The 144,179-nt window shown below is 40.3% G+C and overlaps 3 protein-coding genes across 8 annotated transcripts; all 3 read right to left on the minus strand.

The window, feature by feature from the left end:
- Positions 1 to 3,982: 3,982 nt before the first annotated feature.
- Positions 3,983 to 7,038, minus strand: LOC128147066 (cytochrome P450 26A1). 2 transcript variants are annotated; one of them, XM_052799269.1, is made up of 7 exons: positions 6,835 to 7,038; positions 6,425 to 6,649; positions 6,024 to 6,275; positions 5,754 to 5,903; positions 5,291 to 5,425; positions 4,930 to 5,082; positions 3,983 to 4,738 (listed from the first exon to the last, which is right to left on the minus strand). In XM_052799269.1, exons 1-7 carry the CDS (start codon positions 7,021 to 7,023, stop codon positions 4,397 to 4,399), a joined length of 1,446 nt encoding a protein of 481 aa, XP_052655229.1. In that variant the 5' UTR covers positions 7,024 to 7,038; the 3' UTR covers positions 3,983 to 4,396. The 2 variants fall into 2 exon arrangements, with proteins under 2 accessions (XP_052655229.1, XP_052655228.1); XM_052799268.1 differs by having other exon boundaries at positions 6,024 to 6,311.
- Positions 7,039 to 10,694: 3,656 nt separating this feature from the next.
- On the minus strand, positions 10,695 to 18,319 carry LOC128147504 (cytochrome P450 26C1). 2 transcript variants are annotated; one of them, XM_052800134.1, is made up of 6 exons: positions 18,082 to 18,319; positions 17,781 to 18,005; positions 17,376 to 17,651; positions 15,569 to 15,724; positions 11,520 to 12,026; positions 10,695 to 11,244 (listed from the first exon to the last, which is right to left on the minus strand). In XM_052800134.1, exons 1-6 carry the CDS (start codon positions 18,271 to 18,273, stop codon positions 10,882 to 10,884), a joined length of 1,719 nt encoding a protein of 572 aa, XP_052656094.1. In that variant the 5' UTR covers positions 18,274 to 18,319; the 3' UTR covers positions 10,695 to 10,881. The 2 variants fall into 2 exon arrangements, with proteins under 2 accessions (XP_052656094.1, XP_052656095.1); XM_052800135.1 differs by lacking the exon at positions 17,376 to 17,651.
- An 851-nt stretch (positions 18,320 to 19,170) lies between these two features.
- Positions 19,171 to 118,864, minus strand: EXOC6 (exocyst complex component 6). Of its 4 annotated transcripts, none has more exons than XM_052798290.1 (24): positions 118,421 to 118,864; positions 97,375 to 97,546; positions 96,035 to 96,082; positions 95,813 to 95,903; positions 94,850 to 94,895; positions 86,567 to 86,771; positions 85,234 to 85,389; positions 84,497 to 84,565; positions 81,066 to 81,149; positions 80,930 to 80,976; positions 80,422 to 80,542; positions 78,383 to 78,454; positions 77,667 to 77,764; positions 76,429 to 76,534; positions 75,625 to 75,696; positions 72,770 to 72,879; positions 71,039 to 71,150; positions 69,271 to 69,405; positions 62,380 to 62,559; positions 53,248 to 53,389; positions 44,990 to 45,063; positions 21,249 to 21,361; positions 20,760 to 20,771; positions 19,171 to 20,292 (listed from the first exon to the last, which is right to left on the minus strand). In XM_052798290.1, exons 1-24 carry the CDS (start codon positions 118,540 to 118,542, stop codon positions 20,160 to 20,162), a joined length of 2,520 nt encoding a protein of 839 aa, XP_052654250.1. In that variant the 5' UTR covers positions 118,543 to 118,864; the 3' UTR covers positions 19,171 to 20,159. The 4 variants fall into 4 exon arrangements, with proteins under 4 accessions (XP_052654250.1, XP_052654251.1, XP_052654252.1 ...); XM_052798291.1 differs by lacking the exon at positions 75,625 to 75,696 and adding an exon at positions 59,253 to 59,282 and having other exon boundaries at positions 118,421 to 118,860; XM_052798292.1 differs by lacking the exon at positions 75,625 to 75,696 and having other exon boundaries at positions 118,421 to 118,858.
- Between the last annotated feature and the right edge of the window lie 25,315 nt (positions 118,865 to 144,179).

Here is a 144,179-nt window from a genome sequence, read left to right on the forward strand (position 1 = left end):
TGTCCCAAACACAAGATGTGTGACTGCCTTTTATAATTTCAAAAACATTGCCAAAAGTCAGTAGATTGAAGTTTGGTTTACGTCAATGTTCAGCAGAGTCACAGCCTTGCAGGCTGTTCTAGGAAAGATGGTATGCAATAATTTTAAGGTAAAGAAATTCTGCAATGGGTTGCTTGCACTTGGGCTACTTAATCTGTATTTGGGACTAAATCAAAAGTAGTTAGATTTTAAGGGAGCCTGAGCAGTGCAGGTCCCTTTGAGACAGATAGCAAATTTTGAGAATTTATAGCTCATAAAACCAAATTCTAATGCTTAAAAAAAAAAAGACAGACGGATCCAGGGGTCTAATTTTATGCACATCAGTTTTAAATGACTGGAGCATATTCTTTTATCAGCATCCACCCTGAACACCTCTGCCAATGTGTAGAATTAACAAAACACAGCAGTGTTCTGTTCTCAAACATGACTAGACCCAGATTTGTAAAAAAAGTTTTTAAAACTTCCTGTAGCACTTAGGACTACCACTTGAAAGTCAGAGATGGAGTATTTTACATATTATTAAGTATTTTTCTTGGTACCTTTCCAAAGGTTATTCTAAATCACTGACTGGAACAAAATAAGAAAACATACGATAGATTGAAATGGGGTAGAAAGGAGGACAACCTTTTTGTCAGCCTCTCATCTTGCAAGGTCCGAGAACAGACTCCTGTAGTAAAGGTAAAAAATAAAATAAGATGTCAGAAAAGTAATTGCAAAATCTTAAGCATACAAGGCTTCAAATTATACTGTCCCTTCAATATGTGCTTTTATGAACCAAAAGAAAGAAATCCTTTCCCAGCTTAACTGCTGGAAACAACATGAAAGTAACTAGGTTTCACTAGGACAAAATAAATAAATCTGATCAAATTATTTTTAATCAATCAATATTTTTTTCCCCAATAAGTCTTCAGCATTCATTTGCACATTTTTTTCTCACTCATATAACCATTACCAAAATTCACTATTACCTGTTCTGACCTCATTTGGAAATACTAATGCCTTTCAATCAGGAATTGATTTATCAAGTAGCATTCCTCAATGTCAATTTACACCAATGCCATTCTTTAATGTAATTTTTAGTCAAGAATGGATATAACTGTATGTGGTTAATAACCACACATTTAGTATCACAGAGATACTTCAGAAATTCTAAGCACCAAAGATGCTGCTGGCTGGCAGGAGCTATTATTCATGTGGGTTTAAGAGAAGCGTGGGTTCCAGTAACTCACCTTACCCTCAGAGAAGAACCAGCATGCTACATATAAATCATGGCTTTTTACTCCAGGACCAAAGCATAGCACCAACCAAATGGTGTGCTTTTTTTTTTGGGGGGGGGGGGGGGGGGGGAAGAGACCAAGTCAAAGATTTTTCTTTTAAATGGCAGGTTAACTAAGAGGAAGAATATGAAATACCCCAAAAAGGACCATTTACAAGAAGGGGGTGAGCACTCCTCACCACATCTGGCCCTTTAATGTGTTTCAGCTTGTGAGCCTTGGAGGACCAGTCACTTACAGTAACACATGGCAACACTTGCAAAAGGAAAGCCAGAGCCTGGCTCTAGGAACTACCTACCTGTTAGCAGAGGAGCAGGCTGAAGCAGCTGCTTCCTTTTCCTGCCCCCTCCATCTCCGCCGCAGCACCCCAGCACAAACAATGTTCACGCAGGGAGCTGCATCGAGGACCTGGTCTGCCCGAGAAACAATTAGGTTTTCTGTAGACAATTTTTCAGCAAGATCCTTTCCTAGATCCAACATACCAAGAGGGGTACAAGCTGGGGGTGTAGGAGCCGGTCAGCCCTTAAATAGCAGCCACAGTCTCAGCGTGTGCCCGCACTGGCCGCTGCTGAGCGTAATACATAATACACAGCAGAGCTCACCTGAAACTGGTCTGCAGCCAGCATCTAAGCTGTCAAGATACAGCTGCATAGAGGAGATTAGCAGGGGTTGTAAAACCTGCTCAAGAAGTTGGGCAAATATTTTAGCAATTAACCCATGCTGAGCTCCATATTACTGGAGCTACACCGCTACCATTTCTTGGGATAGCTTGTTTAAAGCTAGCTCCAAGATGCCTAAATTACACAGCAGTGACAGACCGTTTAACTACAGAGATAAATTATACAGGGGCAGTGCCTAACACAGGTTATGTTGTCGTGATTTACAACAGCTGAGGATGTGCCCCCAGATGTCCAGACAAAATCAAATTAAGTATATGATTTTTTTTCTCCAAACATAAAAGCCTTGGAAACTTGACTCAAAAATAAAAAAAGTAAACAGAGAAATGCATCTATGATCTCAGGCTTACACTGTGAAAGAGTGTTCATATTCTCCATATAGCATTTAGATTCCCATTCTTTATAAAAACAAAATATAAACTAAAATAATATGAAGACCATGCAAAAAGTTCCCACATATAAAAGGCTTCAATTAAAAATAAACAAAACATTTAAAGAATATCAGCATCTATTTGGATTTGCAGAATGTTGTAATGTTAAGGAAGAAAATGTTAACGAGGGATACCAAGACAAGAGTCTTGCTGTTCTCCAGACTTCATATCACCTCCAAATCAGGATCAGGGTTTGCAATTTTCCACCACTACATGGGTAATAAAGGGGTCTTAAAGGGGGATTATTCATCAAATCCCTGAAAAACAAAATGTTACAAGAGGTTTGCATAGTAAAAATTATTTAATATTTTAAACACTGCCAAGAAGACTCAGGCACAATCTAAAAAGAGTATCTTTTGTATTTTAAGACTACAAAAAATTGAATATGGAAAAGTCTTGATAGTTACGCTCATATGTAGGTTGTATGTAAGGTCTTACATTAGAAGCTTATGTATTTAAAATGCTAGCTGGAAACACATCAAATGTATTATAGAAACACTCCTTAAAAAAAAAAAAAAATCCAAACCCTAGATGCTATTAAACACCTGCAGTGATTTTGAGCAACTTAACTCCATCCTTAATTTTGACCTTGGGAGAACATAATGAAAAAGTGACTGTTTTCCAGAAGCAAACAAAAAATTAAAATTGGTCTATATGGTGCTATAAGTATTCGTGATGCTGAATTACATTGGTTTACTTTGTAGATGTTTATAGAGCCAGCCTATGTTGTTTGACTTTTGAGGGAAGACTAATAGGTGTAGTAATGGCAGGGAGGGGGGGAGCACAAAAACCCTTATGGTTAAGCCAAAACAGGGGTCATGCCTAGGGCATTTTATCTGCCCTGCTTACACACCCCCAGGGAATTGCATCTCAACAGTTGAGTCCCTGTTAATCAATTCACATTAGTGCCTGCCTTTTAGTTTTCACTTTGCTGAATTCCAGAAAAGAAGTTTGTAAACCAAATGCATGATCTTTCTCTGACCTAGTAAGAGCTGTTGCATTTCAAGAAGAAATCAGCAGATTTTCTAAGAGACACCTTCATAAGTAAAGATTCATAGCCAGCAGACTCAACACCGAACAAGATCCAGTGGTCTGTTTAAACAGGTCAGCAGTAATATGGGAGGACATTTATGGATTTTTTTTTTTCTCAACCTATTTTCTCCAGCTACAGAGAAAGACTCATGTTGCACATTATTCTTCTGCTTCCCTTTACTTTCTTATTTATATGGCTCAAGATTATGTGCTTGATAGGGAGAGCTGGAGCAGTTGCCATCACTCCATATTGTTTTCAGTGAGCATGCATGTTTTTGCACTGCTATTGCCACTTATAGGCTAAAATTTAAAACAATTTACTATTCACAAGTAAGAACCACATTGGGGGTGGGAGACAGGGGAGAGTTATGAGCATAGAAATAGCAAACAGCTCATTTACAAAAGCAGATCTGACTTTACAACCAAACCCTTTAGACCCACAGGTTAAGCTGCTCTCTAGCATACACGCAGATCTTCATACAGAGGATCATAAAAAATAAACTTTATTATCCAACTTAAAATTCACACATTAAACATAAGATCTAGACACAAATAATACTGAAAACATTATTAAACAATAACCATTTTCGGTAATTCGGACAAGTAGCTAGTTACCATTGTTTCAAATGCCTTTAAGAATATTTCTTAATATATAAACCATTGTGAAATGTCTTCAAATGCTTAGCTGGCCAGTTTTCAGTAAGATTTTTAAATAGGGGAAAACTTATTTCTATAGAAATAACATTATCTAATTATGAATCAGAGACCCATAATTGTAGTGCTTGGGGAAAAAATATCATAGCCTTTTGAAATATTTAGAAGACATAAATAACTATTGTAGATTTACAAGTTTAAATATTTAAAGGCCTTCATTACTATAAAAAGTTACTATGTACATATTAGATGCTATATAGAAATCCAGCTGGAGGTAAGCGTTGAGCTCTCAGATTTGGCCGCTGAAACCTATGAATTTGGTAGGCAGATTGTCCACAGGGTACACTATGGGGCCCGTTTTCATTGTAGGAGGTCCATTCAGCAGCTGCCAGTCACAGCTCCGAGCCAATTCCACTGTAAATATTTTTAGAAGGACTTTTGCAAACTCTTTGCCCACGCAGCTCCTCAAGCCCCCACCGAAAGGAATGAAACTGAACCTAGAGGAATCCTCTGGAGATGGAGACATGAAGCGATCCGGGTTAAATTCATCCTTGTTGGTGAAGAGATCTGCCACATCGTGGGTATCACAGATACTGTAAATAACATTCCAGCCTTTAGGGATCTGGTAACCCTATCAAAAGAAGAGAAAGGAGACATGAAGCGCCTTGCTGTCTTAAATAAGGTGAAGTGTCAGCGCAGGACACATGGGTGCACCCCACCTCCCCTCCTGGCTTCCTGCAGGTCACTCTAAGGCAGATGGGCTACATGAACACATTAGGGCTTTGCGGCTGCTCTGAGGAGTTGAGCCCAAGCCCCACTTACATTTAGCTCAAGGGTCTTGAGCGCAATTCGAAATCCTCCAGGAACAGGCGGGCTCAGCCTGAGGGTCTCTTTGATGACACAGCCCGTGTACTTCAGCTGCTCCAAGACCTCCATGTCCAGCTGCTTCTCTTGGTTGGGACTGCACAGTAACCCCTAGAAATGAATGCCATGACATTCATGGAGCCGGCAGCCAGGGCTCCTGGCACTGCAAAGCAGCCACCCCTCAGCGAGCGGTGTTTTCGTGCCACCCCCTAAAAGTAGGGCACCACCTGGGTCGAGGGGAGCCCTGTCTGGGACACCTCTCCTGGAGGTACCTTCCCAATGCCCCCTCCTGTGGAATGGCTCTGGGGAAGACACACACCTTCACCTGCAGCTCTTTCCTCACTTTCTGCAGGACGTCGTGGTGGAGCCCTAGGAAGGCGATCAGCGACGTGGCAGCACTAGCAGTGGTTTCATGGCCCCCAAACAGCAGCTCTGTGGCAGACTCCTTCAGCTCCTTACACAGAAGACAGAGGAGGGATAAAACAGGTCTTGAACATAGTATCTCTGCCAGGCCCACTCTACCACCACAATGCTGTGCATTGCTCCCAGACTGGGGCAGACACCCAGGGGCCAGGATGGGGGTGGTGCTTATGCTCCCTGCGGACACAGCTCCCCATCCGATGGCCTGGTTACAGCCTCTGCACCCCAGTGCACTACACAAGCTGGTTTATTTTGGGGGAGAGGGAGCACCTCCTGCTCTCTCCTTTTGGCCCCAAAAGATAAGTGTGCTGCTGACAGAGGGACTGGGGGAAAGAGATGGATCTGGCCCTGGGGAACCTCACCTGCATGTTGAGCTGCTCCCCGTTGCCCTGTGTGTGCTCCATCAGCAGCTGCAACGCATCCTTGTAGCCGCCCTCAGGCTCCTTGTGGGCCATCTTGGCACGGATGTTCTCCTCGATCTTGGCGTGGATGATGTTGCGCGCCCGCAAGCCCTGACCGAGCAGCGGGGAGAGCAACGTGGGACTTGGGCCGTACTGCCCTCCCTCCCCTCCGTTCCCTGCTGCCCTGGCTGCAGGGGCACCCCTCTGCTGCCTGCCTGCCGGGAGCCTTACCCGGTAGAGCCCGCTGAAGGGCACGTCGATGGGGAGGGAGAAGAGGTTGCGGATCATCTCCTCGAAAGCCTCCACCAGCTGCTGCTCGCCGTCGGGGCTGGCCTGGCGGGGCTGGAAGCCCAGCAGGATCCTCATGGCGATGCGGAACATGAGGCGCTTCACCTCGGGGTACACCAGCAAGCAGGGCCCAGCGGCCCCCAGCCACCGGGCCAGGCAGGCGCTCACCTCCTCCTGGATGACGGGCACGTAGTGCTGCAGGGCGTCCCGGGAGAAGGCCCGCATGATCACCTGCCCGGGGGGACGAGGGGGAGGAGGAGGAGGAGGAGGAGGATGGGGACACGGGCTCAGCCACCGCGCCCGGGGCGGCCGCACCCGCTCCCCGCCCGCCGCAGGGACCGTACCTTTTTGCGGTGCTTGTGCTGCCCGTTGTGGAGGTTGGAGAGGCAGCCCGAGCCCAGGATGGTGCGCACCGAGGCGGGCCACTGCACGGAGACGAGCCGGTGCTCGCCCAGCAGGATGTGCCGCACGTTCTCGGCGCCCATCACCCGCACCGTGGGCCGCCCGAAGAGGTGAGTCTTGTAGATGAAGCCGTATTTCCTGCGCTTCATTTGCAGGAATTTCCGCCTCTGGGCAGGGGAGGGGAGGAAACAATGAAATAAGTTTTGAAAAGGAGGAGAGGAAGGGGCAGCGAGAGCAGCTCTTTCCCACCTAGGCACGGTTGCCCGGCGAAGCTGCCGCTCGTCCCCCGCCCCTGCGGCCAGAGGAGGAGCCGGGGCGCTTCTCCGCTCCCCGCGGCATCGCCTCGCCTTACCTGCAGCACCATCTGCAGCGTCTCCCCGAAGAAGGGGAGCCCCATGGTGCCCGGGGGCAGCGGGAGCGGGCAGCTGGGGTCGCGGCCGCTCACGCAGTACAGGTCCCAGAGCTTGACAGCGGCCAGAAAGAGTAGCAGGGGCAGCAGGAAGGTGCACAGGGCGCTGGCGACCAGGGCGGAGAAGCCCATGGCTGGGGAGCGAGTCCAGTCCAGCCCGGCCCCCCGGGAGCTCCGAGTGCGCGGGCTGGGCTCGCCGCGGGCCGCCTTTTATAGCCTTCCCAGGTTGCTGCCCACCCTACCTTGGTCCGATAAATTAGTTCACCCAAAGTTCATCTTTAATTGCGGATTGCGGCCTGGCTCCTCCCCCCGAAATCTTTAACTATTTGCTTTGCGCGGCACATCCTGCCCGCCGCAGACAGCCGCCGGGGAAGGAAAGGTGCCACCGGGCGCGGCGGCAGCGGCTCCGGGCTCGCTCCCCGCTGCACCGCGCTCAGCCAGCGGGCCGTGGGACGCCGCCGACAGCTGACAGCCGGGGGCCGGCCGCCTCCTCGGATTTATCGCCGATGCTCGTTAGAGACCAGCCAGTTGCGCCGAGAAGCGTCCCGTTCCAGCACCCGGGGGCCCGGCTGCCCGGAGGCGCCCACCCCCGGGGCCGGTACCGGTTCCGGTGCGCTCTGCAAGCTGCCGAGCTCCTCCTCCCGCCCGCTGCCGTCGCCGGCCGGGAACGGCGAGCCAGCGGCCGGAGCCGGCAGAAGCCGGGCCGGTGCTGGGGGGTGGCCGGACGGGGCGGGCGCTCCCCCGTGCTGGGGGCAGCCCGGTGGCCCGCCGGGCAGAGCTGCAACTGGTGCCGCCGCATCGGCGGAGGAGCCTCCGCTGTCCTCTGGTTCACCTCGAAAGGCCGTGCTTGTATTTCTGCCGGCCGCGGAGGAAGGAGCCGCGGGCAGCAGTCCGTCTCAGCCTCCCGATGCAGGTTCAAGCGCGGGTCACCGAGGGAAAGGGAGGTGAGCGCGGAAAGGAAACACCAAACCCGCCGTGCCCGGTTCCCCTCCCCGGGATCCGCTGCCCGCCCTCGCCTGGGGCTCGCCGGCAGCCCGGGGCCGCCGCGGCCGGGCAGAGACGCTCGGCACCGGCCGGGCATCCCGCCGGCAGCCGTGGTTCGCGGAGGGGCTGCCTCCCGGAGTCGGCGGGCAGGCACCGGGGGTTGCTCGCCAGAAAGGAGCGGCGGGGCTGCGGGGAGGCTGCGCTCGCTGGGGCTGCCGCCGGGTCCCGGCGCAGGAGCCGCCGTCCGGGGGACGCGGCCGCTGGGGAAGGGGCGCCGGCGCGGACCGCGGCTGCGGGGCCGCGGAGGGAGGGACGGGATCGCGGAGCGCTCCGCCGGGCACGGCTGCTAACAATAAACTATCGTGCTCCGTTTTTTTCCCCCTTTTTCTTTCCGTTTTTTTCCTCTTCCCTCCCAGTTACTTTTGCTTTCTTGCTCCCGGACAAGCTCAATAAACGCTGGAAGTTGTGTGTGTGTTTGTGTAGGGGAGGGGGAGATGTCACTTTTAATTACTATTTTCCTGGCAATCAACGCATCACACGGGACTCTCCCTCCTCTTACGATGCCTCGCGGGAGCGGGGCTGCCCGCCTCCGCAGCCCCGTGCCCAAGAGGGACCCCCCGGGGGTGTGGGAGTACTTCCTCGCCCCCGGAGGCGCGCAGCCCCTCGGGGTACGGCGCGGCTCCCGGCGCGGCTCCGCGGGGCCCGGCCGGCGCTGGCCCAGAGCGGCGGCCGCGCCCTGACCCGGCGCTCTCCCCTTGCCGGGCGCTGACCTGCTTGTGACCTACAACACGGACCGTGACATCTGCGTGAACCCGGCCGGCAACCGCGCCAAGTTCACTGTCTATCAAAATAACGAGATACGGTGGCCTGAGCACCGATAATTGCCACAGGAAGGCTTTATTATCTCCCCAGCTGTGTATTCCCCAGCCATCGGCTCGAAAAGAATCAAATGGTAAAGAGTGAAAGGGATAATTAAAAACATCTTGGAAGGGGGTCAAGAAATTAACAGCCTAATATGAACAAACTTTGATTACAAGTAACAATTATTACACTTCATTTGTAAATGCTCGTGTTTATCTGCAAACAAAATCAGTTTCCAGTCTTTTTTTTTTTTTTTAACTAGATTCATGTTACATTTTTCAGCGGGTGGCTACAGGGCTCGTTAGCGCTCGGGGTAATTTTTATGCGGGCTGCTGGAGGAGCCCCGTCCCTCCCATACCCGGTGTTGGGCACTGCAGACCCAGCCCTGCCCACAGCCCTGCCCACGGTGGGAGCCTGCATCGCCCATGGGTCACAGCTACGCCAGCAGCTCTTGCTAATTAAAGTTAGTCATTGCCACTCTTGCAGCCACCGCCTACTGATTTCACCTCTGATAGCCAGAAAGATTCACCTTTCAGGACAAGGTCAGGAGGGGCAGAGGCTCTGGTTCACTACAGGGTCGGCCTGCCAACGGCACTTAGCCCAGCAGTTCAACCTCTTCCAGATTTGACCTGTTACATTTGGGAGCCACATTTCTGCCTCAGGTAGCATTGTCCTCGCTGCGCAGCCCTCTGACAGCTAACGGCAGCGCATGCCTGGCTGCAGTGCCCCAGCGTGGATGTGCAAGGGGGACTGGCCAGGGCGAGGTCATCTGTAACCTGGCATTGAAGCAGGATGATGACAGAGATTCAGGGGACAGGGGAGCTCCCCAGAGCCTTTCCAAAGGGACTCTGTCCTCATGCCACATATCTGGCCTCGCAGGTCAGGCTGCTGCTGGTTCTTCATACAGAGCACACCATGCCACCAGGCCCAGGATGCACTGGAAGGACAAGGCAGATGGTTTCCCCCACTGCTTCCATGCAGGACACCTGATGGTGGAGAGCAGAGGGGAAGCTGAAAGGAGTTTATAAACACATTGCAGTGGAGCAAGGACCTGGGCCCAGCTCTGTTCTCAGTGCACGAGCAACAGGACTCACTTCATTTTACATGGGAGAGAAATACCCCGTGTCTCAGTGAGGCTCAAAAGCCACCTAAAAAAAGGTGCCCTCAGCACCCAGGCTTAGTCCCAGGTACCACCCCCTAGATGGACCCACAGAGCTGCTGTCCTGGCATTTTCCCTGGCAGAGCTAGGCTGTGGAGGTGACATGGTCAGTCTGGCCAGCCAGCCACCACAGGGCCTGGGTCACCTTGCAAATGCTCCCTCTGCAATATGAACACCATCATCAGGAACACGGGACTTTCTACCACAAATCAGACATATTCAGGAATGTCTGTTTTGCAAATGTTTATTCCCCAAAGCCCCCTCACTCCAATCCCTCGGACAGGCTGTGGCTGGGGAGTGCATCCTGCAGAGACCCCAGAGGGGGGCTTCATGGCAGACCCCAAGCAGCAGCACGGTGCTCAGGCACAACATACACAGCTACTGCTACTGGGTGAATGAGACATGTCCTATTTGTGCCGGCTCTAATGGGAAGTGCAGGAATGAGATTAAATATTTACAATAAAAACCACTTTGCACCCTATTATTCTAGCTACAGCTGATGCCATGGCTTGGGCAGCCCTGGCCTGTGTTTTCCTGCAGAACCCCCCCATCTTCCCTCTTTTTACATCTAAAAAGCTACAGTGTGCAGGATGTCTGTCCTGCCTCTCCTGTAACACACCCACAGGAGGTAACCCTGGGACAGAAAAGCTCTGGGAGCCTTAGCTGTGGGGCTGGGAGTTTTGCTCCCCATCCCTGGTGGCTGGCGACCTGCGTGGGGCAGGGGCTGGCTAAGCCCCTGTGGGGGATGCTCTCTGTCAGCAGCTTCAGCAGGTTTTGCCCCCGGGGTGGGGCTGAGGCTCAGGAGCAGGACTCTGCAGGACCCTCCCTACTGGCTTGCAGGCCAGGAGGGGAAAAATAAGACGACCTTTGGGGTTTTGTTCTGCAGTGACCCAGTGCCATACCCAGCCTGGGGCAGCAGAAACCTGCCCCCGGCAGCCGTGGAGGGGCATCGACGCCAGGGCTGAGGGGGGCAGCGTACCCCTGGCTCAGGCTTCGCTGCCGTGGCCAGGCTGCAAGGGGTGGAAGTAGAGCTGCAGCCCGTCGTCGACAGGGTGCACGATGGGCACGGTCTGCATGGCAGGGTAGCCAGGGGTGGCCAGCTCCCAGCGGGCCGTGCTGACCAGCTCGATGGCCAGCAGCTTGAGGATGGCCTGTGCCAGCTCCTTGCCGATGCAGCTCCGTGCCCCACCGCCGAAGGGGATGTAGTGGAAGCGGCCTGCGGCCTCCATGCGGGCAGCACCAAAGCGGTCTGGGTCGAAGCCGCCGGGAGGGCTCTGGTAGACGGCGGCTGTCTCATGCGTGTCACGAATGCTGTACATGACGCTCCAGCCTTTGGGGATCTGGTAGCCCTGGGCAGGGGAGAGAAGAGGGGAGGAGAGGAGCATTACACACTTGTGCAGCTGGCTGTGCTAGTGGAGGGTGAGCAGAGAGTGCCTGGGGACAGCCCCACCACATCGCCACAGCTCCTTTTCTCCCCAGCCCAGCTGGGACCCACAGGGGTTGCTGGGTGCCACCTTCCCCTGAGCTACACTGCCAAGCACCACCACTGGGCCGGACACAGGGTGCTTGCAGACAGTGGCAGGCAGCAGCTCCCTAGCAGCCCGTCGGCGTGCAAGGCACTTACGTCCAGCTCAAAAGTCTGCAGTGCTGTCCTGTAGCCTCCGGAGACGGGCGGCAGCACCCGCAGCACCTCCTTAATCACACAGTCCAGGTAGCGCAGGCGGCTCAGCTTCTCCAGGCTGATGTCTGAGGGGCAGCGACAGCTCTGCCCTGACGGCGCCCGGAGCTGGGGGCCAGCGCAAGGACCGCTCTGGGGGAAGGTGGGCTCTGGCAGGGTGTGGGGCTGGGGGGAACCTTCCTCCGTTGGGCACAGAGGCTGGCTCTGGTCCTCGTGAGCATCTTTGGCCGTAGGGCGGAGAAGTGGCTTCTCACTGTCCCTGCTCTGGGCAGTCAGGGTGTCTGGGCAGGGTCCCACAGGGCAGCGCTCACACTGCTGGTACAGCTCGTGGGACATCAGCTCCTGCCTTATTTTTTCAATCACTGAGGGGTGCTTCAGTAGTAGGAGGATCAGAGAGGTGCTGGCACTAGCCGTGGTGAAAAAAGCAGCAAATATGAGCTCAATCGCTGACTCCTGAGAGAGGAAGGAAGGTGACAAGTTTGAATGCCATTTTAAACTGGTTGTGATTCAGACTGTTCTCACCTTTTGCAGGTTTTGTCTCTGTGCAGAGGGTCCTGCCCCCCCCCCCCTGCTCTCCACAAACCTGCACCTACGCTGGGTTGGCAGGGACCAAAACAAGACACCTTGTTCTTCCATTTCTGTACAATCTGGACATCCACTTGCCAACTAACTGATGCAGAAACACAACTGAGATGAGTACGCATCACCTCCAATCCAGCTCTTTTGAGCTTTCCTCCTCCAAATTACAAATTTTAAAGAAGCATTTTAACATGCATTTTAGCATACTGAGTGAAGTTCATTTCAAGCATTACGCTTTTTACCTTCATCTGCCAATTCCCCTTTGCGCCCAGCTTTTACCTTTTTGCCCAGCCAGTGGTTATGAGACTGTGTGTTTATGCATAAATCCTAGATGTGCTGGCAGCTAAAATGGGTTGCATTTGATCCATCTCCAGTTAAAATTGACCATTTGCTTGTCTGGGAGGGGACTCAAACCAACAGAGTTGAAAAGAGAAAGACATCCCTGCTATAGCAGGTCAGCCCAGGAGGTGCTGTAGCCGGCAGGGAGCTCTCCCGCAGGGATGCACACACCAGGCAACGGATTTGCTCGCTTTTCAAGCTTTACAGCCTGAAGCACAGCAGTGTTCCTGATAGCTCCGCAGCAGATGTGTCTAACAAGTTAGGAGGTTAACTAGCTCAGATGGACCACAGCACGGTCAAATCCGTAATATGTGCCTTGTCCCAGCTCACGGATCCCCATGCAGCCTCCCAGTCTTTCTGGCACTCTCTGCAGGGTCTATATGGCACAGCACATGTCAGGTTGCTGTGGGCTGTTTGCAGCACCCTGTGACCAGCTTTTGGCAATTGTTTTCCAAAAGTTAAGGGTTGCCCGGAGCTGGGTCATGGTATGTCACATCTCTAACAGCCAACATAATGCTCAAACTTACAGCACCACCTGAAGGTGCCAGCGGCTCACTGGGCTGGGAGCGCTGAGGCCAGACCCAAAAGCCATGGAAGAAGCCCAAGGGAGGAGCACAGGGACCTGCCACCCGGGGAGGCGCTGGGACCTGGCTGGCACTATCGAGCACTAATCGCTCCAGCGAAGGGGCAAAGTGGAGCAAAACCCCTAGGGAAACAGACCAGTTTCTTTTCACACAGCTATGTGTCTGGATTTAAAATTGTTCTGACACAACTGGTTTCTGGAGACGTGAAGCCAAAAACACAGGGAAGGACACCTGAAGCCGGAAGGTACCTGGAGCCAAGTCTGGTAAGGTCAAGGGTAATGTAACAAGGATTTCTCTTTGCTACCATCCCCAGCGCCATATATTGACTGGACTAGAGGCTTCTGCCAAAGTGCAGCTCTCAAGGGCATCTTTCAGATGAAATAAAACCTCTGAAATAACAGATCCCTGTCGACCCCTATCGTACCTCCTGCAGGCGTTAGCAGGAATTTTTACATTCACAAGATAGCAGGCCCAGATGAAAAGAAATCTCTCAGTTCCACCATTTGCAATTAAAACCCAAGACATTTCAATACAATGTGAGGAATTTAGGGCAGGCTCTGTGATTTGAAATAACAGCCTTCATGACTCCCTGCATCAACCTCTGACAGTGCTGCTGCATAAGTTGTGACACCGAGCTGCTGACTTTCCCTCCCTGCTTTTACAAGGCCAACATAACTGGTGACTGGGAGGCAGCATCTTCCCACAGCTTCACCAGTATTGTCCCTGTACTACAGCCTGACTCCCCACCCTGGGAGGCAGGACTGGTGGTGTTACAGTTCCACCTGTCCAGCCAGAGACGGCACTATTATATAGAATGTTTTTTTTTTTTTAAATCCTTCCAAGGATTTACTGTTTTAAAACAGTACTTTTGGCAAAGTCATATCTTTTTAACAACCTTTACACTTCAAGGATCCTGCTGAGTTCATGCCAGCAGTGCAAATCACAGTGTATTTAGGAAAATTTCTGCAAAAATGGTCCTTCAAAATTGTTTGAACAAAAAACAAATTAGTAACTAGTGTGTGCCAGTGTTTGGAGTGTCTCTCAAAGTCAGATATATCCACAACTCTGAGAGAGCTTTGGACTTTTTATGAGAGCTCTACTACTGTTTTATTAGAGTGGAGAATATTGGCATAATTGCAAGCATAGGCAGTTTGGTTTGCAAGTCATTTTGTTAAATACAGACAAGGTAGAAATTTTCTAACTGTAAAGGTACAGGACAGCATAGGAATATACTATCATTTGAATCAGCTAGCCTGAGGTCACTGCCACATCACTCCACGTTATGTTTAATATCCCCTTATTCCTACTGTTAGTGTCCATTTGTGGTCCGAGCCAGGGACACGATGAGAGATCATGTAATTGTTTGTGGGTAATATCCATGTGAATACTAACAGAGATTAATCAATCTTAATCAATCACATTTTGAATCTGGCAGTTATTTTTTAAAACATAATGATAATAAAAAACATCCTATTAGAATAAATAATAAATATTTAGAATAAAATTACTTTAAGAATATACGCTATTTCTAACTGTATCTAATAGTCGCTGTAAAGTCTTTCAAATATTTTAGACTTAGAGAGTACACTTTTACAAAATATTTATAAAACATTAGTCTTTACATAGTTTTCCTTACATACCTAAATAAACGGTAAAACTATGTATGTTCAATACTTTCAAACTATATTCAGCTGCTGAAGCCATGCAAAACTGCTTCAAAACTTGTTATAGAAATGCAGTGCCATCTGTCATCCACTGACACCAAGCGACCTGGAGCTACGAATGATGCAGTACCAATGACAATTTTTCCCCAAGATCTTTGGCAAAATACTCTTCACATTCAGTTGGTAGTTTTGGCTCGGTAAGGACTACTGGGTTCATCCCTAAGTCACAGTAATGCATCATGTTGCATCATAGCAATCCACAAGCAAGATGATCTAATTAATAATGAGGTGATAGGGAATGACCCGGAGTCCGTCATTCCATCCCTGGACCCATTTCGACATACTGCCTCAGAGACTTCTGGGCTCACAGCCCTGAGGACATGATCTACATGCTGTGCCATGCTAGATGCTGGAGGAGGTTTGAGGAACACACAACGAGCTCTAAATATTTCCAAGATCGTACCTTAGAGGTTACCGAGTGCACAGTGACGTACAAAGCCTTAGCAAAGCCACATAACCCTAACAGCACCCTAAGTCAGGCTGAAGCCCGGTGGCCATGAAGAGGAAAGGTAGAAGAGGCATTTATTCCCATTTTAAATACCAGCTCTCTTCTAATGCCAAGAGACACAATCCTACGAGAGCATATGAGCACGCTGAGTCCAAGCATTCTCGCTTGCGCTGAAGATAGTGACCTCAGAGTTGGTAAGGGGAGGGCAGGAGCCAGCGGCTGGTGATGTGTCCCCACACAACCCTCCTCCTGCCCCTCAACCCGGGTCTCTCAAACAGCCACCAGGTCAGAAGGTACACTGCAAGGGAGGGTTCGCCTTACCTTTAGCTCCTGCATGGTGAATTCTTTGCCATGCTCCTTGGCACTGTTTATTATGAAATCCAGAGCATCGCTGTGATCTTCGGGGTTGTTTCTCTGCAGTTTTTCCTGTATAGCCTTCTCCATAAACTCATGTAGCATGTCCCGTGCTTTGATTCCCTGCGGGAGGCAGACACAGTTCAGGAGAGCCTTAGGAACCGTCCCCCTCACCAGAGAGACCGGGGGACCCTAAGCGTGGCAATCCTTAATCCCAGGATCTGTAACAGCAAGAACTGTTTAATCTGTTGCCCAGCCCCAGAGCCTTGCAAGAGGCAGCAGTTTGGGGAGAACTGCTGCAAATTCAGTTGCCTTGCTGTTGTGAATCAAATACAAGTCCCAAGAAACACTCTGAGAGGAAAAGACAGCAGTAAACCCACGGTACCGAGTCCAGAGGCGTCTGCGCCGAACAAACCCACGGTCTTGTCAGGTCCAAAAGAAGCTTGTCCAAAGGGACAAGAAGGGGTAACTTAATAAAACTGAGTCCGAAGCAAGGAACATCTGAGACAGGAACAAATGAGTGGCTTTACCAGAGTATATTGGATAAAGGCACGTGAATCACACCAAGCTCATCTCCAGTTGTGTTGCACTCCTGTGCAGCAAAACGTTTAGGAAGATGTCAGTGAGTCAAGTGATCAGCAATTTCTTTGCAAAGTGGGGATGGATGGAGTCACAGAGTGTGTGGCTGTGTAGCAAGATGCCTCCTGCAAAAGTCAGAAGGACCAGAGATTTGGGATGAAAAATAGTCATGACCAGATGTTGGGAAGAAGATACAAAGGCTGGGAGTTGAGGTGGGAAGGACTGGACAAAGGAAACAAGACAGCGAGCAAGGGGAAGGACAAGGGGACCTAAATGCCAGTTGAAGAGGTTGGTTTTGGGCCAGACAGGCTGTGGCTGACCTGGGAGAAGGCAGGGAGGGATAGGATGGGGGGTGAAACCTCACACTGGTGACAACCTGCAACGGGGAACTGGACAAGGAAAACAAGAGCTTTGAACTGGTGGAGAAGAGCAGCAGGGAGCCTGGGGGAGAACTGGCACCAGATGGGTAAGGTGATCCGGTGGGGCAGAGCTCACAGGGGAACTAAGAGATTGGGCAAGCCCTGGCTAAAAGGGGCAGGAGACTTGAGCTGTGGTAAGGGTGGAGAACCCAAAGCCAGAAGAGGTAACACAGACTGAAATGGGAGGGGGAGGGGTGGGACACAGGATCGACACCTAGAGCCGGAGTGTGGGGAGGCAGGCAAAGAGGGTCAGGACAGCAGGGAAGAAACTGTGGGTTGAAAGAAGCTGTCTCTCTGCTGCTGAGGGACAAGGGACCAAAGACCGTAAGTGGGTCTCAAAGTCCTTGGCCTGCCCTGAGGTGCACAGGGAGTGCTGACCTGAGGCATGCTGTGCCCACCTGCCTTTGCGCTCATGCCCACGGACCCCTCTACCGTGGGCTGACATGAGTCCAGGCGGGATGAGATGGGACAGGACCAATGTGATGGACTAACCAGAGCCAACACAGGCAACATACGGGGTGAGGGAGGAAAGGAGCCCCTCGCTGTACAATGAGCTGAAGCCAGCGCAGGGAGGTGCTGGAAGCCAATGAGGAGCAGGTGAGAAGGGGAGACGGCTGGGGTGGGCAAGACACCAGGCCCTCAGACCAGTAACGGGGTGCTGCAGAAGTCCCGGCCCATCGGAAGTGCCCCTTGGCGGGCCCGGGGACGGGGGGGTCTGTGCTGCCAGGGCCCAGGCCCCTGCCCCCAGGCAGAGGGAGCGGGGCAGGCGGCAGTACCTTGCGCAGCCCACTGAAGGGTATGTTGAGGGGCAGGGAGAAGAGGTTCTCCACCAGCTGTTCAAAAGTTTTGGCCAGGTCCTTGAACTGCTTTTCCTCCAGGCGGAGCCCCAGCAGAATCCGAGCTGCAATGCGGAAAGTTAAGGTTTTAGCAGAGGAATAAACTGCGATGGAGCCCGGCTCCATGCACCAGCCCCGCAGCTCCCAGCTCACAACCTTCTGGATCCGTGGCAGGTAGCTCTCCAGGGCGGCGCGGCTGAACACTCTGGCCAGGATCTAGGAGGAGAAGGGGGGGAACAGAGGCAGGCGGTTAAAGCGGGGGGCCCCACGTGCCACCGAGACCCAAGCCTGGGCAGGAGGTGCCGCCCGGGCTGTGCGTCCCGTTGGGGTGGCGGCGAGGCTCACCTTGCGGCGCTGGCGGTGCAGGTCACCGATGGAGCCGAGCAGGGTGTGGGACCCCAGGATGATCTGGGTGCTCTGAGGCCACTGCGTGCTGACCAGCGTGTGCTCGCCCAGCAGGATCTTGCGGATATTCTCGGCGCCCGTCACCCGCACCACCGGCCGGCCCAGGAGGTGGGTCTTGAACACGTTGCCGTACCTCTCCCGCCGGGAGCTGTGGAAGCGGGAGCCCTGCAGACGAGCCGCTGGTCAGCCCGGCGCTCCTGCCGGCCCCTTCCCTCCCCGTCCCCCTCCCCCTGAGCCTTACCTGGAGCAGCCAGTGCAGGGTCTCCCCGAAGAAGGGCCAACCCATGGAGCCCCTGGGCAGGGGCAGGGCGCTGGCGCGGTCGCGGCTGAGGCTCCAGCGCAGCGCCCACAGGTGCCGGCACAGGGTGACCAGCAGCGCCAGGGCCAGCAGCGCCGGCGCCGCCGCTTCGGGCCAGGAGAGCCCCGCCGGCATCCTCCTCCCGGGCGGCGGGAGACGGGGCGGGCGCGGGGCGGCGGCGGGTCCCCGCCCCGGGGGGGCGCGGGCGGCTCGGGGGGCGGCCCCGGCGGCTGTCAAAGGCGGGGGGCCGGGCGCCCCGCGACTCCGCTGCCGGCGGCGGGCGCTCCGCGGCTGGCCCTGCCGGCTGCTGCCCGCCCGGCCCCGCTCGCCTCCTGCTGCCGGTTCGCCCCTCGGCCACATTTATATAGATATTGGCCACTTACGCCCGATCCACCTTCGGAGATGACGTATCCGCTGCATATTTAAGCAGCGCGGCCAAGTGCGGTGATTGGAGCGGGAGAACCGGGGAGAGTGGCTGAGGGGCGCGGGGACGCGGCCAGGGCGAGCGGGGGCGGCCGGGGCAGCCCCCCCCCCTCCCCCGGGGCCGGGGGCCCGCCGTCCAGCTCCCGCCCCCCGCCCGGCCCCTCGGGGCGCCCCCCCCCCCGCCCCCGCCGGCATGGCACGGCACTGCCGGCCACGGCGCCCACCCGCCCCAGCCAGCGCCGGCTCCGCGGCGGGACGGCTGCCCCTCGGCGCGGGGTGCCCCCCTCTGCCCCGCCGGGACCCCCCCAGGCGCCCCCTCGGGCCAGCCCTTCCCGCCGTCCGGGGAAGGCAGCGAGTGCCGCCCCGGGCTTCCCCGGCCGGGGAGCGTCCCAGCCCCGCTCCGCAGGCCCCGCCGCCCCGGACTGCCGCGGCAGCCGCGGGGGAGGGGGGGATCCCGCAGCCCCCCGGGTCGCACCCCGCCGTCGGGGCCGCCCGGACCCCCGCCCGCCTGCCCCGGGAGTAAATCACCAAGGGCCGGAACCTGTACAGGTCCCAGCGACACCAGCTCTGAGGCGCGTTCCAGTGCGTGAAATTAAAGAGGAACGCGGGTGAGGTTTATATTACTGTATTTAGACCGTCAATAACTTAAAAATACAGCGAAAATGTACATTATTTTTACATGTTCCATTTGGTTTGTATTTGTTAGACATTCTCGTTGTGTCTAAAATAGCCAGGAGGGGACAGTGCAAAGAGACCGGCGGTGGGACGAAATGCTAATCGCTGGGATGGGTCTGGCGGTAGAAAGCGCATACTGACAAACAGATGCGGCACGAAACCAACAGTGGCAAATCTATTCTTTACTGCAACCTGGGGAAAAGAACCCGGGATCTTACAAAAGTACAGTTAGAAACAGTAACCCTGAGGAACAGAAACAAAACGTCACATTATAAAGAACTCAAATGGTTATTTACATTCACAACCTCGAGATTAAACCCTTTCGGAGAACAAAGCCTATAAGCCCTAATGCTAAATAAATATCAAGTCTAGTTCTCAGGTAGTTTTCAAAGGTACTAAAAATCAGAAGATTTTTTCGTACCTCCAGACTACAAAATCTGGCATACAAAATTATGTCCAATCACTTTAAGGCTAATATACATTTAATGCAGGAAAACGATAGGTGGCATCTGAAATGCAAGTATCTCAATGCTTAAAAAACATCAAATTAGGATCATCCAGAAAACAGCAACTAAGGGATCATTTCTCAAATAATTCCTACCTGGAGCAAAATTTTGGACACCGTGTCTGCAGATATTTAAATAACGTATTTACAGTTCAGCGGTTCCATGTACAATACGATTGAGCTGGTTTTTATTGTACAGTCTCGTTTTTCACCATTTGTTTACAATATACAAAATAGTATTCAATCCATTAAAAATACGTACAAAGAATTGTTTGCTGAAGACTCTGTGTACAAGCCATCTACTGCATTTTTCCTTTACTCGGTCAAACAAATGTCCTAACTGATATCACTGTTTGCTTAGTAGAAATAGTGGCTGAGAAATACCTCTTGGCATGATGATACCGTCGATTTAACAGGCCTATGTGTGCTGGGACATACCATTCACTAAACTTCTAAGTTGCTTTACTACAGTCTCTATTAGCTTCTGCTTGTCACGATCATTCTTCCTGAACTGAGCAAAAATGTTGTTCTTTTTGCTAGAGTCTTTCATTCTGGAGAAATAAAAAAGCAAACGACACAGACACGTTAGAAACATAATTTGAAGAGGAAAAATCCAACTATTTGAATAGGTTTACTTTTGTTCCTCTTTTCATCTTTCTGCTAATAGGAACTGAAAGATTACAAACCCTGTTATCTATGTGCTCTTAAATTAAGCTTCCACAACGCAGAACTCGTTCTAACAAATATTACTTCACAAATTGCCTGTAAGTATTAAGCAAATATCACTTCGGCAGGAAACTGGCCCTACCAATTGCGTTAGGAGGAAAGCAAACCAAAAAACCCATTAGTATCATTTGCTTCCGTGGTAAATTCTGACTCGGCAAATGGGTGTGTTTTGTTCACTGTCAGATTACTCGATATCGTTACTGCTGATCTCCCATATCAATGGATTTAAAAAACGAAATTCGGGAAATAAAGTGAAGCAGCAGTATTTGGTAACAATATAGGTGATACGTACCCTCTGTGAACTCTGCAAAATACATATTCATCGCAGGCAGGAGAGGAGAGAAAACACCGTTAGAAAATGCCTTTAAATCACAGTGTGTTTTGATGCAGTTCTTAAAAGCAGGTTGATACTCGGCTGGCGGCAACGCGCTCTCCCTTACCCTGCCCGCCCCAGCCCACTCGCCGGGCCAGCCGAAACGCTCGTACCGGCTTTACCGGCAGCGAAACCCCACGCGTTTCCCTTCGCTAAAGCGGCAACTCGGGCAGCCGCGGGCTGCTACCGGGGCTCCGGCACTGCCCGCCGCTCTGCGCGGCTCTCGGCACCTGGACAGCGACGCGCTGCCGCCGGGCTCTCACCGCCGCAGCGCCCGGGAGGGCGGCCCCGGCCCCGCAGCCGCCCCGCGGGCGCCGGGCTGGGAGCGCTGCGGCGCCCGTCCCTGCCCCGCGCCCGCCCCGCCGCCGCTCGCATCCCCGCGCCGGCGGCCCCGGCCCCCGCACTTACTTCTCCAGGAGAGTGAGGGCCGTGCTCGGATTGACCCGCAGGTACTTGGAGGTGGCCTGCCCGTAGTCAGCCAGGTAGGTGGACCAGTCCCACACCATGAAGAGGTCCAGGAGCTGCGGTGGGGGCGGGGGGGGAGAGGCGGGTGAGGGAGAGCGAAGCGGCTCCCGCGGGGAGGAGGCGCCCGCCCGGACCGGGCCCGGCCGCAGCCTCTCGCCGGGAGCCCAGCCGGCAGCCCCTTCACCTGCCCATTTCTCTCTTTAACGCCTTCTCGCCTCCCTCCCTGCGCTGGGAGGCGGCTGTGCAGGTTCGGCCCTCGGAGGGGATGCTAACGGCTTCAGGCTTTGGCGTTTCGGGAGCTTGCTTTACCGTGGGGAGCGAGAAGGGGATACTCGTGTCTGTTGCTGAGTGCTCACAGTAATTTAAACCAGAGGTTCAGGTAGTCTCAATTAAGTGAATTAAACAACCCCTGCTGCACTCTCCATGGTGACTGATCCTTGTGACTCAACCCCAAGCCCTGGGCACACTTCTGGCCCAAACAAACCCCAAACACTTAAACAGGGGAACAAAAAGCCTCCAAGCGCAGTCCTGCATCTGGCCGGAGTTTCGAATCAGGCCTTTGACTCACGATCTCGGAGCTGCTGTTCAACAAAACAACCTGCTTTTACAAGCGACCGTGATGCCTAACCTCCGGCAGCCAGCGCCCTCGCAGCCCTCAAAGCCTAATTCCCCCTCCACCGTCATGGGGTGCAGGCCAGGCACCACCGGGCACCCTGCCCAGGCTGCCCCGGGCCAGGGCACAGGCGGCCCGGCTCCGTGGAGCCTTTCCCACGGCTACCTGCGGGCCGGCGGGCCCTGCTCCCATTGACGTCAATGGCAGGGCACCCCCAGCTTCCCCCCGCATCTGATGCCTGGCCTTGTCTTGCTGCTGAGGGCTAACACGGGCTTGTTCTCAGGCTGCCCTGTATTAGCCAAACCACTGTTAAAGTAAGCGTGGGGAACCATTAGCAACACTTTGCTCGCCATGCCCATGGCTGCTCCACTGAGCTGGGTCCTCAGCGCAACCTGGAGCCCCTGCTACATTGGTAATGCTGGAAAGGTGGGGTGGAACAGGATTTTCTGTAACAAAACCACTTTAAGAAACATAACAGACTACTGCAAGTCGTACCATTTTGCTATTTAAATAAAGAACCCTGTTCACTTTAAACATTTGCTTCTGCTAAGCCACACCAGAGCTGTTACAACCAGGGCACAAACAGGATTGGCCCCTGCTCCCACAGGCAGAGCTGCCACAGGTGCCCGCTCCTCTGACTTCGCAGACTATGCCAAGAAAAGGGCTGCACCTCCAAGAGCCTTGCCTTACTCAGACTTCTCAGTTTGATAAAACGTCACAGGTCTCCAGTAATGCTCATCCCCAAAATTATAATACCAACTTCATTACAAAATAAAAGCATACACCCAGTCTTCATAGCTTCAAATTCATACGCCTCTTTTCTCCAAATTTTTCCACTTCTTAACCCCTTTCTTATGTTATTTTCAAATAAAGTATCTCACTTAAATTCTTTTCTAATTACTTACTCCTTCCATATTCGTAGTACAGTCTTTTATGAATACGCAGTAACATTTCCTGGCTTTATAACAGACCTCTGACACAATTACTGCTCTGTCATTCCAAAGTCGTTCAGGGACCATTACAAACCTCAGTGACATCTAGATTTTACATGTAACTATCTCGTATGGGTGAAAGGTGTATGAAAAGCAAGGAGGCTATTTAATTCTCTACTGACTACATATCCATGATAGCCATCACGGTCAAATGCAAATGGTTCTTTCTCACAAAGCGCCTTCTCAGGATGGGCACCATCAATTCTCCTACTGAGCTGAAGAGAACATGCCTTTAGTCACTAAGCAAACAGACTTGGGAAGGCTCTGATAACTCAGGAATTAGTGGCATTTGTGAAACCCACAGCCTCAGTTGCTGCTGCGTATTATTCATCAGTTCTTATTACCTGTGTTACAACAGTTGGTAGTGCCCAGTCCTCATAGAGGCTGTATGAAATATTCAAAAGCACAATCAAAAGAGTGGAAAGAGAGGACAGGCAGATGTGCAACACAAGGTGGGAGGATAAAGCTGACCACCACAGGAACCCAACCAGAGACTTCTTGTTTCCTCTCTCTTACAGAGAAGCAAACAGAATGTATTAATAAATTACTACTAATTACAATGCTACTCGTCATGGGCTCCACATGGGAGATGGTCCTTAAGAAAGAACCGTGCCAATGCTCCCGCAGCAGTTGTGTTCAGTACATGAAAGGTGAAAGATTTCATTTCTTATCCCTATTGAGGAATACCCTATGAGGATTCTGGGTACATTCTAAACAACCCTGAAGTTCTGTATCCTGTTGGCAATGTGTGGCCCAGAGCCATTGATGACCGATACAATTACAGTGCTGACAAGTTCAGAGAAACCTTCCTGCCAATATCGCATGAGCAATTTTCATACCGTACTTCCAGTGCTTGAATCAAGCATCTGATTGTGTTGTGGCTCTGCGACATCTCGGTGATACTGACGGCTAGGGTGGAAGATTACACCTCATTTGTCACCTGACCAAACATAGGTAGGCATGTAAGGCTCTAAACAGACACCATGGAGTCTGCTGCTTTTCAACACATGAGATAAAACAAATGTCCCAGGACAACGTGAAGCATATTCTGTGCACTCCGAGACAGTCCTAGCTCTGAAGAGTGTACACCCTGAGAGACATTATCGGCAAGGGGGAACGTACCCAGAGCCTCTTCCCTGCTCCACACTTGGTCAAAGAGCTGCACACAACCAGCCTCATGCTAATAAACCTCCTAAGTTAAAGCAGCTGTCATGACATGTGGCAGGTAACATGAAGGACCAGGGACATGCAATCAAATGACACATGCTTCTCAATCATAGCTCCCTCCCCTCCTTCTGTGCATGTGTTCAGGGGCTGCAGTGTGACAAATGTGCCCTGCTGCTGGAGTAAACGCAACAGGGAGCTGCAGACTGCTGGAGACTGGACTGCTGCTGTGCACAATTATGCATTGTGCATTTTGTCTCCCTCACAGCTGCAGTTCTGCACTGTGGCATATTGCTGTACATAATGGGCTTTGACAGCACGTACTGTACGCTGTGGGTGGGCAAGAGCTGCCTGGTGTGCAGCTCTTCGGATCTGTGTCCTGGCCATTCATATCACCTGCATCTGACTTGGCACTTGGCAGATGTACAGTCAATGCAGGCACTTTGTGACGGGAGCAGGCTGGCGAGCAGCCAACGGCAGCAAGGACAGTCTAGCAGAAATGAGCTGCTGGTCCCAGGACCATCACGCTTGTATGGGAAATAACTTCAATCCACCCATAAAAAGCTTCCCTCGAGCACAACTGCGAATTCACCTTCACTCCTACAGCCATGCTGCAGAGGTATCAATCAACCCTACAGTCTGCTTCAACCTCTGCTACTCTCTTCCTTTCTGATTTACACTACCTTTTGCCACCCAAATGTGTGCCTTACTTAAATGAAGTGCATTAATTCCTCTTCCTCGTTTAGAAAGACCTCTATTACAGTAGGACTGTCTTGGCCACAGGCATATGATCTAGAAAACAGCCTGTCCATTCAAAGATGCAAAAAAATATTTGGGCTACTTCATGTGATTTGAACATACTCTCGGAAAGACAAAACTGTTAACGAAGTACTGGCCTACATAATCCTTTGGTAGATGATTTTTATTTTAGTAAAGGATAAACTTATCTTGAAATTTCTACATAAAGATTACTGAAGAGAACATGAAGATGCAAAAAGTCAGGTTTTTAATTCATGCAAACAGATAGCTACATGAAATTCATCATGAAAACTTGGCCAACTCTTCAATAGAGGACAAAAAAAAAACCCAAACAACTTTGTCCCTATATTTCTGCTGTATTTTCATTCACAATAGATGCATATTAAAATGATTTTATAATGTGACAGGGACTAGGTGTGTGCAAAACCACAAGGAGAGGGAACAGCCTTTAGTAATGTTACACAGTACTCAAGGTGAAGATATAATGGAAATACTTTGTGGATTTGGCTTGACATGCTGACGTGACTCATACTACAGAGATGTAATATGTGGGATATTGTTAAGTTCCTCTGAAATAAAAGAAGGTCGTAAATCTCTGCAGTTTTAAATACTGTGATTACTACTAATATGGAAAAAGAAAAATTGTATCAAGGGCAAGTCTAATCGTAAAAGCGTTAATTTTGCCAAAAAGAGTATCAGCTACAATTAAAAAAAAACATTTAGAGGATTTAAGTTCAGGTGAAGCCCCACAGCTTCTCAGTTGTGAAGCATGAAGTACAGGAGAATTTTCTGGTAGTTCTTATTGTGGCAACTAGAATCAACCTATTAAAGGCCAAATTAAAGCAACATTTCCCTACTACTATTTTATCCACTAAAACTGTCACTATTACTGAGACAGTAAGTGAAAATGAGATGTATTGTCTAGCAAGGAATGGTCCACACTGACATGCACTGTAGAAATACCGGCATGGAGGAGGTCCTGGCAATAAGTACTTTCCTGCCTCAAAAAATCAATCAAAATCCACACAGTGTAGCACATCACACTGGTGCTGCTGGCTGTGACTTCTTCAAGTTTAGAATGTGCATTATTTGCCTTGAAATTACAATAGGAAAAATGTTTTTTTTCCGCATGCATCTTTCCAAAGTTAACATGTATCGGAATACTTCAAACCAACAGAAAGGCAATCTCTCCTGCTACTCTCAGAGTCTGGAGGCAGTGCAGACCATTAGCTGTTAGTTAGCCACTCAGCCCCACCTAAGGAGCCACCCAAGGGTGCTCTGTCAGAACCAGCTTATCATGCAGCTGAAACACTGTGAAGCACCTAATAAACTAGAAATACTACACTACTATGAAAGAACAATGGCACCGTTGGACACCCTTTATCCCATAACAACCATAAAAAATAAGCTAAGTCAGAAGCCCTTCTGACTAAGAATAATTTGCAGGGAAGTGTATGTACTTGTGTGTCTCTGAATCGTTACCAAAAAAAAAAAAGGAACAAGCTTTATCCTTTCTAGTATATCAGATAGGGTGTCCAACAGACTGTCCACTTACTTCCATTTACAAGATAGATAGGGTATACACTTCTGCCTTATTTAGAGGATTTGCCTCTTCTAAAGATGTGATGGCAGGGGAACCTTTATCCAACATCTTGGAACCATCAGGGCTGACGATCAGAGAGCAGCATGTTCCTTTTACTGTATATGAAACAGTGTTGCCTTCTCAAACCTTCACATTATTAGTCACATATATACTTCTAACACTATAGATAACTTAAGCCTCTGGCTGCTGTTTTGCACTTGCATTTTGAATGATGCCCTACAATACTTTGATTTTCTAACTTTTTGTTCATGTCTATGTATTTTCTAAATGCCTTTTATGTCTAACATTAGCTCTTTCTGCTCTAAACACCACTTGGAAAAAAAAAAGGTGTTTATATATATATACACTTCTATAACAGGCTATAGTCATCTCCTACATTATACAGGTAACACCGCTATTTTTAATTAGAAGACTTTTATTTTAGACACAATTTTGTTGTAAAATATACTAAACTATTTTTTTGGTTAAAAGATGTCCTACTTTAAGACCTTGATAGCTAATGGGTTTGGTTAACACAAAACGTTACAATACTGATGCTACAGGGGCAAAAAAGTTCTTAAGATTTTAGGGACAGAATTCTCGTTTCAAATAGGGCACTTTGTTAAAGGATTTTCAAACACAATGAAGCTCAAGGCCTAGCTCCCTTTACAACTTGCACCTATTCTTCAACATCAGTACTCTTGCTCTTTCCCAATATTTAGGTGATATGGCCATGTTTGGATAGAAATTACTGGTAATCATTGCTCAGTAAAGCTTTGTCTGATATTACCTAAAGTCCTGAGCAGCTCAGCCGTAGTCCTGTATTTAGGCCATCTTGTAATTATGTGAGAATCTTGTGCGCTGGGAACTGCTGGAATCGACCATCCGGCCCTTTCAATGCTGTTTGAGCCTCTTGTCACATCCTCAAATATCATACAGATGCCCTTTCCTTTTTACTTTTGGGCAACTGTCAGGAATAATCTTGGAAGAGAACACAAGTTTGGGAACTAGCTATGCACAGAGTCAACACAGCAACAGAGAGAAGGAGGAGACGAGGGCTTTGCTGAAGGAAACGGGGGCAGTGTCCATTAGATGCCACCAATTGTGTTGGTTATACTGCAAAAATCCTAACTGTAAATTATTGAGGTAGCTTAGTACAAGTTGGAGTGGTGCCGTTATCTCTTCTGAAGTAGTAAGAGTGTCAGCAAATAGCTTTGGTTGGACAATAGGCACCAGCTCTTCAGGAGCTGGAGATAAAAATGAGTTGTACATTTAATACCCTGCTTACCTTTCTGTGAAGTCAAATATTCCATCAAAAGAAAAGTAATTCTTTTAACGTATCACTGTCAGTTATGTCCTTCTGGCCCACTCTCCTTGCTCACAAGCTGAATATATTTCTTATGCTAAGCAGTTTATTAACCCCTAATCACCCAGTTACTTCTGGACTTGATTGCATGTGTAATTACCTTTTGTCAGGTACAATTTGCCTGATAAACATGTCAGAACACTTGCTGCTTAGTCTGTTGAAACAGATAAATGCTGTCTTTCCACAGCCTTGGGGCATAATTAACAGGGAAAAAAAAGGCAGTTATAAAAACACACAGAAGCTGATTCAGTGAGGCAGGAGTTCACAGCATGCAGCCCGCCAAGGCCCATTGCCTGGCCCGCTATGCTTGCCTGAGCGCTTATTGAGTTCCAGCCTGCTGTGACAGGGCAACAGGGGCAGCCCTCAAAGACTGAGATTTAAAGTAGGTTTCCACGTGAACTTCAAAAAAGAGTGGGATGATGCCTGTTTGGAAAAAAAACCAAAACCAAACCAAAAAACCCACAACAAAGTGAAGCAGCAGATAATGATATTGGTAGAGTCCCTGTCATCATTATGTGTTATACGCTCAAGTAGACTCTCTGGGATGGGACCAGGAAGCAAAAAAATTAAAAGAAGGCAGAGAAAAAAAAATATCAGGAAAAGCAAACAGGGCAAGATTTAAAAAAAAAAAAAAAAAAAGCTTTGTGGCATTCTTGGGCTCAGCTTCTGATTTCTGCCCTGTAGTGTTTGCAGGTTATGTACCCACGCACTACAGGGAGTACAAAAAAAGAAATCCTTACCTGACCTCTGGATAACCCAAACAGGAGATTAGCCCATTTCCAAGCAAAGCAGGTTGTCACACTGTTAGGCCAATTGCTTCTATTGACACTTTGCATAAACATCTTACACAGGGTGATCAGAAAGGACTGTTATGCCATTAACGCTCTTTTTATTTTTTTATACCTAAGCCTTACAGAATAAAGGCCTTTCTGAGTAAGGGATAACAAAAGGGTCAAAAGGTCACAAACATTCTTTTAAGTAGGCAAAAATCAGGGAAGTTTAGATTCATTGAAAAGTGCAAATTGGAACTTTTTGCATCTTGCAACATTCCAGCATACTCAGCTTTTTCTAATTTCACTTCTAGCAAATTCATTAATCTACTGCATTTTTACTTTTACTTTTAAATAGGAAGATGCTAAAGTCTTAGTTTTAGGAAACAGCAAGCTGTCTAATCTTCTCAGCTAATCAGTAATCTAAACAGATTTAGACATTACCATTAAAATCCTCATGAGGAACAGTGTGAAAATATATAGATTTTTTTTCTTGAAGCAGTACGACTGAACAGTCTCTCATGTACAGTTTTCACCTATAATTTACACAGCAAGTGGTTTGCACTGTGTACGGCAAAATAATCTATATTTTCCTTTGTTTTGTTTTTGCTTTGATCAGAGATGGAAACAATCTCCCTTTAATAGTATAAAAGCCACCTGCTGGGCATCGCAGACTACAGCTAATTGGTAAATTCTTTGAAATTTTGATATAATGGATTTTGACCTCTTTAATTAAAAAAATCCTGAAGCCTACAATACTGGTGAACTCTTCTGGGAAATGAACAGTGCCAAGCATATACAACTGCAAGCTACACCCAATCTCTTTTCAGGAAAGAGCACAGAAGAGTAGAGAGAAATAACATTACAATTTTTTCCTTGAGGATGTGTGGCTTTTGACCCAGGAAAAAAAGCCCCATGACTCTTGCTAGCTATGCATCATTTAAGTCATTAAGATAAAGGAATAGCAAATACATTAATATTTCAATTATTACTAATTTTATTGGGGTTTGGAGCTAAAAAGCTCCAATGATGAAAGGGACTTTTCCATTTTAAACACAGTAAACTCACAAAAGCCTCTCACAAATGTCCCACTCCTCAACATTTCCCACCCCAAGGAGCTCACACTGTACCTACACACCTTGTATTCAGAAGAACAAACGGGTTTGATGACCGAAGAGGAAGCCTGTCAACCAGAATCATTGCTGTTTCATAATTTCTGACATAACATTAACCTTTCAGGGGAGCTATAATCTCATCGGTTTGTGAACTCTGAGGCAGTACTGTCTTCCTTTTCTTAAAACACTTATTTATATTCTGCCCAGCATAATGGGACCATGGTCCATGACTGGGACTGATAGGCACTGCAATAACACAGCTACACAACGACGACACTTTCTTTTTAGTCCCTGCTTATGTTTCATGCACAAGTACACATGAATATATGTTACACAGGTACATGCTTATTTCCAACGAATTAACAAAAAACCCCTGCATGAACATGAAGATACCCCTCCCATTAGTTCACCAAATGTTATCTCCCTGATTATTAAAGCATGCACACCATGAAAGCACTTACTAGATTGGAACTAAAACGTGAAGGACCAGAATCAGAACTGGACAAAGACAAGTCTTGTTCACTCTAAGCATTTCGTAGTCGCAAAGCAACAACAGAAGTATTTAAAACATCGATATTTAAGTCCAGCTTACAAGGAAAAACGACAGAGTTTGCTAACTGTAGAATAACACCTTACCAACCAAACAGAATTACCACTTAATCAAGTAGGTGTTTGTTATTGCTGACAAATATCTTGTTAGCCTGGTTAGCAAGTCTGCCTGCCACTTGCCAAAATATTTTGTTTTATTTACTCCTGGTGACTTATTTTCTGAATGTGGTGAATTTTAAAGTCCCCTGCTGATCACATAACTGGAATAACACACACTGGTCTTGTATTTCAAAGTGTAAATTGATCTCTTGATCTGTGAATGTCTCCCTATAGTTTATGCTACCTTTTTTCTGGATTGGTATAACAAATGCATTTTCAAAGTGATGTTACGGGGACTTAGCTATGCAATTCCCATTAGTGTCAATGGGGGTCGCAGGCTAAATTCCTAGGCAATGCTTTGAAAACTGAGCCCTGGATTTTCAAAGGATAGTTTGTGTGAGAAAGGTAGTGTCTTTCAGCTTTTAAGCCACTGCATTAAAATGTCTTTTTTTTTTTTTTTCTAAAGCACTATGCATTTAGAAATTGTGCCTAAATTGGCGACAGTTAAATGTTCACAAGAATGAAACAGTTTTGTATTTAAAGGCTTCCATCTGTTTCAAACTTATAAGTGAAAATCATACCTGTCACTATCTTGAATGTTGGGATACAATCTTTAACACATTCATAAGTGTACAATGTATAAACTCAGAGGTTATGACAACTGAACCATTGGGAATTGTTGTTACACTAAGAAAAATAAGAAGTTATTTGCATTCAAATAAATCCTTTACAACCTAAATTCTTCCAAAGGGCAGAATTCTTTCCTAAAATCTGGACCTTGAGGTACACTCTGAGAGATGCCTGGTCTTGTTATATTCATGAGCAAGCCCAAACACATTTTTTATTCTTTGGCACTTCAAACAAACTTAGACCTGCCTACAAAATAAAACACTTGCTGTTGAAGTCACGTGAACAAGCTTGTTGCTGTTACCATAACGAGAAAAACACTCACAATGTATAATTTTTATAAATCCTATTACAACTTCAAGCAGCGCAAGATGTAACATCTGAAGAAAGTCACTGAAAAATAGTCACTGAGGCAAATATAAATAGCTACGCCCTATGTAATACACAATACAGCAACAATTAATACCTCTTCAAAGATTTGTTTAATTACAGTGCAAATGTTTATTATGAAGTGTGTTGTTGTTCATCATTAAAGAATAAGCTGGACTGGTAGCAAAAGAACTGTCTTTTGAGTCTAGAAATAGGGAAGAGTTTGAAAAGCAGGAGCCTGGCAGACAGTCAGGCTCCAGAGGGCACGGGCTCGGGCCAAATTGCTCCTGTCAAGCCTGTTAGCCCGTACATGAAGTCCCTTTAGACAAAGCATAAAACTATGTCAATGGTAAAATTTGTGCGGACTAAAAATTGTGTATTATGCAATGGTCAGGTCATTCACCATTTTTTTTTTGTTTTTGAGCTTCTGACACCAAGGCGTACACACTCAAACAGCACGCAGGGGTGACAAGTGCAGCCCCCCAAAACAGGACATCTGCCTCTGACCTGAACAAGACTTTGAAAATACTATTTCAGCTCTTAAAATTATGAAGCATTTAATATAGCACAGTTAAATTTAATCTGTCATTTTCATTTGGCTTCTGTTTTTTTTTTAAACACAGGCTTGCCAGTAGTACTTAAACACTGACATTTACCAAAACCATTATTAACTGAAAAGGCAATTTTTACAGTTAAGTTTATTTAAACTTAAATTTTCTATAAGCAGTTTTTTCAACTGCATGAGACTTATAACAGGCTTGCTTTAAACTATTTGCTTATCTATGAAATAATGCCATAAACAGCATGTGATGTGGCACAGTACCTTAAGGTCAGTTTCTTGGGGATTAAAACTGTATTGTTTGTCTCAATCCTTCCTGTAGAAACCCATGTGAGGTGTTTCACTAAAAAGATGTATTAAAAAATTTCAAAATCTAATGTTAAAACTAGATTTTAACCACCTTCTGGGACTAATTTTAAAAATCATCTAACTTGGTGTAACTAGAATAAAATTTACACACAAAACACATTCACTTCAACTTCCATACTGTGTTCTAGAATTGAACACTCTTGTCCCATCTGTTGTATTTAATATTTAGCAGTATCCATGTGAGTAACTCTAGATGCCTGCAGTCTCACCAGAGGTCAGCATATATACTATACCACGAAAAGTCATTATCTGATAAATGCTGTTATGAACTAACTAATCCAAATTGTCCTTGTATACATGCACATCTAATCTATAAAGTCAGGCTGCTGTACCCTAGAACTAAACATCTGTAGTGGTCTGCCCAAGTATAATTACAACTCTAAGTTTAAATTTCAGTCCGATTACTTCTAGGAGTGAAGGAAGGAGTTTTAGATACACGGCCCTGGCGTGTGAGTATAAACTGATGCCTATGGGAAGACAAGTAAGCATAGCACAGCTCCACAGCATCAGCCTTGTGCTCACAGAGGAGGCGAAGACTTCAGCTCTTTGTGTGAAGCTGCAGCTCACAGAACTGACCCAGGAAGGTGCCAACCTGGCCACAGGGAATCAGCGATTCAGTGGTAGAATGGGATATTTCCTTCTCCTAGCTTTGTAGTTATTTCTTGTCATATTCTGACTTGGACCAAAACACCAGAGGAAATTGCATCTAAGAAAAATACTGAAATTACATTGTTACAGAGATTGAGGCTTCCAACCTAACAGGAGGATATACATCAGGTCTATAAGGTTTATGAGCATCTCTTGAATCTGCAGCATTTGGTCTCCACAGAGGCCCATGATCTCTAGTGTGCACTATGAAACACATCACCTCCACTGAGGTAACCTGGGGTTCTACACCACGTAGGAGAAAATTGTTTCAACACAACAGTCTATTTTTTAATCTATAACTTTTTGGTTTGGTTTATTTTTAAGATTTGTGTGGTTCTCAAAAAGCTGCAGATCTAAAATAAAAGAAAAATCACCGTCTCAGAGCTCCAGATTCTTCTCTTAGCTGGCCATCAAAGCCCTCAGCATTTTATATACAAAGTGTCTCTCTGAAAAGCCTCTGCAGGAAGCAGATACAAATATAGCAACTATTAAATAAAGTATCTCAGCTGATCTTGGGTGCCCAGTTAAAATAGCTTGAAAGCCACTGAAATCTAAGACATAATAGGCCAGAAACCAGCATCATTTTGTTTGTATCCAGAAACAAAAATCCAATGCAATTCATAAGACACAGACACTTACAGATATGCTCATCATTAGTTTACTGTAAACAGACAGTTATTTCTTCCAAAGTAGTGCATTCAGGGTATGGCTACATAACCACCCTTCATAGCAGATGAAGTTACATCCCCTAGGGAAAGCTATACTAGAGCTGGGAACCACTGGACAAGGAATTCCACAATCAGTAGCTCAGGAATGTAAATATAGACAAGTTAAAAGCAAAGCCAAATTCACTAGACAAAAGTTTCATATTCTTTCCCAGATAACCTTTGCTTTCTTCTTCAGCTACTACAAGATGTTTACTTCCACATTTATATCTATCAATTGACTTTAAAAATGTTTTAGCAAATACTACAGGCCGTATAAAATCCTGGTACTCGTTTTTGTTTTTCTTGTCTAGATAACTTGGTTTAGCAAAGGCTTCTGAGCCCAGTAAGTTGCAGTAACAAGAAACCCAGAATTTATTTTTTGTTGTTTTTTTGCAAAAGATCTTTCTTCTCCTGCTGCTATGTTTGCAAACATATTAGTAAAACCCCTTTCTGCTTAATGTCAATAGTCCAATATTACTTCTTTTCTAAGAAACACATCTTCAATAAATTATTCTCCTTAGAAGCTGATCTTTTCCCTTTAGAATATGCGTTTTCTCCTCACTTCTCAGGTGACAGTATTTTCTTAAAATGTTTAATCTGAAAAATTGTTACAATTGCTCTGGAAGACAGAATAATTCCAAACTACATAATATGTCATTTGTAATAAATACTCTTCATATTTTAGCTCCAACAGATCCCAATATAGATGGAACTTTTGCTGTGTAATGATGGCACAATTCAGCCTCTAATGCCTCCTGCAATTTGAAAACCTCTTCCCCTGATTTTACTTGCCACTTTGAAATGTTATCCCTTTCTAGTGAGTAATCCTGTGCTAGATTCTTTTGCTTCTTAAACGAACATTATTCTCACCCTTTATTGACTGACCACATCTATTATCACATGTAAGCAGTGTTAATCCTCTAGTAATTAACACCCTTATTAAAGTAATTTTAACTCAAAGAAGTTTAAATCGCATTATTGTTTTATTTAATTAAGCTATGGGGACTGTTTTACACTGTCATTTGAGTTTTCAGCTTGTGCCTTTTCAATCTACCAGTTACACAGGTTGCCCCCACCCCCCCCAGTTACCTGTGTATTTCTGTCTAGGAATTATTCAATATTACTCTGTTTCACTGTGAACTTTTTAAACTATTACCTATGTCAACGGATGCAAGACTTAGACACTATACTGAACATATTACCATTCCCAAAACTATGATTTGGATGTGCATTTCAATGATATTATCAAATCTATCCTTCCACAGGGCTCAGTGTCTTGTTAGTGCTTAAAATGAAAGAGCCACTTTTAATGTCCTCCTCATATATCCTAAGCAAGGGCAAAGATTTTTACTTAAACTTCAGACTGTCAAAAAGAAACGAGAATCTGAATGCACTGAGTTGTGCCACTTAGAAAGGCTGGCTCAGCATTTTTTCTGTTACTCTGAAAATAAGTCAGGTTTTAAAATTGCATTTTTCTTGTATGTGTCCACTACATGTTCCTTTCTATGGGAAAATATCTGATGGCCTATGTTCTCCTACGGATCTCAGGTAAGCTACTCAACTGACATGTTTGACACAGGGTCAAAAGATGAAAACTGTCTTCTGGTTTAACTGCATCATGTTACACTGCTCACTCTGGAAGAGTTTGGGCTAATTGTGTGTCCTCCTAGAACGATTTCCTGGAGGCATGCCACTGAAGCTGGGAAAGCTTGCGTTCTCCTGGGAATAAGGCAACCTGATGGTTTCATGGACTTTATACACCATTAACTGTGTACTGAAAGTCCTTTCTTTCCTTTGGGTAAAAACATCTCTTCAAATTTCTACTGTTTAAAAAAGAACTGTTCTTAATAAGTCTCAACATAAACAATGGACAATGATAAACATAGAAAGAAAAGGGTAAGAACAACAAAGTACATTTATAGCCAGGAACTGACTTTTTCTTTTTTTTTTTGTCCTTCATCCCATATCTTTAAGTTCTTCTTTTCTCCCCATCATCTACTGCTTCCATCTACTCATCTTTTGACCTTTTTTTTTTCCATTTCTTTGCACTTCTGTTCTTATTCATTCTTTTTTTCTCCCACCATCACTCTTTCTATGATTGTAGGACCTTAGTTGCACTGCTCCGTTGCTACTAATACTCTAGAGAAAGTCCTCTCCAGGAGTTTTTCTTTAGGTTCTAAAACATAACTTATATGTGAATCTTCTATGCAAACTTTACTTGTTATTTCAATATTCTTTAAAACAGTGCAACTTGTAAGATGACAAATTGCTCCAAACCTGACACAACCCTAAGAGCCATGTATGTTAGCTTGGTATAAGCCAATATGAAATAAAACTCCGCCTAAGAACATGCTGGTTCAGTCAAATTGTTTATAGTACAATTTCACATAACAGTATGAAATTCAATAATTTCTTTTGCCACCTATTAGTATCTTTGTACTAACAGAAAGAAAATACGAGGGTTTCATCTCCCAGGTTTCACTGACTGACTGGAGGCAGTCAGATAGTCTTTTTATTTGTATTTCTGCAGTGCTAAAACACCCAGCTGAAGATCAGTGTCACATTATGGTACATATGATTCTATGATTCTATATTGTACAAACACTTTTGAAGATATGATCTTTTTTTCTAAGACACTATGATCCAAATGAATAAATTCATTAACTACATTTCACTTACTCAAGTCCTTGCCATACTATGTCTATGCAGTTCCTTCATTGTGTCATTATTGTACTGAAGCAGAGAACAATTCTTGTTTTCTTGTTATAAAAGATTCCTTTGATTTTACTGGATTTTACATTTGCCCTATAGTGACTTCCAAAGAAGAGACAGACTAACTTTCTTTTTTACAGAAGAAACTAGGAAAAGGAAAAAAAATGGAATATTCTGCTTGTTGCCTGTGATTGACAGATAATTTAGAGAAGGAATGGAACCTAAATATGTTGATTGATGCAACTGAAAAAATATTGAAGGCAAGTCTGTAGGGTTAAGGGGTTAGTAGTGTTGCCCAATACATACTACAAACCAGCCATACTACCAGCTTAGTTAAGGCTGGAGGATGTAGGCAACCATGGGGCAGAAATTATTGAATATGCTAATGCAGCTACCAGTCCTATGGCTCCCTGATGGGAGACTAGGACTCATAAATGTTAAGAGAATACAAATAACAAGTAACTTGAAAGAAAACAATAATTTTCTTCTCTTGTGTTGTTCAATTACCAATGCTCATTCAGTACTCATAGGAACCACATACCACCCACACGATTCAGAGGAAGTCCTGTGGAGCTGGAGGCTCCAAAACTGAACTCCATCCATCAGCTCAGGTCTACAGAAAGGCCCAGACACAATGGTAGAGATCCTGCAGCAACTGGCTGTCAGCAGGAAGACAGCAGCTTGATATAATGTATTCACAAACTTCATGAAAGTCACGCACCCAAATCTTCCTTCCTTGCATTTACATCATTTCTTAAATGTCAAAGATAAAGGCAAGGATCAGATTGGGAGCAAAACTGTAGCAGAAGAAAACTACAGAGAGGCTTCATTCCACTTAATAACTTCCACTGAATGGGATGTGTATCAGTGACTCAAAGAAAGGCTAAGTAGGAGTTCACAAATTAACAGGCATACGAATCAGTTTCTTCTAATTCCAGCAAGAGATTTGTTACTTGAGAAATTATCTGAAAGTGAACCTTCTGAAACTTTTCTACCAAATGGTCCTTCTCAAGATAAAAACCTTCTCCAGATAAAGCTTATTTAGTGCTTTCTCTCATAATGTCCTTGGAAATGACTGCTTCATAAATAGTCTCCCAGACATGTAGCATGCCAGTTACTGAAGAAATTTAGTGTCTCACCCAAGAAAACTGAAGCCTTTAGGTTCTGGCATTACGGACAGGTTATAATCAGGATATGCACTTCAACTACCAAGGATACAATTTTAGTGCCATTTAGGTCATGATCTTACATGAATTTCCTCTGTAACTATGGGATAAGCTTTCTTGAACAGAAAGGCTTTCCAGAGATACAAAGTTTTCATCATAAGGACAGCTCTAGGTTTTGAATGAATTGATTAACTATTTCTAAACCTTGTCTTGTGAAAGTACTGATGACTAAGAAGAAGAGCTGAAAGCTGATTAAATGTGACAGTTAGTAGTATTCAGATAGGAACTCGGATATGTCCATCTAAATAGTCTTGACAGCAGCTTTTGCCTACCTTTTTTTTTTTTTTTTGTAATATCTGCTTTGATCAACCTCTCCAGTGAAACTTTTAGTAATTTCTATGATGGTAGTATTTAGAAGCTGGAACTCCCCTTCACTACTCTAAGAAGTCAAGTGTTTCACCTGTACATGACATGTGAGATCAGTAAATGTTATTTCCTGTCTCAATTCCAAAAATTATAAATTCACCTACCCCCCCCCGCCAGCTTTTTCAACTAAGGCTCATGTTCTTATGCAAAGGCTGTTATCTGCAGGTCTCTAAGTCAAGCTGAGCCAGTGCTTCATGAGTTCTGTCATTTTCTAAATACACAGTACAGATTTCTTGTCAGCTCATCTAATTCTTGTGTATATCTGGTTTGGAAAGTGCAGAACTAAGAGAATTGTATCCCTTAAATGGACTAGCTTAAAGAACAACACACAAATTATTTTCTTACTTTTAATAACTTCCATGGTTTAGGTACCTACAGCATTCTTTACTATCAATTAGGAGATGACATTCAGTTTAAGCATTACACCTTTCACAGCATAGTCTTTTGTGCACAGTCTACTATACTTTCCTCTGGAGAAACTGGTACAGTTTTTGCCAAAGGTAGAGTAGTGTATCTTGTAGTTAAATAGCCATATGTATATAATTTTAGTTAAGTAAGGCATTGACAGGGCTACTGAAAGTGAAGTAACAGCATTTGTACACCGAGTTTTTCAAACTTGTTTTCAGGTATGCACCCTCATTGTCAGTAAGCCAGGATCTAGAGTGAAAACTTGGTAAGCTATCAGCATGTAATTTGCACTTCTCTGCTGAAAAGGGGGTGTTCAGATGTTCGGCTGGATACAGTCTGTTTTGCACTGCATTTGATGAATGATTTAATGTCCCAAAGAACATACATACACCTAATACCTGGCACATATACTTAGTTCCTGGCAGTTAACAGGGTAGGAATACCTACTGCCAGGAAATGACTGACTTGCCATCCTGCTTTAATTCTGCAAATCGTTATCAAGATAGTGTATCCACAGCCATGCTTATTTTTGACCCTCCGCTGCTAATTTCTGTGCATTTGTTTCCAAAGCTTCCTAATTCTTACCAGCTGGCAGATATAAATCCCATCCCTGTTTCTGTGTACAGAGCACTGACTGAGATCTTCCTCACAAGTATCTATACACACAACTTGTGATCTGAGCCTACTGCAATTACCTACAGGCTTCACAGAATCTACCTGAAAAAGAGAAATCAAAAGTAAGGGATTCCATTGGGGAATACAAGTGCTTACAAACAAATTGTCATGTTTGTGTGAAGAATTCCCATTTACTTGTAAGAATATAGTACTCTGAAAAGACATTGTGCATCCCCTGCAAGCTGGCTAACACACATTTAGCATGCAGTCATACTCAAATAACTGTGTCATTTTGAACACAGATATACATATGCATGTTACCCCTGTATGATGCAAATACATGAGATATTGAGCCTTGAAGTGTCTCTGTTCTGCTCACAGCGTGCCTCAAGACCTCCTGCTTTAGTGCAGAGTCAATTTATGGAGAAAGGGAAGGCCAGCAAGAATATTGCCTTCCTCTCCCAACAAAGTGAGGATCTATGGTCTGAAATCCAGAGAGGTGCAACTCCTGTTTTGTTGCTGTCTGAAATCTGAGCTCCTTTCTTTAGCTGAAAAAGCAGCATTGCACTGAAAACTAGAGAAGCACAAATCCCATTACATAGCACCCTGAGGCTGGGCTTCATGTTACAGATGTAACATGCTACTCTGCTTGTTCAGAGAAGCTGGGGAGTGCATAGCGGGGGGAAAGGGATCAGTAAGCATTGTGAAAGAGCTTCTGTGAAGATGAAAGTCTCAACAACCATTTCCCTCAGGAAGCAAAAGATGAAATATTCTATACTACTTGCTAATTAAAAATTCAAACTGTTGCCTTATGAAATAGAGGATTACTTTTATCTTTAAACTCTGAAGTTTTTAAGACTTACTCCTAAACACACTGTTAGGGATTTCTCCCTCTTCAAATATCCTGATGTTTTTTCAGTTCAAGACTCGTTTCTGGAGTAGAGGCCAGGGGTGGGTGTACCCTACTAATTTCAAAGCCTAGGCACTGTGAAGGAAGCCACAGCACACCTTTAGAGCCCTCGACCTCCAAGAGTCACAGTGAATAGGTTTGGCAACAGGCTGCAACTTATTCTCTGAGGTCTACTGTAGGGCTTGAGCATTCTCCACAGGGAACACAGATGGTGAGAGCTTTGGCATGCTGCATGTTGGGGGAATCAGGGACAAGCCAGAGCTGAATGCAGTTACTACCACAGGAAATGAATTCAAATTAAACACTGCAAACAAAACAGTGGAGAAGACTGAGCTGTCAGCCTGCCTTTAGTGGTAGACATTCCCGTGGCTGGGATTGAAGCCCAGTGATCTGTTGCACAGTTCCTACCTACAATGATTTACTCCTGAGTTTATCAGAATAGCAGTATCATCTCTCAGTAATGAATGAGAAACAAAGAAGAAAGAGGAGGACTATATTAAGTACTACTAAGAATTTTCTTCTTCAAATGAACTTACATCTGTTGCATACAACACTACAGTTCAGAAGGTTAGCAATATTTCTCACCAACAGTACACCAGAAAATGCATTACAAAGCAAATGGACAAGCAACCCAAGAAACTATCAATGTAATTTCCATTATGCTTTCGAAAGAAGAAAATGTATTATACTTTTAAATATCAGGTATCAATTTTAGAAGGAATACATACAGTGTGTTATCAGTAACCTGAGCTAACAGAAGTGCTTATCCACATGCTTATTTACACAGATCATAAACAAAAGTCTGACAAAAATGTATCTTCTAATGTTTCCACAGTACATTATTCTGTATATTAATCACATTGATTGCATTATGACTTTTTGTCTAAATTATCTCTAATGTTAGCAAAACATTTAACAGAAATTGCTGAAAATCTTTAAGAATTTTCTCCCATACATATGCAGAATTCATGGAACTTGTCATTCACAGCCCTTGGTCTCCCAGACTGGGGGACACCACCATCAAACTGTAAACTCTATGTTACCATGTGGGTGGAGATACTGCTACGGTGGTTGCTCAACTCTGGGGTTACCAACAGCATATGATTATGTTCACTTGAGATGGCTGCCCCTGTTGCAGGACCAGCACTGACAGCAACTGGAGGATATTAACAATGGAGGATATGTACTTAAGTGCCAAAAGAACAGTTCTCCTCACCCCTGGCAAAATACGGAAATTCCACAATCATCAAGCTAGCTGACTACTTGTCTGAGACCAGACAGTAGAGGAAGAAGGACTGTTTGAAACTAAGCAGTGCTCATGGTGGAGAGAAACACTAGAAACAACTTGTGAAGTCAAAAGTGGAAAAAAGTCAAGCTACAGTTGCAGCTTAGGTTATAACTCTGCAGGCAATGATCTGATTTCAAGAATAGGCATTTGTTACCACCCAGTTGGTTAAGAATCAGGAAATTTGCCCTAGGACAGCAACTGTTGACCTCTCAGGCTACCACGAGGTTATCGCTCCTGTCCACTACACACTACACTGGCTCTCCAAAGAATAATGCACAAATTGTAAGAATCAGGCCTTTTCCTCACATATTTAAGTGTCCAGGACATCCAAGAAACTGCCTCACATTCCAGAACTGTAACCCTAGTCTTTAGGGACTAAAGAACAGATCATAACCAGGACAAAACTAACTCACGTTGGAGGCTGAGCTTCCTCAGAGACTAAATCAAGTAGGATGAACTAAGACCTGTTTACTTTGGAAGGTTAACTACAATTGACCTAGGATCTGAATTGGTAGCAAAATCCCCAAAGTTCAGTCAGCCTCACTTTGGGCCACTGGACTCTTTACCCAGGCTCCCTACATAGACAGTAGCAAGAGATTATCTTCAGAGAGTGATGCACTTCGCAGGAGAGCTGGGTCATCTTCACGAGATGCCAGAGACCAGTCTCTTTAAAGCAGCACATGCCACTTTGATAATCGCTTTGCTGAGCTGGCCTGTCCCTCAGTGACTTTAAGTAAGTGGGGTGAAAGGGTGCATGTAGGTATGACCTCAAGTCATACGCTAAGACAAGTAGCATGAGGCATGACACAATTACTGCAGCTGTACAGAACCATGAATCTATCCCAATTTTCTTAGCAGCTGCTTGCTGCTTGAGGAGCTGCTAAACTAGCTGGAGCTGCAAGTTTCCAGATGCTCATGGCCATGTGATTCTCTGTTAGTATGCACTATGTGTGATTAGCCAACTACACCAAGTCACCTCTGTAAGATGCTGAGATATTATGGTTATGGGAATAGTACAAATATCTTTATTGACTAGAGTTTCTACAGATTACTAAGATCCTTAAGGAGCATGTTAAGTATGACAAGAGCATAAGAGGGGATAGTATAAGGTGGAAGAGATAGCTCATCAAAGGTGACATTGGTAAGTGCCTGCCCATTCGTGATTCCTGGCCTCTTAGAGCTTCCTGCTACTAACTACTGTTCTCTTCTTAGAAGCAACTCTTTCTCGTGCCAACTGTTTCTATTTGCTCTTCTACATCTGTGGAAGGAAGAAGGAAAGAAGTGGGCTTGCTGGGGACAACATACTGTCCATACATTGTCTCCAGGGAAAGATGGAAGATCAGGAACTCTTAGGATGAAAATACCTATGGCAATTCTTTTCAAAGCTGCTCCTCCACTCATGGTAATAATCCAAGTGTAGCTCTTCCCTCTCTGTCTTCCAAGCTGGCTCCTTGTAAGTGACTTTACTTCTTTAGTAAAATGTGCTACAATATTCTACTGCCCAATCCTCATTAATCTTACACATTGCCCTAGTACAACAGAGAGAGAGTAAGCTGTTGTTGAGATAACTGGCTTCCATTAGCAACCATGTGATTGGCAGGACGATAAAGTCTTTTCCCTTGCAGGTCAGCTGCTTTTTAAGAAGAGGGCAATCCTGCTGATCCATCTTTTAGCTACAGTCTCTCACTGAGTCCCAAATCTCCTGCCTTTTAGCTTTGATACGGTTCAAGCTTTTCCCCTTGTATCAGCCCCTACCTGTCATCAACTCCTCTGTACCAAACAGCCAATATCAGGAGTTTGACCTCAGGGCACAGTCCGGGTGGGCAGGTAAAACCTGACCACTGGACCTACTTCCTTATCTTTCATATCCTGCAATTCATGAAGAAGTATCAAATTCAAACTAAAAACCAGAAGCCTGACCTTTTATAAGAACTTTCTGAAAACGGCTCTGTTGCCTTTCTAAGTATTCTTGAAAAGAACTGTCATCCACCCTATTAAGATAGAAATGGATCACAAATAAGGAAGAGAGGGAAAAGACTGCAAATCCTTACTAAATGGTAAACATTTTTGATGTGTGCTTGCAATACCTTTTGGTGAGGCACACAAAATATAGTAAAAAACAAACCAAAACAAATATACTAGAACTGTTCTACATCTACAAGCTCCAGTTGCAGCCCAGTAAAGAGAGTTGCCCAGACTGTTGCTGTTTATAAAATATCTGAAATCGATTAGATTCCTGTGGCATACAGAGCACCCTCTATAAAGTGTTACTTGCATCAAGAGATTTCTAAACATAAGTTGCTAACATAAACTGAGAGCTATCACAAGCACTATAATCCCTATTTATGTGACATGCTCGAGGGTTGGTGTTTAAAACATACAAAAATATTTATTTCCTGTAGCAAGTATGTACACACCCTGCCCTCCTGCATAGCTGGAAGTCACATTTTCCCTTGAAACAAACACAGGCTCTGCAAGGATTTATACCACTTAGGTGGATGACAGAAATGGTGCCAAAATCTCTCAACATCCTTTCCCTTCAACTAAACTGACTTAGTACAAATTGGAAGATGTTTAGTCACTTCTAACATTGATAATAAAAGGAGAATAAAAAAGATTCCAAAAGAGGAAGGCTGCTAGTCAAGGCAAGACTTGTGGTATTTGAAGTCTGGCAGAGTACATCTTTACATACTGAATTCTGGAACTCCTAATGTAGAACTATCACATGAACAAATCTTATGGCCATGATCTATATGCTCCTCATGTAGTCCACGCTTATCCCATTGTAGATATTTTTCATTGTTATATTACTGTAAGAATGTAACAGACAACTCTATCTTTGAACTTTTTCATTTAAAAAGACACTTTAATTATGTCCTTTCTAACTATTAGGAGCAACTGGAATACTTTTGCCTCACAAATTTTCCCTTCTGAAACGGCTTTTCATAATCTTGCTGTGAAAAACCTACTAAACTATTAAAAGCAAAAATATTCTTACTACATAGATAATTTGGTATGGAGTTCTTTCTACATTTCTCTTCTTTTCTGATGACTTTGACAGGTTCATAATGGTGCTGAAAGATATCACCAACATCTGCAGAAAGCTAAAGACCCTCCATGTGCAGTTAATGATTCATTTCACTATTTAAATGACACTTATACTCGCAATTTTGTGAAGTAATAAATCCTTTCTAAAAGCTTATTTCAAGTATGAAAAGTTCTTGAAAATGAATTGCTATGGGTGGATATAGTGTCAGAATTTACAGAGAGCAGGGAATAGAAATAACTACATGAAATTAAAGTAAGTAGATTTTAGTCTGGAAAAACCTTCCTTTTGGCAAGACCTGTGGAAAAGTGCTTCCAATATTAGGGCATTTAAAATTAAATTTGATATAGAATAAACATCAGCCAGTTGGAATAAAGCTGCTTTCTAACAGTTTAAAAGAATTCTATGTAACAAATTAAGGAAAGCAAATGCTAAATAATACCATGCCCGATTCTGCTCTCCAGGGAGTAGTTTTGTAGACAGGAGCAATTGCTCAGAATGGAATCAGGCCAGCACACACCAGGGTAACATGTACACTCTTGCAAAAAGGCATCACAGGATCTTTACAAAATCATCAGGACCAAAATTCAGTCTCATATCCATGTAACAGTACCACCAGTAGCACAGTGCCCCCTAACAACACATTGGAGGAACAGTTTTATGCTAAATTACAGGGAATAGTGCCACTAATAACACTTCAAATAACCGCTTTTCAAAACTAATTACATGGGAATGCAAAAACATGAAAGGTTCTTGAATTTAATAACTTCAGCAATGGTCAAAAGGGGAAATTAGTAGGATAAAAAACAACAACTAGTGTCTTACTTGTCTGAGGTCGATGAAAGCTAACTGCAGGGTGTCTCCCTGGAATCCTGGCACAGGCTCAGAACTAGCAAACACTGCAAAGAAAGGTTAAAAATATTACGGATGTAGATTTTTTAAAATCTAACAGAAAATCAAGCTCTATGCAATATAAATGCTAGCTAGGATTAAAATGAAACTGGTTTGATAGAAATAGATTAAACTAATAACTCACAGTGATTAAAAACAAACCAACCAACTTTCCCATCATTTTTCCAATAATGCCAAAGAACAACACCTTTAGGAGTATTATTAGGAATTTTGCTTAAAATTCTAACCCAGTAGTAATGCTACAACCACAGAAACCAACATCTTTTTTTGGCCCGAGGTGAATGATTACTGAAGAATTTAGAAATAATACCAATTCCATGGCTGTCAACATATTTTCAAACATCTGCTTTTGTTACAGCATCCATGCTATAAAAAACCCACCTCTAGCCAAACAGCAATAACAGACAAACACTAAGGTGGGAGTTAGTTTAATGTGTGGATGACAGGTGGAAAGCTCTATGTGCCAGTCAGAGCAGAGCTGAAATGCCTGTTCATGCCTTTTAGCCAGCTTATCAATAATGAACAACTGCTGGTTTTGAACCCAAAAACAGGCTGTCAAAATTGGAAGGCAAAACTATATTCAAAATATAAAAAAAGGCAACACTTATGGTAATGAAAAAAAGCTGTTTGTTTAAATTCAGAAACCATCAATACTTGTCAAACTTAAAAATAAATACACTTTTTGTTGTTCTTATCCCAGTCCCATGTTAATAACAAATACACTTGCAGAAACACCCACTGCCTCACATCCCCACTCAAGTTAGACATCTTACTTCAAAAGAGCTTAAGAGAATTTTTCTTATGCTCTTCAGTTAGAGCTCTTAACAAAACAAAGTAGATATTACTGTAATAGTTTAGAGAGGTATCATCTGAGTCAGTGATAGGTAACATTTTTTTCCAAGTTTGAGAAACAGGTCATTCAATGGTAGAGGAAACAGAACATATGTATCCAAAAAATTTCCAGATCCAGTGCTCAACTCTACTGTGCCACATGGACTCCTACTAACATTTAAAAGTAATACGAAATCCTTAATAGATTTTTTTTTTAATGACTAGCTAGAAAATTTGGATCATGAAGTGAAAGTAACATCCAGAAAGACATTGGTGTCTGAGCTAACATGATGGTAAAATAATGGGCTTAATCATTTACTTCTGAACGTATGGTTTCAACTTAAAGCAGACTAATGAATTCAGGTAGGCTATTCACAAGTCTAAAAATTATTATATGGAATGCAATTGTAAATGACAATAATAAAGATTCCTACTTAAGTGGTACAAGAAGCTACCAAGACCATCTCAGAATATCTAAGAATAGCTTAGTAATAGATGACTACAGTAGCAGAGTAGCAGCTTTACCAGTAGCGGTAGAATTTATTACTTGTATTACAGTAGTGCAAAAATTTTTATGGACGGTCATGTAATAGGAGAATGAATTAAACTGGAATATGACTTGATTCTTCATCAGCTAAAGGAATAAAAAATACCAATCAAACGCCCTAGGGAGAACACTGTAATGTCACAGACAAGTATTGGTAACAGTTGGCAAATGCTCACTGATTACTGTATTCAAGTCTGAATTCTAAATTGTCTGGGTTTCCTACTTCATAAGTAACACCAACTTCCTAGGGGAGTTTTCAGGGAGTTTCAATCTACCATAAAGATGCTTTTCAAATAAAAAAGAAGAAAGATAAAAAACAGTAGAAAAAGCATATCCTAACCCCAGCATTTTATAGAGTTTGCTTAATGATAAACTCTTTAAAAGCAGCAAAGAGAAAACAGTTTGTACAACCACCAACTTGCAGAAGAACAAAAGGATCTCCAGGCCTATGAAAGCACCCTTCTGAAAACCCTAGGCTAAAGAGTTGGGTGTCTCCATGGCTGTCTTCTACAGGTATTTCACAGCCACTGGGACCACCCTTTCTTCAGGGACAGACAGGCCTATGATGCTGACCCCTGTGGTCAGCCAAACACAGTGTTTAAAATGGGAACACCATACTATAGCAGGGAATTCTTAGCAACGCCCCATAGCAAACAGCTAAAAAGAGATACATAGGTTGTCAGCTATGGCAGCACACTAATAAGGAGGACAAGTGTGATGGTCAGAAGGGGTCTTTTCTATATCCCCTAAACAAGGAAGGAGAACCTGTCCTATTCTTGAAAGATAAGGCCCATCTGTATCTGATCCTGTATAACTGTCCGTTCATACACAGTACGCTGAGACCAGCTTCCCCTGCTAGAATCTGAGCTCCTCCAGCCACTCTACAATGGTAGCACTGGGAGAAGGAAACTTCATGGCAAAGGAGTGGCTACAGAACTGAAAAGTGAACATAACTGAAAAGTGTGACCTGCTGCAAAACTTCTCAGTTAGCTACTGGCACTTTATACTTCAGGAGGTACCTTCCTATAGTGGGATAATTTTACTTGCCACATGGCAAATATTTGCATCCTTTCTGCAGCTCATCAAGCTAAGGTAGTTTGGAGTTTATCCTAATGCATTAAATAATGCAGTATGATTTAGTTTCTCTACATAGTGCCTACTACCATTGCAGCTATAGAACAAGAAGCACAAAAGGTACCAAACTTAATTATTGTATAAGCTTTGTTCTCTTTAACTACAATTTTATATTATGAATGAATTTACAACACCAGGGACACCCATTAGAGCATAAGCATTTATTTTCACATTTGGGTCATTTTTGACAGGTGACTACAGTAGAATTTGTTTCATTATTACAAATTTCATTAGTTCAAAGGGCAAAAAGATAATCTACTTATGGTAACAGTCAGACAGTTCCCCCTCCGCCCTCAGCTCAGGGCTTTTAAGTTTTGTTAACAATTTTTCAAAGCTAATTAAATATTTTCTGCTGCACAGCGTTTTAGGAAGATGTTATAAGAACAGGATTAACATTCTTAATGTCTTTGTCCTAAGGGTTCTTTTCCAGATAGTAATGAAACATTGTCATATATACATCTTTTAAAATATCTACCCCCTACATTCATTTTAGGCTTAAAGAGGATTTGGAGGGGTAGAGGGCTGGTTGGTTGGTTGGTTGGTTGTTTTAGTGTGCATAAGAGCATTCAGGAATTTTATAATATGAGAATGAAATGCAAAGGTCACCATTAAACTGTCACATATAGGGGCAAACAACTGGCTGCTTAGCAGTTTGAATCAGAAACTTCAATGGTTTGGGAAAAATAAGCTGAAAATATGCATTACGTGAATCTGGTATTCACAAGGTTTTTGTTAACATCTTCTTTCCCTGCACTTTGCTGATACTGTGTAGACCTTTTCTGTGTATATAGAACAGGATCTTTGCCACAATGTGTGCCCACAATACGTATAATCTCAAGGTGCTTCCTACAACAGCCAGTTTGGGAATTTACAGGAGGTAGGATCTAATGAAAAAAGTATGTAATAATAGAAAAACAGGCTGAGAGGTAACACATACATGAGAATGGTAAATTTAAATATTGTAAAGATGACTTCAGTCCATTTTCTTTTTAATACTTTGCTTTGATCTTTTAATTACATTCTGTATGCAGGATATATGTGAATTGATATATATATGTTAATGGATATCTTATGAAAAAGGCTGTGTCTGCTAAAATGGAGTTTAAGACATCTTTAACTGTAAATTGTACTGAACTTCTATGCACTTCTAGGTTTATTAACAGGTCTCTTCATTTTATTCTCTGAATGTTTTAGCCATCATCTGGTTGTGCCTCTCTGTTGGTCTGGGAATTCAGTACCTAATTCCTGACAAGTACTTCTGCTGCTCAATGGCAGAAATTAAAATCAGAGTCCAGACTTTGGATCAAAAGCTAAATTAGGATAGCTTTACTTCAGCCTTATCGCACTGATTCACAGGCAGGACAGCAAAGCTACAAATGTATTTTTAAAGGAAGAGTGGAGAATCAGGTGACTATCTCAGCAGCCCTCAGCCACTTTGCAGCCCTGCTGGATGCTCCAGCTGTTCAAACACGCCTGGAGGGGAGCCTCGCTGAGGGAGCTGCCAGCTGGCCGGGCAGCAGCCCCCAGCCCTGCCCCCAGCACCAGCAAGATCTCGCTGCTTCCCCTCACTCCCATGCTGCCATATGTGACCAGCAGATGAAGGATGGTCTCAAGTGAGTTAAGTTAACCTGACTTCCCTGATAGGAGAGGAGGCAGGTAAAGTGAGGGGCCTTCAGAAGAGAATATAGTGCCTTTTCAAGAAAAAACAGGATTTGGGTTCCTCAGCTTCCGGCACGCCCACCTGGAGATTACCTTCATGTACGCTCAACAGAGAGCACTTGGGTCACGATCTCTCTTGCTCTTGGATACTGCAGCTCTCCACACAGTGGGTGACAAAGGGGGGACTGGCAGGAAGCCCTCTGTAGGGCTTGTTAAGAAGGTATATTGCATCCTGCTTTGCGCTAATTCTCTGCTAACCCATGCTTACTTATAGGCAGGACCCAAAATGTTTTCATCCTTGCACAGATTCCTGTCTGGGTGAAGAAGGATGCCCACTGAACCATACCTCCTTCTGCCAATTAATCCTGTCTCACAATTCACCTATGTTAAAACACAGAAATTACAAAAATTACATTTAACTCTTTCAGCAACTTGAATTTCTGACAAGTTCTAATTCCTTAACAAAAAGCTGATGTAAGGTATCTAGATCTGGATGGTGTCTCTGAAAAGCTCATTTTCTATTATGTACACCTTGCTTCTCAAAGTGATATACAGCAACCCACATTTGAATTTCATCTTTAAGAAATAGCAAATGCCTCCCCTCCCCAACCCATTTCCCTCCTCAGGGCACTGAAATGTAATGTCTAAGCACAAGACTATTCTTCGGGTTTTATTCAATGGGATCTAGTACATTCTATTTTTCTGAATACTGTTCTAAGAACCCCAATCATCCTAGTGGAAGATCACCACTGAGAAAGAATGGTGTAAAATACAGAGGTAAAACACTGCTCTAGGTTATAAAATATGTAGAGAGAGTGGAGAAACACTTCAATTAGAACAGGACAAACTGAAAGCTTTTGGAATGTTTGGAAGGAAAACAAAAAACTTATTAGAAGCAGAGCGAGATGATGGTAACTTTTTTTTTTTTAAATAAATCATCAGAGAAGACCACCTGACACTACTACTATTCTTGAGCAAAAGTACCAGATACTTCCAGATCTTCTGCTCTGCTTTTTAAAGTTAGGTACTTTGCATAGAAATGCAGTGCAGGATAATGAAATCCCATAGTTCACCACAAAATCACCTCCTTCCCTTCCACCTTCCTTTCTTGGAAGTCCACTTACCATTCTACCTATTTGCTGGGACTAAGAACTTCAGCACTTACTGACTTTAATAGACTGATGCTCATTAACAGATTCTTGGGTTATTGGTTGGACTGTTGATTGCTTTTTAATGGAAAAGAAAAAAATCTGCCAAGTAATCACATTTTCCTGCTTTTATTTAGATCTCCTCCAGTTCATATTAGAAAGAATAAAAATGTAATGTTAAAGATCAGAATAAATATCTAGAATATTGCCAAGAATTTTTAAAAATATATCTTCAGATATTCATAACCTTCTACATCTCACGTAACTTCTTAGTTCAAAATGCGTCTGAGTATACTCCACTGTGCCTGTAAGTAAAATGTCAAACCTGTGTATGCAATACAGTAGGAAACTACTCAACAGTTGTGAATTATTTGCACGCTCTAAGCACTAATTGAAATGTCACTGTCGTATCCATTAATCCCAAAGTGTCAAAGAATAAAGCTGGGGGAGGGCGATGAGCAAGAACATAAATCACAGGCATCACAGTGAAGCCTGGAATGTGCCTGTGATGGACCTTATGAATGAAACCACAACAGCAAAGAAGTCTAGGCAAAATCTTGTGTCGATCCCTTATTCCACAGATTGTAAGATGTCATTTGTTGCAACATACTATTCTGACAAGCTTCCATAATTATATTTAAACTATTCAAAGTGCTTCTGTGGAAAACCATTTTTTTTCTAAGGTGCTTTAAAAGTTTTGCAGAAAGGAAGAATTAAAGTTTACTCTATTTGCATCTGTACAGCCCATGCTAGAAGTTATGCAATGGTGGAAAGAATGCATTTTTCAGTCTAAGTTACTAGTTTTCTGAAACTTTCTCATTTTGGCCCAAGGTTTCCCATGTCCCATCCATGCCATATGCTCAGTATAAAAGCTACATATAACAAAACACGTTGTCTTAAGGTTATATTTCAATCTTAAAATAATGAATTTTTTATTTAATCTAACATGATAACCTCTACTAAGATCTCTTCACTGATTGAAATTTCCACTGTGCAGCAACCAAGGATGGTAGAAAGAGTGGTAATAGAAATTAGGATGGTACATAACAGGGCAGAGGCTGAGAAGAAAAAGGTCTGAGAACAACTCAGAGACAGACGACAGCTGGACTCGTTGGGACTTCTCATTACTTTGCTGTAAACATACTGTTCATACTGTGAAAGTCACCTGCAAGGCACGCATTTTATCCCCTGTACTACTAGAAATCCCCGAGTGAAACAGTGAATTGGTTAATCTATAAAAGTAGTGAAGTACTGTGTTGTTCACAGATGGTATTTTAAATATGAGAAACAGAATAATACTGTAGTGGGCAAGCTTTCTTCACTGTTACACTATTTGTTCAGAAGGCAGCTACCTGTTTAGTAGGTGCACCAATTCAGCTTGTCTAGATGAATGATTATGGTGTCAGTATTATGAATACTATGGAATTTCTGTTTTTACAACTGGGATCTTTTTTACATCTAGGAGACTACACAAATGCACATACACATACCCCTGCCCATCTACCTGAAAAGAACACTATTAAATTTGCAACATCAGGCATGCTAAAAGTAAAAAAAAAGTCAAACCATTATCTGTTTGGCCAACTTGTGCAATCACGAGACAAACTTTAATGTCATGATCACAAATATTTTTTCAATTGGACCCTGATAATCCTGTCAGTTCATTCCACACACTGAAAGGCCTTAAGGCTATATAATAAAGGACTGTCAGAAAGATGCTTGGTCTACCTGTTACAGAGTTTAGCTGGAATGTAACAAGTAAGGCAGTAAAAGGAAAGACAAGCATATGGTTAAAATGTCAAAAATGCCCCTTAACTCTGTCCCTGGACTCCCATAAGAACCCTTTGTGATGCTAACTAAATTGCTTGAAATCAAATTTCCAGTTTCCCATAGGCGGCTGCTAATTGAGTAGTCATCAATTTTTTCATGTGTCCAAACTAAAAACCTCAGGATACGACTTGCAGAACTGCCCCATTTTACAGCTGTCATCAAAATCATTGAGATCCATGCTTCAAACACATAAGAGGAAAGATACTTCAAAAAAACAGAGCATAAGAAAATAAAAATATGCATTGAAAAAAACACTAGTGAGGCTTTTCACTGTATCTCAGTCATCAACTATAAAACCAGACCTAAAACCTATTCATAAGACAATGATGTTATGGAAGTAAATTCCTTCATACAGATTAACAGCTCACCCTCAGCAGTGAGCTCCATGCAAAACATGAGGAAATTAATCCTGCCTTTAGCGCTGGATCGAACCAGTTTTATAAAATAATTCTGATGCCGTATTTTGAACAGTGAGAATTAAACAACATCTGATGTTTACTAAAGGAGTACTATTATTCTGCACAGTGAGTAATGTAGTAGTAGTAGTAGTCGTCGTCGTCATCGTCATCGTAATCGTAGTAGGGAGGAAACCCTATGTAACAGCACATTTAAAATCTGTATCATAATAAATAAACTCAAGAGGGAAAATTAAAATTTCACAGACATTTGACCTTTATTTCCTCAACTATAAAAGCACAACATTTATGTAGTGGTTTTGGGCAATTTTGTACTAGACTATAGTCTTTTTACTGGATATAGCAATTATGATCCCATCAGGAGTGACAACAGATGTATGTTTCAATGAGATACTTCAGCTAAAAAAAAATTTCATAAAAAAATTTCCCAGAAAAGTCAACATAACATTGATAAATACTTTTACAAGAAGCTGTACCGTAGTAATTTTTGTTTAAAAGACAAAGCTTTAGTGAATTATGGAAAAAGATCACTATATGGATTACATCACAGAACTTTTTTGCAGTGTTAAGACAGATATAGATAGGAATTCCGGAAGATCTACTTACATTCACACTGTATCACATCTAAATTAAACTGCTGAATTGCTCCCATGCTTATTTGTTTTAATTCACTGTCCAGTAGCATCTGCATTAGGGATGTTGAAAGATGCTGGCAGGCTGACATGCAAGCTGTCTGGGCCACTTTTCCCTAGTAGAAAGAGCAACAGGTTTTAAGATAGAAACAAATGATAAGTCACTAAAGAGCTGCTTATCTGATTTGACTTTAATATGCACTCAAAGTCTTAATGAGGCAGGACTTAGATTAGAAGGAGAAAGATCACACTTGGTGTTATTTCTTTGACCTGTTAGCTTTGTTTCTATTAAATCAATCGGGGAACTAAATTAAATATACGTTAAAGCAATTATGGATATTTCTTCCAGAAATTGAACAGTCTTCAGGAATACAAGGACATTTCCAAAATAATAACAATATAAATTGCTGAAGCATATGAACAGATTTGTGGATTTTTTATTTTTTTTTTACCCAAACAAAATGAAGGCAAGAATGTAATGAAAATCAACATGCTGCATATTTTTCACAATAGTCAGTTAAAAAACCCCCAAACTTTATATAAACCAAACCCATTGCTTTCAGTCGGGGAATTTCTCATAACAGCTTGCACTTATTATTGGCACTTTAATTGTTCGAATTCCATCTCAAACCTTGTTGCTAAATTATTTAAAATATTCATGCTTATCCATCATCTTTTCAGGTGCTTAATAAATCAGTGCTGTCAGTAATCAACTACTTACAAAATGAAATGTAGCCCTCTGCTGTACAAAATAGAAATAATTTGCCAACCACAGTCTAGTTAGTAACATCTCTTTACAATGTACATGTAATTGAGACAAATGATTTTCCAAACATAAGACCAAAAAACAAACTACAAAATCAGACATTAATGTGATAAATTATTAAAAATTTAGTACAGAAAAATTGAAAGATATGAAAATTCTACCTTAGAATTAAGAAAACCAATTAAGACCAGATATCCGATGAGATGGCAGCGTTCTATTCATAGCACTACAATCTTTTAGAGCAGAGTGATCTTGACTTTCAAATGCAATTATATGAATCTCTGTAGTTTAATGTACTTAAACCATGCTTTTCAACTGACATCTATGTTACGATACATATTGAAACCAAGGTAACTATTAACATGCTTCCAGAAAAGAAACCATAATTACATAATACACCTACTGGAGCACACACCACTATCATTTTACTTATATCCATCAGTAAAGTGATGACACCTATTTCTCTAAAGCAATGGTTCCCCAGCTGTTTTCTGCAAAGTCAGGTTGATCAATTCACTGTTGACTCACAGAAACACACATAAGCAATGAAAAATGATAAGGATAGACAGCAGTTCACTGTCCCAAAAAGTTTGGAAAGTTCTGCTCCAACATCTGAAAAGCCAGATCTTGTCCTTAATAAGACAACTTGCTCATATCATTGAATTTTTATGTATACATATAACGGAAAGCAAATTTGGCCCTAAATATTTTGTACTTTAAAAATCCATTCTTTGTTAAAACATAATTAAAATGTAGACAATACAATGGAAAGCATTCACTCTCCTCAGGTGTCACAGTGAAACATTAAATGGCTTTTGCTAATACCTCTTCAGCATTAGGACACCTTGAACTGTTAGGAGCTTTATATCTAAAATGAGATGTCAGTTTCTTAATTGAAAAATCTCAGAAAAGCAAGTAACATTTTTGACCAAAATAGATGAACTGACAATGAAGAATGTAAGAAACAATGCAAGAATGGCATGCTTAAAAGTCTCCCAAACCCAATGGTAATTACACTGGGAGACATGCAGCTCTATTCCCCAAGCAAAACAATATCAATATGAGTGGAAAAAAAAAAAGAAAAGAGGAAAAAAAGGGGAAAAAAGAAGGAAAAAAGGAGGTGAGAAGGGGAATCAGTGGGCCACAGTTCATTTAATTACAGTGTAGTAGGTTTGAAATACTTAATGGAAATGTCATTTTGATTTAATGGAACATCTAGTGCATCTCTGTTTAATGTACTGCTCCATCAAATCAGCTCCATGTCCTATTTATGCTGCCACTATAATGTAATAAAAGTTGAACCAGATTAATAGGTTGTCAAGAAAAATTCTAACATTCAATTTATTTTATATGCAAACAATGTGTACTCCTCTTATTTTAAATAAAAGACAGAATTTTATATTTCTAACAAGCATCTGTAGTTAATTGTTACAGGCTGGCAAATATCAATAGTACTGGAGCACAAGATAATGGTTACAATACAGAAATGACATGGTAAAAGCCACTTGGACTTTAAATAAGTATCAATACATGTATGTTTAATGTTTATTTTAAAATTTCATAAAATGGAAACATCCTAACATTTAAATTATTTCCAACTATGTAACTTGAACTACAGGCTTATTGTTCACATGACATATCAACAAATAATAGAAGTTTACTATACACAGTTTATACTTACTCAATACAATCACTTGATTTTCTTAAATCTGGAGAAAAAAACGAAGCTATGTAGATCAATCAAAATGCTGAATTTTAACTGAGAGAAATGTGAACTTTACTGTTCTCCTCTTCAAAATTCAGTGCTTCCCAGTTCAAAATACTTTGGATGTATGATATTCAGAAAAGAGTGGAATTCGAATTTGTGTTTGACAACTGAGATCTAGTTAAAAATCTATCTCCAAATTTCCACCGTCCACCAATTAATCAATTCCTTGCCATTTTTTCGTAATGCATTTTGAAGAGGAAATTTAAGGATTCATGATCATAGCAATAACATATTTCTTTTCCAGAATTAAACAAATCTCAGTTTTAAAACATTCCTAATGTTTATTATTTGTCAGTTTGGGGTTTTTTTAATTACTATTATTATTATTTTTTAAAGGAGAGTGGCCATGGTTACTGTATCTAGCAATTAAATACCTATATTCAATAGCATGCAGAGATTCAGCAGTCTTCTCACATTCGCTTGAGTTTGCCTCCCATATCTCTGCTGTGCCTATGCTAATTGCTGCTATCTACAAAACCTATTCTTCCACTCAACCAATGTAAAGTTTAGGAAACAAGGACCCTATTCTATAAGGAAAAACACCTGCTAACAGTGTTAAAGGCAACTGTTTTTTCACCCAGCCTTCACATTTTGCTGAAATACAAGTCTGTAAAAAGAAAAAACCTTTAGACAAACTTCTTATATTTCAAAGGAGCTTGCAAAGAGAATCTGCTGACATATTAAATCCTTTTTTATAGGACCCAAAAAGCTTTTCTCCTAAGAACAATTGCAGTAAAGAGACATTTGGCTCCTAGGAAATTCCCAAAGGGTCAGCCATATGCATCCTTCCATGGTACCTTCGTGGTACTGCTTTCTAAGACCCATGCTAGCTGTCTCAAAAGCAGCTTTCATCATTCACTATGGTGTCAGTCAATATGATTTATGGACTGCATTCAACAAAGTCAAAGCATATAGAATGAGAAATATGACTACAATCTGCTAATTTGTTTTGTATTGAGCCACTTAGGAGTCAAAGACCTGATGTCAGGCTGAGACCAGCAACACAATTAACCAGCCAGTGACAGATTCATCCATCCTCCCTGCCAGGCTGTGCCAATCAAAGACAGCATGAAGCAGCATTTGGAGAAATCAGTAAGAAAACCCATTCTCTAAGTAGCCCGTGGAGGCTGTTGATTGACAGTTTTTGAATATAGCTGCAGAAAACCACCACCCCTTCACCCTCACTGCAAGCTGTGAAATTAGGCTTTTGCTGCCAATCACAGAAACAATAAAATAACACAAACTGCCACCCTCAGCATAAAAGGAAATAACAAAACTTATCTGTTAAATCTAAGAAGTTAAGCTGAAGAATTAGTTTAACAACATGAAATGACATAATGAAAAATTTTCTGAAAATGCAAAGAAACTAAACATACCGATTTTATCAGTCATAATAACTAAAGCATTGTATTACTTAACATCAGGACTAAAATCCAACTTTTGAACTATTGATAAAATACAAGTATACTGAAAAACACTAATGGAATTTTTAAGAATCAATTTTACTTCCAGTCTCTGCCTCAAATTCTACTGAAATAATAAAAAATAACTACTTGAAAGTAATTTGTAACTCTTACTTTTCAATAGTCATTCTTTACCAAAGAGCTGTCCAATACTAACTTTGTACTGACAAAGCACATATCTAGAACAAAACTTCAGCTAATTCTAAACTTCAATTAAAAACACTTACATATACACCCTCTATAATTTCAAATTAACTGATCTGAAAAGGTATGATTTTTCTTTAACTGTTCAAAATAAAAACTAAAAAAATGCAGGTCCTTAATAACAAATTTGAATATCCAATTGATTTAATGAGATTAATAGCTGTATAATGAATTTTTAATTTGCATTTTGATTCGAAATATCTAATGGCACTATAAACTGCAACACGAACTTAAAATGGGCTGTAAAAGAACCTGAAAACAGCATTAGTCTCAAAAGACTAAATTCTTGTGACTTTAGAAAACAGAACCATTAAAAACTACATGACTCTCACATTATAACCTTCCAAAAGCAACGCAGCCTCTGTGCTCTGCATTGCTGAAATTCTGCTAGTGCTCGGTCATGACATAACCAGCACACTGACACCTATTCAACATTAACAGGAAGTATTTCTACACAAATTTTTCAATATTCATAGTGCTCATGACACCTATTAGCTTGACAGTTCAACATGAGGCTGAGTATTCAAATCATAGAAATGTTCACTGGAATGAACCACCAATGTCATCTAGTCCAACCCCCTACTTGGAGTAGGACTATTGCCAACACTAGTTCAGGTCCATTGTCCTTTTTTCTGGCTGAGCCTTCAAAACAACTGAGGATGGGAATTCAACAGCCCCTCTGGGCAACCTCTTCCAACACCACACTACCCTCTTCGTGCAAACTTCTTCCCTAATGTCAAAGCTTCACCTCCCAAGCTTCTACCTGTGATCATACCCACATGTGAAACTGTCAGTCCTACCAGGAAGAGTTTGGCTCCATCACCTTTGTATCTGTTCTTCAAGCGGTTGTAGGCTGCCACTAGATCTCTCCCGAGCCTTCTCTTTAACAACCCTAAACCTCCATTTGTAACTCATGTGCTCTAGGCTCCTAACAACTTGAAAGCCCAATGCTAGATCCTCTCTCCAGATCCACAGAGCTACTACTCAGGCAATTGCTCTCTAGATTGTAGCAATGAACGGCGTTATTCCCACACTGTGCACTCCAAGTGCCTTACGCATTTGTTCACTTAAACAGTGAACAGCACAGCATACATTTGTTGCTGTACGCTGCTTAAGTGAACATGATTCAACCACATTATTAGAAAAAATTAGTAAAAGTAAGTTCAGAAATTCAGTATTCAGAAGCCACTCTTAACAGAATAATATTATTTTCAACACTTTCATTATCATGGAAATGCTTATGCCAAATCAAAATAAACTCCTGATACAAAAATTGATGAGCTGAAAATAATCAAGGCTTGGAAGAGTTCTTAAACGCAATCCATCATCTTCTTAAAAAAAAAAAAAAAAAAAATCGAGCACACACATTCCCTTGACCCCAGGCAGATGTAGCAGAGAAATGATGGAACTTTCACTGATTCTTTATTCTGTTATACCACTCTACCCTCATTCTGTATTCATGTCTCATAGCTGCATTTTGATACCTGACCTCTCTTCCAAAAGGTCTCATAGTCTCCTCTAAATTATCTTATTTGGGATGCAAGGCATACCCCACCAACGTTCTGCAAGGTTCTTAGGGCTCCTGCTGTCTCAGTGTACGAAAGCCCAATGTTAGTCATTAATTTGATCCCTGCATGCAACCACACAAGGTACGCAGCAAGTCATCAGCAAAATAGAAGGGTCTTTTTATTAAATGATTAAAAATTGAAGCAATAAGCCTGCAGGCAGTTCATAGTTTTTCAGTTCACATGCTTTTTCTTCATCTTGCATCTACTTACCGACATAGCTGCATGGTCATTGTTGTTATTCTGAGAAGGAAACCAGTAAGGCAATCAAAACAAAAAAATTAAGATGTACTGTCAACATCAAAAAAAATAAAAGGAAAAAAAAAGAAAAAAAAATTGGTAGCAATAAAAGGTAAGGAAAAGCTTCCAAAAAGAACAATCACAGCTACATTAATTCCTTATTTTTTTTTAAACCTGTGAACTTATATAGTATTTTGTTGAGGCATAACGAAGAGATTATAATTGAAATAATACTAATTTGGCAATAAAATGTTTTTCTGTAATAAGGAACTGTATGCCAAAATATCAAAGTAGCAAATTTCAAATGACGAAGCATCTGTTGATATGCCTTTCCAGAAAGTTTTCATGATAAGAAATAATATATTCCAAAATACTTCGGTTAAAAAATAAATGCCATGTTTACCATCTTGGCTTATAGAGGCCATCTGTTGTCATTAACATATTTTGTTCAAGCAAGACTTAGAATGGCTCAGGACAGTAAGAATCTAAATGTAACACAATCCATTAATAAATTTTAACATAAATCTAATGGTAGTATAACTGCAGGGTGGAATAAAGCTATTTTCTTTTCCAAAACTGCTTATTAAGTACAGTAAACAAACACAGAGCAGAAAACTAAGATGTAAAACTTCAGAGAAAAAAAAAAGTTTCAGAGACGGAAGACATTTCCAGTGATTCAATAGAGATATCAGACCCCAACTAAGTTGTGCCAGGTTCAGTAAAACTGAGATCATGGTCTACCTGATTTAGATCTCTAATGTTCTAATAAAAATAATACAAATTGCATAAAACAGATCTATAATGTAAGATATATTTTTTTAAAAGTTATGTCTACATTGGTACAGAAATAATTCAGTATAGCCCCACATGGAAGCACAAAAGGAGACAGATCCCTGTGCATTTACACAGCTTACACAGACAGCTAAAATAAAACAAGACTAACGACAGGAACTCAACAACTGCATCAAAAAATTGTTAAAGAACATACTGTAACACTTCTACAGGAAGACTAGAGTTTGAAACAATATCAAAGAGAAAGTCAGCGACCCTTGAACGAGACTATGGAGAACTAGTGTGGCCAACTAGTGCCCCTAGCCCTAAGCACAATGCCCTCTAACATAATCAGATACGCTAAGGTAGGAAGAGAAGAGATTCCTGTACTTGTCCTGCTCTTTTCCTTACTACAATTATGGCCAGTGGCTAGGACTTTTGTTCCTTGATTTCTAATTACAGAAAAGGTTCTGAGAAACTATTCTGAGTAGTGGAATGTTTCTGCCAGCCATACAAAAATTATTATGGAAATAACACTGTGACATTAATGGAATAATCCATTAATGTAAATGAATACTAAAATGATTCCAAATCTTAACTATGGTATATGAGAATCTAGCTTAGTTTAGCACTCCAAAGCGTTTACTATTTTAATGAGTTATGGAACCTAGTTCTGGGCTTATCTTTGAAAATGCTTTTACTATAAATTTTCTCCTAATGAAAATACCTTAAATTGCAAATCTAACCAGAATCATCATAATGAAGCTGTATACACACTCTCATATAACATTCACAGCTCATGCACAGCAACATTCATAGGACTGTGTTTCTACAATTGGCCAAGCCAGAATAAGGGAGTGATACACAGGACAAGTCAAAAATTACAAGAACCCTCTTGCCAGACCAGACTAGTCATCCATATAGTTCTACATCCTGCCTGTTAACTGACCAGAGTTTGAAATTACCAAATAACCTCTTCATAAGAACTAGCTTTCTCCAAAGGTTGACTTATGCCACCAGGCAGGTGTTTCTATTCCTTTCACACTTTTCAAGTCCTAATGCCACAGCTGCTTCTTTCCATCCCTCTTAACACATTACTTTATTCTGTCTGTGGCTCATTTCCAAACCGCTATATCACAACACACATTCATGACAGACTTCTGCACATCCTTCACTAGAAGTTGCACATCCCTTAACTGCTATATGCATATGACCACTGAGGAGCAGTGGCATTGGTTCACACTGCTTTGTATGTTAAGTTACAATGAATTTAACTATCTAACAAACTTACTATTCTTTATCAAAAAAATGCTCAACTGATTTGGCACAGAAGCACGTCTCACACGTCACATTCACATCAATATTATGTGATACATTTTGAGTGGGTTATGTCTTTGAGTCAGTAAAAAAAAAGGCAACTGGAGAATCACAGCCCCTTCACATGTGATTTGGAAGACCAGATAAGCCCACTATGCCAGCAACTTCAACACCTTGCTGTGCACGTACAGAAATTATCTTTTACTTCCAGTCTGGAGCCTCAAAACATTCTATGCATTGAGGACTTATTCTTTATAGGCACTGCATGTGGGTAAAGCACTCAGACATCAGTGTGACAGTAGCAACCAAGGACAAGCTGATGAAAAGCAGATGTAGCTTGAAAGATTTATTGAAGTTACGCCAGACCTATAAAGGTATAAAATAGTACGATGATAAATCAAACTAGAAACAGTCTTTTTTGTCTTAAAGCAAGGGGAAATCAGACAACAGAATGTAACGATTAGTACATAAAACAGTTTAACAGTACCCTTTTACCCAGGACAAAATAACACAGAATATATTTGAATATGAACAAAGATTCATTTCAATGAAGCTCAGTTAACTAGAATCAAATGACTTTTTATGATCAAGACTATTTAGCTAAAAACAACCTTGGAGAATCCAAGACCTCCATAAACTTATACATAAATGCAGGCTTTGCACCAATTCTGCACTGTTTGAACCAATGCATGTGTACACAGAACCAACATGGTTAATTAAAAAGGCCATCTGTTGCTCTAGAAAACTGCTTGAGTTCTTACACTATTTGTAAATTAGCTGTTGTTAATAATATTACTAAAGTATTTGAAAGTATTTTCTAAGTATTACCATGGGTAAGCATCATCCAAGATACTGAAACACATCTATAAAACATCTGTACTGAAAAAAATTTAAAAATACATCTGCCAGCATGTGCACAATTCAAAAATCACATCTATCTTCAAAATCTTAGTATTTTAAAATAAAATAATGCTCCAATAGTTTGAAATTAAACTTAATTTTGAACACTTACAGGTAAATGAGTAAAAACTTGAAATGTGCTTCTTAAAAAGTTAATAAGGTCCATTAAGTATCCACTGGCTCTTCCATCCGATTCAGACATTGTCCAATCGTAATCAGCAATCTGAATAAATTCATCTATTTTTTGGTTAAGTTTTGTGTATATTTCTCCTTCTGCAGCATGCCTTGCATCCTGAAAAAAAATCGTGTGCAATTGTCAGAATTCTAAAATATTATTAGAATGCAGACAAAATTATATTCATCAACAAAACTGAAGTCTTGTGTTTTTCTTAGATTCAAAAAATATTTCATTTAAATCAATATTTTAACTTCTGTCTTACAAGAAGTCTGAGGCTGTGGTTTTTAAAATACTCCCACAATGTATACTGTAAGAGTGTTTATAACAGAATATGCCTACAGAATAATCTAAGTTCTCAGAGACAAATGAAATTAATTTGAATTTGGAAACAAAGCAATTGTTTCACACTCTTCACAACAACTACCTTTAATTCAGCCTTACAAATTTATCAACCCCGACACAAAGTTTATTTGCCCGCTTTTACAAAGAAAATAATAAAAGAACCTAATTATTTTATATGTTACGGCTAGAGGTCCAGCAATCATATCATTTTTATGTAATTAATGTCTTAAATCTGCATATCTGAAGAATACTTATCATTTTTCATCCTCCTTTAAATATCCTGACCATCACACACCATGATTCAGAGCATTCCCCTACTTCCTCCCACCTCTACTTTTTGTTCTGCCACCACCCAGATTCTCCTCTTTGGAACAGTAAAGTCTAGCATTTACTGTGAAGTGAGTTTATGATGCTAACTATCTGCCTTATCTGTTTAGGGAACATCCTCATAGATGCAATGGGATGTATGTACAGGTGCTGGATAAGGTGTGTTTTGCTGGAAAGGCATGCTTTTGCCAGCCTGGAGTTTAAAGATACTTGATAAATTCTATGTTCTAATTTGGGCTCAACATGAAACTTTCTTCACTGATCTTGCAGAATAATTCAAGACAGGTATTTGAATTAAGTGAACTGGTCAACTGCTGAAGCTTTTTAGAGAGTAAAAATAGGCTGGATATACTGGAGCAACATAAAGTGGATGAAATTCCCATCGCTAGTTTCCTCTGGGAAAAAACAATCCAAAACCATGGCACTTCAGAAAGCTGTAAGAAAGAAAGGCAAGAAAAAGAAAGAAAAAAAAAATCAAAATTATCTGAGCTCAAAGGTGGTGTCACATTGAATGTGTCAAATGCACTCTTCAGTCAGGCCCCAGGCCATGAGGCACTTCAGGAGGAAGCAAGAAAGCATGTGGCCCTGCCATGTATAAATATCAAAGTACGATTCCCTAAAATTAGCATTTTTGCTGCCAAAGCAACTTGTAAAAGTCTCCACTGAACAGCTCTCCCAATCCAACACACAAGAATCTGGCAACCTGTTAACATGTCAAATAAAGGAATATGCTGACATCCACAATTTTGTAGATGGCTATGACAATAAAAGCTTCAATTAAAGTCAAGTCTATATTTAAAGTTTCTAATTAACAATGAGACCTCAGTTTCAACAATCTATAATGATGGGACTTGCAAATGTATCTGCTTAGGTTTAGTGCAATTGCTTGGATTTTTTGTTTGTTTGGGTTTGGGGTTTTTTTTGCTTAAAAACTAAGTCATCATGGAGTGGTTGTATTGCAGAATATACCCCCCTTAATCCAGGAGGAAATAGTTAGTGACCTACTAAGCCATCTGGACACTCACAAATCTATGGGACCAGATGGGATCCATCCAAGAGTACTGAGGGAACTGGCAGAGGTGCTTGCCAAGCTACTCTCCATCATCTATCAGCAATCCTGGTCAACGAGGGAGGTCCCAGGGGACCGTGATGCCCATTTACAAGAAGGGTCGGAGGGAGGATCTGGGGAACGACAGGCCTGTCAGCCTGACCTCGGTACCAGGGAAGATTATGGAGCAGTTCATCTTGAGTGCACTCAAATGGCATGTGCAGGACAACCAGGGGATCAGGCCCAGTCAGCATGGGTTTACGAAAGGCAGGTCCTGCTTGACCAACCTGATCTCCTTCTATGACCAGGTGACCCACCTAGTGGATGAGGGAAAGGCTGTGGATGTTGTCTACCTTCAGCAAGGCCTTTGACGCTGTCTCTCATGGTATACTCCTTGAGAAGCTGGCGGCTCATGGCTTGGACAAGTGTACTCTTTGCTGGGTGAAAAACTGGCTGGATGGACGAGCCCAGAGGGTTGTAGTGAATGGAGTTAAATCTGGTTGGCGGCAGGTCACAAGTGGTGTTCCCCAGGGCTCAGTACTGGGGCCAGTTCTGTTTAATATCTTTATCAATGACCTGGATGAGGGCATCGAGTGCACCCTCAGCAAGTTTGCAGATGACACCAAGTTGGGAGGGAGGGTTGATCTGCTCGAGGGTAGGAAGGCTCTACAGAGGGATCTGGACAGGCTGGATCGATGGGCCGAGGCCAACTGTATGAGGTTCAACAAGGCCAAGTGCCAGGTCCTGCACTTGGGTCACAACAACCCCATGCGGCGCTACAGGCTTGGGGAAGAGTGGCTGGAAAGCTGCCCGGCAGAGAAAGACCTGGGGGTGCTGGTTGACAGCCGGCTGAACATGAGCCAGCAGTGTGCCCAGGTGGCCAAGAAGGCCAACGGCATCCTGGCCTGCATCAGAAATAGTGTGGCCAGCAGGAACAGGGAGGTGATCGTCCCCCTGTACTCGGCACTGGTGAGGCCACACCTCAAGTCCTGTGTTCAGTTTTGGGCCCCTCACTACAGGAAAGACATTGAGTTGCTGGAGTGTGTCCAGAGAAGGGCAACCAAGTTAGCGAGGGGCCTGGAGCACAAGTCTTATGAGGAGCGGCTGAGGGATCTGGGGTTGTTTAGTCTGAAGAAAAGGAGGCTGAGGGGAGACCTTATCACTCTCTACAACTACCTGAAGGGGGGTTGTAGCGAGGTGGGTGCTGGTCTCTTCTGTCAGGTGGCTGGAGATAGGATGAGAGGAAATGGCCTCAAGTTGCACCAGGGGAGGTTTAGATTGGACATTAGGAAAAATTTCTTTACTGAAAGGGTTGTCAGACATTAGAATAGGCTGCCCAGGGAAGTGGTTGAGTCACCATCCCTGGAGGTATTCAAAAAGCATGAAGACAAGGTACTCCAGAACGTGGTTTAGTGGGCATGGATGATGGTTGGACTCGATGATCTTGAAGGTCTTTTCCAACCTGAATGATTCTATGATTCTATGACTCTATGATCTTTACCAGTTAAGATGATTTACTGGCAATGGCAAGACTAGTCCTTCAGTTTTTGTTTTGGAAGCCTGTTTTTGGCTACCTTTTATTTTGCTTTAGTTATTGGTTTACAATTGGAGCAGTGTGCTGCCAGTACTTTAAGCAAGGCATGTTGCTGTATTCACTGAGAAAACTGTGAACAACTAAGCAATTGGATTTCAAACCCAGAAGTTACTTTGGAGAAGCAGCACTGTGAATCCCATGCCCAAGTCAAGAAAGAGTGGTTTAGCTCCTAGAGGCAGACGAATTAACTCCATCTCTTCTTTTAACATGGTGACAGAATTGCATCAAAACCTTCTGAAAGCTCACCAGATTTTCCCCCATTATAAAGTGAAAAGGGCAAATGATGTGGTTTTGTTAACTGGCTTTTCTCTCAGAGGATGTCCTGAAGCCCTGCACAGCATTTGATGCTATTTATCTGGCTCTCCAACAGCCACTACACAGCTTAATGCTGAGACCCTGGGCTCAGAAACTTCTGTCAACTAGATCTGCAAATACATCTATTTATGCTTAGCGCAACTGCTAATGTAAACAAAGGAAAACAATGGTCATGCAAAGCTGAAAAACGCGGCTATAAATATTGAGAGCAACAACATTTTTTAATATGATAAAATGAAACAAGTTTTGGCGGGTTTTCTGTTTTGTTGTTTTTTTTTTTTTAATTTCCACCCATGTGAAACAGTGCTTGGAGAGTTTGAAGGACATCTTAAAATGAGATCTTATATACGAAAATAAAGCGGGAAAAACAGCCCTCTCAAATAGTAGCCATGAAATAGGTCTGAAGGCTTCTATTTAAAAAATACAGCGTAGATGTATTTATAAGATCATCTCATGGAATGTAAATGTGATCAATGCTGCTAATAAAAGGAGATTTTTGACCACTCAGGAAGAATGGAGGTGACATGATTTGCCACCAGGAGATTAATTTAATAACAGTAGAACATACCAAACTCTGTGAGGGCCCAGTTGGGGAACTGCAAGCAGTTTTTCATTTAAATAGAGAGGGAAAAAAAAAAGGGATTAACGAGAAAAGAATTTTCTACTATAAGTGGAGAACATCGTGCTAACAAGTTCTCCAGGGAAAGAGACAGGAGAGAAACCATAAAAAAAATTCTCACGTTTGTCAGTGTTCATTCAAGATTTTTCCAAAGTGCATAGATACTAAGCTCACTAAACAGAGATACAATATTCTGTGATTCCCTCCAATAGAACTTAGGTAGTTTATAGGATAGTTAAACATAACTTACAACACAGGCAATCAGCACAAAATATAATGCAAACTTTCAACTGCATTTAGTAAATGAAATTCAAGGATAAAGAACATCTTACCTCTTAATGAAATCAAACACTATGGCTGCATTAAGTGTTTTGTTTGAATGTTAAAAAGATTATGGATTGACCTTACACTGTAGATAAGCAAATTCAAAGAAAGACACACGTGCACTATCGGTACACAACAAGCAAACTAGGCAGCCTAGATCTTAAGGACAGGGCAAAATTAGTAAAACTACTGGTAGGGCAATGGTAACTTAACTACAGTTGCTAGGCCAGAACCTTTCTGTTTTGCCTTGTTCATTAAATCCTTAGCAAAACAAATGACAGATAATGGGAAAATTGTTGGCAATCAACTGGAAATATGAAATGTCTTGCAATGATGATGTCTTATTCCACCTCACCCACCTTTTAACGTCTATGCCAGAGGGGATATTATAATAGGATAGGCTACATATTGCATCAAGAGAAAAACGAAGTACAGAAAACAGAACTACTGTCAATAGGATTAGTCCTCTTTATCCCATAAATACAAGAAACCACCCTCCTTTGTTTCAGTGTACACTGAAAAACCCCCAAATACCTAAAGTTCAAGTTGCAGCTGCTTTGGAATCCCTGATGACTTTTTGTTTTGTTTCCCTTTCAAAAATTTCTGTATAGAAGCCCCAAGCGACTAAGGCAGCAACACACTGGCTGAATTAATGGCACAAGGTAACCTATACAAGATTAATTTTTCTGTGAGAATGTTTTCTTCGGAAAGAAAACTCCATATCAGTCCCCAAGCACACACATTTGCTTCTATTCTAAACCAAAAAAGCTACTCAGCCAGGCTCGGTCAATGAAATAATTTCTGCCATACTTTATGTATATGAGTACCAAAACTTGCTTCTTCAGTGTACGCAACCATCTGATGCTTGAAAGAAGTACCTGGCACTCAACTACCACCACAGCATGAAAGATCTCTAAGCATCTCTACACCCGTCCCCAGTGCCAGAGCGCAGGAGGGTTTCTCATGTTGGGCCATTCAGTGGCCTGAGACCAAACCATCTTTGCACTCAGCATAGCTAGTCCAGCTGTTGGGAGCTTGTTTTAGAGCTTACTAGGGTCATTATGACATAAAATAGCCTGAGCAAGGATCAGAATTTTGAATAATTTATCTTAGAGATAAATCTCAGTCATCTTAAGTTACCTGACATTATGTCTATGAGTTGTCTTCAGCAATTTCATTTTTACGTGCAGGTTTCTCATTAACACCACACGTGTCTGCCTTACAACTGAAAAAGGACTAAGGCCTTTTGAGCAATATTGTGGAGAGAGACTTCAAAGATGAGGGTATGGGTTTTGCTCTGCCAAGGACATCAGATGTGACAATTCAAGTCACTTAGTATTTTTGCTTTAGTTTCCTCTTTTCAAAATCCTTCAGAATTTTTGTACAGACAAATGCAAGAACAACTAAACTAGGAGAATTTCACCTACTAATGAGATGAAGAGCCATATACAGAAAGAAAACTACAACATTTTTTTATTCCAGGATTATTTTGTACTCAGCTTACAAATGTTGTCATGCTAATTGTTGAAATTAGAATTGGCTATGCTGAGTATGCATCACCTACGATTTACTTTAATTTTTTGAGATATAAGCTTACGTACTTCTGCCATTTCTGAAAAATCTGAGAAAATACAGCTTGTGCAGATAAACAGTTGCCATACATTAGAAACAGTCAATTTCCCAGTAATAACTTTAACAAGTATTATTTTGTATATAAAGGACATGTAAAAAAGATAGGAATTCTAAAAAGATAATTGAGTAATTTATGCTTTGTAACACATTCTTAATACTGCTTTTATATTACTAAATTACACGATTTGAAAATATATCACAAAATATTTCTATTGTAGAATAAAAACAAATAAATAATACAAACATTTTAGATTAAACTAGCTGTTTTGCTTGATTCCATTCACAAAGGGGAGATGTTACACAAAGTGGAGCTTAATCTATTGAAAGCTTCTGGTGCAGTTAAGCTTAGCTTGTCTTTTTTTAATTTAATAAAAGATGCATCTGAAAGATAATATTGATACTTCTCACGTACTGACATATTTCAGATCATACTGACAACATGAAACCCAGTATTTATCTGCTCAGTGTTACAACTGAATTCTTAACAGTTCACAATTGGTTTAGAGTAAAAAATAAGAAAGCACGCAGCTTTGCCCTCACCCCCTTTGTTTTCATTTTGCTTCATTTATAGTGATTTTAATGTAACTTTTCAGACAGTCATATAACAGATGACATATACCATACCTTAAATGTAGAAAGTCCATAAAGTCTTGCAGTGTGAACAGACACTTGTGAAATATTTGTAATGTTAGATATAAAATCCTCAAGGTATTTACAAGCTTGTTCCAGGTGTGTTGTGTTTATGATGATTTGAACAAGCTACAAGAGACAAAAAATTCTTGTAAAATCCTTTTTGTATTACCCATTGACGTTTGATTTTGTGAATGGTTACTTCTTTCAGCAACAATGCTACTAGAAATTAATTACAGTATTTCAGGTTACCACCTATTACTGGTTAGTTTTCAAGTTTGCTTTCAAATACCACTATGGGGTAATACTACAGTTTACACAGAAATGATGCCATTTTTAAATGAAGACTGCAGACAGCTCCTCAGTGAAATAAATCCAAGTGACATTTTAGAATTAAAAAAGGGAAAATAAAGGAAAATATATTGCCAAAAGCAAATTACTAATTTGTACCATAAAAATATATTTTTTAAAATTACTGCTATAAAAAAATATTTCACAATATTGTCTGCAGAATGATGCATTCTGAAGTTAGGGAATTTCAAAAATAAGGTTGTTAAGTCCTTCCCCTCCCAACAACGGTAACAATCTGCTTGTACATTATATAAATGTTTTTATAAGCAGGACCTGCATTCTCATTCAGTTCACAAATTAGACAACGTACATAACGCACAGTAACTGAAATATCAGTATATTGTATCTTAATTCCCACTGCATACTGGCTGTTTTAGTGAACACTAATGTAATGGTTGGTAAAGTAAGTTTTCACTTTTTAACATTTTTCTCATAAAACATATTGAATTGATAATGAAACACCTCAAAAAATACTAGTAAATTTATTTTCATGTCCTTGAAAATATTCCTGTACCCATTTCAAGAACATAGAAAACCACATCTCAGAAAAATTGTATGGCTTGTCTTACTAGCATGGCAATATATGATTTATAGGGCTCTTTCCTCATCTTCTTCTTCATTTCATCTATACAAGAGGTTCTTGAGTTTGAAACAACATTCAACATGACATGACACTGCTCTAATGGCAACAGCCTAAGTCCTTCTCAGCATGTTTCAGTAGGTACCTGCTGTGTCCTGACACTGCATGTACCTGCAGTGAATGTTCATAGTGATTCATTGCCTCACCCTGTCTTATTCTGTCCAATAAACAAATTAAACCAAGAGGCCCAATGAAGAAACAACATGCACAAACCTACTAAAATATTTTAATTGCAATTACTACAGAAAAAGTTTCATTTGTTAGAGTGAACTTGAGATTTTAGATTTCTTGATCAGGTAGGTTTACTCTGAAACTTTACACAGTTCACGTGAGAGAGATTGACTCCTCACACATACACCTTTTTTTTTAACAGGAAGAAAAAGAAACTCAACAATGTGCTGCTAATTGCTAGACAGGAGCAGAACACATGAACCATACTCCACACACAGCCAAAGAAGTAAAAGTCTTTGGCTTATTTCTTGCAAATCTGTTTATCATACAGGAGACAGAACTCTTTCATTGTCATCTCTCTCTCTCAAAAGGCATCCCTGTGTAAATATACTTGCAACTAGACCCAACACTGTATTGTTATTATTTATGTAACAGATATTGATGCTTTTCATCTTTCACCTCTTTAAATGTTCAAATTTAAAGCAAACACTACTTGTTTTTCTTACACAAATCTTAGTATCACAGTATATCTACATTTACAAGAATAGTTTTAGCACTAATTGTCTTAACACAGTTTTGAGTATGTTTTTTAAAACTTACCTCTGTTAAACCTATATGAGGTTTTTTAATTAGGTTCTGTAAACAACTGCTTAGAGTTCTTGTAAGCAGCAAATTTGTAGATTTTCTGAGCATATCATCTATTTCTGTTGAGCTGAAAAAAAATGTTTATTTTTACTGTACGGGACAATATTTTGACAGTAATACTTAATATTTTTATTTTTTTCCCAGCAAAGGGAATTTTTCATGTTAAGAATTCCCTATATGCATTTAATTTCTGGTTGCTCAAAGTCTTCTGTGATCTAACACACAGAACACCTCTTTCACTTACCAAATTATCTATTAACTGAATTTCAACACTGAAGCAAAATCTGTTATTTTTAGATTTTGGACATGTTTATTGACACAGCAGTTCGGAAAGAGTAATTTGTGGGTTTTAATGAGTTACTAAGGAGGTCAACATGCGCTCATTAGTACGTGTAAATTATAAACAGTATCAATTAAGAATGTGTGAAAGCAAGTCATTTACATCTTTAACAGTGCAGAAGTTGGTAACTGGCCACGAATACCTTCCAGATTTCAGATCTATGAATGTTATTTTATGTAATTAAAACTAAGCTTTTGAAGGCCACAGGAGGAAAGGAAATGGGAGAATTGTGATGTTTTCCATGAGAAAAAGGTGGGATGGAAGAGGGAATGAGGATGCAGACAGCACGTTTTGTTGCAGGAGAAATCATTGCTAAGTAAACTCAAAGCACTGAGAAGGGAAAGACCATTCGAAGTAATCAGGGATGCTACACAATTATTTCTGAAATGGTCAGTATCAAAGTATATTTTTCAGATTTTACATGCTTTGTTAAATAAATAAAATCTCTAGATTATTCAAACCAATCAATACTGTTTAAAAACCCCCAGCAGTGTTTTAGACAGCTTACTATGCCAAGCTACATTCACCCATACAGACATACACATATTGTATATAATATATATACACATATGGAATATACACTATAGCATTGGGAATCATAGATTAAATATAAATAATTATATATGTAAATTATATGTAAATTATGAAACAAGCACAGCTAACAAGTACACAAGTGTCATGGTTTAACCCCAGCCAGCAACTAAGCACCACGCAGCCGCTCACTCACTCCCCCCCACCCAGTGGGATGGGGGAGAAAATCGGGAAAAGAAGCAAAACCCGTGGGTTGAGATAAGAACGGTTTAATAGAACAGAAAAGAAGAAACTAATAATGATAATGATAACACTAATAAAATGACAACAGTAATAATGAAAGGGTTGGAATGTACAAATGATGCGCAGTGCAACTGCTCACCACCCGCCGACCGACACCCAGCCAGTCCCCGAGCGGCGATTCCCCGCCCCCACTTCCCAGTCCTATACTAGATGGGACGTCCCATGGTATGGAATACCCCTTTGGCCAGTTTGGGTCAGCTGCCCTGGCTGTGTCCCCTCCCAACTTCTTGTGCCCCTCCAGCTTTCTCGCTGGCTGGGCATGAGAAGCTGAAAAATCCTTGACTTTAGTCTAAACACTACTGAGCAACAACTGAAAACATCAGTGTTATCAACATTCTTCGCATACTGAACTCAAAACATAGCACTGTACCAGCTACTAGGAAGACAGTTAACTCTATCCCAGCTGAAACCAGGACAACAAGAAAACATACTTTCATTTTGATATATATTTTTAGGTCACCTTGAAGTTATAGGTTACCTTATAGTCACATTCCTGATACTTTTAAGCTTACCTGCGGTGAAGTGACTCTGAAAACTTAAGGCTTGCATAAATAAATTCCTTAACCTGGATATAAATCTGAGGCACTGACTGAGACATTGGAAGCTTCTTTGGAAAGGATTGCTGTGAAAATAAAAGATAATACTATCTTACACTTGAAACTGATTCTAAAGGACAGCTTGGTATTAAACACAACAATTAGAAAGGCACTTCACACTATCAATATGTTAATCTATCTTAAGCTTTTCTGTTTCTCACCAAATACAAACAGCGGTATGCGTTGAGCTGACTTCTACATCTGTTCAAATAGCGTATAAGCAAAATAGAACTTTATCACTTATTTAAATTACAATAAAGTTTGTAAACTTTATGTAATTTAAGATCCCTCTGTAGAAAGCAATTTACAAACACACATTAAAAAACAGGTCTCAAACTGCTTTTAATCTGAATGAACAAGATAGATGTAAGTGGGATGGGAGGTTAAAAAATGCAAATTTTTTTTTGCCAAAGAAAGCAGTGGGGGAAAAAAAAAGGTTTGAGAAGTTCAATACATCTGGGATTTTCAAAGCATCTTGAGAATGTTTAGGCATGTATATTTACTATCATACATTTACTTACTTTCTCTCAATGGTTCACAAAACCAAAGCAGTTTGAATTCTTTTCAACAATTTGGATTAACATGTGAGAAATACTAGTAGTCTGTAGGAATAAAATCATGTTTCTTACTTCAATTTTAAAGCTGATATTGTATTTGGGAGGACAAAAAGAAATAAATTCAATTAAATCTACACATACCAAATAGGTATTTCTGCATTGAATACATAATTTTTGAAATTTGCAAAACAATTATTTTTCTGTTTACGACTAATAAATGAGAAAAATAATTAACAACTGGTATCATCCCTGGAGAATTTAATTTCTCTAAAAGTAAAAAGCATTAATCAACAGGAACTCAACATTTGTGTATTAAAAAACCAAGACAAAACAGATTACTTTGACATTCTCCTAATCATACCTCTTCATTTAAGATTAGGTGGTGTGACAAATATGTGGTGTAAGCGCCAGGCTTGTGTGTCATTCAATGATAGCAAACCTTTTTAACAATAAAATTTACTTCACATGTGTGTTCATCTGATTTAAGCAATTAATTTTGACAGATTAAACAAGTGTTATTACATAGAACTATTCTGGATCATCACAGTATTCTGTAAGCAGGGCTTGAGTTTCAACCTTCATATATTCAACAATCTAAGAGAAGCAATTCTTTATCCTCTACAGTGTCTGGCCAACAGGGAGGACACACCACTTCCTGATTATTAAAGCAGGCAGCAAGAAAAAAAAAACAACAACCAACAAACAGAGCTACAACCAATTGTTTCCCTTCTGAATACAGAAAGGGAGTAAAATTAGATTATATAATCAAACCATGATAGGTTGGCACATTCAATCTAAACAGCAGAGCGCAGACAAGACTGTTTTATCCAGTCAGATTGGATTTGCTATGTTAAATATCTAGTAGGTTCTGGTCGTAATTCTGCCTATATGCTGCAAGCAACTCCTGTGATAAACCTACCTGTAAAACGTGAGGGTGATTCATCCTAACCTACAGTTAAAAATGAGACACACGCTCATGTTCGTCTCTTTTTATACTAAATGGAGAGAAACAGACATTTTCAAAGGTGAAATTCCCCTTAATCTGTAAAAGGTATCAGAGATGCATCAAATGAAATTAGCCCTCTGGGGTGTCTATTCCTCTCGATCAACCACACAGGCTCCTTCAGCGACTAGCCTGAACTTAAACATCTTTTTTTTTTTTTTTTTTAAACATCAAAATGTAGATTAAATTAACCCACCCAAATAGGACCTCCCATTGCCTTATAGGCTGAGGCAAGAACAGAGAGGTGAAGTGGATGAAATTGTAAACAGCAACCAATAGAAGTGATGTTGCAGCATTTATAGTTTCCCCTCCATGTGGATTCCCTGCTATCTAATAACACATAAGGAACACACTGCAGTCTTTCTTTCAACAAAGATACTTAATGATTCTTTCTCCTCTATTCCACTGCCTAGTTGACAAAACTTTTACGACATCAGTTATCTTTGAGACTTCTGCCCCTTTGCTAAGTTTGGTTGAAGTCAACTAAACTGCTTCAAAAATTGCTGGGATGCAAGAAAAAAACCTCAGACTGCCTTATTTCTAATGATGTCCTTCTGCTTTACATACAGGTTTCAAAGCTCTTTTCAGAGATACGTAAAAAAATGTTTTCCCTGCTTTACAGATGAATTAACAGGGACAGAGAGATGTGAAATCACTTACCAGCACCACATAGCTGGTCAATGATAGAGTTGGGAACAGAATCCAACCTGATTGCTGGCTTTACTCTCAAGCTCACCAGCCCAAAACCTAAGCATCAGTGACATTCTGCCCATAAAATATCTACAAAAAGTGCTGCTCTCTATGAAATAGAAATCCCTCTCAGTGTCATAAACCAAAATAAAAATTGTTGGGTACAAAGAATACATTTCTCTTCTGGTGAAGTAAGGGCCAAAGCTTTGTATTAATCATACATGTATGTAATTACACATGCCCACACAAGTAATGTCCATACACGCATGCTAATGTATCAGACAGAGTGAGAGAGGCTAGCAGATAAAATTATTTAGTGCAAGTTAAAAATCTCTGTAATTTATTAGCAAAATATGTCATGCTAAATAGTATCTGGGGGGTGGTATACTTCCAACACTGTAAGGGATTTCCATTGTGTTTATCTTATTTTAGTATTATAATGGCTAAGTAAATAAATTTGATGGAGGAAAGCATCCAGAAAGCACTCTGGAGTCTTATTAAAAAATCAGCATAAAACCCACCTTTCCTTTTTCATCTTCACTGCAATACTGTATTAATGACATGCAGCTGTACATTTGCCTGGTAAATCCCTGCTGAATCATAAAATTATAGTATCTTTTTACTTTTGCAGATATCTGTAGCGATGGATCGTGTATAAATCAGCTTCCCACTACAACAGTTACTCCCACTGTCATGTGGTTCTTAGATTTAGTTCACCTCTACAGACTCCATCATGAGCCTGTTATTTCTTCATCGGTATTACGAAAACCATATTTGAATAGCAGAACATATTAATCACCTTTCTGTGAAAGGAGTTTGGAGTGAAAGAATGGCTGAGGCTATGAAAGAACATCCTATTGGAATGCTAGTATGGCAGAATTATTCACAGTCCCTTCACGTTTATTTTGCCCCACATGCACAAACACAAATAATTAATTTTAAAAGTGAAACACAAAAGTTGCCGTCTCTAACTGATCCGTTTTACACATATTTTTGCGATAGTACAGCATATAATAGACTGAGTTACTAAACCCAATGAGTTGCAACAAAATTTAACTAATTAAAGACTATATCAATTAAACTGTATTATTAATTTGTTTACAAAACAATGGGTTTCATTATTCACTCAAACATCAGAGCAAATTACTAAAGCTTTAATTTTCATATTTACTTATGACTAGATAATTACACACCAAGGTGATTTAGCCTCTTAATCTACCTAGCTTTTCAAATTTTAATTGCTTTTTAATTATAAAAATCATTACTGTCCCAAGTGTCCTTAATTGGATTTCAGCAAACTTTAATAACATAAAACTTGTCCTTACCTTATCAAGTTCTGGATCTTGAAAAGGAAATTTGCTTATAACTATTTTGTATTCCTCTTCATTTGCTACAGGAATAGGGCTATAGTTGTCTGCTTCAAAAATATCCCTGGAGAATTAGTTAGTAAAGTAAAAAAAAATTAGGACGTGTAACTTTTTTACAGTACTTTCAAATGTTAAAACATGTAAATGAATATAAATTTTACCACCATACTTAGGTGTGCAGCTTCAAAAAGTTATGACCTGCAATCATAATTTCAGACATCCAAACTATTTTTAGATTAATTTGAAAGTACCTTGTATATGCTAACTCTTTATACTGTGTCTAATCACAGAGAAAAAATAGTTGAAAGCATTTTAATATGCATGACTCAAAGCATCATACAGCAAAGGAACTTTAGATTAACTACTTTACTACAGGGTAAACCATAATGAGATACTTACTAATTATGGTAGCCTACACTTTGCCTACACTAAAGCAGATATTCAGAGAGTCTCACGTAGATACCTCAGCTACATATTGTCAATGGAGACAATTCAGAGAACTTCAACTAGGCATATGGCCACAGATTTAAGTACCCTCTGGGCTTTTCTGTTACTCAAATGATGACACTAGGAGTCTAGAGAGCTGGAGAACCTTAAGTGGTCAATTTAATTTCAAGGTTTTCTGTAATACAATGTAACATATTTTAAGGTAAACAATTTCTGCACATTTAGACATCACACCCTATCTGCAAACAGGCTTTGGAGTACAGTCCCAGCCTGCCATGTTCCTGGGTTTACAATTTACTCAGTCAAATTATTCCAAGGAACAGGTGGAAACCAACCTGCATTAAAAAACGATGAAAATGTACTGACAATGTCAGTAGTCTGTCAGGGAGATACGCCTATCAGCTAACTGCAAACACTAAGACAACCTAAGTTAGGAACCTAATTCCTTATTGCAATAGCCTGGAGTTACTAGGTTCGTAATGAAGAAAACCAGATGTCTCCTGCTTGTTTCTCCAATCATGTCCTTTTGGAGACCTTCCTTCTCTCCATTAACTACAGAAGCAGTACTTGATGGATCTTCTAAATATTAGTTACATGTGATGAATATCTTAGTCCTATCCAACCCGAAATTCATAAACAACACTGAGTTAATAAATTCTTCCAGAATTACAAGTCTATCAAAAAAACTTGGAAGTTGGACAAAAACAATAGATGCAATACAAAAGGCACCATTATTTTGAAATACTAACCTGAACAATCCAGACCACTTTTTAAGAAGTGTTTCATTGTATTGGTCTCTTATCTCAAATAAAAGATCAAATAGTCGGTTCACGGGAAAACCATAGCCCTAAGGTATAAAAATACAGTCAATTCCTATCCCATGACTTCTGGACTCTGAGATGAGACTTATTATTCAATCTTGTCACTTTTATTAAACAAATTATAGTACTTTAAACACACCACTACAATTAGAAGATTATATATTAAATTCTCACCAAATACTTTATCCTATGTTACCAGTTTTCAAGTAGAAATTTGTCGCATTTCTCTCTAACATTTTAACTTGCTATTTATGTATATAACTAATCTTTTTTTATCAGTGTGTTAAACATTGCAAGAACACTTGTCAATGATGTTCATTTGGTCTTTCAGCTGGAGAGTTAATGATAACTGGAATGCTATTCTTGCTTAAGATCAGAAGCATTTATAAAAGACAAAAACGTACACAAATTACAAAGCTAACATTAATTTTGCACAGATATGAATAACTGGATGCTAGCTGGATAGCCCAGAATGCATACATCAAGTTGATAATACTGAAAAAGAGGAACCAAGGCAAGAAATACATATATTTTTAAAATATTCTTGTGTAATTTTATTCTTGATTCATATATATGATTCAGGAAAACCCAAAGGAAAAATTTGACTCTAGGATTTTCAGCTAAATTACTAATATAGTATGTACCTGCAAAGTATCAGCAAATACTACAATGAGATTCTTCAGTTCCAGAACAAGGTCGGGATCACTGCAATATGACTGAAAGGGAGAAATTCTGGTTTTGTTAAAAGAATTTAAACTATGGGACATATGTTTTCAAAGAATATTAGCACAGAAGGTTAAATTCTCCAGCCTTATCCCTTTACCTGACTGACTGCCTTAGTAAAAAACAACTGAGACTCACTTGTCTTCACTTAGTCCAGCTACATAAAAGTATTTGTTAAATTTTTATATGAACTATCAGTAGTATAAAAGCTCAGAAAAAGTAAACTAAAATATGAGATTCAATAAATATCAGTATGTTGTACTGAGATTCAAAAATCGGCAAATTACATTTATTTCAGTGGAACAGAAACACACGTCAAAATGCATTGCTAAATCGACATCAGAGAGGTTTCCACAGGACGTTCTTTTGAACACTAAGCCTGGGTCTAACTAGTGCTAACTGTGCCACCTCAGACAGCTTCCCAGCTGTATGGGGAAAACACTATAAAATACTAAGTAAGTTCAGATTACAAATTTGATGGTAAAAAGTCAAGACATTAAGTTATTTACTCTACTAAATGACTGAAATATGGAGGTGTGGAGTCATAAAACTAAGGCTTTCACCTCAGCTTCACTATTTGCAATACTGGATAAAGTAAAAAAAATATTTATATTAAAATAATTTAAAGCAGCATGAGAATATAGTATTGGTTAGAGACTATATACGCCTGTTTCACCTTTCTTTAATTTTTGCTCTTAGCATACTTTAGTAAAGTAAGGGTTTGATTTACAATACCTCATAAGATCACATACACTTACCTAAATATTAGTCTGTACTAGGATGACATTAGAAAGAGATTGTGATAGAATATGTTTTGATGGGTGTTATGCATTTTGAGAAGAAACAGTGATCAACTACATGACAAGACACTGAAGAGTTCTTTAGAGATTACATTACTTTTACTCCTTAAATTACCATATTCTTACATAGGTGTATAAATCCATATGCAGACAATTAAGTTGCAATGTATTTAACTTAAAAAAATGCTGAATATATCTCAATTTATCCCAATCCTCTAAAATTAATTAAAAAGTATGAGAACATCTCATTTATCATAGAACCTTTACTGATCAGTGGTACAACTATAGTTGCAATTTGAGCTTTTTCCCCATTTTTCCTCAGCATATATGAAATGTGAAATACTCCTTGAATTAAAGATCAATTGTAATAAAAATTAAAATAACATTGCATAAAGGAACTGCTTCTAGCAAACATTAAAAAGGGAAAGATAAAACTCTTCTATTTTTTTCCGATAGTAAAAGTTATACCAATAGTAAACTCTGAAGCAATTTACTATCAGTCAGTCAGAGTGAACAGTGGTATTCCATTGGTCTTCACAGAGGAGTAAGAAATAGCATGCAGCTAGTCAGCGTCATTGGAGCCAAGGTAGAAGTGTAACTTTAGGAGACACACTTTTAACGTACTGAAATCCTCAGTTGATACAGAATTTTTCTAATACCTTTACTTCAACATAAACATATCACTACTATAGCACTGAAGAGATAGCTCCAAGGGTTTTGCTGGTGGAGTTTATTTTGGAAACACTGCATTTGGAATGATAATTAGGAACTATTTCCTGGTGGTGCTTTCAGTGCCGAACCATTCAATCTGATCTAATGAAGAGGTCAGTTGAGACTAATGAGGAAGGATTGCAATAATAACAGCAGATTAACTCTGCATATTCTAAACTGCTGGACTAAGAGAAGGTTTGGAAGACCCAGTGAGTTGTAAATCAGTGGAGGATTATGCAAATAGTCCATGGCTGCAGATCACAGCCTGATACTGTGGGGAAAAACAAAAGCTTGGCAGGCTCCCTCTCAAATCTGAGCAATTTTTAATCACAAGGAAAAGAAAACATGAGAGGTGTAATTTTTCACTTTGTTACTATCCCAGCTTTAAATATACAGAGCTCTGAAGTTGGAGGATTTAAACTGCAATACTGATAAGACTTCTCACTTACTGAATGTGTTCTAAGAACAGCAATGATCTTGGAAAGGGCCATGTTCCAGAGTTCATCGGTATATGTTCTAGTTACCAACCCTTGGGTTACATGTAAAATGTGGTCTTCTACTACAAAGAAACTAAAACAAAATAATGCTTAAATTATTAAGTTGTTTTCTAATATTAGAGCAAATTCTACCCTTTCACACACAAGCATAGTCAAACCCTTCCCCACTTGAGCAGTGACACGTTGGTAGGTTTGGTGTTCTGCTTTGCCCAGCATGAAGTCAAAACGTGGAAAGTTTGTTTCATGACAACTGCAGCCCAGGCTGCTGGGCGGTCCTTGTGGGGCACTGTACTGGTAGGATCTGGATGCTCTTCCCTGCTCAGACCCAGCAACAACCACCCGCATGATTCGTGCAGAAACTGAATCTTGCAGAAGAAAGTTTTTGGACAATGGGAGAATGGAGGGTGAATTAAGAATCAATACAGTAAAACTGAAATAAATCTTAGTTTAGAAAACTTACCCTACAATTTGACTGAAGTATCTTCTATAGCCTTCTACTGTTTCATGCTTTCAGTGAAAAAGAAAACAAGTTTAGGAATAAAAATACCGCTAAGGACTACAACCCAAGTCAATGCAAAAACAAAAGTATTGGTTACCATGCTTGACTGCGGCTGCAGAACTAATCTTGCTTGTTTCCTTCTTTGTTTTCTGTAGTAATTTTCAAATATTTCTCCATCACCCTAAAACAAGACAGAAGTAGTTAAAACAAGAACAGTACCTCAGTATGAAAAAGGCACTTCTTAAATTAAGGGTTGAATTCTCTTAAACTAAGCCACATATCTTGCATTTACTTCACACATAGACCTCCAGCTGACAGCAGCAAAGTTTTGCATGCATTAAATATGCAGAAATTACCTTCTTTTCTTTTTTTAAAGTAGCCTACAGAATGTACTGTAAATAGAAATTTTGCTCACGTGCCTACATTTTGTCAAACAATATTACCCATTTTAAGCAATATTTATGTTGTTAAACTACAGTTTTCAGAGTATATTAATATTTATAGACAAGGCATATTAACTATTACTCTATAACTGAAACTTATTGTCTCCTACAGTGTTTCCCTAGGTTATTCAAGAAACTAACTGCGTTATAAAGTTAAGTTACAAAAATGTTTCTGTGAATATATGATACATCTGAACACTGCCTGTGTTAGCTTTGCCTGAGAAAAAACCCCCACACATGAGATTTATTTAATATTTGCTTATTCTCTTTGGAATTGGTAAATATAATGACTGTGGATTTGGATTTTTCTCCTATCATGGTGCTCAAAAATACAATACCCTCTGTGCCTAATGATTATATTGTGAGGAATTCAAGTGACATCCTACCCATCTCATTAAGATGGCCATTCAGCAGAAACCATCTGTCCATTTGAAATCAGTGCTACATTGACTCATCTATCTACTGAACACAATGTAATTTGTATGCAAGCAGAATAAAGCAGCTTAGCATTTTTAAGGTTTGTTTTCACTTCATGTGCCAATTATTAGGCTAGTGCTGTTTAGAATTCCATTACTTGGGCTTCCAAAAAATCTTCAAATGAAATTATTACAGAGATTGTACATTACTAAGCCAGCATTACTTACCTAACTCCTTTATAACAAAGAAAGTTTAAATTTAGTATTTTAAGTTCATAATGAATACTTAATCATATTTAGAAATACTGCTAACCTAACAAAATGTAAAAGTAAAAAAGAGACTTGGCTAAAAACCAAAAAAATCCACTTGAAACTGAGACCCAAATTTACTAGAACACTTTCTGTTGCAGCAGAACTTTACACAGTGTGTTCTAATTTATACTAACCATTCACCTCCAGCCCAAATATTCAATGCAGTTTTCAGATGCACAAAGCCATTATTGAATTGTGCTTCCAATGCCAAATCTCTACTCAGTCCTGACACAAGCTTCTCAAATTAAAAAGAGTAGCTGTTCTTCTCAAATCCACACCAAAAATGGAGATGTAAAATATCTTACGATTATTTATAGACCGTGCTATCCTATGCAGTCAAGATCAGCAATTCAGGCATAACGACTATTTTAAAGAGATGTTCTAAAGCAATCAGCAGAATACAGCAACAACCCTGATGATTCACTCACTGAATCAGCAAAGGAAAGGCAAGATAAAATATACCGAAGCAATGCATTTGTTTTGCCCAGCTTCAAAAAATTCATGAGTTTATATCAATAGAAATAATAAATCAGTTCACATTAGGTTATAAATTCTAGGGATACTGCTCATATATCAAGTGTTGTTTCACACCATAGTTACATTTATTTTATACTGCTATATAGCATTCAGTTAAAAGGTAACATTACATGCCAAAGAGATCAAGGGTGTTTTCACCAGAATTTAAATATACAGCATCTCACATAATATATGGGCTAAAAAAAAGCTCTTTATATATATTGCCCAGAAGTTTCTAGTCTAAAGAAAGGTTACCCATCAATAAATACAGTCTGTTTGGTATGTATGTATCTTACAATCACAAGCTACATAGTATTCTGAGGTATATAAAATTCTGCTTTCTTGTTCAATATGAAGAAGCAGAGTAGAAAACTACTGTCCTGCATAAAAATAGAATATTTTCCACAATTTTGTAGCAGAGAGAGAATTCACTGAGAAGGTGACATTTGCTGTGAGATTAGTCCTTGATCTAGAAATGTAATGAATAGCCACGTGGTATCAACTCCCCTCCTTTGCTGTCGTCATGACGTTCTCTAAACTCCAGAAGGGATGGTTTACAACAGGAGGTAAATGAGAAGGACTCCAAGAAGGGGTTAATGCACAACTCTTGATAATGCTACCATGGCTTATTAATTAGATTATGCTGGCAGGAAAGACAGAAGCCCTATTCTGAAGACATCAACAACCCTTTTTTGGTATCAGAGAGCACTCCAAGTTGTTTTCTGTCTCCAGTAAATTTGGAAGCTGGCAAACTTTCTGTGCAAACCCAAAGAGCATATCCTTGGATCAAGGATCCAAAATCAAGATCCTTGTCAAAGTGAAAAACATACTCACATATTACTTTTAAGTGTCATCTATTAATTTTACTTCAACTGGTATATTTAACTTAACACATTCTTTTTCATATGTTATTTCACACTCATTTCCTCTGTAAAAAGAAATGGTCCATTCTTTTTTAATAGTTCTGGTAGCCTGTCTTTCTGTCTGTCTTGTTCTTTCATTGAGATGAATAATTACTCATGTAATTACTGATGCTTTTGTTTGGATTCTTTCTTTAAAAAACAAAGTAATTTCAAGATATAAGTTTCCATATTACACAGCTGCAAGGATTCCATAAAAAGAAGATAACCCAGCCTGAATGCTTGAAGCCAGGTCCAGCTGAGATTGTAGGATTAACAATACTTCAGAGTACTTCATCTATATGCCCCAATACTTATTTTATATGTAATCTGACTTAAAAAGTAATTGAGACATAGGAAATGTGAGAAAATAATAAATAATTTATTACCAAGTTTCCCCCCAAAAGTTTTCGTCCTTGTTAGCTTGTGCATTGTATCTCTTTTACAGCAGCTAAAATGGGCTATTGTGTCTCTGCCACTGAATCCCACCTAATCTGCCTGAGCTCAGCCTGTCACAATCTCCAGTTTTTGCTTGCTATTTTGCTCTACTATTCCGATTTCCACAAGATTCAGACTGAATGTTCCTGTATTTTGTAATATTGATCATATCCCCCCAGACATTTAGGTAACATGGAACAGGTGGGAGAACTGCAAAAGTGACGATACCACTATTGAGGCAGACATGCATATTTCACATATATTCTTAAGAACACTTATTTAATTAATGTCTTGCTGTGTGTCCTTTATTATGCATATAAAATAAAACATGTATCCGTGCCCTGAGTATCCATACTCTACTGACCTCAACTGGCTCATCCAGAACTACTACTACTAGAAGCAATATGCTTTCTTTCTTAGGAACTATTACAGTATGAAAAATACAAAAATGAACATTCAACTTCAAAAAGTAAAATATCTTTTTGAGGTCACCTTAATACATACCAAAACTGAATAGATGTGCAAACACCTATAGACTGGAGAAAAGTCTACAAGATCTTGGGCAGTTAAAACCTGAAGAAGGAAATGAAAAAGAAAAGTATATAAAGCATAAAAAGCATATAATGTGCAAAATGTGATACATGACCAACAGAACTTGTCCCCTTAATAAGGACCCAAAAATGGATGGGTTCTATCACAAATGTAAATTAATTGCTCAACTCTCCCCTCCCTTTGTACTACAGTACTAAATTTTATTCGTGTTACAAGACCAGAATCCTTTCACTGTGTTTTCAGAGCACCAGATTTAAGGTCTAAATACTCGCTGTTTTATTCAATTTATGAATACCGAATATTTGATAGCGGACAGAGTTCTAACACAAGCTGAAGTCCTCAACACAGAAATGCTGGCTTTAGCAATAGCAGAATATTCCAGTGGGCAACATATCATTTACAGTGGGCAGGTAATACATAATGTAAATTGCAACTGAATTCCAGAATAATTACAAGTTCTATCCCATTGAATGTCCCCAACCATGATGTTAAAGCTAGCATTAGTACAACTAATATTTTGGCACTGGTTTTTTGCCATAAAATGCTGATCTGGACTGGTATCCCTTGAAGGTGTTCTCTGGTTCCTCCTAACTAATGTTGACCATCTACAGGCAGCGTAGTGCAAGTTTTGTTAAATAAATCTATAAAATTCACTTTAAATAAAACATGCTGATTTAGTATAAAGTTACCTCTTCTTCATGTTCATCATCATCTTCAAATGTTCGCTTCAATGTAATTTCATTCTTGGATTCCAAAATTCTACTTCTACCTAAATGCATATTCCGACCATAGTTTAGATTATTCTGCTTCTGAAGAGCGGTACTAAAGGTTTTCTGCTGCTGTGCCTGTTTTAAGAGTAGTACCAATAAAGAGGGATGTAATGCAAATTTCATCACTGATGAGCATATGCTATGACATGAAAAACAGGTGGTGCTATTGAACACACATCAGTGTAACTGCAAGATGTCTGTCCTCAGCCTACACTGATGATTTTGTCTTTAATCAATTCGGGATGTTAAATTAGTTCAATAGCTAATTTCTGCATAATTTTTCCCTAATCCCCAGAATACAATTTTAAAGGAAGAAAAAAAAAAAAAAAAAGTAATCTGTAATTTTCCTGATCGTAAATTGCAAACAGAGAATCAATATTTAAATGAAGTACAGTTATCACAGAGTTTCCAGCTATTTGTTTGCTGTCTTCAGTTAAGTCTTAGTGAGCAGACAGCTGCAGAAGCCAAATACACTATATTGTCCTTACTATTGAAAGAAATGCAACAAGGTAGCACAGTATAATCTTGCGATTAAATTTCATTTATAATAATCAATGCTGCATTTTACAGGAACCTTTCTTTGATGACAAAATGGCAACCCAACCTGAACTCTGCCCAACAAATAGTCAAATTAAAACTTTGCCTGCTCTCCAAATAAATTTTAAAAGCATTAACTGCTTTAAACCTTGCCCAGTACCAGTGCTTTGAAGTGGCAGATTATTTTGTGATGGAACAGGCAAGGGCTCCAGCTGTCCCAGGTCTCCTCCTGGCTCTCACCTCAGTCCTCTGCGTTAGTTGTACTTTAGAAAGGACGAAGCAGTTATCTCAACACTTTTTAGTCTTATTCATCCTTGCCGGCTGGCCAGATAGGCTGCTCTTTGTTTTGGTGTAGTAGCTGCTGAGTTACAAACTGTCTAGGAGTTGACTACTCAAAGTATTTCACAATTTTTCCCAGGGAGGAAACTACTTCTTGTCTAGGACACAGATACAAACTTGGAAAGAAAGTTTGAGGCTACTGAAGTATCACACTGCTGCTTCCTGTGTTAGCCAGGAACCACTAGAATGACAACTTCACGTCCAGGAGAAGAAACTACCCAAGATGTCAGCAAGCATTTCACAGCTCTCCATCTTTACTCAAAGGTCTATGTGATGACTATAATCTTAGACAAATCTTTTGGGCTAACCTGAGACTATCAACACTGGTATTTTCAGTAGATAACAGGACTGAAGTCATCCTGTTAGGTTGGCTTACCTGCTTCATGGCAGTTTCCCCAATTCTGTCAGAATGCTTTCGAATACTCTCTAAGAAATCCTTGAGATCTGACATGGATATTTCTTTTATTTCTTCACGCAGTTTTGGAAGATTTTCTATCATTATCTGGCAAAACCGGTATTGGCTAACTCTAGGAAGATATAGATTTTCTAGCTGTTCCATTGTTTTTAAAGCAGAATAGTATCTACAAAGAGATTAAAATCAAATTGTGTAGCTTCTTATAAAATTTTAATAAAATACTTTGTATACCAAATATAGGATATCATTATCACGCATGCAATACATACCTAATGAAATTACCCTGTTCTTAGAAAAATTAAGAAACAAAAGGTCATCCATATAATGCTTTAGTTTGGAAAAAAAAACCCAACAGTAAACTGTGAGAGTGACTCAGCCAAGTCAAAATTTTAAGTAGGCTCCTATGGTATTAGCTGTTCTCATCAACAGAGTCCTAACACCACATGGAGCATCCTGCAGAATTGAGGCACTAAAGTCATAACGATTATTTCCCCTTCTAGATTGGATTTATTAAGGGTTTTTTATGAGTTCTTTTTTCTGAAACACAAATTGCCAATCACCCAACATTGCTGTATACGCACCAAACAATGAAAAAAATCTTGGAAAAGTGTGCCTGTATGTATCTGCCTTCTTTAGGTACATGTGAACATATACACACACCCACACCCCACCCTCTTTGCACCATCCTTAGCTGGAAAAGACATCTATACACTTATCTCAAGCAATATTTTTTCCAGCAGCATATCATATTTTGCTGTAAAGCATTAATCTATTTACTCTTCTGACAAAATACAGTATATCACATCAAGAAAACAACTACTTTGAAAAAGCATTAAGGTCAGAGGGTTTTAAAAAACCCAAACCAACAAAGACTGCTTAATATTCTCTATTCTTCCGTGTTCTATTAGCCTACAGACTATTTGTAGCAGAAATATGGAAGAATGGCCTGAGAGGGGGAAAAAACAAAACACCAATAAATACTTTCTCTCGTGTCCATACACTATGCAGATGTTGTACCATACATTCATAACTGTGTTGTGAAATTTTACATAAGGGACAATGAGTTTAAAGAAATACTCAAGTTAAAACTAAGTGTAAAAAGTGATTTAACTGCAAAATAAATTAAAAAAATTAAAGAAAGACTCGAACAATTTTGACAACAGAAAGCTACCAAATACTGAGACATCAACTCTATCTATTACTACAGTTATTTACCTCTCTTCACTCTCAGTTCTCTCATAGATTACAGGGGTTGTGGGGCCAAGACTTACTTGCTAAAACCATTTATCAACTTCAGGCCTGTAGCATGTAAGTAAAATCTTGACGCTTTCAGCTGATTTAGGGAAACATTTAAAGAAGGAAATTTTAATTGAAGGAAATTGGCTTTCCATGCTTCCTCTTATAATCAGTAGAGAGATGAACACCACAAAGAGGTGATTCAGAGTTGAGTCAGCCTCCCACATCCCTATTCCTGAAGTCAATACCCTTCTCTTTCACTTTCAAATGTCACACAGGTTCGTAAGGCAGAATGCTTGTGAAAATTTTTACTTTACTGAAAAGATGAAGCAAAACAGAAGTGGGTCAATACTGAGATAGACAGCTAAACTAAGATGGCAATAAACAGAAACACCATGATCAACAAATTTGTGATGTCAACAACATTTTAAAGAGAGGTGCAGGAAACAGGTTAAACATGAATAGGACAGCAATTAGTTGTAGATGTGACAGTAATTTTCCTTTATGTAGTATTCTTACCAGCTACGCAGCCCAGGAGGCTTTTGGAAATATGCATTTACTTTGGCCTATTAGAACAGAATAAAGTGAACCGATGCCTTCTAGCTTGGTCTTGGAACAGGAAAAGTAGAAAAACTGAGATCAGGCTAAGTTAATTTGCTGTTAGTTCCAACCCTTTCTTTCCACAAATACAGGGTAATATCCTCAGCCCATTTTTAGCTTCTCATATTATAACCTGAGTTTCTTTTTCTTCCTGAAAGTCCTACACAATCAGTACTGGAAAACTGCCAAATCATTTTGAAAGGGAAAAGCTGAATATGAGGAAAGTCCCTTCAAACGTTCAAGAAAACCTGGAAAAGTGTCCTTTCCAGTTCTTTCGCTTCTGGATATTACTTTGTAGATACAGTGAGTAAACACTTTCAAACTGAAATACAATTCAAGCTGCTGGCTCCCCTTCTGTAGACAACCAATAATAAATTATTAATACTACAGTCATAACTTCGTGTTCCATTCTGAAATAAACACATTGTTTTGAATTTTCTCAATCAAGACATTTCTAAGTTAACAATTCAGCATAGCTGGAGGATGGGAAAAATCTTCTCTTTTATTCAAGAATACAACTGCTTTCCGGACACTGCAAATAAAGAGGTTTCAAGTGTAAATTAGGAGCTTTTGTTTATTATATACTTGGTTTATATAAAATATACATAAGGTGATGGGAATGCTGCAGATAAGAAGGAGTCTGGGGGTTTTATGTGTGTGGTTTTTGTTTTTTTAAATAGTAAATGACCAAGAGTGCCACATGGTGAGACTTCTGGGGAATAAAACCATAATAGCATCAAAATCGTATAAAAGGTTTTTATTTAAATTATACGGATCAGCTTATCAGAACACTGTTAGTTCATCTGGAAGGTTTTTGAGTGCTGTCTCTAAGATCGGAATTAACATAATCCATTTTAAATCCATTCTAGAGTCCCTTACTAATTATATATATATGGAGCTCAGGACCTTGCCCTTTTAACATCTGTTCTGATAAAGCACTGAAGTCTTATTAATTTGAAGGTCATCTGCAGGTCAGGATTTAAACTAAAAAGTTTTGCATATCATTTCATGGAATGATGTATTTGTATATTTTGCTTTAAAAACATTCCATAGATTTAACTCGATGCTGAAGTTTTTGACAACAATATTATTAGTTCCCATCATATATTATCAATCATATAAGGTGAAGATTGCCTATTTGACTACAAATGAGTTAAAGAAGTATCTTCAAAGTTATTTTTTTTATATAAATATAGCAGTCCTCTGTCTATTCTCCTGAGCTAATCTTGTAATATGTTTCCCAATGCAGAATTTATAATGTAAGCTTTGAAATTAAAGTCACAAGTTTGAAACACCAATAGAGGTCATATGATAAGACTGTTCAGAACTGATCCATCTTGTCATCGGAACCAGAAAACTGCAAGATGGATTTTACCAGCATCTCCAAACTATAAAAATGGAAACTTCTAAAACTAGCAAGAAGCGGGACTGGAAAAACAACAACAACAACACCCCCCCAAACCAACCAACCAAACAAAAACCCCCACCAAACAGAAAATTAGTGGTTTGCATCATCTTATTCTAAAATGGAGCTGGCATTTTACAAAATGTCCAAGGCCCATGCACAGAGTAGTCAGGTCTGTATTAGAATTTGAAACATCAACACACAAAAAATCCAAAAGAAAAAGAAAGTGACTGTTACTTTAGAGTGCACTAAGTATTAAGTTACGTTTTAAATGACAGAACTTTTAAGATTTTTATCAGCAGAGTGTCATTTGGAGGCAGTTAAGAGAAATACCATAACTTACTAAAAAAGCCCCATCAAGATAAACTAGAGCAGTCAAGAACCTACACAGGACAAGAGCAAGACGAACTCAAAGGCTGTGAATTTTACGGAGAATAACATATTTGTACACAAGCCTTTTGAGTAAAGAAACATATAGTCATGTCCCAAAATTTCCTGCTGAAAAAACAAGAGGAGAGACAATAACCTTAAAACTATCATTTTATTTTAATTAAGGAAACAAACTTAATTTACAAAGAAAAAATAGTAGTGTTCTTCAACTTTTGTGCTTCCCTCAGAGACAAATACTGTATATTCTTGCTTACTACACTTCCACTGAGTAAATATGGAAAACTTTTTGTACTCTACTAAACAGATTTAAGGGAGTGCATTGGAATTTTTCAATAATATTGCGGAAAAGTCACATTCACAGAGATCTTGAAGATGATATATTGAAATTGCAATTGAAAACCATTCACCACAGGAACAACTATCTATTTATTTTGTTTTTAGATCTAGTTGCCTTACCAATTCTAAACCTAATTTTAAACTTCCCCAGCATACCAATTTTATCAGTTGCCCCAAAGGACCACAAACTGAGATCAAGGCACTACTAACTGAAACTTCTGTAAAGTGAGTCAAAAGCTCAATATTTCTTAAAATCAGATTAAAGAGTTGCTGTGTGAAAAAAACAAGATCTGTGGAATACCTTCTTCATCCATAATGATGTGGTAGATTTTAAACAGAAATTATCAAACAAATAGGGTTGTGAGAACGGTGAGAAAGCAAGCAGCTGACAGTTCAGTATCAAATATATATTTTGATGGGTTTTTTTGCCAGATCCATGGTACCTCTGGTAAGTACTGATTTGCAGTTGGTAAAATCCAGTGCTTCATTTTGACATTGTTCCAGAACAATGCAGAACGCCAAAACCAAATCACCATCGCTTGTATCTGTTTCAATATCTTTCCATACAGACATGGGTAGAACCAAATTATATAAATTAGGAAGTTTTCCTATTTGCTTCCTTTATGTCTTAGGGTTTATTTGAATGCTTGGAAGGGCTGCATGACTGTCTCAGTGAGACTTAGTAACCTAAATAACGAATCAACTCTGTCTTCCCCACCGTTCAGAAGAAAGCTTATAGTAAGGTCAGAAAACAAATCCAAGACTTTCAGGGCAAAAAGCTCAATCTGAAGACCATGCTCTTTCTTTAGTCCTTCCCACAGTAGATTCAAGAAGATTCAGAAACCACCTTAGCAGATTGATTTATTGAATTATTTTCATTGTATGGCAGGTTTGGGGTTTTTTTGTAATACATATTGTGGAAGACGACTTGCAAAAACACCAGTTCTAACAATTCCCCGTTAGACCACAGTCACTTGAAGCAGCTGGAAACTTTCTCCAGAGACACATATCAAAATCCAAATGCACAGGCCATGGTAACAGAGCTGTATAAAATGTGTGATGATCTTATCTCTTACTTAAAGATCTAGGTAGTTCAGTTTAAATGCATGGCCCCCACTAGGTGTTTTGGAGAGCAATGGAGAAACCATGCCTCCCCCCTGTGCTTCCTCAGCTAAGACTTTAAACCCTCCGTAACTCTTTCCAGCCAATTTTGTCTGTTTAGAGCAGATTCCGCAGTTCCTTCCTCTCACAACTATACTTCTTGTCAACTTGTGTTATCCATGGCTCAGGAGACAGATAAATAGGATACAGAGCCTTTCACCTCTAGGTCATCAGTTCAAACGTAGCCCATGTTCATAGGCACCAAAAGTTGCTATCAATAGATGGCTTCTTGGACTCCAGTAAACCTCCATTCCATCTGCATAAACCAGTATGTATTCCACACCCAAAATCCTGCATTATCTTAAAAGGTGTCTGCCATGGAGAAAAGGAAATGGAATTCCAATCTTTATCCTAAAACAACTGTCCCCCAAAAATACAGAATATCCACACTTTCATCTTCCCTTCCTTTAAACATTAGAAATGCTATGTTACTCACAGTGCAAGACTGTAAGACAACAGAATAACAAAAATATATTCTGAAAGGCTGCAAGCAGAGAAAGTCAAAAGAAAAGAGGTCTTTTTAAAAATGACCAGTGAAAGCTTTGCTGCATTAACAAACCTCAGTGAAGGTTTATGAGAAAAATTATCTTTGCCTAAAATAAACATTCCTCATTGTTTTTGTTAAGACAGGGATTGTGAATGCTCCTCTCTGACTCTTCCAGGAAAGCTTCACAGCAAAACTTAGGAACATAAGTTTTGAAATTCCTTGTATCTGCACACATCAGCTATCAGGTCTTTGCACTGACACTATGGGTGTCTGCTATTGCTCAATCACTTAGTGATAAAGGCCAGGATACACTCACTCTTTGGATTTGTGGCCTGCTAAGCCACAAGGAAATTACCATTTGAATTACCTGCAAGTTTCACAGGATAGCCACCTCTAGGCTGTATTATAGGGAATTTTAACTCACAGACAAAGTAGTAACTGTAGCATAGCTAATGAAAGAGATACCTGAGCTGGAGCAGTAGCCTGCAGCAGAGTCTAAACCTTCTGCACTCCATGTGATTTCAAGGTATGGTACATCAAAGCCATGGCATCTCCCCTCTCCCTTACATCTTTTTATGGTAAGACAATGACATGTCCAAACCCCTCAATTCAGTATATCATCCTTTAACTTTTAAGACTTCCTGTCTGGCAACTCCTTCCTCAGGAAAATTATCAGATCTGAATCTCTTAAATAATAGAAATTTAGTTTTAGATTTAAAGAGTACTGATGATTTCTCAGAAAGCACATCAACCATCAGTGGACTCTACAAAACTCCTAGCAAACATGGAGTCAAAAATGCTAAAAGGCATCTGCAATTTTACCTCACCTAAGTGATCTCTCCGTGATCCACATTAGGAACTGTAACTTCCCTTGCAATTCTAAAGCCGGGATGCTGCTTGTCTTGCCTAATAGAGTAAGGGAATGGCAGAATGCAGGCCTTAATTCCAGTGTTTTTGTATTTTCAACATGCTAAACATAGCGTGCTCTACAGACCACCTTGCAGACGGAAGCAGTGCGATTCAGACAGCACACCCTGCAGTCTGTTCTCTGACCAGAGCAGCAACAGCACTGGACTGTTTACATCTTTCTGCTGAGCTGCTCCAAGAGCACTGCAACAACATGCTGCCAGCTACTCTAAGCAGATATCAAATCAGTGTCCTGTTCAGAGGAAATAGCGTATAGTAGTCAACCTGATAAGATCTACCACACTGGTTCACATCTAGCAAGTTTTGATTGTTAATAAGAGACAGCATAGTGCCATAACTATTAGGTTATTCTTAAAGCTCTTCTATTTCTGCAGCAGACCTCCCAGACAGCATGTGTGCACAGGTATCAAGTAGGACATATACCACTGTCAAAGATGCATCAGATTTGCTGCAATGCTGATTGATCTGATGTGTACAGTAGATCTCATGCATTTTGGGCATGTCTGTACACAGGCTTTAGAGCCGATTTACTCATACACAGTGGCCTTTGTTGAGGATTTTCAGATGTCCAGTGGTATGGCAGGAGGTGTTGGTTAGCCAGACAACAGAAATCCAGACAAACAGTCCAAAAGTAAATCTAGATTACATAGTAGTCCTGTAGACACCTTACTATGCCTAGCTAGTTCCAAATGGAAACAGGTCCAGACAGACTTGTTAGCAGAAGCTTGCTGCAGTAGTGCCAGGTGCACAAAGAGGCAATGACAATGATCATGAATCCCGCAAAGGAAGACACAGAGCAATCGGTGTGACTGAGGCTGTATGAAAAGCAGGCAGGGATGAAGGTGGCAATGATGCTGTAGAAATCAGGAAAAGAGCAGCAGTGGTACTCCTGCGGTGGGTGTACATGAGGTACAAGGCGGCAGCAGCAGCCCCAGTGGGATAGGATGACAGCTACAGGGGGCAGGGGCAGCCAAGCTGTCACACAGAGAGAACTGGGAATGCTGGGGTTACAGCAGCAGTAAGTGGCTCTCTGAGAAGATGGAAAGCGAAGACACAACAGAGGAAGGAGCAACTCGTCATGTACCAGTTCAAAACCATTATTCTAGACATTTATTTTTAATTATGGTTTTAATTTTTTTTTAACAAGTCAGTTTGTCACAGAGGGAAAACAACCCCAACACCAGCACATTTTCTGCACTTCATTCTTGTAGCCCCATGCACACAAAAGGTTAGCACAGAGATACCAGATAAGTCTAAAGAAAGGTATATGAAGTGAAATGTCCTTTTTTCTTGGATTATGAATTCAATTCAAATACATTATGACAGATTAATCAGGTATTAAGGTACTGTGAAGTATCTTTACTCCCTAAGGATCTTATGATTCTTGCTTCTTAAACTGTTTTAAGTATTAAAAAAATAATACACTTCACATTTTATAATCGTAATTTCACTGCATGTTATGCTTATTTAAGTAAACATTATTTTTCATGGCAATCACTAAGCTCCTAGAAGTCTTTATATTTAATATAACATTTGTTCACTTGCAGTGACATTCTTGAAACACAGACAAGGTATTATGAAAAGACGACTACACATACCAAGCTACAGGACTTAGAATACTTACATGTCTACATCAGTGTTTGCTATTCTATCAGTTTACTTACAAATGTTATATTTTACTCATAGAAATAAGTTCACTCACCTTTTTACATTCATCTGTTCTTTTAGTTTGCTGTACATTTCCAGCACTGCATAAAAACAAGCAGATTAACCCATGGATCTTATTGTGGCTTTAGTTAATAAAAGAGGAAAATATATACTGTAAAGGACAAAATAAACCATAGAAAAGGATATGCTAAATTTACCTTATTTAATTCCTACTGTAACATAAATGTGATAAAACTAGCAAAAAAAAAATAATTCTAGAACGCAGCTAAGAAAAAAGAACTGAACTCTTAACAGCCTTTAAATGAAAAAGAATTAAGATGAAATGTAACAGTAGACGCTATATATATCAAGCATATTCATTCACTTACTACATACCATAACTTTATCTGCATTACCACCCTATGACCTGTCTCCATTAAATGGCAACAGTACCACCTACTGTACTCATAACAAGTCAACAACAAGACTTTGCAAAGAAAAATTCTCAAATCTGTTTACGCCAATATCACAAACAGGATGAAACCCTTATAGAGCTGTGTGCAATCCTACAATATGACCCTTCTGAAACATCATTTAGAGCTCTTATGCTTTATAAAAAAAAAAAAAAGCCTGTAAAGACACAGAGCTGAAAGTACAACGTTGAAACAGAATCATTAGTATTTTCACTAGAATTCAAACAGTAAAACCCACCCTCTTAAGCAACAAATTCATTGTTTATCATATTAAAATATTATTTCATTTAAAGCTGTATGTGGCTACGTTGTTTGCATCATTTATATCTGTCTCACTGGCTTCTCACAAAGTGTCATAATTGCTTTATGTCAAGTATTGTAAAAGAGATGGAACCTACGTGTTGACATTGTTTTAAAGCCCACTTATTTTTGTGTTGAACTGGATGTTACAGGACCACAACTTAAAAAATAAAATTCTTTTCCATTTTGGCTACTGTGACTTACTGTATTTAATTTGCCATCGTATTTAGCTATAGGTCACTCACCTGGAAGACACAACTGTAGTTTTTCCACAACTGTTGTAATATTCCGTTGCTGAACTCTACATCGGATGATTTCCTCTGTTTGGGCTATCACCTTAGAGATTTAAAAAAAAAAAAAAAAAGAAAGAAAGAAAAAAAAAAAGAAAATCACAATTAAATTATGCAAATAAATTTAATTTGCTACAAATATTCATAATGCCCATATAGGAAGCACCACTTTCTCACCTCTTTCCCAGCATCCTGAAGCCTTCGGTTGGTATCAGTAACTTGGACCTTAAAAATAATTTCACCTTTGTTAGACAAATATGCATATATTGCCCTGATGTGACTGCTCACCCTTGTAATCAGATCATGCTTCATGAGAAACTTAGAACAAAGAAATGCAAATTCAAATTAACTCTACAGCTTGAACTTGAACTTTTGATCGCAAAGGGCTTTTGTTAACTTCAATTACTTATGACAGTTCTTTCTAACAGATTCTGTGGCAAACTTCTCAAATTTACTTGGGATTTTTGAACTTTCCTTGTTTCTGTAGGTCTGTCAAACAATTCAAATCATTGACCCAATTGACCACTGGTCCCTTTTTGATAACCTCAATGAGCTCTATGGGCCCTTCATTGTCTGTAAGAAATGGTGATTGCATTTTATGGTAATTAAACATTCATACTTTGCTGAATGCAAACACTGGGTGGTTGATTAACATCAAACGTGGAAATCTCCAAACCACAGCAACATTTTAATGCTGCAGGTGCAGGCAAAGCTCGACCTCAGATTTTCCCACATAGTAAGTGACTCATTAGGTCATCATAATAAGGAAGCACATTCTAGTTTATTAAAAATCTCATTAATTTCTGAACAAAGATGCTCAATGACCTCATTGATGCTGTATTTGGTCTCTTGTTATCTGAATATCCTTTATATAATGCTCTTCTAATCATAACCTCTGATGAACTATGCTCATTCTGTCTGGTGTGCATATTTTGCTCTCAAAAGTGTAAAGAGAGCTAAAAGGGACGGATCTCATAATTCACTATTCTGCATTCTGGTTTGGGAGTAAATCTTAGTTCTCATTTTTAATGAAAACTACTAACTCCACCTACTCTCCTACTCATTACAAAGTAAAGAAAATTTATTTCTCATTAATAACTGCAGTATTTTTATTTTTCTAATCAAGATTTTAAATTTTTCTAAGGTCTGACATATAAACGCATGGTTAGAAAAAGACCTATGTAAGAAATATTGGTTTTGCCATTTGTTGTTCACTACCTTCTGAGAAAGCCTTTAAAAAGGGCAAAATAATTTTAGTAACATTTGCTGAAAACATACATTAAAAAAAAAAAAAGAGAACTAGACCTAATAAAATACTCAGCTTTGTAAATGTAAACTACTGGATCAGGCAACAGCTCTAATTACAAATCTTAAATAATCCACTTTTAAAAAATTGTTGTATACATCAGAGTGTATGTGATAATCACTAAATTCTTATTCTTCAGTAGAAGAGTCAAGTTCCTTCTTTTAAATTCAAAGACAATAAAATATAAAACTCAAAAAAACTAGTTCCTTACCTTTAATTTTTCTGCATCAGCCCTAACTTTAAGAAGTTCTGTAATAGCATCCACAAAGCCCTGATGGTGAAAATTGCACATCTTTTCTATCTCCCTGTCATGGTTACGTATGCAGGCATCTAGTTTTTCCATAAACCTCTGATGTGCATTTGGTTGGTCATCATATACAGACCTGTTAAATACAAATAAGAAAATCAAAGTTTACTTTTTCCCCCAGCTAAAAATAGTATGCAAGGATCTTTATTGAAATCTCTCTCTTAAAAAGAAAATAAAAGCACACAAACTTGATGTTACGGTGGCATCATTTGTGATCCACTCCACCAAAATCATCATTAAAAGAAAGACATGGCGCAAAACTGAGAACTGAACCCAGCCCTTATGGCATTAATCCAGGTGCTTAACCAGTTACATCATGGTTGACCTGAGCCTCACTGGTCTGTTATTTATGCCCTAATACTATGGGTACAAAAGAATCAGTTTCTCCAACCACCTCAAATAGCACGGATCGCTTTTCCATCAAATTCCACTCTTTGCTAAATATAAAGAAGTGAAAACATACAAATTTGCTTTCCTGGTATTCCTGACACCAGACTTATCCAACTAAATCAGGGTTGGATGCTTCCAGCCATAGCGACCGGAGCACTGTGTGGCAGCAGCCGGCCCCCCCAGCGGAAGGCAATCCCCACTGCTCCCTGCCTCCTCCGGCCCACGCTCAATGTCTCCCAGAGCAAAACGATGACATGCACATGCCTAAGGCTGCTATCTCAATGGGATCTAACTTTCAGGAATGGCTAAAATCAGGTCTTTTGGTTTATTTTACTAATTGTTTGAATAGTACACTTATAAACCTCAAGCAGGAAACATGACTCCTAGAGAAATTACCAGCGTAGCTTGTTGAGTTGAGTCAGAAATAGAAAGCTGCAAGGAAAAATGCTCAAGCATGAGAATGAGCAAAGGAGGTGGGGCCATTTATAGCTTTAGACTTTAGCAGAGGAAGCAAGAAAAGAGGTATTACAGAGAACTGTACTGGAAATCAAAGGTATAAAGTCTCCCAAGAAATGTAAGGCACAGGCAGTTCCAAAATTTTATTAATAACCTGATATAGCAACAACAGCAAAGACAGGTAATTTTTGAAGCAGCTTTTCAGATAGAATGAGAGCGGCAATACGAGGATGATATAGTCATACATATATAAACAGGTTTCTACTGCAAAGTACAAAAGCTCAAAAACATCAGGAGATCAAAAATCTTTAAACTGCTTTTTTTAGCCTCTAATTTCCTTTCATAATTACAAAGTTTTCTACAGAAATCTGTAAGGAGAAGCTGCTTTTAAAAAAAAAAAATTTAAAAAAAAATCCTTAAGATGGGGGATGGGGCAGGAAAAGCTGAAGTTCCAACGGTCTCAAAGTTGCTTGTAGAAGTACAGTCTTAAGTTCAAGATCCAGGCAACAGTGAGTCAAAGCCTCTAAAACTCTTGAGGAGAGAGAAAGTACTTCTCACCCAGTCTTCTTGGAGAAGTATGACTTCCCATATTCTTCAAGATCCTCTTTTCTAACCAGACAACTGTGCTCTGCCAAGATCTGGGGTCATCATCCCCCATTCAACAAACCTATAGCTGAGTGTCTGACAAGAACTTGACCTTTCAAGGAAGAAAAGGGTATAGAAGAGATTGAAAAGACTCTTGTAACTAGATTCTTCATCCTTTTTGAGTTCCTTTTGACCTTGGACGATATACTCAGAGAAGCAACTGAAGTTAGAGAAATGAGAAAGGTAATAAGCTGTCCTACATGCCAAAGGAAGAAAGCCAATTCCCGATAGCCTGCTTGCTATAGGTATTTTCTCAGGGAAAAATCTATTCAATAAAATACTTCTAGAATATCCCCCTTTAGCTTATGATAGGAAAATAAGGCTACGGTACTGAAAGGCAGGCCCTTTCCTCCAAAGTGCACCAAGGGAAAAATGTAAGATTGTTGACCCATGAAGTGGTTCACAAAGGGAAAAATACCCCTCACCCTCTCCACCACCGCAGTTTGAAATAACAGCTGGAAGGAGCAAATGTATGACAGTCAGTCTCTCCTCTCGAGGTTCCTGTCAGGCTGCCTGAAAGAGACCCCTCAAGGCTGCCCAGGACAACTGAGGTTTAAAGGGCTATCGTGGAAGATCATGAGTGAGCCACACCTGTCAGTGGGAAACACCTGAACCCAGAACCTGGTGCTGGCTGGAGGGAGAAGCAGCAACCTGGCCTGGGAGGAAATAAAGGTGCAAGACACATAGTCAGCATTAAGTGATCTCTCATTAGGCAACCTAACATTCTGCATCTGAAAACATAGTGGGAAACATGTAGACAGTATCACTGCTACCTGTAAAGAAATGGGAAAGGGGTGAGAAGAAGATTCAAGAACTGATGTTGTAGTGCTCCAAAATACACAGTACAAGCTGGTGACGTGAGTGCTGCTCTGTCTCTATAAGAAAAGGGTCAGAGATGTTGGAACCTACAGGATGGACACAGAGGGACATCCACAGGTCTCCAGAGTACCATTCCTGGAGAAGAAATAAAAATATTAGGAGGACCAGAGGCATCAGATAGTGCCTTCACAGATATCAGGCATGCATGAGCTTCCTCTGAATGGGCTGGACTCGCCATCTATACTGCACTGGATGCTAAAGCAAAAACCAGAAAAAAAGTTCAATTTATTACTACTTCCTCGAGCCTTTTATTTAAGGGTGGAAGGTGTCTACAAGTTCAGGTCTCCTTCCAGTGTTCTCAAAGGGAAGTGAGAAAGGTGTATCATTATCACAAAGATAGGAGACTTCCATCTATCACTATGGACTCATAACTGTAAGCTGTGTAACATAACCGTAAGTGAAAACAGTAGTAAAACACACACAGACCAAATATACCTAAAATGAGAACAAGACTGTAAAAAGATGGTGCAAGAGGAACTCCATATTTGAGTTTGTACCACCAAACTTTCTTTGGTGGTAGCAATGCACTGTCTTTTTGGACTTAGTTATTGCCTGATGATTTTGGGGTATCCAGTAGCTGCAGTTCAGCATGGCTGTCTTGATACCTTTTTATCAATTTCAGATCTGTCAACAATGGCAGACATGCTGTTAAAATACTGAGAGAAGGAAATAATTTGTCATCAGGAGATTTCTCTTTAAAATGTTGTCAAACAATTCCAGACAACATAGCCAGAAATCCTGGAAGCACATACGATATAGCATAGGCAATACAGTATTCACTGTTATAAAAATCAGTATTTATTATTTTTTCTCAGTATTAAAGCTACTTATACTTCAGTTTAATGAAAATAAATAAAGTAATGATTGATAATTCTCAGTGGTATTATCACAATATTTAATTCAAAATCATACAGGGAATAAATGTTTAAAATTGGGAAGGAAGAAATCAATACTGTGTACATCCTGACACACTACCTTAACCACAACATTACCCCACCTTATTAAAATAATAGTTACTATTTTATGTTCTACATTGTCCTGTTTCCTGCAGGGATACTAATAAAATGGTGATCTGTGATCTAAACCAGTATTTTGACAGAGCTCCTTAAGATTCACTAGTGGTATAAATTCCATATTAATTACATATGTAGACAGCTCCATCTTGTGGGAACAATACAAATCAACCCTCTTCAGTACACTAGTGAAAAAAATCCTGAGACAGAACTGCTTACCTTTAAAGAAAAAAATCATCACAGTATTTAAAAGAAATTCACACTTTGTATCACAACTCTCTGATCTAGGTGAGAAGTAAGAAGGCGAATTAAACAAGTTCACTAACTTCCTTAAGACGGTGTACTCTTAGGACACTATACACATGCTATTTCAGAGGCTTCAGAAGGAAGTCTGACCTAAAGCACTGGCCTTTTTGAAAGTGTAAGTGTACTTGAGAGAGCCATGCCATCTCTGGCCATGGACAGAAATTAGGCTTTTTCTCAAAACTGCAAACACAACTGCAGCGATGCACACCTAATTGACCCATTATGGAACATCATACATAGTACAGTATGGTTTAGTTCTGATACTGAAGCTTATTTTCCATACATACATTTCAAAAATTACCTATATTACCTAAATAAAGTAATTTCTACCTTTGAATTATTATCTGAAGGTGTACATTTCAACAGATTATGGCACTGCAAGCAATTATGATAGCAATTCTGCACTTTTCAGAGTTAAACTACCAGGCAGACAAATCACCATATTGCAACATCTTGGAGAGAGACATGGAATCCTGAAAGCATCCTACAGCTAATTCTTTTAAATTACGAGACAAACTTAACAGAATTTACAATGCACACACACACAGAGCTCTGTTGGGAAGACAGTGAGGAAATGGTAACCCTTCCAGACACATTTCTTCAGGAGATGACTATTACATGCACTTACGTCTACTCCAAAAATCTCTCTCACTTTAAGTTGCTTCACATACATCAGTGGGAAGTGTCATAAAAAGGGGCAAACATGCCTAGGCTATCAAGAGAAATTGTACATGTGTAATATATAGTTCTTTCAATTTTTGTTTACATTTATACTCCTCTGAATGAAGAATCCCAAGGATCCTCTTCAGCTGTATGGACCCCTGAAGTGGATGCTGGTGATCTGAAATATAGCACAAACCTGAACTGAGCCAAACTGAAAGACCTGATCAGTTTATATTACAATTGCTTTCAACCTCTGATCTATACAGCTATAGAAACCTACAGACTGCTAGTTGCTGATTCACACCATGAAACTCTGAAGAGCAAGCTTTTTCTCAGTATGAGTCTTCAAACTGAAAAAAAAAAGGGGGGGGGGAGAAAATCACTGATGTTGGAGACAGAAGTCTGTACTTGATTTTGGCACACACAAAAAAATACGCAACATACCATCTTAATTTTCAATCTGGAATGAGAGACCATTCACTTGAGTGACTAGTTAGACACCAGTACTGCGAATCAGTGACAGGACATGTACTATTTTCATTCCTAATTGATGGGGCAAGCAGGGCATCCATGAAGAGCACAAGCAGAGCTGAAGGATTTTTCTGGTAATGTATAGCAGGTTATTTGTCTATATTTCTAGAACTCTGTATATAGAGACTTTTTCTTCGGACTTATCCCAACAAGTGGACAATACAAATCATTAATGCCAGTCCAGGTAAATACAAGATAGTGCAGAAAGTACTTGAAAGAGGAAAAAAATTAACTAGGAATAGTCAGAGACAGCTTAACCTAAAGGAGAAAGATGTCTCAGTCAGTGGCTCAATTTTATGGCAATAAGGATATTTTTACTTTGATCTTTTCTTACCAGCTGGTCTGAAGGGAGAAAGACAAGCATAAGTAGATTTGAATTCAGTTCTCAGTAAAAAATTAAGGAGAACTTTCAGATATGCAACTATTTTCCAATTGAAGAAAATCAAACAAGGTTACTTTACAACATAAAAAACCTCCCTAAAATTTTTATTTTCAAAACTGAAAAGGTCTTAATTGACAATTTTTTTGTTTACATGCAAAAATTTATTGAAGCACCAGAGGGCACTATTCTATCCACAAAAATACCAGCCGCTGAGCAAGCAAAAAGGCTAATCTCCAGAGCGCTAAAATTCAGCCAAGAATCATAAAACCTAACCTGCTGTGAATTCCACCTCACCCTTTACAAATAAATAATTTAAAAAAATCAACTATCCTCAAATAATCTGATCCATTCTACAATGACAACTCCATACATATGCATTATCACTGCAAGCCACTATCATAGATCTCTTCACAAATGGTTACAGTACAGCTTCAAAAATACATTTCTGCTATCATTTAAGTATTTTCTGTGCATGTAACCAGGATACATGTCATTAAATGCCTGTGTGCAAATGGGACTGAAAGAGGATCAGCATTTCACTAAGGAGGAGGGAAATAAAAAGTTACAGGCCAAAAAAAATCGTAAGCCCAGAAATTAATTTAATACACTGACCGGACTACTGGAAAGATAGGCAAAGGAGTGCATATAGACTAGTAAGTATAAAAGCAGAGGAGCCTGAAAATATTTTTTGAGAATACCCCAAATTTGCTTTTTCCCTCCTTATCCTTTCACATCTACATCATCTTCCCACTAGAAAATGAGAATAATCAGAAACCTGAACACAACTTCCACTGTAAACTACTTGGTGGGAGTTTAGCATGGAAAAGTGAATTGCAAGAGTAATCACAATGAGAACTGAAGTAATTTTGTCCCTTATATCTATGGCAATAGCTGTAACTTTTCAATGGTAAGCAGAACTGCTCAGGTACACAGGCTTCAGGCAAAAATGAACTTGAAGAGTTTATTTTATTAAAAATAAAAGCTCCATACTTTCATATGAAAATAATGATGCAGAAGACAATATGAATTCCTGGTTGGTAATAAATAACTCTGTCAATTGAAAAATCACTACTAGAACAGTCTATTAGATAAAGAAAAAACTAATATTTAATAAATCCTTTTGGGGTTTTAAAAAAATCTGTTATTTCTTGAAGGTTTTGGGGTTTGGTTTTTTGTGTGTGTGTTTTGCTTTTTTAAATGGGCAGTGATTTGATTTTTAATTGTAACCCATATTCAGGTGAAACATCTCTGAGCTTATGGAGCATTACTGTAAATTTTGAGTGAACACTTCTCTTCCTAGTAATCGTTTATAATAATAGGTTCTAACAGCAGCAAAGACTCTTAAAACAGACCATCTATTTAAAAAATAGGAAAAAAAAGTGTCAGAAAATAGAGAAAAAAAATACCGATCTTTTTACTGGACAAAGTAGCTCCTCATTAATGACTTGCCACCTTCCACCATTTTCACACACCCCCAACCCATCCTGTTCTGTCCCATTTCTAGGATAAATTGCAGGTTCCCCACCCCTGCCTACACTGCCACAAAGTCTTTCATTTCCTGATTACACAAGACATATGAAGCAATTAAAAACTGTATACACACATTCTTTTGAGGGTACTGATAACCACTTAGTAAGTGCCAATCGGTTACATCTCCATGAATGCTGTGACGATGACAGGAATTGCACATATCTGCACAGTTGTACAAGTTTGACATGGAACGTAAGCCTGACCATGCAAATTCTGAACTGCAAGGGATGCAAGTAGAACTTTAGATTTAGCATTGTGAGAAAAAATAAACTTTTAACTGATCACTTTGATCAGTTAAACCAAGTCACAAAAAATAGAAACTCGGACATAATTTTTTTTTCTGTTTTTCAAAGTAATACTTGAAACAAAACAAAACACACACACACACACACACACAAATAAGCCAACTGCCAAATGAAGAAACTGTGCTTGTGGAAAACCATGGGTTTAGAATTCGTACCTTGCTACCAAAGTCAATTTTGTACTGAGGCTAGAGATGCTCTCAACTAGCTCCCATACACACATTGCAAGTAGTGGCCCAGTAGATGTTTGTCCTCTCCCTCCATTTCTTATTTGATTTAAAAAAAAAAAAAAAAAGAGCGAGAGATTAAATAAAGTTATAAAATAAAATATTTACAATTCAAATTTGCATGATGAATTCAGTGGGATTGTTGCAAGCACAAAACACTAACCATGCGAATTAAGATTTTGCCTTTAAACAGACCTGTCATTGTGACTATAACCATGGCATCCCTAACCATGATACTGTATCACACACTCCATTTAAGCTGCAATTTCACAGGAAACACTGCAGAAATGTCCTTTGTCTTACAATAAACAAAGATATTTTCTGTTTACACAAACTGCAAACTTTGTAGGGATTTTTCCATGGAGTAATTTCATATAGGTTGCTGCATACACCCTAAAAAGCTTTATAAAATAATGTCCAGGTGTTTCCTGTAATTCAACTGGAGTTATGGTAATAAGTACATTTCTTAAAACCTAAGCAGCCTTTCTATGCCAGGTGCTACCGAGGGTCCAGTTCTGCCATACTTATTCATAATTACATCTCACCACTCTATTTAAAAGATTGCATTACATGCTAGAACGACGTAGAACTCAAGCTATGCCCTAATCAGAGAAAAGATTTTATTAATCTTAGTTTAGCTGTTATGCTTTCCTTGCCTGGTTTTCCTGGATGTGCAATTTCTGTGAATTGTTCTCACTAATAGTATCCTGCTTCTATGAGCAGGAAAGGGCTGAGTACAGTTTGTTAGTTAACATTACTTCCTATAAGCAGGGTCCATATTCTGTAGTAGCAGCACTACAGCAGTCATTGTTCATGCTGGATAAGCAATGTATCACGCTGATGGCTGTTAATGGACATCCTCTGCAGCGAAACATGAACTGATAATCAGTAAACCCAGATTTGCAATAGACTTCCTCCTTCCTGTTTTTACACTGCTGACCACGGAGATGCCTCTTCCTGCTAAGCCTTTGTGTGACTTACTGATGTATGAAGCAAGAAACTGAAAAACAAGTGCTGCGCTGCTATTTTTTTCCTAATTTTGTGTTGTAAAAGTAGATTAAAAAGACAGCAAAAAAAATGCCAGCTTCACTCACTTTGGTGCTAGCTATCACCATGTAACAAAATGCCAAGTCTGGCCATCTGTTTCATATACCTAAAGGGATACAGTGGACATAGTTGGAACATACGTGATTTTATATAAAATAAAATAAGAAACTGGAGTTCATATAGCAATATTCTTATCTTCCCTTAATATTTCCACAGACTGTAACATAAATTGTTCCATTTTAGGAGCAATAGATTAATCTATAAATGAAATTGTGAGCTTCTAAGTTCTTTTTAAAGATTTGATCAGATTGCTTGCTATTACACATCTCCCACAAATAACTACCCATCTATTACAACCTATAGCTAATCTTTCTTCTTTATCTGGGACACTTTAGACATAATCTTCAAGATAAATATGTACCCATCGTTCCAGTAGAGACTTCAGGAGACATACGAAATAGAACAGAACATTTAATGTCACAAATGTCTAAGTTACTTATTTCAACAGGCTTTGAATACCAACACTACACAGATGTAAATATATTATTTTAGAAATCAAGAAGTTCCAGATTAAATAAAATATCCAATAATTAAAAAGTTTCAAAGCCAATTGGATTAACAATGTATTGTATTCAATACAAACCAGGTAATTCTTTGATGTGTCACATTCTTCTGCAAATATATAGCCAAAGCATATATTTTCTAATAATTTTATATTATTAATTTTTGTTAACTCTATGAGCTCACACAGCCTATACATAGAAAATCATCATGTATATCTCTCATGCAAATCAACAGCCTGTACTATATATCCTTTGCATATGCACATCACCCAGGATCACTGAAGAAAATGAAAGATGACTTTAAAAGTCTGGTTTTAATTCAAAAGCCCAACTAAAACTAACTCACAGTGTTTCTCTCAGTTGGGAAGCAACTAACTGTGTTGAAGCAACTGAATTCTACTACTCTTTGTTACCTTACTCCAGTCCTCTACCTGCTCGATAAATAGACTAAGCAGCAGAAAATCTGTTCATGCCTTAGGGAAAAGTGACACTCCAGCATGCCCCAGAAACTCCACATTTCAAGAGGAGGTAGCATGCACTGGCTACCTCATTACTGTTTCCTAAGTTTATAAAACCAAACAGAACATACATACAGTATAAAACAATATAGAATCATAGAATCATAGAATCATTTCGGTTGGAAAAGACCTTCAAGATCATCAAGTCCAACCATTAACCATGCCCCCTAAACCATGCCCTGGAGTACCCTGTCCACTCGCTTTTTGAATACCTCCAGGGATGGTGACTCAACCACTTCCCTGGGCAGCCCATTCCAATGTTTGACAACCCTCTCAGTAAAGAAATTTTTCCTAATATCTAACCTAAATCTCCCTTGCCTCAACTTGAGGCCATTTCCTCTTGTCCTATCTCCAGCCACCTGACAGAAGAGACCAACACCCACCTCACTACAACCCCCTTTCAGGTAGTTGTAGAGAGTGATAAGGTCTCCCCTCAGCCTCCTCTTTTCTAGACTGAACAACCCCAGATCCCTCAGCCGCTCCTCATAAGACTTGTGCTCCAGGCCCCTCACCAACTTGGTTGCCCTTCTCTGGACACGCTCAAGCAGCTCAATGTCTTTCCTGTAGTGAGGGGCCCAAAACTGAACACAGGACTCGAGGTGCGGCCTCACCAGTGCCGAGTACAGGGGAACAATCACCTCCCTGTTCCTGCTGGCCACACTGTTCCTGATACAGGCCAGGATGCGATTGGCCTTCTTGGCCACCTGGGCACACTGCTGGCTCATATTCAGCCGGCTAATATCATCTATGTTACTTTTATGTTGAAATTAACTAAAACCAGAACTCAGAAGAAAATGTTGCCTCACTGAAATCAAGGGGTTAGAGATCCTTCAAAGTCACTCTACGCATAAGAAGTGTGCAAACTGTGAAAGTCCCAGTGAGAGCTGCTACCAACAGAAACACCTAATGCCTGTAGTAGAAAGGAGAGTGTAATAAAATTGAAGTATGCGATACTTGAAAGTTTAAACACTTCTTTTTGAAGTTGAAATGGCTCAAAAGTATTCCCCTAGGTACACATACTACAGTATATGCATTATTAATTTTGTATTACTCTGATTCATGGGAGAATTGCAAGTTGCACTCACTGCAGTTTTGCAAGCAAATTACTTTCTCTAAGACATAGTGAAAATCCCACTCAGTATTAGAGCTGAACACCTTTCTCATGCTATATCAAAAAAAAAAAAAAAGGCCCAGCCCTCTCTGCAGGTCCCTAGTGCAGAACTGTTCAAAGACATCTTTTAAGTCCTCTCTGTCAAATCCCAAGTCTTTCCATCAAGGTTGATGCACTCTAAAACCTGCTTCTTTCCTTCTTAATACCTCCATCAGTGATTAAGTTCCCTACTAGTTTGGTATTACTGGCAAAGGTTGAGGTACAGGAAGGGCTTCAGCCAGGCTCCGGGAGAGATCATTAACTCCTTCCTGTATGGGACACAGTTTGTCAGTCATACAAATTATTCCTTAGTAGACATGGACAAGATGAGGAAGAGATGCGTTGTTGAGCATACTTTAAGCTGAACATCAAACTGAACATGATGTCATTGTTATACCAAGGTCTGTGGTGACAGGGATTAGGTCTGGGCATTTCAACCATCACCAGGTAATAGCCAGGAAGACTGGCAACAGCTAGATTTTTTTTAACTAGCCATAGCAAGCCCTTCAGAAAGATAAAATCTAATGTGATTACTTCATGCTGACGCAAAGCTAGGTTGATGTTTTTGAAGGAGTTAGTACCTAATACTTTACTAGAACCCATAGAAATAGTTTCCTATTTGCGAATCCATTCCTGGCATTATCTTAGAAGCATTATTTAAGAAATATCAATCCTCATAGATTTTTTATGAGGTCATTTTAGTAGTATAATCTATAAAATGCAACATGACAAAACTTGCTTAACTGCAGTTGCTGCAATTTCAGCCCTGTATGTGCAAACACTCTAGCACTTACAGGTCAAAAACAGGTTTATATCTAATGGAATTATGCTAAGGCTCCTCAGGTAGACATCTGTATTGAGGAAACTGCAAAGTCTCAGATCAATGGTTCAGCAACACACACAGAAAGCTAGAGTACAGTGTATGCTGTTGGCTTCCCCAAAAATCTGCAAGAAAGTAAGTATCCATGTGACTGGTATTTGTGAAGGATGTAAAATTATGCATTTCCTAGGCATATGGCAGGTCCATAATCTGGGTCAACAGACACTAAATAAAATCAGCTTGAGGAATAAGTCGATGAAGAAACGGCATGACTAATAATTGGCTTTCCTGAATATAACTGATGTTACAGTGAATAAACCATTCATATGATGAGAAGGCTAAATTTAGATGAGACATAATGATACAAACTGCACCTATCAAGTACACTATTCTGGATCTCTCAGCAGATGATCCCTCTATTTTAAAAGCTTTAATGTATTTTGAAACATGTTTCCTAAACACAGGAACAATTTCAAGCTCTTTGGTAATGCTTGTGAAATTGGAGAGAGCTATTTCAGAAGTATTATTCACATAGGTTACTAGTTAGGTTAAAGCTTCACTTGGCAGTTGCCCATTTGGAAAACACTGCAAGAACTGAGTCAGAAGCTGATGCATGAACACTTAAAAAGATCAAGATAACCTGATTTGCAGACACATATTTCATGACAAACTTAATCAGCATTGAACCTAAAGATTCTTCACACAACAGAAAAATGCAGTGCAGATATGATTACCCACAAACAGTTTCAGGCTTTATAAGAAGTAGAGAAGTACTATGTTGAAACTTGCAGTAACGTAAGCAAATCCTCGCTGCCTTCTAAAACACTTTTTGTCACTAATGGCAAATCTGCCTGAAATATCAGGCTAGCCTACAGAAAAACCAGAATTGCAGTTTTGCCACTGAATATATAAATGCCAGCTTAATCAGTCTGCAGCACACACTCTTATGCTGTTTGACTCTATGTAATGGACTAGAGATAAAAAAATATTGCTCCTTTATAGCAATATATGTGGTGATAAGACCTGCTCACATAGATCGTTGCTTTATCTGACTGTTGCCTTTCAACTTAAACACTGAGAATATCATCAAATCCTGCACCAATTAACAAAACCTGCAACCAACACTACCAGCCAGCCACCGGCTTTTCAGGATACACTGTTCTCAGTGAGCAGGCCATTCTCCTTACTCTTTGGCAACCCAGTTGCAAAACAGGAGTTAGCTATTATAATAAAGATAAACTGATATACAAATATACATCAAAGTACACTCTGTGACCTGATCCAAAAAAGATCACAGCTAACACAAGGAATTTCTAGTTCCTTTCTTTGGGCTACTTTCTAACTTCAGTTTGAAAGGGAACCAGGAAGGAAAACACATTAACTTGAAAACTAAGCAGGGCTTGAAGACAGACCATTAACAAAGATACAGACTACTGATTTTCAAACTACAAAAATAGCTTACAATATTGTATAACATTATCATACTACTTGAAATTGAAATACATGATCAAACCATTTCAATTCTGATTCAAAGCATTGGTTTGATGATCTCAGAGTCCTCTTACATTTGCTCTATATTGAAAACAAGACTAAGCTATAGACAAAAGTGCAAACTGCTGGCTCATAATCCAAACCCAAAATAATGAAAACGGAGAAAAATGCCTTCAGACAATCATACCTGACAAGTAAGACCACAGGGCAAAAATGAGGGCAACCACATTTTGTCATTGGATAACCACATCACAAATCCCAACAGCCCATAGGCAAGCGCTCAGAAAACATGCTTCCCAGCCTGCAACTGTGTTAATGCTGTACTATCTTCCCACACCTAGAGAAGTCATTCATACTGCCTTTGCTACTGCTTACTAACTATTCCGCTAAAGATACAGAATCACATAACTAAATCACACCTGCTAGTAATAATAGTGTATACTTTCGGTAAAACAAGTTACATTGAGGCTTCAGAGCATCCTGTCATACTCCAAAGGATATTTTAGGTGCTTTGTTCACTTGGCTTTGGACAGTCCCCTCAATGGATACAGGAATATCTCCAAAATACAAATTACAGCCCCCAGTCTGGGCAAAGCACCTGCAGTTGCAAAGCATACCACAACTCAGTAAAAGCAGCAGAATTTGACTCTCACTCCATATTTCTACCTCTGAATTGTCTTAGAAACCTTGATCAGAAGAGGACAAAACAGTCTTGCTTGGACCACTATTGCTACCTTTGCTTCCTCAATTTATTCCTCTGATGATGCCTTACTGAAGCGTGCCTTTTACCTTGAGCTTTTCTGCAACAAGGACAGAAGTTCAGAATGAACAGTTATCAATTACTTCTAACACTTCACCCATAATCACTTATGAGGCTCACAACAAATCTACATCCTACCTCTAAACTCTGTTCAACCTAAATGAGAAAAAAGCAGCACCATGCAGAAGTGATTTTGCTTTACAGCTGGGTGCCTCAGTGCTGCCTTTACCAGTGCAATGTAGTCCTAGGTCAGTGGAAGGTCACCGCAGCATATTGCAGCATCAGACAGAAACGCATTAACCTAACAGCTCTTGTCAGTGTGACTACTGTAGCCAGAGACAACATGCCAGTGAGATGTCTTCATAAGAGTCCCTCTAATAACTCTGCAAAGAAGGTTCATGGCCAGCACAACTTACAACAACCTAGAAGATGCTCTAACATCTACCAGGCAACAGCTTGGTGATGACAGATTTCAGGAGCAGAGGAACAGAGAAGTTGCTTAAAAGCATTTTTACATTGACTTTCAAGCAGCACTTTCTGAGCTGCGATTGTGGGTCAATGCCACAGCATACATCCCACTTATAGATACATCAGTAGACATAGCACCTCCTTATCAACTTCACCTTAGCTACAAAATTTCTGTCATCGATTCCTCCATAATTTTTAAATTTCATTTTACTTTTGTATTAGTTGTTCAATCAACTGATTGTGGGCATGGAGGTACTCCTCTGACAGGCTATACACAGGGATCACAGAACACTGCAAACTCAGTGATGCGAAGCTCATGAGATGAAGTGTTCAGAAAAAGTCTACCATATGCTTACGCAATACACTGCCAAGCTACAGTTTAAGAGCTAATTAACTTACTTTCAAAAAAGGGCTTTGAATTATTACACATTACTACAAGCTCAAAGAAAGTCGTAGGTATAGTATATCAGGCCACTGCCAGAACATCTTCTACTCTATTGAGCTCCACTTTGACCTATTTCAACCAACATAAAACTAACCAACCAGCAGATACGGTCAATTATTTTCTTCTGAATAGAATTTATCTTATTAATTACCCTGGCATGTCCAACAGAGTATTCAAGAAGTGTGGAGACACTCTTAAAAATTGACTCTTGAAATTCTGTTAGTATGTATTTATACGGAGTTCAGTGAGGGCCTGAAAGTTTTTTATTATTAACTTTTTAATATATTTATCTTCTGGGGGGGGGGGGGGAGACGGATATGGGAATTGCCTTTCTTTTTGTCTTTTTCCTTTTCCTCTATAAAGATTAGAAATGCACTGACAACTCTCCCTGGTTTTGCAAAGCCCAACAGTATGTATATGACATGAATTGTAAGACATTAACATGCTATATAAAAAGGTGAGAGTGACGAGCCTTTAACAGGTGTTGTCATTAATCTCATTTAGTTAGCCATTAAAGTTAGAAAAATGTTGATAAAAGTTTCACAGTCTGCTGAAAAAAAAATTAACCCTGACCTGCTATATACACAGTCTGCCTATTTAATGAAAGGCATGTTACACAGTTGATTTAAGTCTCATTTATAATGACTCAGTGTGTGTCATTAAATTTAAAGATGCAAGTTAAATACCAGCAATTTTAAATCAATAAATTCATTCACTTAAAATTTAAAAAGAAAATTAATTTAGTCAAATACAATACAAATAATTTAGTCAAATACAATGTCTTCATTTTATATTTCTTGAGATGCAGAGCAATCTTTAGGAGCTAACTTACTCTCCTAAATAGTAAATAATCCCAGTTGTACTAACTGTACATTGATTCCTCCTATAAAGGACCTGCGTTTCACATTCCTATACATGGGTAGATCTCAGCACTAGAAAATCACCTGCAGGATCAGTCTGTATGTTGTTCCTTATCTGTAAATTACACACAAAAACATTATATATCAATATATTTTATTATTTTTTTATATCATAAGCACAATTGCTGCCACTCTTCTAGCAGGGTAGGAAACAGCACCCTAGCAGAGACAGCTATACCAAACTAGCAAAGAAAACACTGAAGAAAAACAAGAGCAGAAACATGTTTCCATGGAATCTACATATGGCCCACAAAAAAATTACACTTCTTTTGTGAAGCATGGATGCATTAGGAAGATATTAAGCTCTTGATATGAACAATTAAGGATAAGTCAGATCTTGCATATCCTGTGATCTTCAGCATTTAGTATTACCTCATGCTACTTATCCAAACCGCTCACCTCAAGTCCGTTCTTTTGTCCTGCTATTTAAGTAGGTATGTTGGTACTTTATTTCATGTCACGATGCTGTAAATATTCTCGTAGCATTAAAGACCATAGATTACAAAAATATTCCATTTCATGTAATGAAATTAATGTAATTTCAGTCATTACATGAGACAACTGGCATCAATAGCTTCCATTACTTGAAATCGATGGATCACTCTATGTTATAGCCTTATGCAACTGCACATAGAATTACTCAATTCTTTGATTTATATTATTTAGCAAGTAAAACCTAGATCTTGTGCAGAAAATAATGCTCCATTTTATGTTCACACTTTTGTTCATTGAAATAGATCTTGAAATTAGATGTGGGATTTTAGACTTTTCAGTTTCACACAGCAATTCACAAATTTTAACAGGCATAGCTGAACAGATAGCTACAGTTCTGATTTTAAACATTGCTGTTCTTCTAAAGTAGCAGCATATTTCTGTGATGTTGGCTGAACTTCCTTCAAAATACTCAGCCAGGTGTAACAATTCTTTAGCCTCATTTTTTTGATTCGTAAATGAACACTAGAGGTTAAATCAGACCAACATGCATTTTTCTAAAAATTCTGAAAGTCAGCAATGCAAAGCTCCCCTTCTGAAAAATCAGCAAGACAACAAGATAAGATAGATGAGATACAAATAGAAAAAGAAAGGACAGAAACATGCAAAGAAATTATGAAACTAAATGTCCATATTTATAAAAACTTGTTTAAACATTTTAAATGTTTAATATGGGTAAGAGATTCATATTGTACCTTCCCCCTTTTACATCCCGCCACCATCCACACTTGTGGTTCCCAAACATGCTTTCTTCCACTGTGCAGCCTAATTCTCTGTATGTCCTTTACATAGGTTCCTCTGATATAAGCTCCCTACGGGAGATGATAGTGAAACTGCAATTATATTTAATATTTTGTTGCTAAGTTTTTTGTTTTGGTGTGTTTTTTGCAGACATAAGCTCCAACCTGTGTGGACTTGTTAGCTGAAACATGGCTAAACTGCCTCCAGGGACAACTCAAGTCTGAAAGCATCTCGGCTACTTTCTCTCAACCTGAGCTCACAAACTCTCACAGGTGAAGCTCCTTGTGATGCTCAGCTTCAACACCTCCACACTGTATTCCCAATACTGGCTGTGTTTAAGGAACAGTAAGGGGAGCTCAGAGCACAGTTTGCTCCGAGCTGGCCTCCAAGACCAGGCTGACTCCACAAGCAGACCCTGGGTGATGTCTGGGCCACTCCACCACGCTCTTTATTTGGGCTCTTTGAGGACTGATTAGCCCCAGCCTCGCACAAATGCCCAGGCTGCCACCTCCCACACAGCCCTCTGTGGTGGAGGACGCACTGCAGACATACGAAGCCAACCACAAAATCATTTGCTGTGAAATGCGAAATGACACCTTTCATGTGCAACGTATATTTTTCTCCCGTCGGTTCTCAGCACCAGGTTCCCCATCTGCACACCCCACATTTGCCCCTTCCCGGCCCTGCCCGTGCTCTCCAGCAGGCACCATCCGCTCCAGGGAAAGCCAGCAGCATCGTGTTCACCACCCTGCAGAATGCTGCCACACAACCCGCCTTTTCCAGTTCCCTGCTCACAGGCTCTATCTTCCCAAAGAGATAACATGCAAATTCACAGTTCTCTCTCTCTCCCCGGTTTGACTAGTGTCCATGCTTTTTCACTTCTTTCAGGCATCTCTAATCAGGGAAGCATCAGCACAGCTCCAGGATGAAGATCCCCTTTCCCCCTGCGTCTCCTCCATACCCCAACTGACTCCCTCCAGGCCCTGCCCTTCTCTCCCCAGCTCAAACTGAAGGGCACTGACACGTTCCTCTCTGACAGGAAAGATTAAGCAAAACCTCTTCTTCAGCATGCAGGCTATGCCGTTCGGCAGTATGTGGAATCGGAGGGAAAAGAAAAAAAAAACAACACTGAAGCCATGGCATTTCAGAAATGCTCTGAACACTGTCATATTTCCAGAAGGAACCTGACCGGGGCAGGGGATTTTGGACTGCGTTAGGAAAGGCTGCACATAGAGGAGCCCCGCAGTTACTGATGCGAACACCCACCCACAACACGGTTTCGGTCCCCTTCTCAGCACAGGCCCGGGGGTACCGGCACACCCCAGGGAGACGCCCCATGCCCAAGCGCGGGACAGGAGCCCTCCCTGCCCGGGCGACCGGGTCACGGCGGGCGCCCCCAGCCCGGCCGCCCCCGGCGGGCCCAGCCCCGGCGCCCCGTCCCGAGGCGCCGCCGCGCCCACCGCCGCCGGAAGCCGGGCAGCGGCCCGCTTCCCCGGCAGACAATGACAGAGGGAGGCCAGGCCGGGGGCCGGGGCATGGCCGCAGCCTCCGCTCGGCCCCCCCTTCCCTGGCAGCGCCGCCGGCCCGGGGGTGAGAGCCGCCCGCGGCCGCGCCGGCCCCGCTCCCTGCCCGCACCGCACCGCGCCGGCCCCTTCTCCCTCCGCCACCCCCGGGCGGGCGGCGGCGGTCGGGTCTCCGCGGGTCGCCCCTGGGGGCTGCGCTTCCCCGCCGGGCCCAGAGCGGCCGCTCCCGCCAGAGGCGCTGCGGGCGGCCCCGCGGTGTCTCTGGGGAGGAGCTGTCAGAAAGCGCGGCCGGGCCGGGCTGGGCCGGGCAGGCCCGGGCCGCGGCTCTCCAGGCAGGCGGGCGGGCTGACAGGGCTTGGCGCGGGACCCTCGCCCGCCGTCGGCGCCCCGGCCCCCGCCGCCCCTCACCTCAGGGTGGGTCCCACGCAGGCCGTGTCGGTGCTCTCGATCTCCTGCAGGATCCGATCATGCTCTGGGAGACTCTCCGCCATCTTGGATGGGAGGGACCCGGCGGCCGCGCCGCTGCGGGAGGCGCCGGGGAGGGACGGAGGGCGGAGGCGGCTGCGGAGCCGGGCGGGGGGCAGCGGGAACCGCCGGGGAGGGCTGCCCGGCGCGGAGGGGGGCAGGCGGCCTGGGCGGGAGGGAGGAGGGCGGGGAGGGGGCGGGCGAGGAGGAGCAGGTCGCACCGGTCCGCGCCCGCCCGGTTTGTCCCGTCCCGCCGGGGCCGCCCCGGGAGCCCGGCAGAGCCCCTCCGTCCCCTGGGCATCTCCGGGCGCTAGTGTGTGGTAGAGACCGCAGGCAGCTCCCGCTGCCTAGCACCACCCGCTCTGCCCCGTGACAGAAGAGGGACACCCAAAGTGCGACCCCTTTCCCGGCTACGCTACGGACGGACCAGCTGCCCTTCCCGCGCCCCGTTGTACCGCGCTGCAGAGACGGCTTGAAGGCTTATAGGGTCAAAACCGGCCTTTTCCTCTGAGCTAGTTCTGGTTTGTTTCTTGGTGTGTTTGGTTTTGGGGTTTTTTAATTTGTTTATTTGTTTTGCTTTGCTTTTAACTGCTCCCGCTCACGTACAAGCGGGCCGTCCTAGTCCCAGCAGGGAGGCGGTGGCGGAGGGGGTTGCCCGCGGCACAGACCCCCGGCGCGGAGGCTCTGCAGGGGTTTCTGCACTCAAGTTAGGTCACCGACTTGTTTCCTTTCTCTCCTTAGGTGATAGAAATTTGGGGGTCGGGGTGAAAATAGAACAACCAAAAAGTGCGCCTTTTTGTGCGTTGGCTTGCTGTGGTTCATTAGAAACTGGGGTATCGTTTCCTAGTGCCCTCGAGCATGTGTACAGAAAAGCTTCGTTTTTCAGTGAAGGAGGAATAGCCCATTTTCTATTTAAATTATATGCTTTGTGGTTTGTGGCCAAAGATGAGCTAGTCCTTGGGTTTTGCATGCTCAGGAGACAGGATACACCTGCTTTCTGGGCAAAGTTACCTGCGCACAAGTGCGAAGCCAACATAAAGAAATAGGCCTGAAGTGTAAAATTTCAGGGTGATGTGTGGCTGCTGTTCCAGTCAGGAACTGACAGCAGTTTACAACTGTGAATGCATCAAAAGTCTAGACACCAGCCAGCTACAATTATGTTTGGCACCCTTCCAGTTATTGTAATCAAACTCAACATCTGTCCTGCCCTGCTGCAACTACACCTGGACGCTAGTTAATAAATGGCACCAAAGACTGTGTACATCTTGTCTATGCTTGTGGTTTTATCATATTGAATCGGTGTTGATTCAGATGAATTAAATTGATGACACCTACTAAATCAACAAGGACTATTCCATATGTAGACAAGTGCCTACAAAGTGCATGCTGCAGAAAGAAAGCAGGAAAAATCCTACAGGCTACTGCTGCAGTAGTCCTTCAAGAAATGACTCAAATGCAGTAACAATCTTCCCACATATTGCTTTTTTTTTCTGTCACCAAATTACTGAAGTAATAGATCAACACCTACATTTTTCAGGGTAAATTAAAATTTCTTTCTTCAGTCTGATAGTCACTGCAACCTGACACCTGCAGTGCCAGGCAGGCTATTTTTAAAACTCCTCTACAGATACCGACAATATACTTAGACACATAACATCATAATCTTTTATGTATTACTTTTTTATAGGGATGAATATGCAGAGGAAATTTTTTTCAGTTGCACTCTTACCATTAAACACTTTCCATAAGCTGCAAATGAAAAAAATATTAAAATCTTCAGATATTTAGGAATATCAACAGTAAAACATTAATTAGTTGTCTTTAATGATTTTTAAAAACTTGCATTTATTAAAAATGTAAGAATAAGAAATGATTAGTCGTTTAAAAATGTAGCTGTTAACATCAAACTAAAACCACCGCTACACAAAAGAGCAAATGACCCCTTGTTTTCATGCTTAAGAGTAATTTCTTTCTTCACAGAGAATCTGCAGCTAGCCTTCAGTGACAGATAGCTTTGTCCTGGTGAAAAGAAAGAGCTGGGTAGGTGACCTTGGTTTGCAGTTTTTCATTTAGGGCCAATCACTTTGAAATTAAATTCAATTTTCCTGTAGATTTCAGGGTCAGGAAAACAAAATTTCTAATATATTGGGCTGACTGAAAGACCAGCTATAGAATGGAACAAATCCATCACGAACAATATAATATTATCTAAAAGATGCATACCTTAGGGTGGTTCCAAGAGGCAGCTGAAAGGACTGGATCTCAGCAAGGGCATTTTCATATATCTGATCTTTGTTTTCTTCTAGATATAATTCTGACAGATTTGACTTGCTTTTCCTTGCCATAGATGAGCATAAAACTAGTCTAACTTTAGGAGAGGACTTTTATTCTGATTATTATCGTTGACTAAGTGACTCTGTAGTCAGCAAAACCAGACATGAAAAAACAGATCCTGCGCTAACCTCGTGACTCCTGAGGACTTTGTGTCCAAGAATGGTGCACAGCTGCTGTTTTCCTGTCTCTGCTGGTAACATTTGCTTCGTATGCAGTACCCAGGCCTGCAAAGTCTTTTTTCTGTGTGCATCCAATTTATTTATCTTAACAGGAAATTTACTGGCAAAAATCATATTTTTACATCATTGTAATAGTTCACCAGTAATAAATATTAAGCCTGAAATGTAGTCCGTTTGAAAACACAATTTTAAAGTCATTTCAGACACTAGATATCAATGCTCAATTTCTCTGTTAAGTTTTATGAGATTAAAAAGAATAATTTATAAAAAATATTGTATTTTTCCTTTTGCTGTATAAAAAGCCCCCCCCCCCGCCGAAATTAGCTGGGTTTATGAAGCAGGTTTATGGACCTTGTAAAGCAGACTGGAAAAGCAGAGAAACTTTTATTTTCTCGTCTTTTTCCTTTTCAGCATTAGTAGATGCTACTTATAATAATAGAGTGCAAAAAATGCTCTGGGATAACTGTGGTTTTTATATGAGTGTGCAATAAACAAAACTGTTACTAATTCATTACCTGTGTGGAAGAAAAAGAAAATGGATAAACTCCTACAAATGTTGAGAGCGGTGCTGCTGTCAAGTCATTGTCATTATGATGATGGCAAAGAAAATAGTTTGCGCAACTGCCACCAATTACTTTAATTTCAGGCAGTTATTTCAGACATGAGACTGAAGTTCTAGATTTTTCAGTTTAAGCAACTTTTAGAAGCCTAATTCAATATTATGTGGCATAGTCAATCTTACTATATTTGGTAATTTTCAATATGTCAAAGGTTTTAATCAAAATTTGGCTCCTATCTCAGTACTGCTCCTGACCAAATTGATGAGAGTCTTGACACTCATGGTGCAGTCAACAGTTAAATGCAGGAAAACAGAAATTACTTATTTCTGACCAGGGTGATATATTGTTTATTCACTTCTCCATGCCCAGCGGGAACACTGAGGAGATGACTTCACACCAGTAGGAGTGCGAAAGAGCTCCAAGGGCTACGGTGAGTTACACATGTACAAATCTGTAACGTGTTCCCTTGAATAAGCTGCTTTAATCACCTGTTTATTTTTAAAATAAAATTAAGCAATTGCTCTGTTAGCATTAATATCCAATACATTTCCTGCTTTCATGTTCTAAACAGAGTTGTGAGCCATTTTTACACTCACAAGAAATGGGAGCCTGTGATTGACCCATCCAGCCACTGGATGTCACACAAATGCAGATGAAAGGATATTGTAACTACTCGTTCTAATCTTAACAGATACCAGTTTCAGTATTAATTTATCAATTATGAGGTGACACTGTGAAAGTAAACTGCAAAAATGATTACACTGAATAAGCTGAAGCTTAAGCTTATTCACGTGATAGAAGAAAGTACATCTGCTGCCACCGTGGCAGAGCACAGGTGGTAATTCGGCGATGCCTTGGACATCTACACCCAGCCATCACACACTGTGGCTTTCAAGAAAAATAGGATGCAGCAATGGGAGCATGATGCTTTTTACAGAGTGCTTTTGTGAATGTTTTTATGTGATTTTAAGTGAGTGAAATACTTGCAGAGGCTTTGGGTACAATTTCTTCTTCCTTCTTTCCCAAAAACTCACACAGATGCTTGCTTTAGCAATAAATCAACCAAAAATAAGCAGTACTCTCATCTGTTGTGCAAATGTTGTTGTAGGTATCACAGCTGCCTGGAAATAAATATGTTTAATAACAAAGCAAAACAATGTAAAAAGAAGCAAACAAATACAAAAGTGAATGACCAAGAAATAGACAGGTGTTATGGTCTGTTCAGTTGTGGAAGTGGATGTTGAGGTACCTCGGTTCTCTGTACAAAGTTAGACCAAATTACACCAGGCCGGGCTGCTTGGCTCTCCACAGTGGTTTACACCCACACTGACCCTGTGTAAGACCATGACATGTGGAGAAGGATCTAACGTATAGTGGTGGATCTGCAGCTGACCCAGATCCATGGGCAGGAGTCCGTTAATAACTGCCAAAAGCCCTTTCTTCTGCAGGTGATCCTGCTTCTTCGCCGTGCTGCCTGTCCAACCTGCGCTCCCCCCCTCCGTTTCTGTCTTCTGCTACTCCCCACCTCTTCCACAATCCCAGTGCTGATTAGACTTGCCCAAAGTCTATGTCTTCCAGTCATATGTGGTCTCTTCCTTTTCCCAGCCGAGTTCAGGGCCACTCTCAAAAGGCTTTAGGGAACTGCCTTGTCCAAGGAAATAAAGCTTTTTTCAAAAAGACAAAAGGACAAACTCAGTACTGTGACATGACACGAGCTGACACACTATTCTGCCAGAAGTTGATGAATGTATCTTTACTTCACAACTATACATAACATGCTCAGAGGCTGTAGCTAAATAGACTAACAGCAAAGACAGTGCTAAGTATTTAATTTTTTTTTTTTTTTAATTTATGGTACTCCCCATGCTGAAAAGGAGAGTGGGAATTATCATTTCTGAGGCATCATACTTGTACTAGTTGAAATTTAATCAGGCCAAGAAGTCTGAGAAAGTATTCATCTACTAGAAGTCCCTGACAGAAGAAGGGAAGATATTTTCTGTGCTTGTTAAATTCTCGCTATTTCTGTGAAGGAGCTATTTCATTGCCTGGACAGGCAGAAACCTCAGGGCCTGTGAGCTGTAAAGACAGCTGCTGCCATCTTTTCAATCATCCTGAGATTTTTCTTCGAAAAAATATGCCAAAGCACCTATTTCTTGCTGAAGGTGTAAAAATGGTTCACAAGTCTGTATAGAATAAGAGGGGAAATTGAGGCAAATATCAAAGATCGTGAAGCAAGATGCAGAGGCTTATTTCGAGCAAAACCACTTCCGCCCATGCTTTCTCCCTTTCCTCCGCTAATTCCTACTCTTCCCCAACCCCAAAGGGATACCAGAGGGCCAAGAACTGCTGGTTTAAATCTAGCCTGCCTGTGTTAATGCTTTAAAAATACTTTTTAGCCACATGACAATTACAAAGAGAGTAGCATGTGCTGTAGTATAGAGTCACCCCTACTGGGTATGTAATTCCAGTGTAGATTACTTTTTCTTTTAAATTACCAGTGCAGATTAGCAGCATCAAGTCACCAGAGGTTTGTTTAATTTTCTTTCCCAGTTGGATTGGAATCCATTTTGACGATTCATGGAAAAGAGGGAAGGGGGAAAATGTCCACCCTCAAATGGAATTACTATAGATAATTTTCACAGGCAATGCCATCCATAACAAATTACTTCATTGGTCATTGCCCAGATATCTCCTCTTTACATCCCTCCACAAGGACAACAATGGTATTAGTCATTTCTCTGGCATCTCCTGCTCTGGTGCTGCCTCCTTTCCTGGGCTCATCCCCAAACTGGACCCTTGTAAACCAGCTCATTCTCCCTAGAACCTGCTCCGGCTGCTCCTGTTCCCCTTGTGCCTGCTTCTTTTTTGGTGGCCAGACCCATTTCTGCCTGCCTCTCGGATGAAGCATGGTGGCAACAACCCTGTCAAATGGTTCTTGGGCGGGACAGGCAGATAAGGAGCTGCTGGAACTACCACTACCGTCTTTTGCCTTGGTGCGGATGTGCTTTAAGAAATTTTATTTAATCTGTAACCTGAATAACCACCTGAACTTCTTGACAAATACTGCCATCAGAGATTTACCAGGAGGAAGAAGGGAACTCTAACTTGTTTCTTGCTTCTTCTCTACCCCCCCCAAATACCTCTAACCACCAACATACACTTGCCTGTACCTCACCATCAACAGTACAGCCGCATCTAGCTCAGCCTGGCCCACTGGATCAGGACGAAATGATTTTTCTCAAATATACCGTTGAAAGTTTGGAGTAGGAAGCTCAGACTAATATAGTGCTCAAGGCTATGCCACCAGGAATCAGGCACCTTTGCCCAAGCAAATATAGCAAGAGTAGCTATGCAGCAACAAATAATTCAGTGTAACCTATGCAGTAATAACCTAGGTACAACATAGGCTGGGCTGAATGGACTACTTAGAGAGTATCAGCTTGGGTTGGCAGCAACACGCTGAAGACGGCAATCTTTTCTCTATAGAAAGGGACTTCCGGTACCTTTCTAGGCCGCTTCATTCATTATACACAAAAAAATTATTCTTGGAACTTTTCATTTTTTGAGAAAAAACATGCAATTTTTTATGAAACAGGAGTTTAAAAATAATTTTAATAAAAAGTATAGTGGTTACTTCTTATACTTTTGATCTTTATAATCTACTGCTTTTTCAGATTAAATATTTCTTGGACGCATTAATAAATTTGATATTAACTTTTAGAAACTATAAAATAACCTTTCCCAGATTAGGTAGAAGGCCTCTGTGTATGATTCACAGCCATTTGATGCAAATGAATATGTTTTTTAATTGTCCCAAATGCACTTCATTATGATAAGGGTTTGCAGGACAAACTGTGGTTTAGGTTATTGCATATAAAATTGTTACTTGTATTTAAAAATAGCATTTATTGTCAGGTATTACATACACACATACACACCATAAGCCAAAGGAAATGTGTTAGGAATTGTTTTAGCACTCAAAGCACTACCATGACTAAAAATCTGACTGTTCTAGAACTGAATTGCTACTGTCCCTCTACAGTGCATTACTACTAAAACACCTCTTTAGCAAGCATCTGATAAAATATATTCTTTTAAGGTTGCTGACTTCCCTGATCACTTCATACTGCCAGTATATTACATACCAGCAGGGAAATAACTTTGTTTTTTCAGAGCATTTAAGTGAATGCTTCCTGAATCGTAAATACATTGCTTTTTGTTTTAATTACACTGGATTTAAGAATTGGACAGTGCGCATAATCTTTACCAAAATACTGAGGAAATAACATTCTATTGCACATTTACACCTGTTATTTTTATAGTAAATTGCTCAAAACAACACACATCTCTCCCATTAGGAGGGCAGCACATCACTAACTACTTTTGACATTTCATTGACATCTTACAAGTGCCTAAAAATATCAGGAGAGATCCTCAGCTGGTGCTGATGTTATCTTTGTAAAAGTCAATAAAACCATCAAGACTACTGGCTGAATAGAGGCACTTCTGTCTGACAGCAGCAGGAATGAGAGGAGAATCACTCTCATCATACACGTTTATATTTGTTTCATTGAGGAACAACTACAATTTCATTTTCATTGCAACATACAGACCATGAAATAATGCTCAGCCCCAGCTCTGGGCACATACAAAAAGTAATTAACAGTTCAGACTAAATAAATACATCTGCTATATTTTAACACAGCATTTGAATTTCAAATTTGAAGGAGACAGCACTTAATAATGCAGGACAATATAAAGTAGCTTCTTTATCATTCTCCAGAACAAAACACTGATGCATAAAAACATTTTCTCTCTGCTTACTAGCGCTTTTAAGGAGCAGGCATCAATTAAAACCCTGAGTCAAGGATGTGCCCCAGGAACCTGAGGGCTTTGCTTCCTTGTAGGCAGTGAGGAGCTGTATTACAGATGCTGCCCTGGAGGACATTGCTTTTCTGGAACTGAAGGGCTTTTTTTCTCCCCACATTAAGAGCATCTAGCTTAGCTAGCCACAGCATTTAAATTCCTTGTGTAACCCAGGAGAATTTTCCTGAGAAAATCAGCCCCTGTTCTAGTTTGGGGTATGAGCGAGTCAGAAATTAAAATTACTTTTGAGGTTAGGACAAGTGTATGATGGATATCTGACTGGCAATGGCCAAGTGACCCCAGCTTGGCAAGATGCTCTGTCAGCTGGACCACAGTGACTGACACCGTGCCCGCTCTGAGCCTATCCTCACTGCAAACCAAAACGCTTTAATTGAAACCACCACGAACAATCCACTCAGAAGTTTGATCATTTTTATCATGGCCTATATTCTTTAAGTGCTTTGGAGAAAAAAGAAATCCCTTGTCTGAATATAAGCTTGGATCACTTTAGCTAACAATTAATTAAACTAAATGTCTCCATGGGCATTTTCAGTCTCTCAGTTTATTATTTCAGTTTAGTTAGACTCCACCTAATTGACTTAAGTGAAATAACTCTGTCTTTAAAAAAGGAATATTATCAGGTAGCATTTTGCACCAGATCTCTGCAGATCAGGCTTATGCTTCTGCTACATTCTCCACTCATGCTTCACTGAAGTTTGCAAGAGGGGTTAATTAACATTAGCTTACCACTGCGTGACGGTTGGTATTTTAATTATCCTACTAGTCAGACCTGGCCAGAGGAAATCTTCAGAATTAATTTCGTTGAAAAGCCCATGCCTAACTATTTAACAGTGTTAACAACAATAAGAAAATTTAGAGGAAGTATCTTGATAATATCTCCTGCTTAGATAACCTGGGTTTTATTACTCTGAAAGATCAAAAAAACCCCAACCATTGCCAAAGTACCCAAATAGTACCATACTTCAAGAGAAAACCTTTTTTCCAGTAAATGAATGCAGGAATTGTTACTTACAGTATCACACCGTACTAGCTACTTTTTGGTAGTATTTCCTAGCTATATTCAATTAACGTAGCAGGTTAGACCTTGTAAATCAACACTAATAGCTCTGAAAGGAACCGCATGTTTTTTGAGAACGTTCCAGTCCACAAACACTTTTTCCAGTGAAAACTGAACAATTACAATAAGACTGTGTTTTGGTAAGAAAATAGGAAATGATGCTAAACAAAAGGGAATGTTTATTTAGAAATTCCAAGGCCATTAATTTATATTAAGAAACTGTTTGTGCTCAGAGACTATAATCAAAAGGTGATGTGAATCATTGATCACAAAAGGACTTCATAGATAAGGAGCAAGTGCGGTGCTGGGTGATTGTATTATATATTAACAGCTTTCATGAGCAGCTTTTGCTGATTCATTTGGCAGGAAGTGAGCTGCCAAGAGAGATTTCTAGGGGAGGAACAATCAACAATATTTTCATATAAAATAACCTCCAGTTACTGTATTGTTCTCACAACATTTGATAATGAATGCTTTCCTGTTTAAGAAAAAAAACATAAATCACAAAAACAAAGGCAGATCTGGTTTAGTGTTACATGGCTATAAATACACATGCAGTCTGGCAAAGTAAGGAAAGGGTCTGATCAATTAAAAAATTGGAAAACTGGCAAGTATTTCTTGTGAAAATGCTATGGAGTTGGGAATTAAAGATATGGTAACTGCTGTTCTTTTTGGAAGAAAAAAAGTCTGTGCCTTTATCTGCCTTCTTGGTAGGAAGCTCACTGGTTGTGGCACGGCTGGGATTTCCTCCAGAAAGCAGCATTTGGTTTCCATTCAGGAGACCAGGACCTCCATGGACACCAAAGCTGAGTCACACTGGGGGCTAGCACCATGCTGGGAGGCTGTTACAAACTATAGGGGAGCTCAATGCTTCAAAAATTGAAACTGAATCACCATGGGCAGACCCAACACAACAGGACAGACCCAACACCCCAGGACATGGATGTCACCAAGCCAGCCCCAAGCCCACCAGCATGCTCCCAGGGCATGCACCATGGCACGGTGGCAGCTTGGCCCTACGAGCGAGATGGCTACAACAGCAGCACAGCAAGCCAAGCCATCGGGTCCCTGCTGCTCTGCCAGGGCGTGGAGAGGTTGGTGGTGTTGCGTTACATATATACTGTATTACAGCTAGTCCACAGCGGGTGAACGTGATGAGCCCACAAGTCCTGTGCTATCTGGCCCATGCCAAGGATGCTTTGCCCACAACGTCAGCAGGGGTCATTCAGCTTTCTTAAACTCTTTTATTGCTACCGCTGGTACAAATAGACAAAAAAATACAAATGCCTATAACTAATCTTAGTTATAACTTGATCTGTGATGTGACTGCCCAAACACAATGCGTTTGGGAGCACGTGGTGGAGAAAAGAGGATGGGAGAGAGAGCACGTACCAGGGAGCCCAGGAGAGTAAAAGATGCTGCAGTATATCTTGTAGGCACTTGTTGTAGGTTCTGCTCTAACTGTATACCAGTTAGATGTTATTCAAGACCAGTTTTGTAGCTCTTTAACACAGACTTCCCTGTTATAAGAATTTCTACATTATTTGTCCTTAAATGCATAGTAACTAAAAAGGGGCAGATTCAGGAAGCAATCTATTAGAATGACTAATAAAGGTTTCAAAGAAATTAAGAAGCAAAAAGTAGAATCCAAGTAAGTTAGCAGTTGTGGATTTTAATTCAGCACAGCACCTGGCAGGGTTCTGGTTCAGCATCTTTCTTTTTTTCATTCTAAAACATATAGCTCTTCTCTGACCCAGGAAATACTAATTAGGCAGCTATGGAAATGTACTATTGCAAAGGAAAATTGCCATGAAATTCCACTAATTTTACCACAAATGACCACCAGAGGAAGTACTGATTATCAAAATCCTGTCAGTCAAACTTATAAAAAAAAGATTCTAAAGAAAGCATTTTGAGATTTTTTATTAGAACATCTTGAAGTGCTGTGATACGTCAGCAAAATTAATTAGCATAACTGGAGCCTGAAATCAAGATACAGCTTGTGTACAGTTCACGTAAATACAGACTTCAGAAAATTGTTTAAAATATCAGACATTGATGCCAAATAAATACTCACACTCTCACCTCTGCTGCTGATCTCATCCTGAGAACACGGACATCACATCTCTCAATAACAATCCGTTATAGGATTAGGTTGTCTTGATAATGTAGCTCATCCGAGTGACAACTCAACCAACAAGTAACTATAGTCTGGCCAGTTTCTGCAGGAAAGACAAGCTTAAATAATTATGGCAAAACACAGACAGTGGGAACCTCAGAGACTCCTGATTTGAGAATCAGTTGTTAATAACGTAAAGTATTTGAAACCATTCACATACAAATACTGTAACTTACCAAGACAGTGAGGATACCTTAAGCAAAAAAAGTTACAAAATTGCAAAACAACAAATTGCATTCAACAATGTAGACAGATTTTGGTAATTAAAAATCTATTATTTAAAGTCCTAATTATGATTTAAATTGTATTTTCCCCTTTACATACAGCAATCTACCTGAGATATAGAGAGGCATCAAAAAGGTTGCAGGAAATATTATCTGTTCAGTGGAATTAGTTAATAACAAATGCAGGGATCTAACACAACTTATCTCCAATTACCCAGGAAAGACAATAAAGATATCTGGGTCATGTTAAGAATAAAACCAAAGCATTTATCATGTCAGGCTTTACATTAGGCAGCAAGAGGGATGCATTGAAAAGATGAGAATGGATTAATTCCTCCATTTATTAGCCAGAGAGGTACATTTATAAGACAAACCAATAAAAGAGACATGCAAGATGCAATCCACAGAAAACAAGGTAATACTGAACCTTCACCAGTACTGTGAGGATTCAGATTTGCACTGCACATAGAGATTCTGAAGTTGAAAAGCAAACAGTTATCTGACTCAGAAGAATTGATAACTTAAGGATATTTTTATTTTCTCTCCTCTTACTTTATTACTAGTGGAAGAAACAGTCCTGCAGTCAGACAGTCCTATTTGCTTAAAAAATTGTCAAACTGAAATAAAGGGTGATTTAATACATATATATACTCATATATTTTTATATATTTATATTTTATAGTTTTAGGTAGTTATCAAATATATTTTTTTTTCTCTCTATTATCAGCCATTAGAGAAATGTTTAACCGTGGTGGGTGTCACTTTATAAAACAGGTCTTGGCTTGCTGCATAGATTTCAAGTAAAGGAGACATGTGCCTTCCATGATTAATCTTCTCAGTGACTAATTATGCCTGGAGATGCTGTCCCACAAGAAACTTGTATGTTAGCCATTGCCTGCCACTCTTCTCTCCCATCTCTCAGTCTAACGTAAGCTTTATATTTACGGTTCCCTTTTCTTCTCAAAGGCCATGTGTCATTTTCAGAGGTTATAAGCCCAGCAGTGTAAATTCTGAAATGTAGCATGTAACATTGTGCCCCACATTTTCTTTAAAACCTTAGGGGAAAATTTGCTCAATAGAGACACGAAGTAATTAAGGGCAATTAAAGCTTCAGCTTTTTTTTTTTTTTTTTTAATGCTTTGACTACAAACTTGCTTTCAAAAGGCACACAGGTGTTTTCCTTGCCCAAGACAAGCTACCGACAGACTTGGAGCCCACCACAGACCACTGCCCAGGCACAATGGGAAGGAAAACCAGCCTTAACTCTGAATTTTCCTGTGTGTTTAAATCAGACACTTAATGATTTTGGTTTTTTTTGTAAATGTAGGGTTTGAGTTTGAATAGTACTTTAAGCACTAAACTGTCTCCTTAATGTTTGGAGGGGATTAAGTTCAGAGTTCATTGTGTTGTCTGTCATTTTAAAAAGATTAGATAGTTTAGTTCGGCTCCTACTGGCAATGTAAAAGTCTCTGTATTTATTGACTGTCTGGGGTCATTATCAAAGCTTCTAAAACCAATCGACACCTTGTAAACAAAAGTCCCATTATTTTAGCGATCCTGATAAGATTTACATGGCATCGACATTTTTGTTATGATTGATTGAACTGTTAGAGCTATTCATACTGTAATGGGTTACGTGATAAATGACTACAAATTCAATTAGCAAATTAATCTTTACATTGGTTTGGAAAATATGAATGAATGTAACCCATCCTAGTTTATGTCAGATATAACTTCTAGTTTTGGGTTTGGATTGGGAAAATGCTGAAAGGTTTCAAATATTCTTCCAGGAAAAAAAGATCCTTTCAAAGGGAGGAAATGGTATTTTAAACTTGGGGATTTTTCCAGTGACTGCTAGTAAACTGAGAAACAATATCATGTGGAGGAGTTTGACATCCTAAAATAGTAGCTTTTGGTCATGTAGTAGGAAAGCTGTATATCACTAAACTACTACTATATAATTGTTAAATTCTATGAACTATTTATTTTTCAAATAACCATACAAAAATCAACTTGAATTAGAGGCCCAAAGTTTGAGAATCATTCTCAAGAAATGACTGAAGGGTATTAGTTGGTTTATAAAGTGCAAAGCTAAATGACAAGGCTGTTAACTGAACAATCACGTTGTAAATATTACTGACATAAGCAGTCCTGTTGACAATGCCCCAGGACTTGCATTTGTAAGTCAGATGCTATAAACACAGCAATGCATTGCAGTGTATTTCTGAAACAGAATGATGTGTTTCACTGTAATTATTTAGAAAAAGGTGGATTATTAAACTATAAAGCATAACTGACAGACTAAGCAAGTTCAATTTGATTTGAGAATTTTGGCATAATTTTTATAACTATACTGTCATGGCAGTGTTCTTTTCACCATGATCATGTAAGGAGGTAAGTTAAAGTACTCCAGGAGAGGTAAGCACTTTTCTTAGACCTGATGATGTAGCTGGTTAAAAAAACCCAAGTTTCTGAATACCCATCTTATGCTGAGCACCTATATCTTTTAGGGCTCTGACATAAACTGCTTTTAAGGAAAGCCTGTTCCTATTGAAGTTCAGCTCACATTGTGCAACAAGTCATTTTTTGTGGTGATCCTTCTGCTGAACTTTTGTTTGCTGACATTTGATAAATACTTGCTACTGCAGATGTTAATCAAACGGTGTTAATAAATCAAATCAGTTTGTTAAAACCTCGTGTGTTGACAGTGCCAAGGTATCCTGTAATCTATGACGAAAGGATCAATAGAAGCACATGAAAACATTACCACTGTGGGACAATATTGATTTTTGTCTTAGAAATACTTACTTAGCTCCTGAACCAAATAATTAAAATCAATGGAAAGCCTCCCATTGACTTCACTGGGCTTTAGGTCAGGTTTTTAGACTGACAATTCTTGATTCAGGTACTGTTTTTTAAGTTTGCAGGTGTAAAGCAGAATGGGGTCCTGATCCTTAATGCAAGTTCCAGGCATGCCTGTGATGCAAATAATAAGTACCCCCGGGGACGGTTCTATTGGGTGGTTTCTTAGGAAATACAAATAGGCAAAAATTTAATCTCCCTCCATTATTACTACTTCAGTTTGTGTGACTTGGTTTTTCAAACTTAAATCATCCCCGTCTTTGTTATATTTAAACACAATGCATTAAGTAATGCCCCTTCCCATTAGAATAATTTCTCAAAGAATTTATAGCCTTCAAGGTAAAGGTTTGTGTAATGGGATTATAACCATAACAACTACACAATAGCATCATTAAGGGTACTTCAGTTGCATTTACTTTCCCAGTGCTTGAATTTATTGCTACACTGTAAAGTCTCTATTCAGAAAAAAAATACATTTAGCTCAATTTATAGAGCTGCCTTTGCCTGAGAGAGATTAGAACTAAAATGATTTGAGATAGAATCAAAGAATTCGATCTTTTTAATTAGTCTGTTAAAGGCAGGAGCACCTAATACAAATATTTAACTCTGTTGTTGAACACTACTGCCGAAGTCATGAAGAGGAAATTTATAGGGAGCTCTAAAGTCACTTGACAATTATTTTCTTGGGTTATGACTTCTCAAATTGCTGTTTATTGCCAATAGCACTACATTTCGACATAAATAGGATCATGGGATTAGTGCACTGTCCTGGTAAAGTTGTTTAATCTTCACTTTAAATGAGATATGGTAATTGAACCCCTTTCTTGTTGTAAGAAGTGCCTTTAAACAAGGTTAGCTATTTTTATACATACTAGTGAATCCCTAGCTAAAAAACCTTTTTGGTCAGATGCCAGGCTTGCCTTGTTACCTGCTGTTCTCAGTAAGTATAAAGCATGAGGTTAAGAAGGGGAAAAGGAAAGGAAATTACTACTTAATGTTCTAATAAGAAAGAAGACATTAACCAATACTGCTTAAAATACTTGAGCATCAATGGGATTAAAAATGAGAAAGAAAAAAAAAATCCCTTGGCCACTATGTAGCTGGTTCAAATCCAGCCAGTTTAGTGTTTAAAAAAGTAATTTGAACATTTTGGTTTTTTTTTTTAATATTTGAGAAACTCTTTTTTGGTTTTTGTTGTTGTGGGTTTTTTTTTTGCGACTGGACTGAAGCAAACCTTAGCAGACAGCTAGAGGCAGGATTACCTCTCAGTTTTAGGATGAGCCCCTTCAAGCAGACTTAAAGAATGCTCATAATTCACAAAGGGATTTGCTTTGTCAGAGCCCAAACAATTCCAAAACTTTCAGAAAAATAAGGGACCCAGGCTCCCTGCCCGTTACTTCATCATTCTTACTGGTTGCAAGATAGCAAGCGTTTTAAGATCACTTTAAATAGTTGAGTACAACACAGAGCTGCTTATTGTTGGAGTCTTTTAAAGTCCCATGCCATAGGCAGTCAACATCTTTGAGATAGTCTCAGAAGCACTTTTTACTGAGCCTTTCAATTCTCCTTCCTTAGCTACAGGGGTCATTGCAGCACCGTTTGCAGGATGAAAGTACCATACCTGGGCATTCCCAGCACAAACTTTCCATTTAGATAGGTATACAGTTGCGGGGGAGACACAGATGGTGCCGTTTTAACATTTGCTGGTTTCAGCTAGTGAATTATGGAACCGGATTTTTGCATCTTTGGCATCCCTCACTGTCAGGGTACAGCTGACTTCTAATTCTGTAAGGCATCAGAGGCTGCACTTATGCTAGGGAACTAATCCAGGTTGGGACCTTTTCTGTGGCTCTGTGGGCAAATGGCACAGCACAGCTCCCACCCACGTGACTAGACAATCTCCCACTGTATAACAGTATTCCCAGGGTCCCAGCACAAAGTAACCAGGCTCTCATCCCTCGAAAAACATTGCAGAGTCCAGCCACGCAAAGAAAGAAAAGATTTGCCCAACAACATTTAAAATCCCCCCATCCAACTGTGAGAGACACCTGTAAGGCAGGGGCAGGAAAGGGAATCAGCAGCAGAAGCGCAGCCCCCTCCTTGCTCAGTGGGGAAGCCAAACCTCCAAAGTGGCCACCCATGACACACATTGCTGTGGCCTGGGCAGGGGGTGCCTCAGAGCTGGATTTGGGGATTGTGTGGTTTTCCCAGGCTGAAGGACTCCGCAATAAAGCGATCTCCCTGCTGGCTCTCTTCCTAGAAGTCCTCATTTTGTACATAAGGACAAGTTCTTGTTTTTCATACTGAAAAAAAATGAATTTTTGGTCACTTCTGATTTCTATCATGAGGAACAATGACGTAATGCCTTCTGATTTTGTGTGATTGCCAGAAAGCTGCTAAATGACTTCTTGGTGCCTTAGAAGTGTGCCTTCTCACATCTGATGTTCCCAAAAGTTAACATGCAAATTCATCAATGTTATTAGGACACCAAATGCAAAGATACGTACTCATCATCTGTCCCTTCTTTCAGAAAATTATCTCATCTGCTTCTCCCTTATTTTAACTTACAGATTCTGAGACAGTGGAATTCACATTTGTAGGCCACTGGCCTGTTCCGGTTAATTCTTGTAATGTTAATTCTTAAATTTCTTAGGAGGGCAACGTAGGAGCACTTCGTCAAATTCAGAAATGCCTGGTTAAGAAAGTAGAAATGTCATTTTTCTCATCTCCACTCCCTCTATGTTCCCTTGTGAGAACCCCAACTATATTAGACTGTAGCTGTGGTCTTCTGTGCCAAAACAACATAGTGACATTTCTGAAAACCAGTGAACGATTGTTAAAATTCATCCAGGGCATTTTGCAAATATAGAAATAATTTCAAGATAAAACATTCAGATTGCATTAGTAATATAACTGGTATCGAATACCATTCTTCACCTATTTTAACTGCCTTTTTTGGATAACAATTCTTCAAAAAAATTAGAAGTTGTTCTACCTAGTTTTATGATGCCTGAATCAGTGATGTCCTAGCAATGATTCATGCAACAATGAAGTCACACCAACAGATCCCATATTTTTCAGGATTCATCAAATCATTCTTACTGCACATGGAGTTTTCATAATTCTTCCTCCCCTAAATATCACAGTGTATGGAATCATGAATCGCAAACTCCAAAAATGAAAGTTTATACATGTTTTCAAATGCATTAAAGCATTTTAAATTAAAATGCTGTCATTAAAAATGAAGATGTTCAACTCTCTACAGGTTAGAAGGCAGTGAAGTTTAACAAGCAGGCTAGGGTATGTACATAGAGCTGACATCTTTTAGACAAGACCAGAACTATTCCACTCTGCTGAAGTCCCTTACAGGTAACCCATGAGCATATTTTAATTAGATTATTTTGATGTCATACCTGAGCACAGTTGTGCAAGGGGACACAGCTGGTATCTCACAGCTGGAGGGAAAAAAAAGAAAGTCCTACACTGAATATAATGAAGCATAGCAAAAGACAGTTACATCATTCTGGATAGTGCACTTGTATTTACCTTCTGCTAATGGCACAGTACAGCAGACGTGGTGAGATATTCCTCATTGCACTTGTTGGTTAATTTAAAAGTCAATCACTCATTGACTAGTGCCAAGAATTCAGAGTTAAGGATCGTGAGTTGTCTCTCCCTATGGCATTTATGCAGTTAACCAAGGCCTATACCCATACATTCAGCCACCAGTTGTTAAAGTGCTAAGAGGTCACTAGACACTCCCAATTTGTATAGGTCTAGACAGACTGTAAAGAAGGGAATGTTTAGCAGAGTCCTGGCTTTTATAGACTCAGAAGCGTCCTACTCACAAGCTGAAAGTAGAGACATCTACTCCAATGTGTGAAGAACCCTCAAAAACCAAACCAACCTCCCATCCCAATCCCTCAAAACAGCTTTACAAGAAGATTTTGAAACAGTGATTGGTGTGAAGAACATCTGTATGTTACCCAAAGAAACTCTTGTTCATCATAAACCTCCGCATTGTCATAAATCAGATTCTACACAAACATACAGATATAGGTCTCCTTCTTTCTAGCAGTCCTTTAAAACAGAACTGGCCTATCTAAATCAACTACACAGTTTACCAGGCAAGGACTTAAAAGACATGAACTTATTCAATAAGGACTACTGTCAAGCTCTTTAAAACTGTGCAACTAACTTTGAACTCCTTAAAGTTGGTTTATATTCAATATTGAATCCAATCTTAGAACTTCATCCACTACTTCATTAATCGAATGCAATTATTCAGAAAACTGTGCCTACGTAACAAATCCAATCATACCGAAAACCAGCTTGCATATGTTTTCAAAAGTCTTGTGTCCATTATATACAATGTCATAACACCATGGTAACTAATAACCATACCTGCCTTTGGCAAACATTCATCTAAGAACGATAAATGTGACAAGCACTGAAAGCTACATCTTCTTACTCCAACTTACTCAGCTTCTGGATTTCTTAGTACTTCTGAAGCAGCTAGCAACAGTTCCTGTTTCCAGGTTTTACATCTGTAACAAAAAATACTTAATTTTGGATGTGCGGTTGGCTTCAAGTTCTAAGTAATCTTTCATTCATCCTTAGAGCATAACTGCAATGAAAATGCCTTTGAGTTCAACTTCAGTCTTTCTATCTAAACTCATGTGTGCATACAGATGTTCTTTCTGATTGTAGACAGTCTTTTCAAAAAATACTTAATATAAAAGCAGAGAATACTATGAAAAATTAAAAATAGAATAGCATAGTATCTGTATCATGGTAATATATTACATAGGTATATAGCTATGATTCAAAAGACAGCTTACTCGTGTAATGGCAAAGAAATTACTATCTTTCAGTAAGTACAGCAGCTACTTGATAAAGAGCTTAGTCATTTGCTTGGGAATAATTTTAAAAGTCTGGGTTCCTGTTAAGCACAATGGAGAAGCCAATATGTAAACCATTACTTAGTAATGTTTTAATAAACTTTAATACTTGTCTTTTTTGAGCTGGCATCTGACAGCTGCTGAGGCAGCTGTGATGAAATTCTTCCTGAGAATCTAATTACTTGTAAGGCTTTATTTTGCAATGTATTTTGCCAAGTAGTTTGCTGCAAATAGTTTTGTTCGTATGGTTTGAATTTCTAACTAATGGCGCATATGCTGAATCCAGGATTAAATATTCTAATTTTTGTACTTATTTAGCCCCTTCAAAAATTTGACTCATGAAATCTTGCAGCATATTCAAAGTGCTAAGTCATGAAAAGGGGTAACGTGTTAATAATTTGTTATTCATATCTACTATCTACAATGATATGGTAAGCTACATCATTGCCTCCTAATATCTTTTGACTGAAGAAGGACCATGGGACTTGATGTGGTCTTGTCGTGGTTTAACCCCAGCCAGCAACTAAGCACCACGCAGCTGCTCACTCACTCCCCCCCACCCAGTGGGATGGGGGAGAAAATCGGGAAAAGAAGCAAAACCCATGGGTTGAGATAAGAACGGTTTAATAGAACAGAAAAGAAGAAACTAATAATGATAATGATAACACTAATAAAATGACAACAGCAATAATGAAAGAATTGGAATGTACAAATGATGCGCAGTGCAATTGCTCACCACCCGCAGACCGACACCCAGCCAGTCCCCGAGCGGCGAATCCCTGCCCCCACTTCCCCGTTCCTATACTAGATGGGACGTCACATGGTATGGAATACCCCGTTGGCCAGTTTGGGTCAGGTGCCCTGGCTGTGTCCTGTGCCAACTTCTTGTGCCCCTCCAGCTTTCTTGCTGGCTGGGCATGAGAAGCTGAAAAATCCTTGACATTAGTCTAAACACTACTGAGCAACAACTGAAGACATCAGTGTTATCAACATTCTTCGCATACTGAACTCAAAACATAGCACTGTACCAGCTACTAGGAAGACAGTTAACTCTATCCCAGCTGAAACCAGGACAGGTCTTAATGTAATAACTAAGGATTCTTGTAGCATTGAAGAATCCTTGTCAACACCTGGCTCTGTGCTACACTTATTCTATTAATTTTTGTAAATAAAGGATCTAGAGAGCAAAAATCCTTCATTAAAACTGGCAAGTGAATTGATTCACCATTCCCCAGCCTAAAAAGTATAGTGTTCAGGTCATTAACTGGAGCCAGGGTTGATTAGACCTGTGGCTAGCCTTCAGATAAAGTCATTTATGTCCCATCTTTCAAATGCACCATCCTCTTGTGCATCTGGGAATACAGTTCTGGACGTGCAGAAGAGTCAGAGTGGGTCATCAGGAAGTGAGTATGTGAGATACTAAGTTGATCTACAGAGCCAGGATCCCTAAGCTTAGGGTCAAATCCTTCCTTCCCTGCTTAAATATGGAGCCAGACATATAGTATATACATGCACTGCCCAGTAAGTCACACTGCTAGATAAAAGCATGACTATGCTTATTGCTCAAGGTTTGCTAACCATTAGGTCTTGATAGAAAAAGCCCATTTTATGAATGCCTTACTGAAAATAGTACGTCTTTAGTAACTCCTTATAGGACCCCCACTGAAGATGGGCTGTCTAGCACATCCCATTCCAGGTTAGCTGGCTGGGAGTGACACTGCCACAACAGACACACACAGAGCTGCCTAGGAGTGGAATAATATATGTCTCCAGAAACAAACACAACAGCTTGTTCTCCAGCAGGTAAAAACAAGATAAAAATAATGATTTGGGAAACAAAAACAAATCCTATGTTTATTTAAACTTGACAGCATTTTGTTGTTGTTCTAAAAGAGCCTCTCTGTGCTTGCAAATGGCTCCGAGCACCATAGCATCAGAGCATCGCAGAACCATGAATGAACTTATTATGCTCCTTTGAGGTAAGGAGATATCAGCTGTTTCACAGACGGGAATCTGAAACATAGACTGATTTTACTAAATAACTTACCTGACATTAAACTGCAAATGAGAAAGCAGAAAATTGAATCCAGATTTCCAAAATCCCAGCCCAGGACCTTCACCACAAGAAGACCCATGCTTTGCAAAAATAGGTGCCTCTGATTTATTTCTGGTACTTCCAGGTTCTGATGGGGCCGGAAGTATTCCAGCAGAAGAAGGAAGTGGAGAAGAATGTGAAAAATGAAACAAATGCAAGCATAACCGAACTTTTTTTTCAACCTCAAACTTGGTTTAAGTTGAGGACAAATCTTAGAAATTTTTTTCCAAAGCAAATCAATCTCTAAATAAAAGTCTATGACTTGTGATCTGAATTTCCTTTTTAAAATGGGTTAATAACTGTACCTAAAAATATGAAAAAGAAAGCAATTTAGAAAGTCAGACATTTGAGGTTAAGTCTTAACTTACTGCTGAACAGAGTCTGATGGAAGATTGTTGCCCAAAAGGTTGGACCTGCTGCCCAGGATACAAGTTTCCTGACCTCTCCCCAGACTGGATCAAAGAATGAGGGTGGCAGAAAATAAATTGGTTTTCTTGATAGAATTAGTTTTCTTCTGTTTTGGCTCTCTCTTAACAGGCTGCCTGCCAGGTCAGACAACCACTGCTCCTGGGGCAAGAAAAGGGGCAGGAAACTATGGCACAGAGAGAAGTGGGACTGTGCTTTTCAGCAACAGATAGCTGCCACAGCAAAGCTAATCTAACACCAAACGACATTAAATGAGGAAAATTTGGTCACAGATTAAGGTAGCCATTTCTTTTGGACTGAGAGGAAGAAGGGCCTCTCTCCTTTGCTCTTACTTGCTTGGAGTATTTTTCCAGACTGGTACCATCATGACTGTACCAATGTTGTGGTCTTCTGAGCAGCTAAAACTTCTATGGGATAGAGAAACCCGTCTCTGACAGTCATTGATGCTAAACACACACAAACTGTGTGTCTGAAACACTATTGGACTATCTTGTATGATAAGTTCAGACCTGATCAGGCATGAAAATTTATGATCACATACATCTTGGTTAATCAACTATGTTTAACCTTTAAAAAAAAACCAAAAAAACCCCAAAAACCAAAAAAAATTACAGAAAGACTGTGTGCTATGCTTTATGTCATAGAGACCTGCATTTCTAATCAGGTACAAGGTTCCCTAAAACCATCTATTGGAACCACAGCCAAAAATTTACACACATTGTATAGAAGCTTGTCTGCATACTACAGTGTAATTGCTTCAGCTTCCAGAAGGCAACAAATTGCTAAGATAGGTGGTGTTTTTCAGTTTAGCGCCAGGGTCCCAACAAGATGAAAACAGCTTGTGGTAAATATAATAGCTAGCAGTCTGAACAATAGCAATTAGAACAACAGCCTAAATCCTGTGGTGTCTCTGGAAAATGTGTGAATGGTCTTGCTAGTGTGGTGATAAGAAGTTTAAATTAACATGCATTAGCATCCCTGGGAGTCCTACAGCAGCCCCAAGCCAAAAAATCATTAAGCTGGTGCTTCTTCATCCTGGTTGACTTTGGCTGGATTTAAGCAGAACTTTAAAGTTGACACCATCTTACATGCTTTTCTGAGCAGAGACACAAGGGCCCTAAATAAGGACCAAAGAAGAGAAAAAAAAAAACCAACACAAAACCCCCCACCCAAAACAAAACAGAAGGAATTCTATTTAAAAGCATCACCTTAATTGGAAAAGTGAATCTAGTAATTCAGTTGATTAGACCTTTCATGCCCACTAGAGTCCACAAGCCGTAGACTGTCAGGAGAGGTGGACCCTCTAGACATCCTCAGTGACACATAGGGTACCATCACCTACTTGAAAATTTAAGACTTTATAAATACAAAACCAAAAATTACTGCATTAATCAATACAGACAACAACATCTATAATTACAAACATCAAGAGGAGATCAACATTGTCAAGACAGTAACTGCCAACACCTCGTTGTCATGTCCCTGCTCCCCCAAAAAAGGGCAGTTGAGTTGTGGAGTGCAGTTTTAAGGTGGTGTGAGGTTCCACAAAGCAGAACTACACAAAGCTTCCAGTTTTCACTGTGCCAATGTGTACATGCAAAAAGCTGTATGGCTGATTAGTACCTGTAAACTTGATTCACAGCACTGATTATCCATATTGACTAACAAAAGCAGGGTTTTTTCCCCCCACAGTGAAAATGGAAGCATTCTTCACAAGGCAACAGCGTGTATTTGCTTCCTGCAAAGTATTGTTATTTTCAAAGTAAAACTATTTTGGAGCAGCAGGACACTTTTTGAGGTGGGATTCTGACTTTCACTTTTGCTATATAATCAAACTGAAAGAGAAGGGGAGGAAAGTTCAGCTTCTTTTAAAAAAATCCTTGGTTTTAAGCGCTTTCCTGTTTTCTGGCCAGCAGTGAGAGTTTGTTCCTCACAAAGGACTGACAATGCTCAAAATTACAGCACAGAGCAGCATGTCCTACACCTTTCAAAATTTTCCTTAGCTTCACTGAGTGATCGCTAGGGCCCACACCACCCCTCCCTTGGAAAAAGTGGTCGGAGGCAGCAGTTGAAGGCAGGAAGACACAATAAAGTGCCTCTCAGGGTTTCCTTGACATAGCAAGGCAGAGTGGAAAACAGTGGAGTTAGAAAACTGGATTATTTCCCAGCTCAGTCTCAAGGATTGGCAGGAAAGAGCCTGCCAGGGTCTGCCAGAAGCTCGAGTCATCCCTACAGGTTTGGGCTCTGGGGCCCCTTCCTTTAGGTGCGATGGCTCTGTTCGGGTCACATCTCTGACTGGGTCCCCCAGCAGCTGCTTGACAGGATTTGGAGTAATCTCTTGATCATGTTCATCAACCCATGCAGCAGTTAAAATAATGAGAAAAGAGTAAAAAAAAAACCCTCAACCAGTTTCTGTCCACGTTCTATTCATAACATTTTTTTTTTAACAAGTAAGAAAAGAGACATCAAGAGAGAATAGACTTTTACTTGTCTTTTACTGCTGAGTAATTTAAAGGTTTTTTTTCCTTTTTATAGTACTAGCAGATTTTAGTAAACAGAAAGCATGTTACATCATGGATCTGAGGGTGGATACCAGCTTAACTTCATATTCTCAGTTTTGTAACTATCATGTGGTTAAAACACACACCAGAAGCATGTGGGAAGTAGCAGAAATGGACCCGAAGCTGCAGCTTCCCAGACTGGCAAGCGGGTATCAGGCCATGCAACGGCCGGACACTTATCAGCTAACACGAAACCAACTTGTGTTAAGTAAAAGGGCCAATGCAGTTAAGTAAGATACTGCGAGGGGCGTGGGAGAGGGTGGTATTAAAAACCAGAGTCAGCGTAGAAGAGCTGTTGCTTAGAGCAGAAGTATTGCTACACAGTTTGAATAGGCTTCCTGTGGCTGCCCAGAAAGACTAACATCTGGCAATGCAGCCTGCTATACTGAAGAGGGAACTCCTTTATCAAGGGTACAGAAAATAGAAACATAACCACAAAGGTGGGAGAGCCGGTTCATAAGCTGTAGCCAACCTCCTACAGTAACTGTTGTTGTTATTTGTTATAGTCTTGTTATTTGACACAGAGTTGTCTAGATAACCATCTTCGATTTCAGATTTGCTGGAGCAACAGCCAGCCGAAAACACATGGATTCAAAATTTTAGAGTGTTTTTGTAACATAAGCCGGCACCACAGCAGTGCACACCAAGTTAATCCCAGCTGGGTTTGGTTTTTTGGTTTTTTCTGATTGTACAAGTAATATTTTGGTTTTTGTCGTAGTTTACATAGTATAAACAGGCAAACCATGTCACTTTTTTCAAAAGTGATAAATTTAAAAAGAAGAAGTGAAACAGTGCAGATACCTGAAACTACACCAATTCTGCTAGCTTTGCTACACTACCAACAGAAATAGTCCTGTCCTGTTTAGATAGACTTTGTTTTGCTACATGACTGCATATGCAGTGAAGTGATATCAAGTCCTGAGGGTCCACTCCTTTGATGAGTTAAGCACACAAAGGCCCACATTTTGATGCAATCTGATATCATATATTTAAGTCCTAGACAAACTGCAACTGTGAGGAAGTGATAAACAGAACTTCCTGCACAAAGCTGCCTGAGATAACACTTTCCATGGACTGGAAAAAAAGAGACATGATTGCTACAGAACTAAAAGGGAACTGTTCTGCTCTTAATAAATAACCCTTTCTTTTTCACGTGGCTATTGCAAAAGCCGAAGCACAAGTGACTAAGATTCGGTACTCTGCGGAGCAGTTCTACTCACACATTTCTGAAATGATTCTTTGAGGAACTACACTTAATTCTTAGCTGCAGATCCGTGTTCTTCTGAAGGCTCCTGTGCTGCAGCTGGAGCCCTGCAACTCAGAAACCTCCCAGCTAATATTTTTACTTACATTTTAGAGAAAGTTCTAAAGAAAGCTAAACTAAAAAGTTTACTCGAATGGAGGAATAAGGAGGGATTGTTTAAAGAATAAGGCTAGATTGTCTCCAACGAGGGAAAAATCCTATAGGAAACATGATTAATTCCTTCTCACGGAATTTCCTCTCAATTTTGCATCAATGTCACCTCAAACTCCAAGAACTTTTAATATATTTATAATTACTTTGTGTTCACTTTGTGAATGTTTGAGCAGCCAAGTTTTCCTCACACTGGAAGTCGTGGGGGAAATGAGCTTCAAATGGGAGTACTTAACATGTACCAAAAGGTTTTTTTGAACTAGAATTTAGAAAATGTTTGAAATACGGAGGTATTTCTTTATATACAAACTGACTAGAACACAAAATAAAAAATCCACGGAAGTTAAAGGTCCAAAGTGCATGCAACTTCTAAGGCAACATGTCAAGAATTCATAATAAACTGTTCACCAATTGTTAAGGGGAGGGGGGCGGGAAGTAACGTTTGCAAAATAGACTTACTCATTGTCAAAAGCACAGGCAAATCACTGAAGCCTGGAAGAGATTCCACAGCTACTTCCACAACAGCTCACCTGCTATGGAGGCATCTACTTTATCCTCACATAGTGATGTCCTAGAACTAGCCCTGACCTCGAGTCCTCCTTCTGAGACACCAGAAGGGCTCCAGACTCAGGGCATTCCAACCTGTTCTGATATAAAGAAAAGGTCTTTGTTAACTTTTTCCTGTTCTGTGCATTCCTTTTTATACTTTCTGTTTATATTATTTTTTGAGAAGCTCAGACTGTGTAATGTGTCAGGAGAGAAGCAACTGCAGTATATTAAAAAGCAATCAAATGCTACCCATTGTTGAAGAGTTTTAAAACTTCTGCTCCTGTTGCAAGTTTGTGAACTAAGAGGGGAAACACAATGATTGATTAAATTAATGTGACAGCTCTGTGGTGATACTGCCAGAGATTTGCCCTGTACAGTGTTTCTTGACACATAAAGAGCTATAATATCAGCATTTCTCCTGGTCCCTTTTGGACCCCACACATTGCAGGTTGGACCTAAGCCTTCCCATGAGCCATGCAGTGAGCTACGATCAGAGCAATGTTGAAGATGCCTTTAGCACAACTGTGCTGAGCCCAGGCAAACCAAGCCAGAGCTACACAGCGCGCTCGCTCTGTGAAATGCCAATTTATTAAAAACAAAAACAAAACACCTTTTCAGCAGTCTTTTTAATTGGATCATTTCAGGAGGCTGGGTTAGAGCACAGCCACACCAACGGGGGAGCAGCCACAGCAGTAATCTGTGTGTCAGGCAAGAAGGAGAAGAGGAGGATCAGATTTGACTCTGAAGAAATTTTAAATGGAAACACAGCCCGGTTATTGCTGATGACTATGCAGTCAGAGTAACAGGCTGCAGAAAATATCAGGCCTAAAACTGTGGTCTGTCACAGCTCAATAGGTTCACCACAGCAGGAGCTAACAAGGATTATTTTTCTGATAGCCTCTTAGCCATACACTCGGGCAAAGAACCAAATGCTATGGATGACTACAGACTTCTTATGATTTAAGAGACAGTAACTACCATGGTAGCAGCAACAAGTAAAAAGTTCTTAAGTAAATGATAAAATACACAAATGCTTGTCAATTTTGACCTATTTCCATTGTTTCTACAATATATTGCAAGTATGGAAACTTGCTCATTTGTAATCTAATTAAAAATTGATTGCTTTCCCTTTAATCTTATACATCGGCTAATTTTATTCTGGGCTTTTGTACATTCCCTCCCCTAGAGGGATTCCTCTTGCAGATAATTTAATGTAATCAGTTAGATAGCGATTTGTATTTTTCAGGTGCAAGATGTTATTTAATAACAATTAATGAAATTACTTTTCTTCATGAACTCAAGGGCTGCTTGTTCACTGGGGAATTACGGTAGAAATTATTGAACAAACATTTTTATCATAGTCAAAACAAGTTTCGTTTTCATTATACTAAGTTATCTTGAAAGCAATATTTAGTATAACACTTGAGTGACTAGTTTATTGTTACTTAGATAGCCCAGTGATAGGCACCTTAGAAAAAATGAAAATAGGTAGTAGACCAAATTATAAGTAGCAAACACTCTTAGTCTCCTCCAATTTTAGGATGAATACAACTGAAAGTCTTCACAGTGGTGGTAATCTCGTAATGAGCTTGAGCTCTTTATCTTGGCTATGAATGAATTATTGATTTTTCAATTGCAAAAACAAGTCTGCCGAGCAGACACTTGTGACTACAGAAAGAGTGCTCATCTGATGTGAATCAGTGGACAGAAGTCTTGTACGTCAGCAACTGATTCTTAGAACAAACAAAATGCCA

Source organism: Harpia harpyja, chromosome 10 (assembly GCF_026419915.1).
Source record: "Harpia harpyja isolate bHarHar1 chromosome 10, bHarHar1 primary haplotype, whole genome shotgun sequence".
Lineage (NCBI taxonomy): Eukaryota > Metazoa > Chordata > Aves > Accipitriformes > Accipitridae > Harpia > Harpia harpyja.

Bases quoted from the DNA above. Each gene is read 5' to 3' on its own strand.
- LOC128147066 (XM_052799268.1), bottom strand. From the start codon at position 7,023: ATGGGCTTCTCCGCCCTGGTCGCCAGCGCCCTGTGCACCTTCCTGCTG. The intron at 6,650-6,834 runs GTAAGGCGAGGC...TCCCCTGCCCAG, and splicing joins CGCTGCAGATGGTGCTGCAG to AGGCGGAAATTCCTGCAAAT. The intron at 5,904-6,023 runs GTAAGGCTCCCG...CTGCTCGGTCAG, and splicing joins CCTTCAGCGGGCTCTACCGG to GGCTTGCGGGCGCGCAACAT.
- LOC128147504 (XM_052800134.1), bottom strand. From the start codon at position 18,273: ATGCCGGCGGGGCTCTCCTGGCCCGAAGCGGCGGCGCCGGCGCTGCTG. The intron at 17,652-17,780 runs GTGAGCCTCGCC...TTCTCCTCCTAG, and splicing joins TGCACCGCCAGCGCCGCAAG to ATCCTGGCCAGAGTGTTCAG. The intron at 12,027-15,568 runs GTAAGGCGAACC...TTCCTCTCTCAG, and splicing joins TCACCATGCAGGAGCTAAAG to GAGTCAGCGATTGAGCTCAT.
- EXOC6 (XM_052798290.1), bottom strand. From the start codon at position 118,542: ATGGCAAGGAAAAGCAAGTCAAATCTGTCAGAATTATATCTAGAAGAA. The intron at 85,390-86,566 runs GTAAGCCAACCT...CTCTTAAAACAG, and splicing joins GGGAAACTGCCATGAAGCAG to GCACAGCAGCAGAAAACCTT. The intron at 77,765-78,382 runs GTACATACTATA...TTTATACCTTAG, and splicing joins TATTTGCTGATACTTTGCAG to GGCTATGGTTTTCCCGTGAA.